Genomic DNA, 119324 nt, shown 5'->3' with positions numbered 1-119324 from the left:
AACTAGGGGCAGGCAGAAGAGGCAGCTGCTTAGGGCGCAATGATAGGGGGGCGCTGAGTAACTACCTCTGAAATTGTCTTCTGCCTACCCCAAGTCTGTGTTCGCACGCCTCAGTTTTACTCCGATTCCCCGTCACCCACCTCTCTCAATTTCCCCTCCGTCATTCTCCCCTCTCTCCTGTCGCCCTTCCCTCCATTGATCTCCCCTCCCCAGGGTCAGACTGGGCTGGCGGGAAACCGGGAAAAAACCCGGTGGGCCCCTGCCCTCATGGGCCCCCGCCAGCCCAGACCCGCTCCTCAATGGGCCCGAACTGAAAGAGAAATGTGTGCGGCACGGTGCGCCTGTCGTTCGCACATGATCACAGCATGCCGGCTTTTGCACAGGTGCCCCCAAGGATCAGGACATGGTGGGCACCAACTGCCCAGTCCGACCCTGCCCCTCCATCCTCTCCCCTCTGTTGCTCACCCTTCGCGGCCCTCTCCTCTCTGTCCCTCCCTTTCATCGCTCTCCCCTTTTCCTAGGGTGCCTGGCCCTGCCCAACATGGCCACTTGTACCTAGAGCTCCCTCCAGGTGTAGGTGGTAGTGATGTGCGGGTTGGATAAAACCCAGCCTGGCCTCCCTCCACCCGAGCCCGACTTCCGGGTTCCTTTTATAGACGCGCCCCATTTATGACATCACAAAAGGGGTGGGGCTAGAATTCACGCAGCTATAAAACTGGAACTCGGAAACCACCCGCAAATTGGGGCGGGAGGTCGGCCTGCGGGTATCGGGCCAGCCCACACATCACTAGTGGTGGGGGTGCAATTTTTTTAAAAAAATAACTACTTTTACCCCAACCGGAGTGTGGGCTCTATTAGCCCACACCAAGGGGCGAAACTACTGGGGGTGCCAACCTGCACCTCCTTGGAGCCCTCCAGCCACTCGTGCTGATGTTACTGGCCCACCCCACTGTGTCCCGAGGCCACTTACTGGCCCAAATAAGACAAGGTTTCTTTTTATTCTAACAAAAGAATAAATATCTGGAAAAACCAAAGAAAAACAGATTTGACCTAAAAAAAAAGGAAAGAATTTCTAAATTGAGACTGAACTTGTCCTTTAGTTTCTCCTACAGAAGTAAATTTCATTCCAGTCTCTGGGTCCCACACACACTCATTTAGGGCCCTGCTAAACTAAAGGGGGGTGGGCGGCCAAAATTAAAGGGGAAGTTAGGTCTCTTTATTTGTTGTTAATAGGTGTGATACCCAAAATTGCAGCCATAAGCTTCCCTTTCATTTCCTCACAGAAGAACAACAAGGTTCCACCAGACACTTCGTAGAAATGTCAATATAATTTTATAGAAAGCTCATTTTCCATTTCCATACTGGGCTGAGTGCACTTTAGCAAAAACTTTTTGATTTTTAAATAAAAGATGGCTTCTCATAGTTTAACTTTTATTCCCACAATTCCCGCCTCAGAATCTTCCCATCCATCCCGCCCTTTTGCCTTTGCGATCAGCCCTCCCCTGAACTTGTTACAGTGTTTTCCTCCCGCTCCTCTCCGATTGGTCAGACCGCTCAGCGTTCTTTCGGCGGCGATTGGCTGCCCGAGTTCATAGCGTGTTCTGATTGGTCTCTATCTCCTGCCCCGCGGATGGAAATAGGCAGATTTGGCAAGTGGAGCGGCAGGAGGTTGCGGTGACGTTGTGTGTGTGGGTCCCAGTGTCCCGGGGCGATTGGTAAAGGCAGAAAAAAACCAGTATTCTTGTTTATTATATAAATATTCCTTATTAAATGGACTTTTATTCCTTTTTCAGTTCTATTCCGTGTCCATCGGTGTCTGTGTCTCCTTAGGCACATTATTCAGTGCTGGAAAGGGTTAAACAACAATAAGTTTCTATTTATTCCCTAAACTGGATATTTACCTGTTACATTCCGCTTGTGTGGAACTATTTTACCTTTAGCCTTGACTCTCAGGGGTTCAACCTGGGCCCCAACACAGGGACCCCCCAAATCTGCCTCTCAATCCACTGCCCCAATGTTTCTATATATCTGTAACTTTATTTGTACCCTGGGTACCCCTGGAACTATAGCAGGGTGACACCCCAATGTTTCTATATATCTGTAACCTTGTTATGAGCTAAGGGGGCCCAGTCTGAAGGTCAGTTAGGGGGAGATTTGGGGGGAGTGCTTATTTGTACCCTGGGTACCCCTGGAACTATAGCAGGGTGACACCCCAAAGTTTCTATATATCTGTAACCTTGTTATGAGCTAAGGGGACCCAGTCTGAAGGTCAGTTAGGGGTAGATTTGGGGTGAGTGCTTATTTGTACCCTGGGTACCCCTGGAACTATAGCAGGGTGACACCCCAATGTTTCTATATATCTGTAACCTTGTTATGAGCTAAGGGGGCCCAGTCTGAAGGTCATTTAGGGGGAGATTTGGGGTGAGTGTTTATTTGTACCCTGGGTACCCCTGGAACTATAGCAGGGTGACTGTTACCCCAATGTTTCTATATATCTGTAATCTTGTTATGAGCTAAGGGGGCCCAGTCTGAAGGTCAGTTAGGGGGAGATTTGGGGTGAGTGCTTATTTGTACCCTGGGTACCCCTGGAACTATAGCAGGGTGACACCCCAATGTTTCTATATATCTGTAACCTTGTTATGAGCTAAGGGGGCCCAGTCTGAAGGTCAGTTAGGGGGAGATTTGGGGTGAGTGCTTATTTGTACCCTGGGTACCCCTGGAACTATAGCAGGGTGACACCCCAATGTTTCTATATATCTGTAACCTTGTTATGAGCTAAGGGGGCCCAGCCTGAAGGTCAGTTAGGGGGAGATTTGGGGTGAGTGCTTATTTGTACCCTGGGTACCCCTGGAACTATAGCAGGGTGACACCCCAATGTTTCTATATATCTGTAACCTTGTTATGAGCTAAGGGGGCCCAGTCTGAAGGTCAGTTAGGGGGAGATTTGGGGTGAGTGCTTATTTGTACCCTGGGTACCCCTGGAACTATAGCAGGGTGACACCCCAATGTTTCTATATATCTGTAACCTTGTTATGAGCTAAGGGGGCCCAGTCTGAAGGCCAGTTAGGGGGAGATTTGGGGTGAGTGTTTATTTGTACCCTGGGTACCCCTGGAACTATAGCAGGGTGACTGTTACCCCAGTGACTCCATATTTCTGTTATACACTAAGGAGGGGCAGTCTGAAGCCAAAGAAACACTTCACAAATACAGTTATGAAATAAAATTAGAAAATGTGTTTAAATGTAAGAGTATCAGATCCCTATAACAAAGAGCAGGGAGCTGGATATACTATACACAGAGCAGGCAGAATTCTAAATGGAGGAGCTTCTTGCTTTAAAGGAACAGTTCAGTGTAAAAATAAAAACTGGGTAAATAGATAGGCTGTGCAAAATAAAAAATGTATCTAATATAGTTAGTTAGGCAAAAATGTAATGTATAAAGGCTGGAGTGACTGGATGTGTAACATAATAGCCAGAACACTACTTCCTGCTTTTCAGCTCTCTAACTCTGTAAGGGGGGCCACATGGGACATAACTGTTCAGTGAGTTTGTAATTGATCCTCAGCATTCAGCTCAGATTCAAAAGCAACAGATATGACCCATGTGGCCCCCCCTCAAGACACTGATTGGTTACTGCCTGATAACCAGGGTAACCAATCAGTGGAAAGCAAGAGAGCTGAAAAGCAGGAAGTAGTGTTCTGGCTATTATGTTACACATCCACTCACTCCAGCCTTTATACATTACATTTTTGCCTAACTAACTATATTAGATACATTTTTTATTTTGCACAGCCTATTTATTTACCCACTTTTTATTTTTATACTGAACAATCCCTTTAAGGGGGCCCTGTAGAACTGAGGAACAGATTAATTGTTCAGGGTTGCTTATAATGTTTCTAGGATACAGCTGGATGTAGAATCATAGCCCTTAGAGCTTCTTGCACAAATAAAATATCCAGTGCCTAGAGCAGCAGTGTCCAGGGCAAGGGAATCTTATACTTACAGGGATTCCCCGCACATAGAGTCCCCCTGTAGATGTGAATGATGCACAATTCTCCCCAATTCTGAATGCGGTATTGCTAAATGTGTGCAGGGTTGCATACAGAGCCGGGAATATTTTTTTTATTCCATTTTAGCAGCACAAACAGCCTTGGATGGGGGTGAAGTGCAAAAAAAAAAAAAAAAAAAAACACAGCACTTTTTTTTGGCACTTTACTGCCCCATTGTAACTGCTTGTGCATCTTTTTCAGTTTTTGATGGATGCATCAGCCGAAGGAGAAAGCAGTAAAACTGTGAGGCGGAGAGAAGACAGAGGAAAGAGACCCGCGAGGAGGCGCCCGCAGAAGGCTGCGTCAGTCTCGCAACTCATTAGACAGCTGCAAAAGATAGTGTTCCTTGACTCGGAACTAAAAGTGACCAGGGTAGGAGACATTAAATTGCAATTATTATTCATGTTGTCATTATATTGTGTTTGCTTTGATGCAGTTAGTTTGCCTACTGTACTCCTAATATAGCCATACTACTTGACTACTACCTACGGAGTGTGGTTTAGTTAAAAGCAGTGAGGGTCTCTAGGACGACCTTATTACCTGATAGGAAGAGACATGGATAGTATAAAGGGGAGTGTTGAAAGGGAAGGGAGGGATGAGAAGCAATGGACCTTTCAGTAGTGATGTGAATCAAAACTTGACTCGGCCAACTTTTCAACTTATAGATCTGCACCCAACCTGTCCCATCTCTGACATCACGAGGGTAGCGTGGAGCAGACGCTCACCTGGCTGAAGTGGGGCATAGTAAAGTCATGGGAGGGGAGAGCAGATGCAACAGTTTGGGTTGAACCCTCCTGAACTGTGGGTTTGGGCCGGACCAATACTTCACTGCTTCCTACCATAATGCTGTGAACTGTGGGTTGAGTAGAATAAATGGTACATGTTGATGGTCAGCCCTGAGGAATATGGGTTTGGGGGGAGAGGACAGTGAACCAAAGATGTTAGTTTCCCCCTCAATTATGTGTTGCAGGTTGCCTTTTTAAAATGGGAAACGACTGGCCTTTGACTCTTGAGCTTTAACCCATTTTTTTTATTTTTTTTAGCGTCAGGTTCTTCATCAAACCAAAACCTATATTAAGGAACTTGAAACCACTTTGGATAACCTTCTTAAGATGAGAGGTAGGAGCTTCCGTTTCCCATTCCTCATACTGTACTCAACAGACTACGTTTAACCAGATTATAAACCTCATTATTGGTGGGGATGCAGCCAGTTATTTACATTTTTGGGAAAGGTCCTACATATTGCTGGGGGGGGTGTTGGAATTGTAGTTGTAATTTTCACTGTCCTGATATCAGACTTTTTTAAACTAGATGACAAAATGCCGTGCACCCTGGAGCAGGTCAAAGAAGAATACCTGCAGCTTAATTGCATTGACACCAGGTATGATTTTATTACATTTCCTTTATTACTAATAACCACACTACTTTTTGAGGAATAATGCATCCAGCCACAGGAGGTGGGATAACAATTAATATATTCGGGAACTATGCTGCAACGTTATTTATTTCATTATTTATGGGATAGCACAAAACGATGGGCTTGTCTTGCTCATGTGAAACAAAAAAATCGGCTGGATAAAAATTTATTGTAGCAGGCTGTGGATATATATCCGCCTAACGTATTTCGGGAATCACTCCCTTAGTCATAGGCTTCTTGCCTTGCTCACGTGCCATGAACTTCCAGGCAGGATTACCTGGTATATGAAGGCACACATTTGCCACCTTGTTGCTACAGTCAACCAATTGGAAAAAAAAATGATTGAATTCTGCTGAGATAAAGCTTCACACACAGATGATTAGACCCTTGGATTTCTCTGAAGAATAATAATAAAAAAAAAGAACAATAGTCAACCCACAGTTGGATTTCAGACTTGACATCTACCTATTGTTTCAAGGGAAATGTCATTAAACCCAGGGGTAATCAGTGAATTCCTGGTGGCAATAGAAACAGAGAATGCTTCACCACAGCAGCCTTTCCGCTAAGAAGAAATGCTTCGGAATTGCGGGATATAAAACAACACTTTTAATAAAATAAAAACATCCTTCTTTGTTGATTGTGTGTGTTTATTGTTCATGAATGTGACTCTTTAAGGGGGGCATTTGCTAAGACCCAGGACAGAAGTGCAAGAGTCGGTGGGCCCAGCCAGCCCTGTCCATACCACCTGCCATGGGAGAAGTTGTAAGTCCAGCTCTCTGTTGCAATCTATCACCGTTCCCTGACTTGCACCTCTGAATGATGTGCAAGTTTGGTTTCAGGCAGTGCTGTACTCTGTGCTCCATTTTTACAGCACTTCATTTGTCCTGGAAGATGGTGCAAAGTACAAATCAGTGGTGGATTGTGCCTGTTTTTTGGAAGTGATGCAGGCCAATGGCTAATGTTATTCATCCAACAAATGGGTGAAAATTGCACCTTGATAAGTGGCAGTGTGCTATAGCGTTCAGACTATATCAGCTGTATTGTGTTTGAGGCTCAGCCACCATCATGACCCTTCCTGCCCCATGTTTTTGAATGCTGACGATACGAGAAAGAGCAATGCTGAGCTGTCGTAAGTCACCTTCTTGGCCCTGGCCCAAAAGTCTGAAGAGACTAATTTCAAAGTAAATGAACGTGAGAGGAGGGATGCATCTTCTGACAGAATAGGAAGAGCCACTTGCCCACTGCTCCAGTTAGGGATGGAGAATGAGACAAGAGCAGGCGCCACTACGTAGAAGACCACCAAAATATGTATAGATCACCTCTTGGATCATGACAAAGAACTTAAAAAACCCAACAGAATCAAAGTTGGAGGAAAGATATACCCTCAGGAGAATGGGAAATCATCTTACCTACAGTAAGTAAAAATCTTTTCATATGAAGTATTTGGTCTATTGTTTGCATTTATACCACTATAGAATGGAACAGTCTTATGATTATTAATTAGAACTTTATAGAGTTGTTGACTTTTTTTTGAAGGTCCCAAAAGGTGACATACATATTCAGACAGGCAGTCAAACGTGGCTAAATCTGGGTATGTATGGAAAGCATTAGGCAATTATGGGAGGAATGAAATTAAAAATAATTCTTTGTTGGGAAACCCTGATGTTAAGGCAGATAAAAAAAAGCTCCCTTTCCATACAGTAAAGGGAAAATAGTGCAATCCAAATAACAGACCCCCCAAACAACTGAATCAAATTTGCTGCATGGTGTGTAGCCCATTAAAGGGAATATCCTACAGTTCCTTGTTAATTGATCATTTCTTCTACAGACCTTCAAAATGAAGTACTGGCATCATACTTGTTATCCCCCTCTCCTCTATGCCAGCTGAGTGAATATAACTTTGGTGTCTCCTCTGAGAAGCCATAAGGTACTAGTGGAGTCAAAAAGGGGCAATACACTGCTTGGTCAAGAGGAAGGACACCGTCTTTTTTTTGTTCCGTTCTTTCAGCCTGCCAGCCCAAATGCTTCTTCATCTGCCAATGTACCATGCACTGGCCAACATGGTTTTTCAACAGAAATCTGTTCCATCAAAAACCAAGATATTTGTCAGAACAATCTGGCCTACATACATAGGCAAAAAGTTTTGTATGATTTTATGTGTATGGGCAACTTAACCCTAAAGCTGAGAATCCTAAACTCTAAACCCATTTAGGAGAAACCCTTTCCCTTGTTTGATTTGTCCTTGTCTCTCTCCACCTTTGGGAAGTTGCACCCCAGTCACAGGAATAAACCCAGATAATGACCTGGGAGTGTGGTACCTCAGCCAGGAGTGTGAGACGGACATCGCCATGAACCAAGTCGTAGAAAATACAGAGGAGGCTCATATCCCATCAACCCTGTCTTCTGATATTATGGAGTTTGAAAGGTATATGTGCTTGGCGTGAGGTGTTAAGTGTGTCAGACGTTAGAAAGATATAAACACATACGACTGCTTATGTGCTTGCTTGAGTACAAAAGCCATGGGGGTGAATTGAACCAATGAGGTCAAGTGGTAGAAACTAGGGGAACATAGATTCCAATGAACAATGAGGACAAGTGGTAGAACCTAGTGGAACCTATGTTCCAATGAACAATGAGAACAAGTGGTAGAACCTATGGGAACCAAGGTTCCAATAAACAATGAGAACAAGTGGTAGAAGCTAGGGGAACCTAGGTTCCAATGAACAATGAGAACAATTGGAAGGACCTAGGGGAACCTAGGTTCTAATGAACAATGAGAACAAGTGGTAGAACCTAGGGGAACCTAGGTTCCAATGAACAATGAGAACAATTGGAAGGACCTAGGGGAACCTAGGTTCTAATGAACAATGAGAACAAGTGGTAGAACCTAGGTTCCAATGAACAATGAGGACAATTGGAAGGACCTAGGGGAACCTAGGTTCTAATGAACAATGAGAACAAGTGGTAGAACCTAGGTTCCAATGAACAATGAGGACAAGTGGTAGAACCTAGTGGAACTGGTTCCTCTAGAAACCACAGCACAAAATGTTGACTGTGTAGATGTCCTTGGGGTTTGACACATGAGGTTTTCCAAAACTGTTAGGATTACAATGGGTCTTATTTCCATGAACCTCTTCATGAGTAACCCAAGATCGTATTGACAATTTTGACTTACAATAATTCATATTACAGGAGTCTTGGTGTATTCATCTTAAAGGGATACTGTCATGGGAAAACGTTTTTTTTCCAAAACACATCAGTTAATAGTGCTGCTTCAGCAAATTTCTGCACTGAAATCCGTTTTTCAAAAGAGAAAACAGATTTTGTTATATTCAATTTTGAAATCTGGCATGGGGCTAGACATATTGTCAGTTTCCCAGCTGCCCCAGTCATGTGACTTGTGCTCTGATGAACTTCAGTCACTCTTTACTGCTGTACTGCAAGTTGGAGTGATGTCACCCCCCACCCCCCTAGCATCTTAACACAGAACAATGGGAAGGCAATGAGATAGCAGCTCCCTAACACAAGATAAAAGCTCCCTGGAAGATCTAAGAACAGCACTCAAGTAGTAGTAAAAGCCAAGTCCCACTGAGACACATTCAGTTACATTAAGTAGGAGAAATCACAGCCTGCCAGAAAGTAGTTCCATCCTAAAGTGCATATATATACATTATAATATACAAACATGATCTCCTTGCCCTGTGGTACTTGTGCATGATGATTCCTTGAACAAGTTTCTGTGGATACCTTGTGGAATAATTCTACTTCTGTGTAGGTATCTGCAGTTCTACCAGCAGACTATGGACACCCTGGTGGAGAATGCGGTTATATCCCAAGAGGAGATCTCCCACCCTGTTGTCTCCAAAGCCATTTCTGACCTTTGGCAAGAGCTTTTGCAAGAGGGCACTGTAGAACTGTACCTGCAGGGTTGCCAGCAGGCTCGGATGGCTGCCCACGCTCTGCCTTGTTCTGAGATTGGTGGTTATGCCGCGACTTCCATTAGAGACAGCAGTGCTGAGAGCCAAGAAGCCACTAGCTCATTTTTGTCTTCTACCCCTGAAGAGGTAACTTTATGGAGATCACCAGAACCTTAATGTTTTTAAATTGGCGCCACTGATTTTTGTGGCCCCAAATATGTGTCCCTCAGTGACGGGCACTTGCTTTGAAGGCTTCACAGTGGTCAGGAAGTTTGAGATTATATCTATATTCTCTTCCTCGCAGATAACTTTTGAAGATGCTCTGGATATAGCCGCTGGGTTTCTAGACCAAAGCAAAGCTCAGGACTTAGCCACCCCCAGGTAATAAGCTCTCAGGTTCATGTATTTAGAAAGCTGTGACGTTGGCTAAAGGTTTAACCCTTAAAGGAGAAGGAAAGGCTCTATTTACTTGGGTGTGCCAAAAGTGGCACCCCAACTGATTGTATCTACTTAACGGACACCTCGGGCCAGTGCTCCATCAGCAGAAAACTTCACCGGCAGTAAATACAGTATATAGAATCACTTGGAGATGCACTGAATTTGGGATTCGGCCTCTTTCAGCAGGATTCGGTGAATCCTTCTGCCCTGCCGAACCGAATCCTAATTTGCATATGCAAATTAGGGGCGGGAAGGGAAAGTGCGTGAATTTCTGTCACAAAATAAGGAAGTAAAAAATGTTTCCCCTTGCCATCTGATTTGGTATTCGGCCAAATCTTTCGTGAAGGATGCGGTGGTTCGGCCGAATCCAAAATAGTGGATTCGGTGCATCCCTACAAAAAAATGGCAACCTATTTTGCATGTAAATTGAATGTACCTCCCTTGATATGTTTCATATATCCACAGGACCGCCATCAGAAATCGCAGGGCCCCATACGACAAAATTTCATGGGCCCCCTGGGCTGCGCCCACCGCAAGCCCCACCTACAGGTCGGCCCCCCACCACACAGTAAAAGAACAGAAAAATATTGGTGGCTAGGGTTCCCACATGTTAATAAAAAATAAAAAGATATTGGTGGTCAGGGCCTCCCATAAAAAAACATTTGTGGCCAGTTCCCCCCATTAAAAAATATTGGTGGCTAGGACCCCACAGGAGAAAAAAAATTGGTGGCCAGGCCCCCCCCCCCACATTATAAGAAAATTGGTGGCCAGGGCCCCTTAAAAGTCCATGCCTTCCCGAAGTCAGCAGCTCTTAGAAAGATGGGGGGGGACAGTTAATCAAGTAAGTGTAGAGTGGTTGGGACCCCCTTACCCTCGGGGCCCCCTACAACTCTCCCCCCAGTCCCCCCCTGATGGCTGCCCTGTATATCCACACTAGGAGGGTTGACGCGAAACCTCGGGCAGTTTTGGGTTGAAATTTGGTTTACCAGTGCCGGTTTGGGTCAGACGGGGGGTCGAACATTCCTCCTCTGCTCCCAAAGATTCCCCTCTATTGGAACCAGACGTGCAGGCAGAAGTAGTGGAGCGGGACGACACTCCATGGTAACGTTCTGCGGTTTAGGGTTCGGATTGAGGCCTCTAGTTTAGTTCATTCACTATTACCCTGTGCACATGGGGATACGGACCCCTATTAAACATCAACTCAGTATAAAGGGGGATCCTGAACTTCCAGAGATGACTCTGTTACCCTCATTGCAAGTCTACTTTCTCCTTCCATTGGCCCATCAGTGATTCGACTCAAGCAAGTTTGGGTGACTCTACTGCATGAAGTAAAAGTCAGTGCCAGGGAACATGGGCGTGATCTCTATCCCTGTTATATTAGTGTTTGACATCTCTCCTAAATTCACCGTATAACATTCATCTTTTTCAGCTCTGAAAGTTCTCCCTGGGAGGGACAGATTGCAGATTGTCTTCTTTACAGCCGCGTCTCTGATTATCTAAAGGCCTGCCTTTGTTCTTACACTCAGGTAACCCTACATAGAACATTAGATATATTATTCTTGCATCTCTTAAGCCTTAAAATATATTCCACCCGGTGATTTTTTTTACTCACAGGAGGCAATGCTGCCGTGCACCTACCTGCCGACCCCTGTGATCTTCTACTCCCAGAATGGAGAGCAGCAGTACGACAACATGGCGACCACCACCTTCCCCCAAAATGCAGCGCCGCAGTACGACAGCATGGCCGCCCCTGTGATGCCTTCCCCTCAGGACGCCCCCTTGCCATGTGACGGCACAGACCCCCCTGACCAAATCTGGCTGCAAGAAGGGGTGCTGCTCTGCGACGATGAGGCGGTGCTGCTCACGTGCACAGAAACCTTCGATGATGATGTGTAACGGTTTTGCATTTGTTTGTTCTCTTGCTGCGCCTTAAGTTCGTACAATTCCCCTGTTAATCTGTGGGTCGGAAAATATTCAATAATTGTATTTAAAAATGTAATATATATCTTTTATTCTATTGATTAATATGGCCTTAATGGGGTGGTTCACCTTCCGGCCAACTTTTAGTATGGTGTAGATTGGCGACTTCGAAGCAGCTTTTCAATTGGTCTTCATTATTTATTTATAGTTTCTGAATTATTTGCCTTTTACTTCTGATTCTTTCTAGCTTTCAGATGGGGGTCACAGACCCCATCTAAAAACAAATGCTCTGTAACGCCTCCCCATACACGGGCCGATAAATGCTGCCGACAGACCGCGTGTATGCGGTCCCGTGATCCAACAGCCCGTATCGGATACACAGTTTGGCGAAACGAGCGGATCTCTATGGCCATCTTTAGGGCAGGGGCCCACAGGCAGATTCAGGGAGATCTAATCGCCTCTTCTTTGGGGCGACAATCTCCCCCAACCGCCTTCCGCCTGCTATAATGAGAAAACGCCAGCGCAATGGCTCTCGCGGCGCTTCGATTTTCCAAGTTGCCTCACGAGGAAACTTCGGTGACTTCGGAATTCGCAGCGCCGCGAGTGCATTGCCGCAGGCGATTTTTCATTTCAACAGGGGGAAGGCAGTTCAGGGGGATTGTCACCCCAAGAAGAGACGATTAGTCCCCGACTAAATCTCCCCGAATCTGCCCGTGTGCCCCTGCCTTTATGCCACAATTTTATTGTTATTGCTACTTTTTTATTACTTATCTTTCTATTCCGGCCTCTCCTATTCATATTCCAGTCTCTTAATCAAATCAGTGCATGGTTGCTAGGGGAATTTGGACCCTAGCAACCAGATTATTTGTTGTTTTTGAGTTATTTCGCTTTTTATTCAACAGTTATTATCTGGTTGCTAGGGGAATTTGGACCCTAGCAACCAGATAATAACTGTTGAATAAAAAGCGAAATAACTCAAAAACAACAATTAATTAAAAAGGAAAACCAATTGGAAAATGTCTCACCTCGCTATATTGTACTTAACGTTCATTTAAAGGGGAACGACCGCTTTAAAGCGACAGTGCAGCTGTTTTGGGAGCTGTGCCTGTTTGTGGCCACCGGGGGGCGCCGTTTCATTGCTGTCTATGGCGAATGCAAATTCATGGAGGTTTAAAGGGAGTATTTGGGTGGAATTGTAGTGTAAGCGAATGAGTTAATTGACCCCAATCTTCTGTGACCCCTGTGGGTATGGCCCAGATAGATAAGAACGGGGTCAGGACATTTGTGTGATGGTGATGACGGCTACAAAAAATGGCACCAGCTTCAAATGCCCGTCTGCAAGAACCTTATTCATTTGTTCTGTTCCAAATTAAATCCTGCCTCCCTGGTACATCCATGAGTTACTATAGAGAGTTACTATAGAGATACATCAGATTTACACATTTACCATTAAACTGAAGTTTTTTAACATGTTGCCGCCTGGAGGCAGTTCTTTGTTTTTTATTTTCCGACTATTGTGGCAAAGTGACGTTTTTACAGTGAAAATAATTGTTCACCAGTAAATGGTTATAACTGGTACAGATTAAAGAGTTTTATGGTTCCTAAACTTGGCTTTGTTTTTTTGTAAGAGTGTATTTGGAATATAATTAAAGTGTGGGGGGACTGTTCCTGCTGAATTGTGCTTAGTACAGGGAATACCTATGCTGCCATAGTTTTATGGGATCTCTCTGTACAGACTATGAGCAAACTTAGGGGACTGTTCCTGCTGAATTGTGCTTAGTACAGGGAATACCTATGCTGCCATAGTTTTATGGGATCTCTCTGTACAGACTATGAGCAAACTTAGGGGACTGTTCCTGCTGAATTGTGCTTAGTACAGGGAATACCTATGCTGCCATAGTTTTATGGGATCTCTCTGTACAGATTATGAGCAAACTTAGGGACTGTTCCTGCTGAATTGTGCTAAGTACAGGGGAATAACAATGCTGCCATAGTTTTATGGGATCTCTCTGGTCCAGAGAGTAGGGAGAGAGAGTAATGTGATACAGAGAGTAGGGGGAGTGAGTAAGAGAGAGTAATGTGATACAGAGAGTAGGGGGAGTGAGTAAGAGAGAGAAATGTGATACAGAGAGTAGGGGGAGTGAGTAAGAGAGAGTAATGTGATACAGAGAGTAGGGGGAGTGATTAAGAGAGAGTAATGTGATACAGAGAATAGGGGGAGTGAGTAAGAGAGAGTAATGTGATACAGTGAGTAGGAGGAGTGAGTAAGAGAGGTGAATGTGATACAGTGAGTAGGGGGAGTGAGTAAGAGAGGTGAATGTGATACAGTGAGTAGGGAGGGTAATTAGTAAAGTAGTAGGTTAGAAGGGATCGGTGCTGTTGGTAAATGAGAGAATTAGGAATTAGTGGTTGGAGGGGGCAGTGCCCAGAAGCCTCAGTGAGATCTGGTTGTAGTTGGTTTAGGAGGGTGAGGAGGGGTCACTGGTCGTGTAGATGTTCCTCCTCCCTGGAGTAAGACACAACTGGCCTCTAACATTTGGGACTGGGTGTTGCTGCACTTAGTGGCCCTTGTTCCTGTGTTTCTGGGGCCCCCACTGACTCTGCATCCCCCATATCACCTGCCTGTACTCTGAATGGGACCCTGGATAAAGAGCCCCCAAGATCCAGTGGGGAACCAATCAGGTAAGAGACATGTGCCGTGAGTGTGTGTGGCGCATGTATTGCTGAACTACAACTCCCAGTATTCTCAGTATATCATCAAGGGTTAAAAAGCTTAATGGGAAGTGACTAATACTAATTCCCAGACACTTCATTAAATTGTTCACTGTCTGCCCCCCCCCCCGTCCCTATGTCCTATAATAATGTGTAATCAAGTTATTCAGTAATTGTGCACTTCATTTGTACTTTAGATTCCAGTGCTCTGCAGAGAGACTGAATATATTTATATCTAATATATATCTGTATATACAGTGTGACCTTATTGTCTGCACAGTTTATATAGTGAATAAAGTATCACCTATTGTAAAATATAGGGATATTATAAGTTACCGAGGAGTTTCATGACCATATAAAAGTACGAGGCCGAAGGCCGAGTGTTTTTATACAGGTCATGGAACTCCGAGGTAACTTCTAATATCCTCATATTTTACAACTGGGGGTACTTTATTTATTATAATACACAAGTTTCAGTGAGTCATGTGACAGAAATGACATCACTACTCACCGTTTATAACTGATGACATCACTACTCACCGTTTATAAGGATATAATTTACAGGATATTCATGGCTTTTGTGTATTATATAATGTTATAGTCAGGTCTTCTGGGTGTGTATTGTCACTAATAATAATAATACTAATAATAATGTCATAACATCTGACACGTCCTACTGTCCCCCCCACCATGCTCAGCCTGCAGCCTTGTGCCTTTATATGGTCACAGAACAACCCCTCAGTGACTTCTAATATCCTTATCATTTACAGTAGGGGGTACATTATCCCTTATAATACATGAGTGATACTCAGAGTTCCCTGTATAACTCAGCCTGCAGCCTTGTGCCTTTATATGGTCTCAAAACAACCCCTCAGTGACTTCTAATATCCTTATCATTTACAGTAGGGGGTACATTATCCCTTATAATACATGAGTGATACTCAGAGTTCCCTGTATAACTCAGCCTGCAGCCTTGTGCCTTTATATGGTCACAGAACAACCCCTCAGTGACTTCTAATATCCTTATCATTTACAGTAGGGGGTACATTATCCCTTATAATACATGAGTGATACTCAGAGTTCCCTGTATAACTCAGTCTGCAGCCTTGTGCCTTTATATGGTCACAGAACAACCCCTCAGTGACTTCTAATATCCTTATCATTTACAGTAGGGGGTACATTATCCCTTATAATACATGAGTGATACTCAGAGTTCCCTGTATAACTCAGCCTGCAGCCTTGTGCCTTTATATGGTCACAGAACAACCCCTCAGTGACTTCTAATATCCTTATCATTTACAGTAGGGGGTACATTATTCTGATTAGAGAGGAGAATTCCCTGGTATAAGACACTCACACTGCTCTCCCTGTGCAGCACATTGGCTCATGTTTCTGGATACAAGCAGTGCATTGATTGGTGGGTGGGCGTGACATATGCAAATGAGCAGCTGAGAGAAACCAAACACTACAATTCTGCACTAATAACCCTAGTTTTGTCCCTTTAAATATCCTCCTAAAACAGAAGTCTTGTTACAGAGCAATAATGTGGGGGTGCAGCCTCACTTGGGGGGTACTTGTCAATTCAGATTTGTGTCGCCCTATGGGGAAAGAGGGTGTGTGAGTGGGTGGTGGCTGCTTGTTCCAGTGTATCAGTAAGACTATACTTTCAGGGATCATTTCTATAGGTTGTACCTGGTGAAATGTGCTCGAAAGTGTCTGAACTCACAAACCACGAGGAAGAGCGTCAGTGTTCTCTCCTGAGCGTGAAGTGAGCTCACAGTGCTGCTTCATTGTGGCTGCTGTTTGCTATTGATGAACGTTCTGCTCCCCTTTATTATTGGGGAGATGGAGGGAGAGAACACAAGCTGAGTGGTTTTGATTCACTGATAAATAGAAGAATAATGGGAATTAAAGTCACATGTTGTAAACTGCCCACACCCTGCTAAATCTGAGCAAAATTGTAACATTCCTTCTCTGTATATTTGTATTTATACATATGGGAGGAGGTGCCATATTGATTCCCTTAGACAGTACAGTATGAGGGTATAGCTTATTGTGTGCCCAGAACATTCCTTCTCTGTATATTTGTATTTATACATATGGGAGGAGGAGGTGCCATATTGATTCCCTTAGACAGTACAGTATGAGGGTATAGCTTATTGTGTGCCCAGAACATTCCTTCTCTGTATATTTGTATTTATACATATGGGAGGTGCCATATTGATTCCCTTAGACAGTACAGTATGAGGGTATAGCTTATTGTGTGCCCAGAACATTCCTTCTCTGTATATTTGTATTTATACATATGGGAGGAGGTGCCATATTGATTCCTTTAGACAGTACAGTATGAGGGTATAGCTTATTGTGTGCCCAGAACATTCCTTCTCTGTATATTTGTATTTATACATATGGGAGGAGGAGGTGCCATATTGATTCCCTTAGACAGTACAGTATAAGGGTATAGCTTATTGTGTGCCCAGAACATTCCTTCTCTGTATATTTGTATTTATACATATGGGAGGAGGAGGTGCCATATTGATTCCCTTAGACAGTACAGTATGAGGGTATAGCTTATTGTGTGCCCAGAACATTCCTTCTCTGTATAATTGTATTTATACATATGGGAGGAGGAGGTGCCATATTGATTCCCTTAGACAGTACAGTATGAGGGTATAGCTTATTGTGTGCCCAGAACATTCCTTCTCTGTATATTTGTATTTATACATATGGGAGGAGGAGGTGCCATATTGATTCCCTTAGACAGTACAGTATGAGGGTATAGCTTATTGTGTGCCCAGAACATTCCTTCTCTGTATATTTGTATTTATGGGACCCCTCAGAGCATTTTGCCCCTTTCTCCCCTAGTGATGCCCCAGTTTTATCACAGAAGTTTCTGCCTGGTGGTGATTGTGTCCCTGGTCAGATGCCTCCTCATCCTCACTACGTTGCTCTTCATGATGTGTTGTATAAAAGAGACGCAACTCCGGCTTCAGAAGAAGGAGGAGGAGGAAGAGGAGACTGTGTCCAGGTGGGGGAGCTGCAGTTGCACTTTTCTCCCTATAAGGAGACAGACTCCCACTGTTCTACATTTCAGTGCAACACTTTCAATTCTGTTGGTTTAGTGGCAGTGCCCTCTGCTGGACACTGTATGACACTACATATTGTGCTCTGATGTAATAAACGCATCATGCTATTTAGTTTAATCAGTTTAATCAGTTTAAATTCAACGTTTAATCTAACTCTGTTTCTAGGCTTGAAGGAAATCCTTTTTTTTTTTCCCCATATTTAATTTCATAGCAGAGATCTGAAAAAAAAATTCTAGCCCCAAAAACACAAGAAATAAACCAGGGGGTGGGATTCAGCCCACAAGCAGTGAACAAATCAGCTTTTGCAAACACAATTAAAGGCAACTGCTAAAATTACCTTTAGAGGGTTGCTGGGCAGACATAAAACCTATAAAAACAAAAGGTAAAGTGCCTAGAAAGCTTTCGTTGCCCTGTGATGTCATAGTTCCTTGTATGTGACATCAGTGAGAACAAATGACATCACACTGCCAGGTAGCGGGAAGATGCAGCAGGACAGTCATCATTAGACCTCCCATGTCGCTGTGGTCTGTGTCCCCCACTTTCTCCTCCAGACAGGATTATGGGGTGGTGGGACCCTTGCCCCTCCCCCCACAATGAATTTAATTTCCAGGAATAATTTGGATTAAATGACATTTTTGCTTTCTGTTGATGCTTCAGGGGTCGTTGGGGCAGAAACGAGGCAACAGATTTCACCAGAGTGGACGGAGAAGCAACAGGAACATGTCTAGCCCTGAGAGGCCATTTACTCTTCCTATGGCTTCTCTTCTAGTTAAAATAAACTTGGCCTGGTAGTTCCAGTTTGCATGTCTGTTGATTGTAAGTTCTTGTGATCAGGTCTTGGGTAGGTCAAGCCTCGGTGGTAGCTAGACTCCAAATTTAGACTATTTCCATGTTTTTAAAAACATTTATTTATATAAATTTTATATAATTTTTTTTTTTTGGCATGGGGATCTTAAAATATCCATTGATGTGTCTCAATGAGTCCTAAGTTCCACCCCATAAGTGATCATACGTGATGGACTCACCTTGTAGCTACCAGCTCATTCCTTATCTTGGCACTTGCAGAATAACAAATGTTCTCAAGGCTGGAGGGGCTTAGGGCCCAGTGTATTGGTTGGTAGATGATGGATGAGGAGGTAGAGGGGACTGGTATAATCCTAAAAAAGAGGATCCAGGCAAAGCTAAGAGTAGGCCTCTACGAATGGAGGATCTTGACACCTCTTAATATGAAGGACCTGTGAAGGCAAGTGCTTTTTTTTTTTTTTTTTTTTTTTTTTGGGATGAAGGTCTGGGGAAGCAGAGTATTTAAACAAGGCTTCAGAGGCACAAAACAATTGAGTAGAGCTGGAGCCGAGGGCTTAAAGGATAAGTCAACCTTTAAAATAAGAGAATGTAAAATTGATGAGAGTGCTTTTCTAAGCACTTTTGTCATTAACATTCATTATTTATTTTCTTTTTATTCCAAGATATTAAGGGATACATGTGCTGTTAATATGAATGAATTTTGTTCCAACAGCGCCACCTGCTGGTCAGTTTCTGACCTGTCTGACCACCAAGTAGTCAAGGAAGTTGTCAGGAGAAAGAAAGAGGCTGATGTTCTTCTGCTTAGGAAAACAATTAGAAACCTTTCTCAAATCTTTCCTAAGCAGAAGAACATCAGAGCAGCCTCTTTCTTTCTCCTGACAACTTCCTTGACTACTTGGTGGTCAGACTGGTCAAAGAAACTGACCAGCAGGTGGCGCTGTTGGAACAAAATTCATTCATATTAACAGCACATGTATCCCTTAATATCTTGGAATAAAAAGAAAATAAATAATGAATGTAAATGACAAAAGTGCTAAGAATAACACTCTCATCAATTTTACATTCACTTATTTTAAAGGTTTACTTATCTTTTAAGGCAAAGAGATGATTTAGGCCTGGACTGTAAGGGAAGAAGGAGCCTCTAATCCTGGAGGTCCTGGTCAGTAAGAAAAGAAGCAGGTGCTCACGTTTCCATGAAACAGCTGGAACTCCATATGACATGGACAGATTCCAAGTCACCCCAACAGTATACAGGGTATCTTTACCAGCCCCCCCCCCCAAGATAATCTGATTAACATCCGTTAAGGGGTAAAAACAAAAAGTGCATTATTTCATTCTATGGACTTGGGACCTGGCCGCCCATAACAATGAAGTCAGGGTCCAGTCACGGCTACAGTACAGGAAGCCGCCATATTTCCCTGCCTTCCCACACTATTAGAAATTGCTGAGGATCTAGTTACCTATGGTAACCAATCAGCAGTCAACATTTACCTGTATATAAGCAAATGTCTTCTTGATTGAGGTGTTGCACCCATACAAGCTCTGTAGCCTTTATTACATACACAATCACTCACTTGCTTATTCAAGAAAGGACCTTCATCCAGTAAGTGGTGAACAGAATATACGGAGAAAGGGGAAGTTCACCCATTAATTTGGTGCTGGCATAGACAGGGACGACAAATAGGAGAATGGGTTTGGGAAGGGGGGGGGAGAAGAAAGGAGGATAAATGAGACCACCAAGAAAAAAAGATTTGGGTGGGTTTTAACTCTTCACATTTGGGCAACCAATATCCATAATTCTTGGATCTGGTCGAGTTCCGTATCCTCCACCAAATCAGAATCAATATTTCCATAATCAAACTTTAAGAGAAATAAACAAAATTATGCAATTGTGGTCACAAAAACGGTCAGGTTCCAAGGAGAACAAATAACTACTGACATCCCCAGGTCTTCACTAAAGGCCAACCTCGCTCTTGGCATCACTCTACCCATCTCTGTCAGTTTAACTGTGGAACACATGGACGACCTTAAAGATGAGGGACTTCCCTTCACCCCAAGTGAAGGTCTCTGCACTAGAAGAGCAAAATATCTACTTTTGGCCTTTGGTTGGCCTGGAGATGTCAGTAGACTTTCCTTCTCATTTTTAGGGGTTCGGATTCCCTCCATGCTCTTGATTCGGCAAGAAACAAGCGGCGGCCATGCTTGAGCGCTAACACACACACACACAAAACCTAAGCGCTTTATCATCAAGTTTTCTGTTTTATTTAAGATTTTAGTTTTAATTCTGAAGACGGAGGTACAATTTCCGGCTTTGGGGTATTTTCATTTTTTTAGCATCGGGTTATAACCATGTTTATTCGTTTGATCTCCCCCCTCCCATTTTGTTATAACTTCTCCTCCTCCCGTTCTTGAGATTACTCCAATACTGTGCAACACTTCCGGAAACGGTGATGGTTTGGGCTGTGGATCCAGGCAAAGGGTCTGAGGGCTTTTGAAGAACACAGGCCGCTAATGCTGTCCGTACACATCCAGGCTATCCTGGGGACCTTTGTAAACTTCCAAAAACACCAAAAACAAAAATTTGAGTGGGACGTGAGTTTACAAACAGAGCAAACCCATTAGTACTAGAGGTACCGACCCAACATTCAGGGTACTTTTGAAGTAATCAGAGACCAGGTAATCATACTCAAGAAACAAAAAAAGCGCCCCAACTCTGGATGGCGTTAGGATCAATATGGCAGCTCTTCAGTAGTATCTAAAAGAAATGGTTGGCCTGCTGCTCAACGTGTGCAAAACATTCAACAAAAAAATAAAGGAAAATCCAACAAGGAAACAACCGCCGAATTAGCATATCTTTTCCACCCCCATTGGTTGAAGGTTTAACTGATATGTGCGTGAAATTCAAGCCCTACTGGTCCTGAAGAAAAAGATATAACAACGCGTCAGCCTCATTGAACGAGTGGGAAAATCAAAAATATTTCAAATCAGTTACCGTAGAGAATTGCGTTGCTTGCGGATCACATTCGATCTCGATTTCCTTGTCCCTAAGGTTTATATCATTGGCTATTTCGCTAGCTAGTTCTCCGAGCGCCGTCCAATCGCATAGACGTGAAGCTTAATTCCGGCTTTTAAGAAACACAAACATATCATGCAGCAGACCGAAATGATTCCCGACGGCAGTCGCCCTTCAAGACGGAATTTGGTTTCGCCCGTCTTTTTTTATTTGCCTGTTAGAATTTGATTCGCTTCTTGATTCAAGGGGAGAAGGTAAGAAGATCAGTTGCAGTTGTCGTGGCTACAGCTGACCGTCAGTTTGTAAAAATCAGGTCATCGCCGCGGCGATTGTGGGATATAGGCTTGGTGGGCGGAGCTTCGAGTGAGTGCGTTGGCTCAGAACCCAAGATTCCTGAAATACAATGGAAAGAGATCGGAGGAGAAGGGAGGTATGAGAAGGGGAAAACACGGAGGACTGAATTTTTTTTGGACTGAAGGGAGAATTCCCAAAGATCTAACTGTTCCTTAGATTTAATGACGGTCCAGGGCGGAGCTCTGTAGTAGATCTGTAGGTGTTTTGGTTGGGGGTCTGAAAGCTGTCTGGAAGCCGGGTGGTGGGGAGTGGAAACTGGCTGGATTTGATGGGGGAGGGTAGGGGCTCCAGTTGCCTCTGTGTAGGGGTATCTGTGCGCTGAAGAGGTTATTGTGTGGGTGGTGGGGGAGTAAGGAACTGCTGGGGCCGTCCATCTCTGTGAGGGCTTGCAGTGATTTCAACCAATGGGGAGGATTGTCATCCTGTAGAGACTCTAAACCATTCCCTGTGGATGATGGGATGCCTGCGGGAGGGACACAGAAGAGAAAATAATTACAAATTAACATTCTCCAGGGGCCATTTTTATTACAATCTACTGAACCAATGAAAAAGCCCTATAACCATTCATGGAAAGCATATTTCTAAAACTAAAGCTTGTACTTATAAAGATTCCCACAGTCGCCCCCATCTTTCTTTTCCCTACTGATTCCAAACACATGAGATTAAACATCCCAAATATGGAATTTTCATGGTGCCAAGCGTTTTTGCACAAGAGACGGCTGGGCTAGGAACCAAATCTTACAGAAGCCCGTGCAGACCACCATGGATGACCAATATTTAAACAGGTTTGGGGGAAGGGCGATGGTCTGCCAATTCCAGGTCTGACATGGACATCTGCTCTTACAAACTGGAGAAAGGTTGGTTGCAAAAAGTCTATAGAGATGCCACAAGATTACCCGGAAGCTAAACCACAATGGTAGCACTAAGGGTAGATAACCCTGCCAATAATCCAATTTAATTTCCAACCCTCGATGGTCCTTTGTGCACAAATTATTAGAGAGAAACCTTGGCACCTGTGCCTTGAAACCATTCATTAGCTCATTGTACAACCCATTCAACCATTGATGAGGGTTTGGGGGAATGGTGATGGTCTTCCAATTCCAGGTCTGACATGGACATCTGCTCTTACTAAATTAAGAAAGGTTGGCTGCAAGAAGTCTATAAAGATGCCACAAGATCAGCTGGAAGCTAAACCACCATCATAGCACTAAGGGTAGATAACCCTGCCAATAGTCTAATGACGGAACCTCAAAGGTCCTTTATGCACATATTATTAGACAAAAACCTTGGCACCTGTGCCTTTAAACCATTCATTAGCTTATTGTGCAACCCATTCAACCATTAATGAGGCTTTGGGGGAAGGGCGATGGTCTGCCAACCCAATTCTAGGTCTGACATGGACATCTGCTCTTACAAACTGGAGAAAGGTTGGTTGCAAGAAGTCTACAGAGATTCCACAAGATGAGCTGGAAGCGAAGGAAGCACTAAGGGTAGATAACCCTGCCAATGATCTAATGTCCGACCCTGGATGGTCCTTTGTGCACAAATTATTACATATAAACCTTGGCACCTGTGCCTTGAAACCATTAATTCGATCCCATTCAATATATGAGGCTTTGGTGCTTCAAATCCAATGGGAAAACCATTCATGGGGACAAAGTTCCAAACTCAAAAACTCCAAAAGGTTCTTACTGGGCAACAACCACCTAAAAACCTGCTTAAGGGTAAGGTCACACTGGGCGATTCGGGGAGATTTAGTCGCCTGCCGACTAATCGTCTCGTCTTTGCGGCGACCAATCTCCCCAAACGCCCAGTGTGACCTTACCCTAAAAGGCAACTCTTGAAAGAGATGATAGGCTTGGCCTTAAAGGCACAGCTAAAACAAAAGATAGAACTAGACAGGAGAACAAATGTGGAGTATGTCCTGGAAAGCCACAAGGTAACGTGTTCCCCCGTGTAGCAGATACCAGATTGTCTACTGATCGTCGTGCATTAGAGACTGGAGAGTCGGGAGATTTATATCGGGTAATGTGTGGGTGTCGCTGCAGATGCTGATTAAAAGGACAGATTCTTATTTAATATTCCATAAATGGTTCTCCAGTGGAAACAACTCATGGGATCCCCCAAGATGCCCACACGCAGGCAAATTTGGCTAATTATTCAGCATGAAGAGATGCCAATGTGCAGATCTTTCCAAGCGGGGTCAGCTTTAGGCTGTAATGCAGTTTAGGTGAAGATTCCCAGAGAACAGAGTTGCTTGCTTGGGTGTTTGTGTATTGGATGCCATGAATGAGGATCCAGGGAAGGCAAAAGGAGTGAGAAATGATTACCTGAGATAATGGCGGGATCCATCCAGCTGCCAGAGCTGTCCCAGTTCAAGCTGTTGGTGGTGGCAGTGTTGGACGTTGGCGCACTGTGGGTGGCGTTGGAGGGGGTAGAAGCATTGGAAAGCCCACCAAAGTTGATGTTAATGTTGGGTAGAAGTGCCTTTAGCCCGTCCTGCCATTCCTTCATATTTAAACCCTCTATTGAATTGCTGTGGTCTGGGAAATTTGCCAAAATAAAAAAAATTTGAAAAAAGAAAAAATATTAAAAATTAATCTTCTCTTTAGGGTCAATTTATTCTTTGAAATAGTCATGCTTTTGGCCTAGAAGTTTCTTATTGAACGAGCCAACACTTCGGCTGCTACTGTATATTGAATGGACGGGACGGCCGAACCTCAGAAATGGGCAACCCCTTGGCTTATATGGGGGCCACGCGTTGGCTTGTTGGAAATTAAACATTAAAAAAGATTTTAAAAAATCAAAAGAAAACCCATAAATTATCATGTAAACCTTGGATATAGGTGATGTTCTGAGCCTTAATCCCCATAAGCAACTCTTTCTCATGATGGCCAAGTGTTGTGTCCAACCCCTTTGTATTTTAGTGCTCTTAATGCAATAGAGAGATGGGCTTAAGAGCTTGTACATCATAGCAGGTATTGGCCGTCAATTCAAACTGTCAACCAAAAGGGCCTACGGACTCATGTGCAATAGGAATGTTCCAAAAAAAGTACATGGTCACCTGAAGACCACAATGGACCATATACATGGTCTGTGGTCAACTGAGAAACAAAGGTCCCTGCATGACCCAATCATGACCTATGGGCTGTATTGTGTTTGGTGAGCAATCTTTAAATATATGTGGAAGCCCCACAAATAGAAGCCCCAAAACATGGGCAAATTCAGACCTTGAAAGGCAGGGTCAGTGTAGTGGGAACATTATTTGATAAGCTCTGTAGAGTAAACCGGGAACCCTCTGCTGGGAGCGAAGACCCTAATAGAGATCAAATTAAAAAAATATGGGCAAGAAGTGATTTCATGTCGAAAAAACAAAATAAATAGTTTAGGGGTTATCTGTCTTTGAAGGTCCTAAGTCTGGTCAAAAAGGACCTTTTCCTTGGTCTGATTGAGCGTAAGGGTCATTGAGGGTTGTAGATCGTTTTTGGAGCTACAAGTGACAGATACATGGTCCTTCATCCATGAAAATTCAGTCACGGTGTCGCCTCCATCTCTGACGGGAGCAAAGCAATTTGATATACATTAGGGAGAACATGGCAGAGCTGGAGAAGACACTATTTATTAGGTTGTCTTGTTGGTAAGACTTGGTTGGACTGAGGGTTGTCACAATGGGGCTGCCCTAAACCCTTCCCTACATAGAAGGGTAACTCAAGTTGGCCATAGAAGTAGCAAACGTGTATCTTGGGTGGATAAACCGAACTGGCATCTTTTTAACACTGAAAGTCGATGGTCTGAAAGTGTCATCTGCTAAGAGAAGGCGTGAGGAGGAGGAGCCACAACTCCCCATCACTTCCTGCTGTTCTGATCGTTTCCTGCCGACAGCGAATGGCTATTTATTTGGGGTTTCCGACGTGGAGGGGAACAATACATTTTAGACGCGTGTTTATCTGTAAAGGCACATTTTTGGCAATTTTTGTTTTAATCAGCACCTGCTTTTAAATTGTGCCCCACCCAGGGGATAAAAGTGTTATTTTTATATGTTGATATTTGGGTAAGGGATCCATACTCCACATTTATTCTGAACACAAAGCTGCAGATCTGGAACAACTGTTCCGGGGTGGAGGTGGGAGATTAAAACACACAAGCACAATTAGGGGAAGGTAACAGCAGGTTGGAAGCCTTCAGGACCATAAATACAGGATGGGAGCAAATATCTGATTGGCCGCCATAAAGGAAAAGTCGACATTAACGCAGTTGATCGCAAGACAATAGAAAATTACCCAAGAAACCAGGCAGAAGGGAAGATGAACGGTAGAGGCCTTGAGTAGAAGTGGACCTGCTGTGGACAACTTTGAAGATCTGCTATAGGGCTACTGACCATCTGGGCCAATACAGTTCCACAGTATAAAAAAAAGCTCTTTTTTTTGGCTTTAACTCCCACTAAAATGGCCATAATCAACCATTCTATTTTGCACATATGGTTGGCCAGAACACCAAAAAAAAGAGTGACAAACATTTTCAATTTAGCCACTGACTCCCAAAAGGCAACCATGTCGTTGGTTAGTCTTTCCCTTTAACCTTGTTCAGCCAAGAACAGCCCCATCAGCAGGGAAAACCATATTGCTTGACTGTCGCTATACAGGTATGGGACCTGTTAACCAGAATGCTCGGGACCTGGGGTTTTTCTGGATAACGGATGTTTCCATAATTTGGATCTTCACATCTTAAGTCTACAAGAAAATCATATAAACATTAAATAAAGCCAATAGGCTGGTTTTGCCTCCAATAAGGATTAATTATATCTTAGTTGGGATCAAGTACAAGTTACTGTTTTATTACTACACAGAAAAATTAAATCGTTTTTTAAAATTTGGAATATTTGGATAAAATGGAATTTATGGGAGACGGCCTTTCCGTTATTCTGAGTTTTCTGGATAACGGGTTTCTGGATAATGGAATCCCATACCTGTATATGGCCTCCTTGGAAGGGCAGTTTTAACGAGCTGAGAGAACAGTGCTTAAAGGAGAACTAAACCCTAAAAATGAATGTGGCTAAAAATGTCCTATTTTATATAGTGAACTTATTGCACGAGGCTAAAGTTTGAGCTTGTCAATAGCAGCAATGATCCAGGACTTCAAACTTGTCACAGGGGGTCACCATCTTGGAAAGTGTCTGTGACACTCACATGCTCAGTGGGCTCTGATTGGCTGTTGAGAAACTTAGGGCTCGTCACTAATTATCCAGCAGAAAATGAGCTTCCCTGGCTGTAAGCTGATGCTACAGGTTTGCTGATTACCGTATATACTTGAGTATAAGCCGTCCCGAGTATAAGCCGAGCTACCTAATTTTACCTCCAAAAACTGGGAAAATGACTCGAGTATAAGCCTAGGGTGAGAAATGCAGCAGCTTCTGGTAAGTTTCAATCAAAAAATTGAGGGTTTCTGCTCCCATTGGAGGTGCCGGCGTCTCGTTTTTGGATGCCGGCGACCATTCTTGGATGCCGGAGAATATTCTTGGAGACTATTCTAGGACCCCAGCGACTATTCTTAGACCGTTTTTGCGCTTGACCCGAGTATAAGGCGAGGTAGAGTTTTTCAGCATATTTTGGGAGCTGAAAAAAATCGGCTTATACTCGAGTATATACGGTATTAAATTCTGATGCTAATTGCACTGGTTTCTGTGCTGCCATGTAGTAATTATGTGTATTAATTACTAATCAGCCTTATATTGTGACATTTCTATTCTATGTGTACTGTATATTGTGAGTGGGTCCCTAAGCTCAGTAAGTGACAGCAGCACAGAGCATGTGAATCAGTGAATCAGCAGAAAAGAAGATGGGGAGCTACTGGGGCATCTTTGGAGACACAGATCTTTACTGCTAAAGGGCTGTGGTTGCCTTGGGCTGGTACAGAAGCACAAAACATCATGTACAACATTTCTACCTACTTCTTTAGTTAGGCTTTAGTTCTCCTTTAATCCCTAGCAGTGCCAAATAGTGCTCTTACCTGAATTCAACGGGTTCTGGTTCTGGTTAGATCACAAAAACTTTGGCATACAAGTTACTTGCGCAATAGCGTAACCATATTCCTTGGCAAATAGCTCAAGAGGCAAAGTGGGTGCTTGATCCAACCTACCTGCTACAGTGATACCTCCTAGGCCTGTGTTGTGTTGAGGAGGATGTGACAAGTCCAAGAAATTACTGTTTGAGGTTGGGTTTGCCGTGTGATTCAAGTGCATGATGTTATTGCGAGGAAAGGCCACCCAGGGATACCGTGCCGCCTGCCCGGGAAAACTGAATGAATTGTAAACCGCTCTGTGATGAAACGGTGGGAACCTCTGAGGCAAAACTGAGAAGGTGCTGGCGATGGAGTTGGCGTTGGAGGCCGGGGTGGGATGGAGGAAGCCGGAGCTCGGACCTTTGGGGGCCAGGTGAGGATTCGGGTTCTGAACAGACGTGGGTGAAAGGGAGGGCTGATCTTGGACAGACAGTTCTTTCTCAATCAAGTCTGCTAAGGCTTTGCGGGTGATATCGAAGGGGTCGAAACCCAGGTCGTCCTCTTGTTGTTTAGACGAGCCAAAGCCGAACGCCGCTTGCCAGTCTGTAGAAGACGACACGGGAATCGTTTCTGAGGAAAGACGAGAAAACGTAAGTGGCAGTTGCACATGCAAAGAATCAACATGAGAGACTTCTAGAGGTTTCATTCTGTATTTGTGTCTGTGGGAAGCCAATGTAGCAGCACACACAGGCCAATGATTCACAGTCCAATAACAATACTGACAGTTGTCTGATCCCCATCGTAATGTTTTAAATAGTCAACCCCATAAAATAACTATTGTAGTGTGGGCCAAACAGAACCTGCCCACTCCTTTGTGGGTCGCCGGCGGGTGTGGGTTGAGCTCTTCTTACTGCGACCTTCCAAATGCTGGCTTCCGGGTTGAGTTTTTATAGACGTGCGACTCTCGTCCCGCCCCTTTTGTGATGTCATCGGTGGGGCGGGTCTATAAAAGAGACCGGGAAGTCTGGCTCAGAGGGAGCGGGTGGTGGGAGGTCGGGTTGCACGGGGGGGTCGGGAAAAGCCCAACCAACCCATCACTATTTTGTAGTTGTTTTCATTATCCATTTACTAAAATTCACATTTTTAAATCAAAAATTAGTGTCACACTTCCCGGTAGCAAATAGTCAAGCCAGAAAACCGACTCTCGAAACGCTTACGAGACATTTCTCAGCAGTTTTCGGCTTCTACGGAGCAGGATTCCAGGAGCGGAGCTCAGATGGCAACCCAAGTACCGAATTGTAACAGCGATGCACAAAATTGTATTGTGTAATACAATGTTTCTTTTCTGCATGTCGAGTATTTTATAAATATATATTTATATTTTATTACAGGTATTGGACCTGTTATCCAGAATGCCCAGGACCTGGGAGTTTACTGATAACAGATCTTTCCAAAAGTCTACTAGAAAATCATATAAACATGAAATAAACCCAATAGTCTGGTTTTGCTTCCAATAAGGATTAATTATATCTTAGTTGGGATCAAGTACAAGCGACTGTTTTATTATTACACAGAAAAAGGAAATCATTTTTAAAAATTTGAATTATTTTGGATAAAATGGAGTCTGTGGGAGAGGGCCTTTCTGTAATTTGGAGCTTTCTGGATAACAGGTTTCTGGATAATGGACTGCAGTTGATTTTGGGGCAAATTTCCCCTTTAAAGCACTGCCTGTACAAGACACTATCACTTACCTGATGTGAAGAGGCTCTGTGGTTCAGGAGCTGTTGGCCACTCGCTGGACGTCTGTGGGGAACTGGGAAAGGGAGGGAGGCCGCTGGGGATGGGGTTTGGGTGCCGGAAATTGTCGGAGAACAAAGACTGTGATTCCGTCATGGCGTCTTCAAACGGGGACCGTGCGCTGTGATTGGCAGAGCTGATGGGGGCGGAGGGATTAGGTTTTGATAACCCTGGCGGCGGTGACGGCGTGTCGCTTGTTAATATCTAAAAAAATTTAAAAGAAGGGAGGAAAGAGCGATATTATAGACGTGGGTTAAAAAAGGGAATTTTTTATTTTCTATTGTAATACTTCACATTAAAAGGGGTTGTTCACCTTTGAGTTAACTGTTAGTATGATGTAGAGAGGGATATTCTGAGACAATTTATTGGTTTTTATTTTTTATGTTTTTTTACTCATTTCGCAGCTCTCTAGTTTGTAATTTCAAGGTTGTTGCTAGGACCCAAATTCCCCTAGCAACCATGCATTGATTTGAATAAGAGAGACTGGAATATGAATAGGAGAGTATGTTTTTTTATGTGGGATCAGTGACGCCCCCCCCCCATTTGAAAGCTGGAAAAAGGGGGCCCAGTCTGAAGGTCAGTTAGGGGGAGATTTGGGGTGAGTTCCTTTTTGTACCCTGGGTACCCCTGTAACTATAGCAGGGTGACCCCCAATGTTTCTATATATCTGTAACCTTGTTATGAGCTAAGGGGGCCCAGTCTGAAGGCCAGTTAGGGGGAGATTTGGGGTGAGTGTTTATTTGTGCCCTGGGTACCCCTGGAACTATAGCAGGGTGACACCCCAATGTTTCTATATATCTGTAACCTTGTTATGAGCTAAGGGGGCCCAGTCTGAAGGTCAGTTAGGGGGAGATTTGGGGTGAGTGTTTATTTGTACCCTGGGTACCCCTGGAACTATAGCAGGGTGACACCCCAATGTTTCTATATATCTGTAACCTTGTTATGAGCTAAGGGGGCCCAGTCTGAAGGTCAGTTAGGGGGAGATTTGGGGTGAGTGCTTATTTGTACCCTGGGTACCCCTGGAACTATAGCAGGGTGACACCCCAATGTTTCTATATATCTGTAACCTTGTTATGAGCTAAGGGGGCCCAGTCTGAAGGCCAGTTAGGGGGAGATTTGGGGTGAGTGTTTATTTGTGCCCTGGGTACCCCTGGAACTATAGCAGGGTGACACCCCAATGTTTCTATATATCTGTAACCTTGTTATGAGCTAAGGGGGCCCAGTCTGAAGGTCAGTTAGGGGGAGATTTGGGGTGAGTGTTTATTTGTACCCTGGGTACCCCTGGAACTATAGCAGGGTGACACCCCAATGTTTCTATATATCTGTAACCTTGTTATGAGCTAAGGGGGCCCAGTCTGAAGGTCAGTTAGGGGGAGATTTGGGGTGAGTGTTTATTTGTACCCTGGGTACCCCTGGAACTATAGAAGGGTGACACCCCAATGTTTCTATATATCTGTAACCTTGTTATGAGCTAAGGGGGCCCAGTCTGAAGGTCAGTTAGGGGGAGATTTGGGGTGAGTGTTTATTTGTACCCTGGGTACCCCTGGAACTATAGCAGGGTGACACCCCAATGTTTCTATATATCTGTAACCTTGTTATGAGCTAAGGGGGCCCAGTCTGAAGGTCAGTTAGGAGGAGATCTTAGGGGGTGCATAATGCTTCCCATTTCACAAATAAATAGGAGTGATAGGAGTTGACTATAAACTCTACCAACAATCTGACCCATTTTGCAGAGAACACACCAATAATTTCCGTACCTGTTGCAGGTTATCTCCGTTGCCTATACTTAACGACTCTGAAGATTTGTCGATGGAACTAAAAAGGAAAGATACAGCAATGAAGCAATATATATCATTATGCCTTGTTTGTTACATTTGAATCTGAATTTAAAGGTTTAGTAAAAAAATAAATAAAGGCACTTTTCAGACTTGCTCTGCTATTAAAGGCATTAGTCAGCAGCAATTTCATATAAGGTAGGAGAAAACACAGCAATTGGGAAACAATAAACACATTCAGACGAATAAAACTCAAAACTGTCCATTTGACATCAATGTGTAACGCAGGATGAACGACATCTCTATATACAAACGAACGGAATGAGACAGGAGACATGGGATATTAATAACAAAGGATCTACATCTGGGGCTGCCATGATCAACAATGAAGGGGAAAAAGGGCTTTGCTTGTGCGACTGGCGCTGAAAGATCAGTTGGAAGAATTTGACAATGTTTAACCAGATTGTACCAATTCCCCAGTTGGTAGATTCCTTCCACGTTCAGTTTGAACCTTTTCGGTGATCGAAGGGCTTTAACGTGGTCATGGAGAGCTGGTGACCGTCTCAAGTTGTACTTTGATGAGGCCCAATGGGTTTACTCTATGGGGTCACACAGTGGAGACTGGATATTGGCGCATTTCATTAAGGGACTTGTGCCCAAACAGGCTCCTGCGCCTCAACACAGTTGCCATTTTTTGACTTTTGAGGAATGGCACCCAACTGTGCATACTCACACCAGGAAAACTGTCCTTGGCACCCAACTGAGGGCATTTGGAGAAGGTCCTGCTTATTTTGACAAATACAGGAAAAAACCCGCCCCCCACTTAGCACCGTCCTGGATACATCTGTGTTGGGGTTTACCATATAGGAACTTAATGCAAGCCACCCAAAAGCAGACACTCTAGGCATGGGCCTTCAGGTGCCTTTATAGTTAATAAAGCCCTACCTGGGGTACCAGCACCCACACCGGATTTTGATAAATATCTAGCCTTTCTCCAACGATATGGGAACCAAACTGAACCACCCAATCCTCATTTTCATAATGTTTGTATAATAAAGGGAGGGGAGGTTTGAATCCACGTGAAAAGCATGCCTAAAAGATCCGCCAAGTCACATGCCTGAAGGCCCCCACACAGAGACCGGGTCGGCAGCTTATTGGCCCATGTGTGGGGTCATCTGAAGGGTGTCCCCGATCAATATCTGCCGGAAAGTCGGCCAGATGCCGATGGACAGGGTAAAAAAATCCCGTCTGTTAGTCGATGTGATCCCGCAATCCGACTGCCCGTATGGCCTCCATTCTGACCTGATGATATGCCCACCTCAATATGGGTATATCAGAGAGAGATCGCCAAACGAGTGGATCTCCCGGTGTATGGCCACCTTTAAGGTCAGATTAAGTCGGCAGCTTATTAGACAGTGTATGGGGCCCTCCAACGGGCTTCCCCAATCGATATCTGTCCAAAAGTTGGCCAGATGTCTATCAGCCATTGTATCGAGGATCACATTGATTCGTTGATGCGGTCCTCAATACTTCTCCTTGTTGTGATCCAATCGTGGCCAGATATCGGCCACCTCAAGGTGATCTCTGTACGTATGACCACCTTTAAAGCCACATGATGTGAAGGGTTTGGATTCAGCCAAATCCTGTTGGAAAAGGCTTGGATTTAGCCGAATCTCAAGCTGAATCTGGCATTCACTGGGATAGACTAGAGTGAATCAATGCACGCCAGACTTGTGCCTAGTGAATCTGATACAAACGCCATTTGATTGGGCCCTCCGCTGCAAACACAAACAAAACAGAAGAAAAAGAAAACTAGTAGAAGGAAGTTGAACGCTTTGGTAAACTGGCTGAATTTTCCCATAATCCATAAAAAAGGGAAATTGGTAACATCACAGTATCAAGCATGATGATGAAAATCACTTGTTCAACGAGAAAATCCCAAGGGATCATGGTTACTTGGAGGATGATCATCTACTTGCAAGTTGTTAAAAAATAAAAGGGGTGGGGGTTAGTATCGATTGCACTAAACAGGGAACGGTCCAATCAAAGCTGTCTGGACAACTAGGTCATCGAAAGGAAAGGAGACCAGGCCTTGATGAAGAGGAGAAGAGATCATTCTCAACGAGCAAGCAATGAGTGATTGGGTGGAGAAGAGTAGGGATGAAACATTACAGTCACAGGGTGAGGTTTGAAATAATAAAGGAATTATTTCCAATTAACTAATACACGTGAACCTTATTGGCATTGATTCTATCCCAATAGCTGGGGAGACATAAGCTCTACTTTAAACAAAAAATAAACCCTACTCTTGGACACGGACTCCTTCAATTGGGTTATGTAGAAAAAGGTGCATCATCTATCTATAGCTGAGCTTCTAGAAACACCTATAAATCACATACCCAATTGTACAGATTCAAAGGAAGACGTGTCACTCATAAATTTCTAAAGAATTGATGGATTCTGGGACTTGAAGCCCTTCTGCTTTCCATAGTGGGTGATGTACAGATTCTTTCAATAGAGAGACTTCAAGTCCCAGAATTCATGACTTTACAATGAAACAATGGTTTGTAAAACACTGTGAGCCTAAGGGGGAGTTGGAATATGACTACAAGTTCCTGAAATTAGGAAATATGAATTGAATCAACATCCATGGCCTCCTCCAAGACTAGAGTTAAATGTATTACAAGGTACAAGACCTGGAATTTACACATCCACGTACCTTGTATCGTCCTCTATCCCCCTGCCAAATTTGGCAACATTGTGTTCAGCGGATTCCCAAAACAGCCTAAAATTTGTAAAAAAAACACAATGTTTTCAGAACCACAAAAGAAAGAGGTATGTGTGTGTGGGGGGGGGGCCTACATTTTGAGTTCAAGCTAATTGAAAGGAAGAAGATCTCTAGGGGGGAAATGACAAGTCCCAGTAGGAAGGGTTGTCCATGAATTAAGAACTTAAAGAGTGGAGAGTTAACTAGGGATTTGCTAAATACTCTCCAGCATGGACCTTCAACATGAGACCCTGACCTCCCACTTTCCTATTGGCAGTGATTGGGTGCTGGTAGTTATAGTTCACGTATGCCTAATGGAGTTATAAGGGACTAAGAGGAGAAGCAAAAAGCAGTATTAGATGTAAGAGGGAGAGGTCAACACACGTCGTAGGGGTGGGAATCAATGGAACAAGGAGAGGGTTGAGAGTGAACCACCTAAATGCAGGGAGGTAGTTCAATTACCCAAAGTCTGAGTCGGGACCGTCCGGAGTCATGTGGTCAGGATCTAGGCCATTGTCTAAAATAGGAGGCGACTTCCTGTGTTCGAGTCCATTGGCTGATCTGTTTGAATTCTGTAAGGACGGCCAGGCGTCTTTGTTATTACTGTTGGGTCTAAAAGAAGGACACGACAGACGGACAAAATATAAAAACAAAAGAGAAAAATAAAAACCATGAAGGAATAAACAAATCCGTAGTCAAGGCCTAAATAAACGGATTAGAAAAAAAAGAAAGAGAAAAGAACAGTGGAACGGAGGTACACGGATTGATAAAGATGATACACGGGATGTACTCAGAATGTAAGTGAATCTTTCAGCAAATTTTCGAATTTTAGATCATCTAAAGCCATTTATGGTCATACTGGACCTAAGCAATGTTCAACTTCCTCCTAAGAGAAAAACATCAATACAAAGCTGATATCCCATTGGAAAACACGTAAAGAGCAACAGCCATTCAGTCCTTGTTGAGAAAAGTTTACCACTGCAACAGGCTCAAAGTTCAGGGAATCCGATTACTATTGTACTACAGGTACTGCCCAAATACTGGCACGGTTTCATTCTACAAGTGGCAATAATGCATTACCAATGCAAGAAAAAGTAAATCTTCGAGCTCATTTTCTTCTCTGCAACCTGAAAGCCTCTTAATTGTGTGTATTCCTTTAAATTCCTCTTATTTTTGAGAATTCCAATCAGCTTCTCATTCTTCCTACACATAGCTATAACAACTCAGTATGATGTTATGCTGACATACATAGAAACCGCTGTCTTGTTCTTATAACTTCATGTGTTCTCGTGGGACCTTTGTTAGAAGGACTCCCCAGGAACTCAACAGCCTTCATTTCAAGGACTTCCCAGGAACCTTCATTAGAAAGACATACCAGGAACTTTCTTTAGAAGGACTTCCCAGCAACTCAACAGCCCTCATTAGAAAGACTTCTCAGGAATCTTCATTGGAAGGATTTCCCCAGGAACCGAACAGACTTCATTACAAGGACTTCCCAAGAAAACAACATCCGTCATTACAAGGACTTCCCAGGAAGCCTAACAGCCTTCACTACAAGGACTCCCCAGGAAACATCATTAGAGAAGAACTTCCCAGGAACCTTCATTAGAGAAGGACTTCTCCAGGTACCCAACAGCCTTCATTAGAAACACTTTGCAGGAAATCACCAGCCCTCATAAGAAGGATTTCCCAGGAACATTCATTAGAAGCATTTCCCCAGGAACACAACAGCCTTCATTAGAAGGACTTCCCAGGAACCTTCATTAGAAGGACTTCCTCAGGAATCTTCATTAGAAGGACTTCCTCAGGAACCTTCATTAGAAGGACTTCCTCAGGAACCTTCATTAGAAGGACTTCCTCAGGAACCTTCATTAGAAGGAATTCCCAGGAACCTTCATTTGAAGGACTTCCCAGGAACCCAAAAGTCCTCATTACAAGGACTTCCCATGAACACAAAAGCCCTCATTACAAGGACTTCCCAGGAACCTTAATTAGAGAAGGACTTCACAGGAACCTTCATTAGAAGGGCTTCCCCAGGAACCCAACAGCCTTCATTAGAAGGACTTCCCAGGAACCTTCATTAGAAGGACTTCCTCAGGAACCTTCATTAGAAGGACTTCCTCAGGAACCTTCATTAGAAGGAATTCCCAGGAACCTTCATTTGAAGGACTTCCCAGGAACCCAAAAGTCCTCATTACAAGGACTTCCCATGAACACAAAAGCCCTCATTACAAGGACTTCCCAGGAACCTTAATTAGAGAAGGACTTCACAGGAACCTTCATTAGAAGGGCTTCCCCAGGAACCCAACAGCCTTCATTAGAAGGACTTCCCAGGAACCTTCATTAGAAGGACTTCCTCAGGAACCTTCATTAGAAGGACTTCCTCAGGAACCTTCATTAGAAGGACTTCCTCAGGAACCTTCATTAGAAGGACTTCCTCAGGAACCTTCATTAGAAGGACTTCCTCAGGAACCTTCATTAGAAGGAATTCCCAGGAACCTTCATTTGAAGGACTTCCCAGGAACCCAAAAGTCCTCATTACAAGGACTTCCCATGAACACAAAAGCCCTCATTACAAGGACTTCCCAGGAACCTTAATTAGAGAAGGACTTCACAGGAACCTTCATTAGAAGGGCTTCCCCAGGAACCCAACAGCCCTCATTAGAAGGACTTCACAGGGACCTTCATTAGAGAAGGACTTCCCAGGAACCTTAGAGAAGGACTTCCCCAGGAACCCGACAGCCTTCATTAGAAAGACTTCCCAAGAACCCAAAAGCCCTCATTAGAAGGACTTCACAGGAACCTTCATTAGAAGGGCTTCCCCAGGAACCCAACAGCCCACATTAGAAGGACTTCAGAGGAACCTTCATTAGAAGGGCTTCCCCAGGAACCCAACAGCCCTCATTATAAGGACTTCATAGGGACCTTCATTAGAAGGGCTTCCCCAGGAACCCAACAGCCCTCATTAGAAAGATTTCACAGAACCCTTCATTAGAAGGGCTTCCACAGGAACCCAACAGCCCTCATTAGAAGGACTTCCCCAGGACAACCCTACTGCTTTGTGTTCTCCTACTCCTAAGTAGATCTGGTCTGGCAAACTCTGTGAGAGGCATGTCCTTATCCCTGGTGTCTCTCACTATGTGGTTCTACATGGAGCAAACACAGGGAAAGTAAATATTCCACTTGGATAAAATTTGTATGAAATATTTTTTAAAACCCCTCTGAGCTGAAGGCAGGTAAAATCTTTGAAAATGGTCGTTTGGCATATCACACAGACTCAGGCGGGGAAATCACGAAACACAATAAAAGACAAGACAAGACACTACGTTAGCCAGGGTGCAGTTACCAATAGCAACCAACCAGCAGCTAGCATTTATTGGGCAAAGATTTAAAAGGAAATAGCTTATTGGTTGCTATGGGTTACGACTCTGGGACAAACATGTTTGTATGTTTTTTTTAACATATAAGGGGGTGAGCACCATAATGAATATATTGCTAGAAATAATAACACAGAGGATTTTACCAGAACCTTATTTTTATTCCCTCTTTCTCTACCGGGTTTCGAACCCCGAAAGCTATAGAAGGGGACGGGAGGGCTGCTGCTGCCTGTACTTACACATCATACCTCTGTAGCGCTGTCACTTTGTTCTTGTTCTTGTCCACTGTACCCGTAGATAGTTGCAAGAAGTTTGGATTTAATTTGTAGAGTTCTTGTAGCAGCTTCTGTTCATATTCCTGATGTTTCCCTGCCTGGAAAGGCACAAAGAAATTACTGTGACAAAGCGGAGACCAACATCTTGGGTCAAATGCAGAAAAAATGAGATGTTTTCCCAAAAATGGTTTCTGACTCATGAAATAATGTAGCAACAGTACGGTAACAGCAGTGCAGAGTGCTTGCTTCAAGCTGGCTATTCGTCCGTGTACAAATTATATTTAAATCCCATGTGTATTACGCAGGCACAGGGTAAATGACGTTATAAACAGTATAACTGATCAAACAACCCCTCTACTGCAAACTATAACTCACTGAGGGGTTGTTCTGTGACCATATAAAGGCACAAGGCTGCAGGCTGAGTTATACAGGGAACTCTGAGTATCACTCATGTATTATAAGGGATAATGTACCCCCTACTGTAAATGATAAGGATATTAGAAGTCACTGAGGGGTTGTTCTGTGACCATATAAAGGCACAAGGCTGCAGGCTGAGTTATACAGGGAACTCTGAGTATCACTCATGTATTATAAGGGATAATGTACCCCCTACTGTAAATGATAAGGATATTAGAAGTCACTGAGGGGTTGTTCTGTGACCATATAAAGGCACAAGGCTGCAGGCTGAGTTATACAGGGAACTCTGAGTATCACTCATGTATTATAAGGGATAATGTACCCCCTACTGTAAATGATAAGGATATTAGAAGTCACTGAGGGGTTGTTCTGTGACCATATAAAGGCACAAGGCTGCAGGCTGAGTTATACAGGGAACTCTGAGTATCACTCATGTATTATAAGGGATAATGTACCCCTACTGTAAATGATAAGGATATTAGAAGTCACTGAGGGGTTGTTCTGTGACCATATAAAGGCACAAGGCTGCAGGCTGAGTTATACAGGGAACTCTGAGTATCACTCATGTATTATAAGGGATAATGTACCCCCTACTGTAAACGATAAGGATATTAGAAGTCACTGAGGGGTTGTTCTGTGACCATATAAAGGCACAAGGCTGCAGGCTGAGGATTCCGTTAAACAAAGAGGTTGATAAAATGTTAATCTAAGTAAGGCTGGCTATTATTTTGCAGTTGAGAATGAGACAATACAGAGAGACATGAGGAGTGTTAGCTGCAGGTGTGAGTATCTTACTATACATAGATCCCTAAACAAAAACATTGCTTAATTCCTTTGGCCTCCACCAAGCGCTAGAACATTTGGTCCTCCGTCCCAGTTCCTAAATACTTGTGCTCCCAAGGTGACCCCGTGCAGCTGCACTGCCTGTGCCTGAGGATTGAGAGCCGGTGCAGAAAGAGCCGGGGCTGTTATTGTGAGGCCGCCACTCGCTGGGTATACACAGCTGACATTAAGGACTATTAGCCAAGTCAATAGCAGCAGCAGTGCACAGATCAGCGAGTGCTGGACATACAATCACCGTGCAGCCCCTTTCACTTAAAGAGCAACTTCACCCAAAAACTGGATTGGCCCAATGAGAAAAAAATGTCCACACCCCAAGCTATGTGTATATGTAATGCAGTATATGTCTGCTCTCAGATTCTGACTCGAGAAGTCTGTCCTCTGCTACATTGTATCAGGAGTCAGAACCAGCGGTGCAGAAAATGTGAACAGCCAAACAGATGCTGCTTTCAATCACAGCAGCTATTTATACGTAAAGGAAACACTGAATCACTTTTATTTTTTCTTGGTGCTCCTTTTTATAAAAAAAAGTTGCAACGACCGAGGACAAAAAGTAGCTTTTTTTTCTCACCTGCATCTCCTCTTTTGTGAAACTCGCCGCCTCGTCCCCCAATTCATGCAAATACATACAGTCTGGCTTTGGACACTGCATATTCTTTAAGAAGTAGCTGCAGTATTTTGTAGTTCCTAACGATGCCTTTAAAATAAAGAGAGAGAACGAGTTAAGAGATCGTAGTGCGAAGTTTGATGGATTGCACCAGACATATGATCGGTAATACTTTGAGCATCTAAACTGGGTTAATCAAAGAATTGTTCAAGTAGCGTTCCCGGGAAGGAAACATTTCATGTCTGGTGGTTTTGCTGCAAATAGAACGATTAAAGAGAGTGTATTATCTGAGCACATGTAGAATTCAGAGATATTAGCAGTTTTAGACTGATAATACAACAGCCTTTCTTCTCAAAAACTCTTTCATAGAAGCAGCCAGATTCAGGGAGAAGCAAAGTGCAACAAAATATTAGGGCAGAGACACGCGCTCAGATTCGGGGAGATTAGTCGCCCATCGACAAATCTCTTCTTCTTCGGGCAACTAATTGCCCCTGGTATCCCGCTGGTTAGAGTGTAAATCGCCAGCGGGATGGAAATCAGGCGACTGGAAGTCCTTGGACCCCCCTTGTTGCAATATTGGCAAAAGCTGGTAAATGACTTCCAAGTCAGAAATTGACAGTTAGCCAGAGGGTGCCCAGAGAAATTTGATGCCATATGGGGCACCTAGTTAGATACAGGGGCTCTCCACCAATGAGGCGAGTTGCTCCACTCGCCTCAGGCGGCCGAGCCCCCCTGGTTACCAGGGGCGGCAAAAATGCCGCCCCTGGTAACTGAGAGCCGAATTTCCGGTTTTCAACCCGGAAATTCGGCTCTTCTAGTGCAGAGAGCACAACTAGCGTTGTGCAGCGCCCCGACCCCCTCCTGCACAGAAAATTTGAGCGCCGTGAGGAGGGTCGGCAACGGAAGGTCGCCTCAGGCGGCATAAAGGCGCTGGTTAGATATACAGTAGTATGGAAAATGGTTGTAATCCTGTATAGTTGTAATTGATACCCCTGCCTCACCCCTCTTCTTTTCTCCTCTATTTCTTTTTCTCATTTTATTGTTAAAAATTGCAAAATTAAAAAATAAAAATAAAAGATGCCTAACAAGAGCTGCTGGGGGCAACTACTGTTCTAGGGCTGCTGCCCCTCTGGGCTGGTACAGTAAGTACAGTATATAAAATACACCATTTCTAGACATTTATGTTTATATTTATTTTCTATTTGGGTTTTGATCCCATTTAAATAAAAGAAATGTTTCCCGTACCTTTAGCGTTCTCCCATCTACTACCACATTGTTGACACACTGTATGGCTCGAAGGGCATCTTCTGACCGGATGTATGTGACGTAAGCACTGGCACTTGGACCCTACAGGGAAAATAAATGCAGAGCATTAAATAAACATCTGATATATCTCACCGAAGACTGACTGTATCGGACGCTCACCATCCAGCTGGTAGACTCGTGGTGCATTCTGGGTACAATTAAGCAGCCGAGTGGTGAGTACAGGGGGTATACGCAACATTACAGTACAGGTATGGGATCCGTTTTCCAGAAACCTGTAATCCAGAATGCTCCGAATTACAGAAACACTGTCTCCCATAGGGGCAAATTCACTTCGCCAGGCGTAGTTTCGCCAGCGCTCCGCAAATTCACTAAAATCCGAAGTTGCGCACAGGGGTACCGTAAGTTTGCGAAGTTGCGCTAGCGTTGATTCGCCAAGCGAAGCGAAGTTTCGCTAGCGATGGTTCATTTGCATACGGCGCCAAATTCAAATTTCAATGGAGGAATACGTATCAGCACTACAAATGCCTAGAAAAATTTCAAAACATCAAATAAAAATTTTTTATTTTGCCCTACACATGTGCCCACTGTATAGTTAAGTTGCCATGAGTCAGGAAATGTAGGGGGGAAGGAGGGGAGCCCCAAAAAATTTTTTTCAGCCTATCACCCATAATATAGAAAAAACGCCGTTTTTTGGGACTTAGAAAAAATTTTGACTTTTTTTTTAAGCAATCCCTATCTACTCTATTGCGCTTCGCCTGGTCTGAGGTGGCGAAGGAAATCTAGCGTAAAAGGTAGCGTTCAGTAAACTGCGTGCGTTAGTGAATTTGCGTAGTTACGTCCGTAGCGAAAATTCGCCAGGCGTAAGGGTGCGAAGTAACACTAGCGAATCTACGCCAGCGTTCGTTAGTGAATTTGCGAAGTAAGAAAATGCCCAACGCTAGCGAATTGACGCTAGCGTTCGGCGCTTAGTGAATTTGCCCCATAGACTCCATTTTATCCAAATAATCCACATTTTTAAAAATGATTTCCTTTTTCTGTGTAATAATAAAACAGTCGCTTGTACTTGATCCCAACTAAGATATAATTAATCCTAATTGGAAGCAAAACCAGCCTATTGGGTTTATTTAATGTTTATATGATTTTCTAGTAGACTTAAGGTATGAAGATCCAAATTATGGAAAGATCCGTTATCCAGAAAACCCCAGGTCCCGAGCATTCTGGATAACAGGTCCCATACATTTATGTTATAGGGGTTGTTCATCTTTGTGTTAATGTTTAGTACGATGTAGAGAGGGATACTCTATTGTTTTTCATTTTTTATTTGTGGTTTTTGACTTATTTAGCTTTTTATTCAGCAGCTCTCCAGTTTGTTATTTCAGCCATCTGGTTGCTGGGGTCCAAATTCCCCTAGCAACCATGCATTGATTTGAATAAGAGACTGGAATATGAATAGGAGAGGCCTGAATAGAAAGAGGAGTAATAAAAAGTAGAAATAGCAATAAATGTGTAGCCTTACACAGCATTTGTTTTCAGATGGGGTCAGTGACCCTGCAAAAAGAAGCAAATAATTCAAAAACTATTTTAGAACATACTACAGGTATGTGACCTGTTATCCAGAATGCTCGGGAACTGAGGATCTTTCCCTAATTTGGATCTTCATACCTTAAGTCTACTAGAAAATCATATAAACATTAAATAAACCCAATAGGCTGGTTTTGCTTCCAATAAGGATTAATTATATCTTAGTTGGGATCAAGTACAAGCGACTGTTTTATTATTACACAGAAAAGGGAAATCATTTTTAAAAATTTGTATTATTTGATTATAATGGAATCTACGGGAGATGACCTTTCCGTAATTCTGAGTTTTCTGGATTTCCAGATAAGGATCCTATGCCTGTAAAAGTTAGCTTAACGGTGAACCACCTCGTTGATGTATAAACGGACCAATCAGCAGTAACGACTTACCTGTGAGCCTGCATAGGACGTGCTGTTGTTGATAACAACTTTGTGTATTTTCCCAAATTTCCCAAAATATTCTGGCCGTTTTAAAACCTGAACAAAGAAGACAAATTGGGGAAAAATGTTAATAATGTCCTTGTTTTTCAATAGGAGAGTCACAGACATACTTAGCAGAGTAGAGAGTAAGCCATATAAGTGGATATGGATAGGTGGTTCTACTAACAGGGTCTCTGCAACCCCCTCCCATCTTTCTAAGCAAATAAGGCCACACAATTCAGGTTATCAGCCCTATTTAGTTGTCCATAGCATCCATGTGCTTGAACAGAGACGGCCTGAATGAACAGATCTCAGCAAAAGGCACAGACTGCGGTTCCTGCTGCTCTGCCGCTCCTGCGGTTCCTGCGGCTCTGCCGATACTGCGGTTCTGCCGATACTGCGGTTCCTGCGGCTCTGTCGAAACTGCGGTTCCTGCGGCTCTGCCGCTACTGCGGTTCCTGCTGCTCTGCCGCTACTGCGGTTCCTGCTGCTCTGCCGCTCCTGCGGTTCCTGCTGCTCTGCCGCTCCTGCGGTTCCTGCTGCTCTGCCGCTCCTGCGGTTCCTGCTGCTCTGCCGCTCCTGCGGTTCCTGCTGCTCTGCCGCTCCTGCGGTTCCTGCTGCTCTGCCGCTCCTGCGGTTCCTGCTGCTCTGCCGCTCCTGCGGTTCCTGCTGCTCTGCCGCTCCTGCGGTTCCTGCTGCTCTGCCGCTCCTGCGGTTCCTGCTGCTCTGCCGCTCCTGCGGTTCCTGCTGCTCTGCCGCTCCTGCGGTTCTGCTGCTACTGCGGTTCCTGCGGCTCTGCTGCTACTGCGGTTCCTGCGGCTCTGCCGATACTGCGGTTCCTGCGGCTCTGCCGATACTGCGGTTCCTGCGGCTCTGCTGATGCTGCACGTGTGCTTAGGGGAGGCAGTGGCAAATCAGATTTTTTTTATCTGTGTATAGAGGCTTAAACCCAGCGGGACTGTATAAATCTGCTTACTGAGGGCCTTACACTTTCAGCAAGGTAATCATTATTACAAGTCAACACGAGCCAAAATTATGCCATAATAAGCAAAAAAAAAAAATCAGCATTTGTACACATATTTCTTCAAGATAACCTTACATGTAGAACATTTAAAGGGAAAACTTGCCTCTTACTATTCAATTAAGATTAATTTTGAACATTGCCCCGTACAATACAGATTTAAATGCTTCCTGGTGGCCAAGATGACTCACAGACACCAGAGACCCAGCAATCAAACTAGAAAGTCAGTATTGGGTTTGGGTCCCGGGGGTCACCAACGTGGAGTTCATGTCATGGGTAAGCAACATAAGCCGTACAAGGGGATTTTGTGAAACTCACCGTTAAATCCTTTTCTCTTCAGGTGTCTGTGGGACTATGGGGTATAGCATCTATAATGGAGTCTACGGGAGATGACCTTTCCATAATTGAGTTTTCTGGATAACGGGTTTCCAGATACTGGTCTGGCAAGTCTAGGTGTTCATTTTCATGCTTTGGCTGATATGGGAACACACTTCCCTGCCAGGAGGATTACTTTGTGTCTGATGAAGTGAATCCGTGCTCACCAACACAAGGCAAGTTCCTGGAGCAATGTCAGCTACGAATGTCTTGGAAGGAGACGAGCTTGAAACAAGATGGATGGTGCCGATACCTGGGATTTGAGAGAACCTGGGGAGAGCCCCTTGTCCAGGCCTTCTTGATGGAATTCCAAAAGGCAAGGAACGGAGAGGGAGTTAAATGGAAACTCGTGTTGAGAGCACAATCACTGAACCAACGATAGATATGATGGTAGGTCTTCGATTAGACTGGTTTCCTTGCAGCAATCATTGTATGAATGAACATTTGAGGACTAGGGTCTCAAGAGCCATCAAATTGAGCAACCTCGGATTGGGATGGATTATTGGACCCTGAGTGAGGATGTCTGGACAAGGAGAGGCAACAGATTGTCCCAGTTTAGGTTGTTCATCTGTGAAAACCACACTCTCTGCGGCCAGTGAGGGTCTGAGAATTATGGTGCACTGTTCCCTAATAATCTTTTGGATTATCTTGTGAATCAGGGGTAGAGAGGGCAAGGCATACCCGAGATGGAAAGTCCATGGCATGGTCTCCTGCCGCAAAGGCTAGAGGGTCTCGGTAACAAGTCATGAACGGAGGTTTAATCTTGACACCATCAAGTTGCCGTCTGGTATGCCTTACTTTTTTGTGATGGCAAGAAAAACATTTTCCCCCCAAGTCTAGGGTCGGACAATTGAGATAGTCTGCAGAAGCGCTGTCTGGGAATCAGGTTGGACTTGGCCTTGTTGATGATCCAGCTGAGGTTGGACAATGTGTGCAGTGTTTGGGCCACTGTTTTCTCTGCTACCTGTAGGGATGGAGCCTTGAGAAGAATATCGTCCAGGTAGCTGACACTGCCATCACTTTTGTAAACACTCAAGGCATTCAGGTAAGACGAATGGAAGAGCCACAAATTGGAAGTGTTGGCTGTGGTTCACAAATATCAAGAATTTCTGATGGGCACTCTGCCTCTGAATCTGCACAGTGAGACTCCAACGGGAAGTGACATCACTAGAAGAGGCGCCAAGTGAAGGAGAGACCAAGCGTGCCAGGAAGTAATTGGTTGCTTCGCTGGATGTGTTCCACAGTGGAACACAAGGACGTTTTTAGCGGGAAAGACTTGAATAGAGAATTTTAGGAGCAGCACAAGGGTTCTGGAGCGGAAGGGGGACCCATTCAGAAGCCGGCTGAGGCAGGGAAGGCTCTAATGGCTTGAAGAAAAGGGGAAGTTTTGTTGGCAGGCTACTGGCTGCAAATAGGTGGCACCTGAGTAAAACAGCAGGTAGGGAGCCCTGGTGATACCCACAGTCCTGGGAATCCCTGGATGGAAGTCTGGAATGTAGCATGCTCTGGACAGCCACGGCTCAATGTGAGAAGAAGACCAAAATGCTGTGTGGCTTGCTACTAGGGAGACTTACTAGCCCCAGTGTAGCAGTTCCTCGAAGGCGGAAGCCTAATAAGGAATCTCGATGCAAAATGTCCATGTGGAATTTCGATGTTGATGTCCTGTCTCCTTGAAGACACTAGAAAAAACGGAGCTCCTCTAGCTGTACTAGGGGGTTCAGCAGGATAGGGAGGAATCTGTTTCTTACTTCTAGTGTCCTGCCTTTCGGTGCTAAATGCTATACCCCATGGTCAGAGTGTCCCACAGACACCTTTTCCCCAAGTTTCTCTAAAACTGGCGCAGGTACTACGTTCAGCTGTGACATACAGATAAATTAAATGATTAAAAAGCGTGTGCTTACCTCTGGGTCTGCTAGTCGCTGTGAAAGCCCCACTACAAAGACTAGGTTTTTCTGAACGACGCGCACACTTGCTAGATGTTTGCGGTTTTCTGAGATTTTCTGTTTCCGCTCGTTCTGTTTTTGCTTTTTTTCATTTTTTATCCTCTGCAGTTCTTCTTGTGAAAGTGGTTTGTACACTGCTGGGTCTTCTGGATATGGCTGCATTGTGGGGAGACAAGAGAGTTAGTGGTCTGGCAAGTCTAGGTGTTCATTGTCATGTTTTGGCTGATATTGTAACACACTTACAATATCAGCAATATTACTATGAGTCAATAAGTGCTCACCAACACAAGGAAAGATCTGGAGTAAGATGCATGTTACAGATATATAGAAACAATGGTTTTAGTCACACTGCTATAGTTCCAGGGGTACCCAGGGTACAAATAAAAACTCACCCCAAATCTCCCCCTAACTGGCCTTCAGACTGGGCCCCCTTAGCTCATAACAAGGTTACAGATATATAGAAACAATGGTGTTAGTCACCCTGCTATAGTTCCAGGGGTACCCAGGGTACAAATAATCACTCACCCCAAATCTCCCCCTAACTGGCCTTCAGACTGGGCCCCTTAGCTCATAACAAGGTTACAGATATATAGAAACATTGGGGTGTCACCCTGCTATAGTTCCAGGGGTACCCAGGGTACAACTAAGCACTCACCCCAAATCTCCCACTAACTGACCTTCAGACTGGGCCCCTTAGCTCATAACAAGGTTACAGATATATAGAAACATTGGGGTGTCACCCTGCTATAGTTCCAGGGGTACCCAGGGTACAAATAAAAACTCACCCCAAATCTCCCCCTAACTGGCCTTCAGACTGGGCCCCCTTAGCTCATAACAAGGTTACAGATAGAGAAACATTGGGGTGTCACCCTGCTATAGTTCCAGGGGTACCCAGGGTACAAATAAAAACTCACCCCAAATCTCCCCCTAACTGGCCTTCAGGCTGGGCCCCCTTAACTCATAACTAGGTTAGACACCATTATTATATAGTGCAGTAAATGAGTATACCAGTTAAACTAACACTAACTGGTCTTATGGATGTTGCCACTGTTTTGTGCTGCCCTAGAGGCGGTGTCCAAATTGCCCAAAGTGTGTAAAGTGAGCCCCTGGCCTGGTGCCACAGCTATGCTCATAGTGCTTAATTAAAGCTTACAATCGAGGTGCAGATCACTAGTTATATATAGTCCGGCAAACTTTGAGATACAGCCTATGGCCATCAAAGCAAAGTGTGAGCTCAGCATTTTGTTAGCAAATTGCCCACCGGTAACATCCACAGGAATTGTCTCAGCTGATGGTCCATTGCCTCCCTGTAGCCGGATTGTAGACTGGTGCAGCCATGCAGAACTCATTTGAAAAAAAAAGTCTTGTCCTTAAATGACACAGTGGCCTAAGTATTTCTTATTTAACTTTAGACAGTCTGTCTTTCAAAAGCCTGGACAACACTTTTTCTATATGTCTGCCAGTATGATGTTGTCTTCTACATAATCAATACCGGAATATGATAAAGCCAAGTCTAGGGAAACCATAAAAATCCCTTGAGGGACCACTTCTGTTGTGCCTCTAGTTGGACAACTCTATATAAAAGTGCAGGAACATCCAAGGAACATTCATCAGTCTAGTAGGAAAGAGGACCAAGTGCCACCATAGTGGTGTTTGGTTCTTTTATATAAGTACAGGAACTTCCAAGAACATTAATCAGTTCACCATTTTTGTCAAGTAGGATAGAGGACCAAGTGCCAAGGGAGTTCTTCAAAATAATTCGCTTATTAGAGAAGATGTAAGCAGGAGACATCTGGAACATAGACTGTAATCCTTTAAACCTTCAACAGTTCCAATCAGATCTCTTAAATACGACTCCAAGGTCAGAATTCTGGTTTTTAGTTCTTTTATATAGAAATACAGGAACTTGCAAGGAACATTTATCAGGTCACCATTTTAGTCAAGTAGGAATGACGGCCAAGTGCCATGGTTCAACATAATCCATTTATTAGATTAGATGTAAGTACAGAGCACAGACCGTAATTCTTTACACCTTCGAGAGTCTCCAACCACATCTCATAAATAAAGGTGGCCATACACTATAAGATCTGCTTGTTTGGCGAGATCGCTCGATTTGGCCAGATATCAGCTGGGAAGGTCCGTCGGAAAGCCCAATACACAGATAAGATGCTGAATCAGTTAAAATAACCTGAATTGGCATCTTAAATCTGTCTGTGTATGGCCACCTTAAGACTCCAAGACCCGCATTCTGATGTTTGGTTATTTTATAAAAAAGTACAGGTACTTCCAGGAACATGTATCAAGTCAGCATAGGAAAGAGGACCAAGGGAGTTCTTCAACATAATCCACTTATTAGATAAGATGCAAGCGGGATACATCCGGAACACAGTCCTTAAAATCTTTACACCTTCAAGAGTCTCCAACCAGAGCTCACAAGTAAGACTCAAATGCCAGCATACTGGTGTTTGGTTCTTTTATATAAGATTACAGGAACTTCCAAGGAACATTTATCAGGTCACCATTTTTGTCAAGTAGGAAAGAGGACCAAGTGCCATCAGCATAATCCACTTATTAGAAAAGATACACATCATTGAAGTTGAAGGCTATAGCTACTATGGCTTTGTGTCACAAGGGGGTGCCTTTTCATGCCATAATTGTCAAGAGAAGGAGGTAATAGAATATATCCACCATTATGCAAGTAGACAATCAGGAACTGCTCAAAAGTTGACCAATGGATGGTAGTGGCATGAATCCAAGGAGTTGCAATGAAGAAGAATATATTATAGGCCTTATACCGATCGACCAACATTGGCAGAAGGAGACACAGGACAAGGTCTTGAGATTAGCAGCTTTCTTGGCATTCCCTCTGGCACAGATTTGGTAACATGTACACTGAAAAGTATTATACCCATTATAAAGTTGGCAAATTTTTTGAGTTGCCAAAGCCAAGGCTGAAACATTAATCCATATCAATGGTTTTCAGGCCTGAATGTCTTTTCCTTTGTGCCAGGATCCCAGAATGAAAATAATTCACCGTGGATCAGAAGAAACCGTTAAAAAAGTGCAAAAAAATGTTGTTCTTGGAAGGTCATCGCAATCTCCATCGCAATCTTGGCTGAACAGAAATATTCCAAAGTGCATTTTCTTGGTGCGATCAGAGCACATTTTGGGACAGACGCAGAACAGATTCCAGAGCGGTGAATAACTAAAGTGCCGGTTCTGAGGAAAACAAGTGATGTGAATAATATGACAGTTATGAGGATATGGATGCCAGTGCGTATCCAATGAGATTGCCAGCCAGGCACCCAGTTGGCAGGGACAGGTGAAACACCTTTTAATGGGACATGGTTCTTAAACCCAACAGGTGGACTTGATGGGGTCCGGCCTTATCGTATTTCCTTACCTTTCTGCAAGCTGGACACAGCCCGTTTTCATCGGTGCGTATACGATGCCAACAAAATCGGCAGATCTGGTATCCGCACGTGCAAGGGAAAAAGTTAATGTCGTCGATCTCTAGGGGCTCCATGCAAAGGGGGCATTCCACGGGGTCTTCCTTTAAGACGGGGCTGCGGGACATCTTTACAGGTTCCCCCAAAACAACGCAGAAAAAAAAAAAAGAAAGAAAAAAATTTCCAGGTTTATAATAACTTAATGTGAAATTAAAATCTTTGGGATGCCAAAATCTGTGTATCTGTAAAAGAAAGAAAAAACAGTGATAAATATATATTCTAACACATGGCAAGGAGTCTTTATCTAGCATTTCCCTGTTAAATTGCACCACCATTAACCAAAACCTGCAAAAACAGACTAAAAAATAAATGCAAGGAACTCTAGTCAGCCTAGATAGTGGAGCTAAAATGCACCGGCACAGTTAACCCGAGCAACCTATCAGAGCTTTCCTCTCATTTCGTAACTAGTAGTGGGCAGAAAAAAGCAAAATGCTGATTGGTTGCTGTATTAACCAAGCAAAGGAACAGAAACTCTCCCCATTATCCATACAAAATGGCAATTAACAAGGCAAAATGCAGTGGTTTTCTGTTCAAAGATGGCCCCTGGGGCATTTGACGCACACATTTGCGTGGCTTTCGCTTTGCCCTAGTAACTTTATGAGCTCTCAGGGCATTGCCACCCCGGGGGCATCAAGCGCAGAGAATTGCTCTGCAGATCAGGACATTAAAGTGTAAATCTAAACACTAAAAGCAAGACGGGAAGTTGGAATCCGACAAACAGGCTCCGATTGTGTCCACCGACCCCCTGCTCTACTCCGTTTTGGAAGTGCAGGTGGGCGAAGCAAGTGGGAACACCAGTTGGAGTGTGTCTCACCGATTTAAGACATTCATGTGAGCCGCTTTATACTCCCACCCACCACGTCACCTTTATTGCCCCTTTAAAACTATATTCGACTAAAGCAAACAGTGCCCGCAGCCCTGGTTCCATCTGTAAGATCATATGTATCTGCGTCTACCTTTACATTTCGGGTTCTACCAACTTGGGTCCATCTCATTAATTTGCAAAATGGCCATGAATGTTTAATCACCCCCGCACCCACCAGTCGCCCCAAACCTCGGGATTAAACACATCGCCCACGTTGGAGATAACTCCTCATGGTTCTTCCTGGGCCCACTCGCAGGTGCTTATTTTTAGCCTGGTGCTGGAGAGCCGTTCCCTCACTTCTCCTATGTAAGCATCTTCTCTTACACGCCTCACTGACTCAGCACACACACAAATCCCACTCGTTCACACTCACCAGCAAGTGGCCCCCAGAAGCGCGCACACACATATGTGGGGGCAGCTGAGAAGTGACGTTCCATCTGGATAGATTTATTTCCTAACCCTGTGATGCGACTCTGTGATATGAATGTCTAACAAGGGTATGGAGCTGATACTTTGCTACTGGGCGAAAACGAAACCATATTTAAAGGAGAACTAAAGCCTAACTAAAAAAGTAGCTAGAAATGTTGTACATGAGGTTTTGTGCTTCTGTACCAGCCCAAGGCAACCACAGCCCTTTAGCAGTAAAGATCTGTGTCTCCAAAGATGCCCCAGTAGCTCCCCATCTTCTTTTCTGCTGATTCACTGATTCACATGCTCTGTGCTGCTGTCACTTACTGAGCTTAGGGAGCCACTCACAATATACAGTACACATAGAATAGAAATGTCACAATATAAGGCTGATTAGTAATTAATACACATAATTACTACATGGCAGCACAGAAACCAGTGCAATTAGCATCAGAATTGAATAATCAGCAAACCTGTAGCATCAGCTTATATTACAGCCAGGGAAGCTCATTTTCTGCTGCTGGATAATTAGTGACGAGCCCTAAGCTTAGCTTCTCAACAGCCAATCAGAGCCCACTGAGCATGTGAGTGTCACAGACACTTTCCAAGATGGTGACCCCCTGTGACAAGTTTGAAGTCCTGGATCATTGCTGCTATTGACAAGCTCAAACTTTAGCCTCCTGCAATAAATTCATAATATAAAATATGACGTTTTAGCCACATTCATTTTAGGATTTAGTTCTCCTTTAAAACAAGCTAAATGCCACAAACCCACGTGCACAAATAGATCAGTATTTTACGTCTGTGTTTCATTAATGAGGATGCAGATTAGAACTGGGAAGCCAAGGAAACAGCAAGGGGCCCAAACTTCAAAATGATTTACTCTCATTCCACTTCATATTTTCCATCTCCTGTTCTGTCGGCCCAAGTCTTTTCTTCACCCATTGTTCTGCCTCTTGTTTTCTCCACTTATCCACCTTCCCTCACTCTCTTCTTTATCCCTCTATTTCTTACTCTCTATCTTAGGGGGTCCCCAACCTTTTTCACCCATGAGCCACAAGGGGATGGGGAGCAACACAAGCATGAAAAATTATTTCTGGGAGAACCAATAGGGCTGTGGTTGAACTGGTAGCCCCTTTATGAACTGGTAGCCTACAGGAGGTCTGTTTGGTAGTGCATTTGGTTTTATGCAACCAATACTTGCCTCCAAGCCTGGAATTCAAAAATAAGCACCTTTGAGGCCACTGGGAGCAACATCCGAGGGGTTGGGGATCACTGCTCTATCTTGTTCAGTTAGGTCAGTGATGGGCAAAGTGCGGCTCTCCAGCTGTTGCAGAACTACAAGTCCCAGCATGCAAAGACTGCCTACAGCTATCAGCCTACAGCAAGGCATGGTGGGAGTTGTAGTCTTGCAACAGCTGGAGAGCCACACTTTGCCCATCACTGAGTTAGGTTGATGGACATAGTACAACCACAGAAAAACAAATGAACAGATGGGCCCACTGGGAGTTTTCAAGGTGGACCAGTCCAACACTTGAGTAGATAGAAAGAATTTCCATTCGAACATAAACTGATGTGCCCATTGGTTGAAAACGATCACACCAGCCTTGGGAGTTGAGAAGACGAATAAAAAAAATTGAGAGATAACTAAAAATTAGAATCTCCAGGAGAAACCCAGTTTGTTTGTTGTGATTTAACCAATATATGGGGATGTGTGAGCCAACAAATTGTCAACCCACCCCAGACCAGGCCCATTGTCTGCTGCTTCCATTTATATCTCAACGTCCAACATGCCCCCATCTCTGACATCATGGACAGGGCATGTTGGAAGCAGCCCACACTTAGGTCGCGGGTATGTGTCAGACTAAGCTCGACTCCCCCCACGTCCCGCGAGAATTGACCCTCCTGCACATCGCTAGAATACACCCAATCTTGGGGTTTTTTTGGATTCGCCCCTAAATACAGAATGCTCTTCAAAAGATTCTACCAAATCCTAATTTGCATACGAAAATTGGCAAAAAAAAAAAAATATTCAAAAACATTTCTGATGTCCAGCAGTCACTCAAATCCGATTTTACTGAATCGTGAACCAAATCTGGAACCTGATACACCCCTCATATACCCAGCCCTTTAGAATAAACACTTTAGACCAGGGGTCCCCAACCCTTTTTTTTTTCCATGAGCCACATACAAATGTAAAAAGAGTTGAGGAGTTGCCAATTATGGCCAGTGGTTGGCTATTGGTAGCCCCTATATGGACTGGTAGCATATAGGAGGTTCTGTTTGGCAGTACACCTGCCTTCCTTTGCCTTCTTCTGGATCAACTGGCAGTTAGGCAGGTTAAAAAAAAAAAGTCAAAAAGTTGAACTTGATGGATGGGTGTCTTTTTTCAACCTAACTTACTATTTTTCACCTGGTTTTTATGCAACAAAAACTGCCTCCAAGCCAGGAATTAAAAAATAAAAGCACCTGCTTTGAGGCCACCGAGAGCAACATCCAAGGGTTGGTGAGCAACTGGTTGGGAATCACTGATCTAGACTTTTGCCAACCGTGCGCGCCACTCCTGGAGACCCCAAAACTGGAAAATCAAATTGCATTGGCAAAAATGGTAACCACAAACGATCTTTCCAGTGAACCAATGAGTCAGGCAGTTGTCACTTCCACATTGGGAAATTTGTACGAATCTTGAGAGGAAGTTGGTTCAATCATCTCACAATGAACTACACACAGCTGTTGGTGGCCACATCTTGACACCATAAATATTATAGGAAACGTTTCTTTCCCAGTGGTGCATCCTCTCCCTTTAAGAGCAGAAACCACAAGAAGAAGGGCTTTGTTCTACCAGCTAACTGGCACAGAGAGACCAACATTACTGCCGAGCCAAAGGTTGTGCAACAAGAGCCTCTCCTTTGCTCTCCTACATCACGGCTTGATATGTACGAGGAAAAAGCAAGTCATAGATTTCATCAGTTCCAAAGCTGGAGGAATTCCCAGAATCTGAAGGAAGATAAACCAGGAAGAAAATGTTCTGGTGTTTACTCACCCACAGCTCAAGGAGGAGGATGTAGAGGTTTCGGAAACTGTACTGGGTGGAAAAGAAACACCCAGACCCCTCTCACTGTCAATGTCATGCGAGTTTGTAAAATTCAATACTGATAAATCCTTGAAAATCTGATATTTTAGTCAACGAAAAATCAAGATTCTCAGAGAAGCAAACTTTCTCTCTTTCCAGGAACATAAAGCTGTTAATGGTTAACTGTTGAAAGGCTGCAGAATGCAAGTAATTTGCTAGTGACACTGACAAACATTATCCAGTTGGAAGCCCACTTAACGCCCCAGCCAAAGAAGAAACCATGCCAGAATACAGCAGCTCAGGGTACAAATGGATTATTCCATATGACAATATGTTCCATTGTTTTCTATGGAGCATGTCACACACAATGTGGAGTGTGTTATTAGTTTAATACAGGTACCAAACAGTTGGGTCCTTAAAAAAAGTCATAGCTAGATTGGGGGCTCCGCTATTCTATTGCCTCTCTTATCTAGACATCTTTTCTATACATGGGATCTAATTTTTGACTCTAAAAGATTGCATTAGCTCAGTCTGTTTCTTCCCATTTTGCAATGATAAATAAAGCAGACGTTCTCTGGGCATACATGGGCTGATACTGGTGGCCATTCAGTAGCTTGGCAGATGTCAATAAAGATGTGATCCGTGGCCAATGAATCTTGCATGCCAAAGACAACATCAGTGAGATTCAGTTCTTTATTTGGGTGGACAAGACCTTCTCTGGAGTTGGCCATAAACCCCACTGTCCTTTGGCATGTTCAGTATCGATGAAGGATCACTGGCCAAGGATTAGATCTTCATTTGGATGGACAAGACCTTCTCTGGAATTGGCCATATATTCCACTCTCCTTTGGCATGTTCAATATTGATGTAGGATCACTGGCCAAGGATCAGATCTTCATTTCGGTGGACGAGACCTTCTCTGGAGCTGGCCATATATCCCATTCTTGTTTGGCAAGTTCAGTATCAATAGAGGATCGCATTCGCTGGCCAAGGATCAGATCTTCATTTGGATGGAAAAGACTTCTCTGGAGTTGCCCATGAATGCCACTCTCCTTTGGCTTGTTTGGGATCAATGGTGGATCACTGGCTAAGGATTATATAACATGGGTGGTAAGAATTCTCTGGAGGTGGCCATAAATCACACTCTACTTTGGCATGTTCAGTATCGATGGAGGAACGTAGGCCAAGGATCAGATCTTCATTTGGGTGGAAAAGACCTTCTCTGGAGTTGCCCATGAATGCCACTCTCCTTTGGCTTGTTTGGGATCAATGGTGGATCACTGGCTAAGGATTATATAACATGGGCGGTAAGACCTTCTCTGGAGGTGGCCATAAATCACACTCTACTTTGGCATGTTCAGTATCGATGGAGGATTGCTGGCCAAGGAACAGATCTTCATTTGGGTGGACAACACCTTCTCTGGAGTTGCCCATAAATGCACTCTATTTTGGCATGTTCGGTATCAATGGTGGATCATTGGTGATGGATCATATCATTTGGGTGGCAAACTTCTCTGGAGTTGGCCAAATATCCCACTGTCCTTTGGCATGTTCATTATTGATTGAGGATTACTGGCCAAGGATCAGTTCATCATTTCTGTGGACAAAACCTTGTGTGGAGTTGGCCATAAATCCTTCTCTCATTTGGTACCTTTAGTGATCCAGTGAGGTTCACCGGATCAGGACCTTCATTTGGGTGGACAAATGAAGTGGAGATCTGCTCACATGTAGACCTCAGTAAATGACTGGATCTTCCTATGTGCCCTTTTATTAATAAATATTAACCAAATAGTCTACTTTTCCCACAAAGGATTTGTGAAAACGTTCCTTTCGTCTACAACGCGACTTTATAAAGCACTGGGAAGCCTGGACTTCTCTGCAGCAGTCTCACAAAGGCAAATCAATGGGCTCACTTTTTGGCACTCAAAGGCGATTCAACGAAAGCCATGGCAACGGCTTTTTTTTTTTTGCTTTAGAGGACACTTGTTAGAAACAGAAAGGGTCTTTCAGGGAAAGAGAATGGCTTGAAAGGATTCGGAGATGCCCCTTGGGTTTTTAATAGAGATTCGCTATTTGCTAAATCCTTGAATGAAGAAGAGAAACACGGACATTTGGTCTGGAAAGGACACGTGGAATTTGCACCAAAACACTTTCTAACGTCCCGATATCCATTTATTCCACTTACTCAATCCCCTATTCCACAGTGATGTGTAAATGTCATTGCGTCCGTCTGCCCCTTTCTGTTCTCAGATTCCGACTCTTGAAACAATGTTCTTCAAATCGATATTGCTTATAGGCTGCTACTTTGTTTCAAGAGTCGGAACCCGAGAAGTCAGTTCTTCAAATCGATATTGCTTATAGGCTGCTACATTGTTTCAAGAGTCGGAACCCGAGAAGTCAGTTCTTAAAAATCGATATTGCTTATAGGCTGCTACTTTGTTTCAAGAGTCGGAACCCGAGAAGTCAGTTCTTCAAATCGATATTGCTTATAGGCTGCTACATTGTTTCAAGAGTCGGAACCCAAGAATTCAGTTCTTCAAATCGATATTGCTTATAGGCTGCTACATTGTTTCAAGAGTCGGAACCCATGAAGTCAGTTCTTCAAATCGATATTGCTTATAGGCTGTTACATTGTTTCAAGAGTCCGAACCCGAGAAGTCAGTTCTTCAAATCGATATTGCTTATAGGTTGCTACATTGTTTCAAGAGTCTGAACCCAAGAAGTCAGTTCTTCAAATCGATATTGCTTATAGGCTGCTACATTGTTTCAAGAGTCTGAACCCAAGAAGTCAGTTCTTCAAATCGATATTGCTTATAGGCTGTTACGTTGTTTCAAGAGTCGGAACCCAAGAATTCAGTTCTTCAAATCGATATTGCTTATAGGCTGCTACATTGTTTCAAGAGTCAGAACCCATGAAGTCAGTTCTTCAAATCGATATTGCTTATAGGCTGCTACATTGTTTCAAGAGTCGGAACCCGAGAAGTCAGTTCTTCAAATCGATATTGCTTATAGGCTGCTACATTGTTTCAAGAGTCGGAAACCATGAAGTCAGTTCTTCAAATCGATATTGCTTATAGGCTGCTACATTGTTTCAAGAGTCGGAACCCGAGAAGTCAGTTCTTCAAATCGATATTGCTTATAGGCCGCTACATTGTTTCAAGAGTCGGAACCCGAGAAGTCAGTTCTTCAAATCAATATTGCTTATAGGCTGCTACATTGTTTCAAGAGTCGGAACCCAAGAAGTCAGTTCTTCAAATCGATATTGCTTATAGGCTGTTACATTGTTTCAAGACTCGGAACCCGAGAAGTCAGTTCTTCAAATCGATATTGCTTATAGGCTGCTACATTGTTTCAAGAGTCAGAACCCAAGAAGTCAGTTCTTCAAATCGATATTGCTTATTGGCTGTTACATTGTTTCAGAGTCGGAACCCGAGAAGTCAGTTCTTCAAATCGATATTGCTTATAGGTTGCTACATTGTTTCAAGAGTCGGAACCCGAGAAGTCAGTTCTTCAAATCGATATTGCTTATAGGCTGCTACGTTGTTTCAAGTGTCGGAACCCATGAAGTCAGTTCTTCAAATCGATATTGCTTATTGGCTGCTACATTGTTTCAAGAGTCGGAAACCATGAAGTCAGTTCTTCAAATCGATATTGCTTATAGGCTGCTACATTGTTTCAAGAGTCAGAACCCAAGAAGTCAGTTCTTCAAATCGATATTGCTTATAGGCTGCTACATTGTTTCAAGAGTCGGAACCCGAGAAGTCAGTTCTTCAAATCGATATTGCTTATTGGCTGTTACATTGTTTCAGAGTCGGAACCCGAGAAGTCAGTTCTTCAAATCGATATTTCTTATAGGTTGCTACATTGTTTCAAGAGTCGGAACCCGAGAAGTCAGTTCTTCAAATCGATATTGCTTATAGGCTGCTACGTTGTTTCAAGTGTCGGAACCCATGAAGTCAGTTCTTCAAATCGATATTGCTTATTGGCTGTTACTTTGTTTCAGAGTCGGAACCCGAGAAGTCAGTTCTTCAAATCGATATTGCTTATAGGCTGCAACATTGTTTCAAGAGTTGGAACCCATGAAGTCAGTTCTTCAAATCGATATTGCTTATAGGCTGCTACATTGTTTCAAGAGTCGGAACCCGAGAAGTCAGTTCTTCAAATCGATATTGCTTATAGGCTGTTACATTGTTTCAGGAGTCGGAACCCGAGAAGTCAGTTCTTCAAATCGATATTGCTTTTAGGCTGCTACATTGTTTCAAGAGTCGGAACCCGAGAAGTCAGTTCTGCAAATCGATATTGCTTTTAGGCTGCTACATTGTTTCAAGAGTCGGAACCCGAGAAGTCAGTTCTTCAAATCGATATTGCTTATAGGCTGCTACGTTGTTTCAAGAGTCGGAACCCATGAAGTCAGTTCTTCAAATCGATATTGCTTATAGGCTGCTACATTGTTTCAAGAGTCAGAACCCGAGAAGTCAGTTCTTCAAATCGATATTGCTTATAGGCTGCTACATTGTTTCAAGAGTCGGAACCCGAGACGTCAGTTCTTTAAATTGATATTGCTTATAGGCTGCTACATTGTTTCAAGAGTCGGAACCCGAGAAGTCAGTTCTTCAAATCGATATTGCTTATAGGCTGCTACATTGTTTCAAGAGTCGGAACCCGAGAAGTCAGTTCTTCAAATCGATATTGCTTATAGGCTGCAACATTGTTTCAAGAGTCGGAACCCGAGACGTCAGTTCTTTAAATCGAAATAGTTTACAAGCTGCCTTCTGCTACATTGTTTCAGGAGTTGGAACCAGGAGCTCAGAGAATATAAACAGCCAGATAGATTATGATTTCAATTGCAATAACATTTAAAACTAGCCATTCACACTTCATGCATTGCCTTCATTTAATGGGGAGCTAAACCTAAAAGAGTGACTTATTGAGTCAGGGTGAGCCTCTGAGCACGTTTGCAATTAAAAATTTTTTTTTGCTAATTTTGGTTAATAGTTGCTAAAATACAGGTATGGGACCAGTTATCCAGAATTTTAAGCATCTCACCAAGTCTACTAAAAAAAAAATCACTTAAACGTGAAATAAAAACAATAGGCTGAATTTGCTTCCAATAAGGATTAATTATGTCTTAGTTGGAATCAAGTACAAGTTACTGTTTTATTATAACACAGAAAAAGGGAAATCATTATTAAAAATTAGAATTATTTTACGAAAATGGAGTTTACTGGAGATGGACATCCCGTAATTCAGATATTTTTGGATAACAGGATTTTAGATAACGGATCACATACCTGTATTAGTAGTTCTAGACTGCTCATACCAGGCTTATGGCATTCTTAGGGTTAACAATTGACTAATCTGCTCAGACAAGAGCAAGACAAATAGGGTCGCCGACACTGTGAGCAGTTTTGGCAATCGTCTAATATCAGCCGTCTAAAACTGCGTAAATCTCAGAAACCAATTCAATTCTCAATATCAATATATCGATTCATTTTCGTTTTATATCCTCTGATTGTTCTACAATGGAAAAGACGCAAAGCAAACGCGGTGCGATTATTCAGGCTGCCGTGTGCTTTCCGCTATACAATATCTGATAATGGAATTGATGGAGGAAGAAAAATCACCTATTTTTATTCAAACGAGGTGGGTGGGAAGGTAATGACTCGGCTTAGGCACTTGACTGTGAATGTAAAGTCGGAGCAGCACAGAGGCTGGAGTTGGAACCAAGGCATTTGCTTTCAGGCACGCTGTGAATGCTGCAACGGGGGTGGAAAGCCGGCACAATACTGACTGAACAAATACTCCAAAGGGAGCGTGTGTAGGCTGGAAAAATACATTTCAAAAATTATTGTGAGCAGTTGGGAAATGGAAGTCACCCAGTACCTTGGCTTCCACATAGAGAAGAGATTCTGGGCTAAAACCTTAATCTCAGCCTCCTGTCATTTCAGCTGTGCAAAATAAATCTGTTTATAGTATGATTAGTAGCTAGAATCTCAGCTGCCATAAAGCAATGCAGGACTGCTGCTTACAATGGGGATCAGATAGGATCTGTGCAGCCACTGGGACAGAATGTTCTGTTATACAGATAGCTAGAATCTCAGCTGCCATAAAGCAGGGCAGGACTGCTGCTTACAATGGGGATCAGATAGGATCTGTGCAGCCACTGGGACAGAATGTTCTGTTATACAGATAGCTAGAATCACAGCTGCCATAAAGCAGGACAGGACTGCTGCTTACAATGGGAATCAGATAGGATCTGTGCAGCCACTGGGACAGAATGTTCTGTTATACAGATAGCTAGAATCTCAGCTGCCATAAAGCAGGACAGGACTGCTGCTTACAATGGGGATCAGATAGGATCTGTGCAGTCACTGGGACAGAATGCTCTATTATACAGATAGCTAGAATCTCAGCTGCCATAAAGCAGGACAGGACTGCTGCTTACAATGGGGATCAGATAGGATCTGTGCAGCCACTGGGACAGAATGTTCTGTTATACAGATAGCTAGAATCTCAGCTGCCATAAAGCAGGACAGGACTGCTGCTTACAATGGGGATCAGATAGGATCTGTGCAGCCACTGGGACAGAATGTTCTGTTATACAGATAGCTAGAATCTCAGCTGCCATAAAGCAGGACAGGACTGCTGCTTACAATGGGGATCAGATAGGATCTGTGCAGCCACTGGGACAGAATGTTCTGTTATACAGATAGCTAGAATCTCAGCTGCCATAAAGCAGGACAGGACTGCTGCTTACAATGGGGATCAGATAGGATCTGTGCAGCCACTGGGACAGAATGTTCTGTTATACAGATAGCTAGAATCTCAGCTGCCATAAAGCAGGACAGGACTGCTGCTTACAATGGGGATCAGATAGGATCTGTGCAGTCACTGGGACAGAATGTTCTGTTATACAGATAGCTAGAATCTCAGCTGCCATAAAGCAGGGCAGGACTGCTGCTTACAATGGGGATCAGATAGGATCTGTGCAGCCACTGGGACAGAATGTTCTGTTATACAGATAGCTAGAATCTCAGCTGCCATAAAGCAGGACAGGACTGCTGCTTACAATGGGGATCAGATAGGATCTGTGCAGCCACTGGGACAGAATGTTCTGTTATACAGATAGCTAGAATCACAGCTGCCATAAAGCAGGACAGGACTGCTGCTTACAATGGGAATCAGATAGGATCTGTGCAGCCACTGGGACAGAATGTTCTGTTATACAGATAGCTAGAATCTCAGCTGCCATAAAGCAGGACAGGACTGCTGCTTACAATGGGGATCAGATAGGATCTGTGCAGTCACTGGGACAGAATGCTCTATTATACAGATAGCTAGAATCTCAGCTGCCATAAAGCAGGACAGGACTGCTGCTTACAATGGGGATCAGATAGGATCTGTGCAGCCACTGGGACAGAATGTTCTGTTATACAGATAGCTAGAATCTCAGCTGCCATAAAGCAGGACAGGACTGCTGCTTACAATGGGGATCAGATAGGATCTGTGCAGCCACTGGGACAGAATGTTCTGTTATACAGATAGCTAGAATCTCAGCTGCCATAAAGCAGGACAGGACTGCTGCTTACAATGGGGATCAGATAGGATCTGTGCAGCCACTGGGACAGAATGTTCTGTTATACAGATAGCTAGAATCTCAGCTGCCATAAAGCAGGACAGGACTGCTGCTTACAATGGGGATCAGATAGGATCTGTGCAGCCACTGGGACAGAATGTTCTGTTATACAGATAGAATCTCAGCTGCCATAAAGCATGGATTAAAATCTTACGTCTAAATCCCCATGTTCTGCCGACGGCTGGAAGAAGAGAAGGGGTCAGTGTGGGTCTATAAAGCAGTCTATACTGTGTAATACACAGGGCTGGATATATCCGGGCAACCAGGCCCATAAACGGCCATTCCTGGAATACTTGATATATTTACATGTAAGCAGCTATTTTCTGGTTTTGGAATGTTTTCATTGACCACAGAAACTGCTGACTTTACAGGGGGTGGGATAGGAAGTATAATAGGCGACTCATGAATCCTCTCCCCAAAGGAGCAAAACAAGAACATACTTAGAAAAACAAACAGGCAAAAGCAACCTCTTTAAATCTGACCCTGTCTCCGTGATCTGAAAAGGGGTTTTACTTACCCTTTACTAACGGCAGAACCATAATTTTTGGGATGAGAAAGGATTGTTAATATACAGATTCCATATCCTCCTGAGAGAGCAGTTCACCTTTCATTAACGATTGGTATGATGGAAACATATTCAGACAATTTGCAATTTGTAATTTTTTTTATTTGTTTGCTTTATGTTCAGCAGCTCTCCAGTCTTGAAATTCAGCAGCTATCGGGTTGCTAGGGAGCAATCTGACTTAGCAACCAGGCAGTGGTATGAATGAGTGATTGGAAGATGAATAGGAGAGAGCACTCATTTAGTTTAAGAGATACTGTACCCCCTACTGTAAATGATAAGGATATAAGAAGTCACTGAGGGGTTGTTCTGTGACCATATAAAGGCACAAGGCTGCAGGCTGAGTTATACAGGGAACTCTTGAGTATCACTCATGTATTATAAGGGATAATGTACCCCCTACTGTAAATGATAAGGATATTAGAAGTCACTGAGGGGTTGTTCTGTGACCATATAAAGACACAAGGCTGCAGGCTGAGTTATACAGGGAACTCTGAGTATCACTCATGTATTATAAGGGATAATGTACCCCCTACTGTAAATGATAAGGATATTAGAAGTCACTGAGGGGTTGTTCTGTGACCATATAAAGGCACAAGGCTGCAGGCTGAGTTATACAGGGAACTCTGAGTATCACTCATGTATTATAAGGGATAATGTACCCCCTACTGTAAATGATAAGGATATTAGAAGTCACTGAGGGGTTGTTCTGTGACCATATAAAGGCACAAGGCTGCAGGCTGAGTTATACAGGGAACTCTGAGCATCACTCATGTATTATAAGGGATAATGTACCCCCTACTGTAAATGATAAGGATATTAGAAGTCACTGAGGGGTTGTTCTGTGACCATATAAAGACACAAGGCTGCAGGCTGAGTTATACAGGGAACTGTGAGTATCACTCATGTATTATAAGGGATAATGTATCCCCTACTGTAAATGATAAGGATATTAGAAGACACTGAGGGGTTATAGTGTGACCATATAAAGGCACATGGAAAAAGAATTGCCTTACATGAGCTTTTAGTATGACGTAGAGAGGGATATTTATAGACAATTTGCAATTGTTTTTCATTCTGTATTATTTGTGGTTTTTGACTAATTTAGCTTTTTATTCAGCAGCTCTCCAGTATGTAATTTCAGCCATGTTGTTGTTAGGCTCTAAATTCCCCTAGCAACCATGCACTGATTTGAATAAGAGACTGGAATATGAATAGGAGAGGGACGGAATATTGTTGTTACAATACAACCTGTAGCCCTGCATCTGATTTTTAGAGGGGGTCAGTGACCCCCGCCCCCATTTGAAAACTAGAAAGTGTTGGAAGATGATAAAAAAAGTTGTCCATTCTATAACATACAAAAAGTTAACTTAAAGGTGAAGCAAGCTCAGAGAAAGGAAGGCATGGGTAATGTATATAAAAGCAGACCTCTAGTTGCTATGGGTTACTAGACCTTTGCGGCTTTTATTGCATTGCCTCAATAACCCTCCCCTTGTGTTGGAAAGCCAATCACAACCTGCTATGAAGAAGAAAAGCTAGAGGAACCGTGAGAGGGGCTGGAATGTGACAGTTGAACAATACGGATGAAAAGCCGACACCTAAACCAAACTGAAGAGGGATGTGAATTCAGAATTGTCGCACGCAGGCAGAGACCGTGTATTCTGAGCTGTAAAGTGGAAAAATAACAGTGAGGCAATATGTGACCTTTATCTGCAGTCACGTGCGGCACAACACAAGCCGAGAGCTAGCCACGTCATGAAGTATGCTCCTTGCAGGGCTCCCGGCGGCATTTTACTAACTGCCAGCAACCTGACCAGCTGCCAGCCAAAAACCAGGAAGTGAGATCATCAAGGAAGCGGAGGAAGGGAGCTTACAATCTAAAAAAAAAAAAAAAAAAAAAAAAAAAAAAAAGGAGCAGGAGGGGCATGAGACAATTTAGACTGATTTCTGGTTGCTGGGGGCCGACTATCCTTGGCAACAAAGTCTTGGTTGAAAAGTCACATCTCAACAGAAAAGTAATTTCATTATTTATTTTTTTTTTTTTTTTTATAGTTTTTGAATTATTTGCTTTCTTCTTCTGACTCTTTCCAGCTTTCAAATGGGGGTCACTGACCCCATCTAAAAACAAATGCTCTGTAAGGCTACAAATGTATTGTTATTGTTACTTTTTAATCCTCATCTTTCTATTCAGGCCTCTCCTATTCATATTCCAGTCTCTCATTTAAATCAGTTCATAGTTGCTGGGGTAATTTGGACCCTAGCAACCAGATGGCTGAAATTGCAAACTGGAGAGCTGCAGAATAAAAAAACTAAAGTCAAAAACCACAAATAATAAAAAATGAAAACCAATTGTCTCAGAATATCTACTCTTCATTCAAAGGTGAACCGCCCCTTCACCAAATCATTTAAAAAAAAAAATGAAAACCAACTGCAAAGTTGCTAAGAAAGCATCAATTTCAAAAAGTGAACTTCCCCTTTAAAAATAATCAAAGCGTCTTGCCCGAAATATAACCAGCCCCTTAACTGGTCAGGCTGTGCCTTCCTTTGGAATCACGAGGGATCTCTTCTTAAAGGGGATGTGCACCTTTAAATTAACTCTTAGTATGCTGTAGAGAGGGATATTCTGAGGAAATTTGCAATCGGTTTTCATTTTTTATTATTTGTGTTTTTTTAGTTATTTAGCTTTTTATTCAGCAGCTCTCCAATTTGTAATTTCAGCCATCTGGTTGCTGGGGTCTAAATTCCCCTAGCAACCATGCACCGATATGTATAAGAGACTGGAATATGAATAGGAGAGGCCTGAATAGAAAGATGAGGAATAAAAGTAGCAATAACAATACATTTGTAGCCTTACAGAGCATTTGTTTTTTAGATGGGGTCAGTGACCCCCTATTTGAAAACCGGAGAGAGTCAGAAGAATAAAGCAAAGAATACAAAAACTATAAAAAACAGGAAAATGAAGGCCAACTGGAAAGTTCCTTAGAAATAGGCATTCATTATCATACTAAAAGTTAACTTAAAGGTAAACCAACCCTTTTAAAGAGACGGTACAAAGCAAAGACGGATATCCCCGTGCACTCGGCCGAGTGTTCCAAAACAAGCACAAAGTGAAACCATAATAAAGCAAAGTGCTGCCAAATATCCCTACACTGGTCCCTAGCAACCAGACAGCTTCTGGAATTCCACAATACCAAAGTGTCACTTATGAAAGTGAATTTAAAGGCAAACTAGCCCTTCAAATGTGTAAAATGTTTTAGGGTCTCTTTCCAGCACTCGCCCATTATTATATAGAAACCATGTTGCCTTACAATGAGTTGTAAATAAACAACCAGGTTGTGCTGTAAATAAACAGTCATTTAAATAAGAAACGTTCTTGGGTCACAGAGCCCCAACATTATTTGGGTCCTCTGAGCAAAAGGATAAGAAACCCTGCTATAGAGGTGGTTCACCTTTAAGTAAACTTTTAGTATGTTCTAAAACAGCCAACTCTTCCATTGGTCTTCATAATTTTTTTTTTTTTATAGTTTTCTAATTTGCCTCGTTCTTCCGACTCTTTCCAGCTTTCAAACGGGGGGTCATTGACCCCATATAGAAAGGCTACACGTTTAGGGGCAAATTTATCAAAGGTGGAATTTCTTTTCTTTAACTTTAATAAATTCGAATGTTCTCGCAACTTGAACGGGAGGTTATTTATGAAAAAACTTCGGATTACGAAAGACCCGAAAGTCGAATCGAGCTGTGACAAATCTGACATTCAAATTAAAAATTCGAATTTTTTACCAAAATAAAGTTTGAAAATTCGAATTAATAAATCTGCCCCTTAATTGTTATTGCTATTTTTTTTTTTAATTACCCATCTTTCCAACCCGGCCCCTGTTATGCATATTCCAGTTTCCTATTCAAAACAATGCATGGTTGCTAGGGGAATTCTGAGCCTAGCAACAGGATGCCAGAAACTGATAATGCATCAGGGAAACAAGAGCAACTCAGATTAGAACAAATACTGTAAAAAGATCAATCAAAAAGAAACAATACCTTTCGTTAAGGTGAACTGCCCCTTTAAACCATTATCAGATAGTCGGGGTCCCTTATAACCCTAAGCAAACAATTGATTTGGAGATGCAAAACTTTGGTCCCGCCCATCAACATTCCATTGGACCAATCAGATTTCAAGATTTTTCAAATTCAACCAATGGGTTTTAAAAGGTGCTGAGCTTCAAGAAGTCATGCTTTTATCCCAAAATCATACACCGGATCAGTACAGCAGAACTCTAAAGTACAGCAATGGGATCCATTATCTGGAATCCTTTTATCCAGAAAGCTCTGAATTACAGAAAGGCTGTCTCCCATTTAATCCAAATTTGTAAAAATATTTTCCTTTTTCTGTGTAATAATAAAACAGTCGCTTGTACTTGATCCCAACTAAGATATAATTAATCCTTATTGGAAGTAAAACCAGCCTATTGGCTTTATTTAATGTTTATATGATTTTCTAGTAGACTTAAGGTATAAAGATCCAGATTACACAAGTATCCATTATCCGGAAAACCTCTCAAGCATTCTGGATAACAGGTCCGATACCTGTACTTTTCTTGGTCAGCTATAATGGAAGTTAATCGGGCGTCCATGCAATTCTATCCATTCTGCCATTGCTACAATCACTGCAGCCGCCAAATACAATTACTAACACACATTTCATTCATAGAACGGACACTATCCAATCTGACTCATGCACAAGGTTTGACCCACACATAGGAAAAAGTAGAAATGTAGCTCAGGGATATGTTTGGGAAGGAACCTTCCACCTATCAAAAGTGTCATCCTCCACAGACACAATGACAGTTACACAGAACTATAAACCCAGTGAGAATGAGGAATGAATGGATATTGGGAAGTTGTATCAGGAGTCAGAAGCAGCAGTGCAGAGAAAGGGACAGACACAATGACAGTTACCCATAACTATAAACCCAGTGAGATTGAGGAATGAATGGATATTGGGAAGTTGTATCAGGAGTCAGAGGCAGCAGTGCAGAGAAGAGAAAGGGACAGACACAATGACAGTTACACAGAACTATAAACCCAGTGAGAATGAGGAATGAATGGATATTGGGAAGTTGTATCAGGAGTCAGAAGCAGCAATGCAGAGAAATGGACAGACACAATGACAGTTACACAGAACTATAAACCCAGTGAGAATGAGGAATGAATGGATATTGGGGAGTTGTATCAGGAGTCAGAAGCAGCAGTGCAGAGAAGAGAAAGGGACAGACACAATGACAGTTACACAGAACTATAAACCCAGTGAGAATGAGGAATGAATGGATATTGGGAAGTTGTATCAGGAGTCAGAAGCAGCAGTGCAGAGAAAGGGACAGACACAATGACAGTTACACAGAACTATAAACCCAGTGAGAATGAGGAATGAATGGATATTGGGAAGTTGTATCAGGAGTCAGAGGCAGCAGTGCAGAGAAAGGGACAGACACAATGACAGTTACACAGAACTATAAACCCAGTGAGAATGAGGAATGAATGGATATTGGGAAGTTGTATCAGGAGTCAGAAGCAGCAGTGCAGAGAAGAGAAAGGGACAGACACAATGACAGTTACACAGAACTATAAACCCAGTGAGAATGAGGAATGAATGGATATTGGGAAGTTGTATCAGAGTCAGAAGCAGCAGTGCAGAGAAGAGAAAGGGACAGACACAATGACAGTTACACAGAACTATAAACCCAGTGAGAATGAGGAATGAATGGATATTGGGAAGTTGTATCAGGAGTCAGAAGCAGCAGTGCAGAGAAAGGGACAGACACAATGACAGTTACACAGAACTATAAACCCAGTGAGAATGAGGAATGAATGGATATTGGGAAGTTGTATCAGGAGTCAGAGGCAGCAGTGCAGAGAAAGGGACAGACACAATGACAGTTACACAGAACTATAAACCCAGTGAGAATGAGGAATGAATGGATATTGGGAAATTGCTCAGAGTGACACTTTCTTCCAATAGGCACAATTTCATGTTTGGGTTTATTTCCCCTTTAATGGAGGGTTCTTATATATAAGCAGTGCAAGTCATTGCCTTGTGAGTCAGGAGATAAGTTCTATTTCTTTATCTGCAGAGAATACACAGTTGTGACTCACCCGTGCCAATAACATCTCAGTCTGAGCCAGTGAAATGATTTGTATACAAGGTGCTGCTACTGCCGACTCCATCTTCCCTTTAGTCAGTGCAAATGGGAGGCAATGGGTTAACGCTCTGCCTTCCTATTTTTGGGGAGACCAGTGTCACCCACCTCCTCTTGATCATGAATGACAAGGCCTGTCCCTCTGCCCTACTTGGTGATCACTACGGTCATCAAAGGACGTTCTAATCCTGTCAAGTTGTGAGTTTCTGCACTGCGGGTTCTCTCTCTTGAAACAATGTAGCAATGGTCAGCTTTTAATGCTTCCTCACAGCTACATTGTTTCAAAAGTCAGAACCACCACAGCACTTATGTTCACAAATATCCGGTGAAAGTGTGACATTTACATATGCTGGAATATGTTGCGTATTTACAACTCCCAGAACCCCTCCAGAAACATGGAGGACACAAGCTGGGAAAAAAAACAAAGGAGATAGTGACCGGCATCATACGCTCACAAATAGAAGGCCGAGTATAGGACAATCACAATAAACAATCCTTATTACGTGTGTTTAGAAGCCGCTGCTAAATTAGAGCAAACCCTGGAGGATGTTGGGAGTTGTAGTTCCCCAACTGCTGGAAAACAGTCTCTGTAGAAGCTAAAAAGAGTGGTTGACCTTTAAATTAACTTTTAGCGTGTTATAGAATTGTAAGCCACTTTTAAATTGAACTTCATTAGTTAGTTTTTATAGTTTTTTTAATTATTTCCCTTCTTCTTTTGACTCTTTCCAGCTTTCAAATGGGGGTCACCGACCCCACCTAAAAACAAATGCTCTGAAAGGCTACAAATGTATTGTTATTGCTATTTTGTATTACTCATCTTTCTATTCAGGCCTCTCCTATTCATATTCCAGTCTCTTATTCAATCAATGCATGGTTGCTAGGGGAATCTGGAACCTAGCAACCAGACAGCTGAAATGACAAACTAGAGAGCTGCTGAATAAAAAGCTAAATAACTCAAAAAACACTAATAATAAAAAATGAAAACCAATTGCAAATTGTCTCCGAAAATCCCTCTCTGCATCATACTAACAGTTTCTTTAAAGGTGAACAACCCCTTTAAGAGTAATGGTCCAAGGAAGGAATGGGACAATAGCTGCAGCTCTGGAGAAGTCATTTAATAGCAACACGATCAGATTGCAAGCTTTGTGGTGATGTAGAGAAGGATATTCTGATTTTTCATTATTTGTGTTTTTTTTTTAGTTATTTAGCTTTTTATTCTGCAGCTCTGCAGGTTGCTATTTCAGCAGTCTGGTTGCTAGGGTCCAAATTCCCCTAGCAACCCTGCACTGATTTGCACACGAGACTGGAATATGAATAGGAGAGACCTGAATAGAAAGATGAGGAATAAAAGTAGCAGTAACAATACATTTGTAGCCTTACAGAGCATTTGTTTTTAGATGGGGTCAGTGACCCCCATTTGAAAGCAGGAAAGATAGGCAGATTATTGAAAAACTTGAAAAAAATAAAGGTCAACTTAGCCATTTTACAACATCCTAAAAGTTAACTTACAGACTGAAATGGCTGGTTCAAATTAAACGCACCTGCAGTAGGTAAACTGCAACTACCAGCATGCTTTGAAAGCCTGCCAACAATCCCTGCCGATCTCCTTGGCTGAGCATGCTGGGACTTGCAGTTTGCCAACATCAGGAGGGTGACAGGTTGGACATGGGTCATGTATTTCAGTCCTGTAGTGGAAGATTTACGTTTAGGGGGCAATGCTGTTGTGTTTGCTGTAGAGCCAGCCCTATTCCAACAGACAGCTCAACACTCTAACTCTCTGCAGGTCATGGGCTACACATTGGCACTCATTATTATACACACATACTGCTTTCGCTGAACTACAAGTCCCAGCAGCCCCAGAGAGAGAGAGAGAGACTCACCCAACAGATAATACTACAGGTTTCTCAATAAATCCCCAGGACAAGGCCTGCCCTGAACTCTATTACCTCTGAACTCTATAGATCTAGAACATCTGTGAGCCTCTGACTACGGCTAAACTACAACTCCCAGCAGCCAGAGAGAGGCTCATCCAACAGATACAACTGCAGAATTCTCAATAAATCCCCAGGACAAGGCTTGAACTCTATTGCCTCTGCACTCTATAGATCAGGGACCCCCAACCTTTTTTACCCGTGAGCCACATTCAAATGTAAAAAGAGTTGGGGAGCAACACAAGCATGAAAATGTCCCTTGGGTGCCAAATAAGGGCTGTGATTGGCTATTTGGTAGCCCCTATGTGGACTGGCAGCTACAGGAGACTCTACTTGGCACTATACTTCGTTTTTATGCAATTTAAACTTCCCTCCAAGCCTGGAATTCAAAAATAATCACCTGCTTTGAGGCCACTAAGAGCAACACCCAAGGGGTTGGAGAGCAACATGTTACTCACGAGCTACTGGTTGGGGATCACTGCTATTGATCAACAACATCTGCGAGCCTCTGGCTAAACTACAACTCCCAGCAGCCTCAGAGAGAGAGAGAGAGAGAGAGAGAGAGAGAGAGAGAGAGAGAGAGGCTCATCCAACAGATAAAACTGCAAGATTCTCAATAAATCCCCAGGACAAGGCCTGAACTCTATTGCCTCTGCACTCTATAGATCTACAACATCTGTGAGCCTCTGGCTATGGCTAAACTACAACTCCCAGCAGCCTCAGCGAGAAAGAGAGGCTCATCCAACAGATAAAACTGCAGAATTCTCAATAAATCCCAGGACAAGGCCTGAACTCTATTGCCTCTGCACTCTATAGATCTACAACATCTGTGAGCCTCTGGCTATGGCTTAACTACAAGTCCCAGCAGCCTCAGCGCTGATCAACCATGTAACACTTGCACAGCCGTTGCTGTCAGACAGGTATGGCCCAGGACAGTGTTCTCTGGATACTTCCAACCAGTCCCTGAACTACAAGTCCCAGAAGCCCCTGCTCAGAGGAGGCCATGATTATTAGAGCAGCAGAATACAGACAAGGCCCAGTCCCACACACACAACAGGCCTGAGCCTCACACAGCGCTGTGTCCCGGGCCTGGAAGAGCAGGGAAAGGGGGCAGGACCGGCAAACGCTACGAGTTCCCTCTCCCCGGGCCGCATTAAGGCCCAGCCGCTGTACTTACCCGGCTCTGCAGCTCCGTGTGGGTTTGGGAGAGTAATGGCGGCCGGGGAACTCCTCCTCCTCCGGCTCTGACTGAGGGTGTGACTGCTCGGCCTTCGCTAGCTTCTTACAGCCAGACGGCCACCATCTTACACTGGGGCGGGGGAGACAGTACTCGGACGTAGGGGCGCATGCGCGGACTGAGGGACCTCGGGAGAAAGACAGAAAGCGAAGCGCATGGGGAAGGCGCAGGGTACGCCGGGAATTGTAGTTTCCGCCTACAAAACGGAAGTTTTAATTCCAACCTTAAAAACCCCACCTCATAACAGTAGCGGTACCTAGTACGCCAGGGACGCAACTAAGACTAATAAAATTGATAGCGTTTTTTTTTTAAATACACTGTGAAGAAAATGTGAAACACGCAAACCATGCTGGGAGTTGTAGTTTCTAGCCGCATTCACTGAGGGGATTTCTGCCATGACCAACACTACATGTCCCGGCATGCAACGCGCAGCTGTCAAAGTTCTGCCCGCGCTAGTAGCGGAATGAGGACAGAACGAAGGAAGAAAATACTAATCAATGAACCGGACTCATTTTTAGAAAGTGATAGCGAAATAGTCTGGCATACACGTGGGGTCTCTTAGCTGATTTGACAGGTTTACATATTTTTTTTTTATTGTTCAGGCGGTGTTTTCAGGCTTCATAGCGGACACCTAAGTAAGGACGGAGGGCTACTTCCGGAAAACCTTGTTCCCCACCAAGATGGCGGCTCAGTTGGCGCTAAATTCAGGTAAATGGGCATGGGAATACATGTGCAGGCTGGGATTGATTAATGCGGCAATGTGACTGAATGTTCGGGGCATTGTAAGAGTACGCCTCGGCTGTTCCTCTAGTTCGGTGTAACTGGGCACTTTGAGGGATGTTTTTTTCATTACTGGTGTGGGATCTGCTCTCAAGTTACCTCACACTTCCCCTCACACCGGGACCGGCGACCCCATGAATGGCCTTGTACCGCTAAACTCCAAATACACGCTCTCTTCTGACTCGCTCTCTCTCTTCTGACTCTCTTCTTCTGACTCTCTCTCTTCTTCTGACTCTCTCTCTTCTTCTGACTCTCTCTCTTCTTCTGACTCTCTCTCTTCTTCTGACTCTCTCTCTTCTTCTGACTCTCTCTCTTCTTCTTCTGACTCTCTCTCTTCTGACTCTCTCTCTCTCTTCTGACTCGCTCTCTCTCTTCTGACTCTCTCTCTCTTCTGACTCTCTCTCTTCTTCTTCTGACTCTCTCTCTTCTGACTCTCTCTCTTCTTCTGACTCTCTCTCTCTCTTCTGACTCGCTCTCTTCTGACTCGCTCTCTTCTGACTCGCTCTCTTCTGACTCGCTCTCTCTCTTCTGACTCGCTCTCTCTCTCTTCTTCTGACTCTCTCTCTTCTGACTCTCTCTCTCTCCTCCTGACTCTCTCTCTCTCTTCTTCTGACTCGCTCTCTTCTGACTCGCTCTCTCTCTTCTGACTCGCTCTCTCTCTTCTGACTCGCTCTCTCTCTTCTGACTCGCTCTCTCTCTCTTCTGACTCGCTCTCTCTCTCTTCTTCTGACTCGCTCTCTCTCTCTCTTCTTCTGACTCGCTCTCTCTCTCTTCTTCTGACTCGCTCTCTCTCTCTTCTTCTGACTCGCTCTCTCTCTCTTCTTCTGACTCGCTCTCTCTCTCTTCTTCTGACTCGCTCTCTCTCTCTTCTTCTGACTCGCTCTCTCTCTCTTCTTCTGACTCGCTCTCTCTCTCTTCTTCTGACTCGCTCTCTCTCTCTTCTTCTGACTCGCTCTCTCTCTTCTTCTGACTCGCTCTCGCTCTCTTCTTCTGACTCGCTCTCTTCTTCTGACTCGCTCTCTCTCTCTCTCTCTCTCTTCTGACTCGCTCTCTCTCTCTCCTTCTGACTCGCTCTCTCTTCTTCTGACTCGCTCTCTTCTTCTGACTCGCTCTCTTCTTCTGACTCTCTCTCTTCTGACTCGCTCTCTCTCTTCTGACTCGCTCTCTCTCTCTCTTCTGACTCGCTCTCTTCTGACTCTCTCTCTCTTCTGACTCTCTCTCTCTCTTCTGACTCTCTCTCTCTCTTCTGACTCTCTCTCTCTCTCTCTTCGGACCCTTCTTCTGACTCTCTCTCTCTTCGGACCCTTCTTCTGACTCTCTTCTTCTGACTCTCTCTCTCTCTTCTTCTGACTCTCTCTCTCCTTCTGACTCTCTCTCTCTCTCCTTCTGACTCTCTCTCTCTCTCCTTCTGACTCTCTCTCTCTCCTTCTGACTCTCTCTCTCTCTCTCCTTCTGACACTCTCTCTCTCTCTCTCCTTCTGACACTCTCTCTCTCTCTCTCCTTCTGACACTCTCTCTCTCTCTCTCTCCTTCTGACTCTCTCTCTCTCTCTCTCTCTCTCTCTCCTTCTGACTCTCTCTCTCCTTCTGACTCTCTCTCTCTCTCTCTCTCTCTCCTTCTGACTCTCTCTCTCTCTCTCTCTCTCCTTCTGACTCTCTCTCTCTCTCCTTCTGACTCTCTCTCTCTCCTTCTGACTCTCTCTCTCTCCTTCTGACTCTCTCCTTCTGACTCTCTCCTTCTGACTCTCTCCTTCTGACTCTCTCTCTTCTTCTGACTCGCTCTCTCTCTCTCTTTCTTCTTCTGACTCGCTCTCTCTCTTTCTTCTTCTGACTCGCTCTCTCTCTCTCTTCTTCTGACTCGCTCTCTCTCTCTTTCTTCTTCTGACTCGCTCTCTCTTTCTTCTTCTGACTCGCTCTCTCTCTCTTCTTCTGACTCGCTCTCTATTCTGACTCGCTCTCTCTCTCCTTCTGACTCTCTCTCTCTCCTCCTGACTCTCTCTCTCTCTTCTCCTGACTCTCTCTCTCTCTCTTCTCCTGACTCTCTCTCTCTCTCTTCTCCTGACTCTCTCTCTTCTCCTGACTTCTCCTGACTCTCTCTCTCTCGTCTCCTGACTCTCTCTCTCTCGTCTCCTGACTCTCTCTCTCTCGTCTCCTGACTCTTCCTTCTAACTCTCTCACTCCTTCTGACGCTCTCTCTCTCTTCTGACTTTTTTTCATATAGTTTTTTTTAATGATTTACCTTCTGACTCTTCCCATCTTTCAAATAGGGATCATTGACCCCATCTAAAATGAAATGCTCTGTAAGGCTACACATTTATTATTGCTACTTTTTATTACTCCTCTTTCTATTCAGCCTCTCCTATTCATATTCCAGTCTCTTATTCAAATCATTGCAGGGTTGCTAAGGTAATCTTGACCCTAGCGACCAGATGGCTGAAATTACAAACTGGAGAGCTGCTAAATAACTCAAAAACAACAAATAAAAAATAAAAACCAATTGCAAATAGTCTCTGAATATTTCTCTGCATCATACTAACCGTTAATTTGAAGGTGATCATCCCCTTTTGAACCTATTATTCTTCCAGTAATGGCCAATAAACATTGTATATATATAGTAGTTGTACTTCATGCAGCTTTTAATTGAAGTTCTTTCCTGGACAGTGTGGGCACCACTTGCTCATTACTCACCTACTTGTAGTTGTACTCACAGCATCCCAGAGGGCTCCAGTTAGGGGGAGGGGTTCAGTTGCACCCCAAGTCCCTTTTTCTTTGTCACTGGTTGCTATCCTGCTAATACTATCATTCCAGGAACACTGAGCTACTGTGCCGGCTGTGTAGCAAAGAGTTAATACGTGGCATCTCCAAAAAATGCTCTGCAAAAATAACACCCAGAGATTCCTCCTGCATTAGTGACTGAAGGTGAACCGCCCCCTTAAAACACTTTTTTCAGTTCAGTTGATGTCAGACAGATCACCAGAGATAAAGACTTTTCCCAATTACTTTCTATTTTCTATGTGTGACTGTTTTTCTAATATTGAAGTGTGAAGTTTCATTTTTCACTTTCTAAAGCAGCTCTGCGAGGGGGGTCGCCGACTCTTTAACTGTTCTAAATTGATACATTTATTTTTGTCCCTGCTGAGCAGAATCTCTGGGTTTCATTAAAGGCAGCTGTTAGCCTTGATACAATAGTTGCTGATATACCACAGATGCTGCTGAGAAATGTAACAACTAATTGTAACAACTAAATGTATCAAATTGTAACAGTCCAGAAGCCTCGAGATTACTGAGCTGTCAGACTGAAACATTCAACTTTAAACATAAATTTTAGGATAATGGTAAAAACATAAATAAAAGATGGAAAGCGATTGAAAAATGATTTTGTTTATAGTGAATAACCTGAAACCAACTGAACTGAAAAAAAGTGTTTGGAAGATGACCAACCCCTTTAACTATCTGGTTGCTCAGAGAAATCATGATATTAGCAGTATAAAACTGCTAATATGAAAAGAGAAAATTGCAAATATGGTCAACTCTAAAGCTCTTTACTCCAGGGGTCCTAAACATTCTACTTTCTGATCTATATAGAATCTGATAAAGATTCGCTCAATTGGTTTGTCAATCTCTTTAAAGGATAAGTAAACCTTTAAAATAAAGTGAATGTAAAATTGAAGAGAGTGATATTCATAGCTCTTTTGTCATTTACATTCATTATTTATTTTCTTTTTATCCCAAGATATTAAGGGATACATGTGCTGTTAATATGAATGAATTTTGTTCCAACAGCGCCACCTGCTGGTCAGTTTCTGACCAGTCTGACCACCAAGTAGTCAAGGAAGTTGTCAGGAGAAAGAAAGAGGCTGCTCTGATGTTCTTCTGCTTAGGAAAACAATTAGAAACCTTTCTCACATCTTTCCTAAGCAGAAGAACATCAGAGCAGCCTCTTTCTTTCTCTTTTTTACATTCACTTATTGTATATGTTTACTTATCCTTTAAATAACTAGACCCTTGCTTTGTTTGTTTGACCAATTGTTCGGCCAGATCTGATCAGAATGTTTGTTCCACGGGGACAGGTCTGAACTTGGATTCAAAATAGGTGCTGCCATTTGAAGTTACACCTTAAAGCAACCCCTGTGGCATTAGCCAGAATCCACAGATTGCCAGTCCAGGCCTGGGCCAACGATTGAATTACCCGGAGAAGACTTTCCAGGAAGGGGTTTGGATAGATGTTTTCCCAATCCAAAGATATTGATTGCAGGACATCACTTTGTCCCCATACACTGACCATAGGCTTTGTATTTATCCCCTGGTTATACATGTTGTAAACAAGTGATAAACATCTGTTTTTTTGTTTACAATTCATGGTCAGAGGAAAGCAGATCTGGGCTTTCCAATAAGAGACCTTTGGGTCAAATATTACCCTCCAAGGGAAGGTATTCCAAAGTGCCACATTTTAGGAGTCAGCCAGGTGTATGGCAGTTAGGGAAGTTCAATTGTGTGATCTTATGTAGCAACAGGAGCAAAAATCCAGATTTGGTTTCATTGTTCGTATGTTATTTTTGTGTGTAATGTCCCTTTATCCTTTTACAAGCTGTTCCTGGCCGTTTACTAGTGTCGCCGTTATGTCAGCGAATGTCATCCAAACTTAAGTTGCCACATTGTCATTACAGAAGCCAGCCTGTGGGGTCCTTACAGAGAAATATGGCAGACGGTGCTGAGCGCGCTCATCAAGAGGCAGCCGGAAGCCGTTCATTCGCTTGACATTGTCTTGAAGAAATATAAACCGGACTTCATCTCTCTCTTCAAAAACCCGGTATGATTTTATTTCCCCTTTTTCACACAATCGGTAAACATGTTTTTTTCAAAATGCACCAGTTAATAGCGCTACTCCAGCAGAATTCTGCACTGGAATCCATTTCTCAAAAGAGCAAACAGATTTTTTTATATTCAACTTTGAAATCTGACATGGGGCTAGACATTTTGTCAATTTCCCAGCTGCCCCCAGTCATGTGACTTGTGCCTGCACTTTAGGAGAGAAATGCTTTCTGGCAGGCTGCTGTTTTTCCTTCTCAATGTAACTGAATGTGTCTCAGTGGGACCTGGTTTTTACTATTGAGTGTTGTTGTTAGATCTACCAGGCAGCTGTTATCTTGTGTTAGGGAGCTGTTATCTGTTTACCTTCCCATTGTTCTTTTGTTTGGCTGCTGGGGGGGGGGAGGGGGTGATATCACTCCAACTTGCAGTACAGCAGTAAAGAGTGATTGAAGTTTATCAGAGCACAAGTCACATGACTTTGGGCAGCTGGGAAATTGACAATATGTCTAGCCCCATGTCAGATTTCAAAATTGAATATAAAAAACAGTTTGCTCTTTTGAGAAATGGATTTCAGTGCAGAATTCTGCTGGAGCAGCACTATTAACTGATTCATTTTGAAATTTTTTTTTTCCCCATGACAGTATCCCTTTAAAGGGGTGGTTCGCCTTTAATTTAACTTTTAGTGCGTTTTAGCATGGCCAATTCTAAAACACTTTTCAGTTGGTCTTCATTATTTATTTTTTATAGATTTTATTTATTATTTGCCCTTTTCTTCTGACTTTCAAATGGGTTGGGGGTCATTGACCCCATCTTGAAAACACATTCTCTGTAAAGCTACACTTTGTATTACTAATCTTTGTATTCAGGCCTCTCCTGTTCATAATCAAGTCCCTTATACCGATCATGGAATTAATCATTATGGAATTCTACTCTATCATCCTAAATATTGAAAGTGGGTCTACTCTTTCATCCTAAATATTGAAAGCAGGGGTGGTTCACCTTTACGGTAAACTTTTGGTATGTTATAGAATGTCTAAGTCTAAGCATCCTTTCAATTGGTCTTTATTATTTATTTTTTATAGTTTTTGAATTATTTGCCTTCTTCTTCTGACTCTTTCCAGTTTTCAAATGGGGGTCACTGACCCCATCTAAAAACAAATGGTCTGTAAGGCTACACATGCATTGTTTAGGGATGCACCGAATCCAGGTTTTGGTTCGGGATTTGGCCAGGATTCGGCGTTTTTGTCCGAATCCTTCTGCCCGGCGAACCGAATACAAATCCTAATTTGCATATGCAAATTGGTGGTGGGGATGGAAATCACGTGACATTTTGTCAAAAAAACAAGGAAGTAAAAAATGTTTTCCCACTCCTAATTTGCATATGCAAATTAGGATTCCGTTTGTTATTCTGGCCGAATCTTTCACGAAGAATTTGTGGGTTCGGCCAAATCCAAAATAGTGGATTCGGTGCATCCCTAGTATTATTATTGCTACTTTTTAGTCCTTGTCTTCCTCTCCTATTCATTTTACACTCTCTTATTCAAATCAGTGCATCGTTGCTAGGGTAATTATGACCCTAGCAACTAGATTGCTGAAAATGCCAACTAGAGAGCTGCTGAATAAAAAAGCTAAATAATTTGAAAACCACGAATAATAAAAAATGAAAACCCATTGCAAATTATCTCAGAATATCCCTCTCTACATCCTACTAACAGTTAACTCAAAGACGAACAACCCATTTAAAGGGCAAGGGCAGCTTGCAGGACATTCTCAGTGTGCCAAATTGCAGAAACATTAGATTAGAAATCAGCTGACCTCTAGGCAGGACTCCTGTTCCCACAATGCCTTGTAATCGTCTGTTATGCTCCTTCTCAGGTCATGAACATGTCGCCGGGCGACTAAATCTCCCGAATCTTCCCGCGTGTGTCTGCCCTTAGGGTGAAGATACACGGAGCTACTAGTAGCAGCTACAAAATGCCAAAAAAAATTCCCTGCCATAGACAATACTAAGAATTGCCTCTGCTTAAACAAACGTAGGGGCAGATTTATTAAGGGTCGAATTGAAAATTAGAATTTTCAAAAAATAAATTTTATTATCAAAACGTTGATTATCCTGATGATCGAGATTTATCACATCTTTGAGATTTATCATACTCTGGCCCTTTGAATTCAACTATTCGTCTCCTAAAACCTGCCCGGTTACTGTTTTAAGTCAATGGGAGAGGTCCAGGGATGAATTTGGAGATGTTTGCAGCCTTCCTGACATTTTGAATTTATAGGAGTTTAAAAAAACTCGAATGAATTCGAAATTCGACCCTTGATAAAGGTGCCTTCCAGTGCCTTGGCAAAGCCAATTATCACTATTGTCTATTTTGTAGCTGTGACAAGTAGCTGCTACTAGTATTCTGTGTGTCTTCACCCTAAAGAGTAATCAGAAGCAGTATTCCCTGCTAATGCTGTGATCTTCTACCTACTGTGTGTGTTCTTTTTATAGTAATCAGCAGCCTTTTTATTTCTTTGTAGCCAAAGAGCGCTCAGCAACATGAGAGAGTCCAGAAAGCCAGCACGGAGGGGATCCCTATTAAAGGGACGCAGCGCACCCGGATCCTGGAAGAACAGCTTATTAAGGAAGCCTTTATCCTTAGTGACTTGTATAATATTGGAGAGATAGCAGCTGTGGAACTTCTGCTTATAGGTAAAGTTTTTGCAGATTTTATGTTTTGTTTTGTGTTCTCTGTATTTTGAGGATATAGGAAGATCTGGTACAATCAGGGCGCCATCAGGGGGGACAGGGGGTACAAGTGTCCCAGGCCTGAAGGGGGGCCCGGCAGTACTGCACCTTGACAGCGCCAAAGCCGTGCGACCATTCCCGAAGTCCCGAACAGCCAAAGTCCTCCAAAACAGCCGAAATTGAAGTCCTAAAGCACCGAAAAGACCCAAAGCCACGAAAACAGCCGAAATTGAAGTCCTAAAGCACCGGAAAGACCCAAAGTCACGAAAACAGACAAAATTGAAGTCCTGAAGCCTCAAAAAGATCCGAAGTTACGGAAACAGCCGAAATTGAAGTCCTGAAGCGCTGAAAGACCCAAAATCACGGAAAGAGCCGAAATTGAATTCCTGCTGCGCCAAAAAGACCCAAAGTCACGTAAACAGCCGAAATTGAAGTCCTGAAGCGCAGAAAAGACCCGAAGTCACGGAAACTGCCGAAATTGATGTCCTGAAGCTCCGAAAAGACCCAAAGTCACGGAAACAGACGAAATTGTAGTCCTGAAGCACCAAAAAGGCTCAAAGTCACGGAAACAGCCGAAATTGAAGTCCTGAAGCACCAAAAAGGCTCAAAGTCACGGAAACAGACAAAATTGAAGTCCTGAAGCGGCGAAAAGACCCAATGTCACGAAAGGAGGTGAAGTTGAAGTCTTGAAGCCGCAAGTTCAATTCCTCTGAACACCAATTTGTGTTTTTTGGTTTTTTTTATTCAATCCCCTAGCCACCAATGTATTATTTTAAAACTCTATTGGCCCCTGCCACCAAAACATGTTGGTGTACGGGGCCCCTGTGATTTCTAATGGCGGCCCTGGGTAAAATGTTGCAGCTGGATTAACTGCAGTGGGTAAACCCATATAGTCCCTTCGTCCTACATGACCGGTACCTTCCTAGCTAGAGATGCGTCTACATAGATCTCTCTGGATGCAGCTGAGCATCACTTGAATCTCTATATTTGAGAGTCACCAGTTTCCTCTCAACAGTCTGAGAAAAAATATCATTGGTATAACAAATCTCCCTCCCTTTTTTCTTAAAATCTCATGCCTGAGTTTAAAGGAGAAGTAAACCCTAAAAATTAATGTGGCTAAAAAATGCCATATTTAATATAGTGAACTTATTGCACGAGGCTAAAGTTTGAGCTTGTCAATAGCAGCAATGATCCAGGACTTCAAACTTGTCACAGGGGGTCACCATCTTGGAAAGTGTCTGTGACACTCGCATGCTCAGTGGGCTCTGATTGGCTGTTGAGAAGCTAAGCTTAGGGCTCGTCACTAATTATCCAGCAGAAAATGAGCTTCCCTGGCTGTAATATAAGCTGATGCTACAGGTTTGCTGATTATTCAATTCTGATGCTAATTGCACTGGTTTCTGTGCTGCCATGTAGTAATTATGTGTATTAATTACTAATCAGCCTTATATTGTGACATTTCTATTCTATGTGTACTGTATATTGTGAGTGGCTCCCTAAGCTCAGTAAGTGACAGCAGCACAGAGCATGTGAATCAGTGAATCAGCAGAAAAGAAGATGGGTAACTACTGGGGCATCTTTGGAGACACAGATCTTTACTGCTAAAAGATTGTGGTTGCCTTGGGCTGGTACAGAAGCACAAAACATCATGTACAACATTTCTACCTACTTCACTGGTTACGCTTTAGTTCTCTTTTAAGATCCACTTTAGACAGATGTGATCCCATTAGAGAACAGTGCTTTTTAGTCCCCAGGAACATATGGGTCTTTCATTTTAGTCTCTGAACATGGGGTCTACTTTCCACAATGTCACCTGGTAGGGTAACTGGAGACTGTACAGTTGTTGTTAAAGGATAAGTAAACCTTTTAAATAAGTGAATGTAGAATTGATGAGAGGGCTATTTTAAGCACTTTTGTCCTTTACATTCATTATTTATTTTCTTTTTATTCCAAGATATTAAGGGATACATGTGCTGTTAATATGAATGAATTTTGTTCCAACAGCGCCACCTGCTGGTCAGTTTCTGACCAGTCTGACCAGCAAGTAGTCAAGGAAGTTGTCAGGAGAAAGAAAGAGGCAGATGTTCTTCTGCTTAGGAAAACAATTAGAAACCTTTCTCACATCTTTCCTAAGCAGAAGAACATCAGAGCAGCCTCTTTCTTTCTTATTTTATTCACTTATTTTAAAGGTTTACTTATCCTTTAAACTATTACTGCTGGCATACCCCAGACAGCTGAAGACTACACTTCTTCTAAAAGCAGCATGTAGGTCTGTGTAGTAGCTGCCATGGTGTATTGTCTGCTGTAGTACATGATGGTCACCAATGAAACAGCATCTCTAGTGTCTTGAATATCATAAAATATTGTGATCATTTTTAATTTCTGAATCTTCAGGATGCTCCAGTAAGTATAGGATATGTGAGCAGCTTATGAAGCCTTGTTTGTTTATCATAGTGTTTTTTCTGTTACAGGTGAGCAACAGCAGCCTACTTTCCATGGCCTGACCAGAGGCTTGGTAGCGATACTCTTATACTGGGACGGCAAGAGCTGCATGGCTGAATCCTTATTACATCTCATCCAGGCCAGAAAAGGCAAGACCTTCACCTTGGACCACAGGTACTGCCGCTAGGACAAATGTTGAGAGATTTGAGGGTTTATTGTTTATTTGAAATAGTATCTACTCGCATACAGTAGATTTAATCTCAATTTAGTCTCCTAAATGAATTAAACAAAAATTCCGTCAAAAGTACGCAAATTATTTCATGTTTGCAGATAATTATTCCTCCAATTCTTTTGTATGTCACTGGGCTGGTTAATATTGGCACTACGAACGTGTTTTTAACAGATTGAAATAATAACGATGAACTTAAGAAATTTAAAAGGAGGGTGATTTGCTTGTTCTAAGATCTATATCAACTGCTATTTCGCCAGTCCATGAAATTAATTCATTTAAAGGGGAAGGAAACCTAGTCGGCGCAAACCCCCCACCCCCCCTCCCGTTTGTTGCCCACCCTCCCTCCTCCCCCCTGGCCTACCCGTCCCGCTGGGCAAATGCCCCTAACTTGTTACTTACCCTTCTGCGCAGGTCCAGTCCAGGGAGTTCACAGACGACATCTTCTTCCACGCGATCTTCTTCAGGCTGTGAACGGCGTTTTGGCGCATGCGCAGTAGGAGCATTTCACCGGTACGGATCTACTGCGCATGCGGCAAAAGTCACGAAGCATGCGCAGTAGATTGTACCGGCGAAATGCTCCTACTGCGCATGCGCCAGTCAAAGCAGGAAGAAGATCGCGTGGAAGAAGATGTCGTCTGTGAACTCCCTGGACTGGACCTGCACAGAAGGGAAAGTAACAAGTAGGGGCATTTGCCCAGCGGGACGGGTAGGCCAGGGGGGGGGGGGTTTGCGCCGACTAGGTTTCTTTCCCCTTTAAAGGAGATGGAAAGCTACCAAAGCAGTTTATTGCCAATAGAGCAACCACAATTGTACAAGCTATTACACTATATTTATTCTGCAATATGCTTTGCCTTTACCGTACCTGAGTAAACAGCTCTAGAAGCTCTCTGTTTAGGATAGCAGCTGCCATATTAGCTTGATGTGACATCACTTCCTGCCTAAGTCACTCCCTGCTCACTCATAGCACTCTGATTACAGCAGGGAGGGGAGGAGGAGGGGGAAAGAGAAGCAAACTGAGCATGCTCAAGCCCTAGCCCTGGAAACAGGAAGTCTGATACAGAAGCCCATGAGTACACAATAGAAGGAAGGAAATGTGCTGTTTTTTTTTGACAGAGGACTCGCAACATTACTTTGAGGGTTTACTGGTGTATTTATATAGACCTTTCTGATAAACCTTACTTACTTTGAGCCTTTCCTTCTCCTTTAATCATATTGATTCATTACAGAATAACATGAAATGTAGAATTGTATGTAAATAATTAATGCATTTTGTGTACTTTTGATGGAATTTTTGTTTAATTTAGGAGACTTTATCTTATAAAATTGAATGAAATTAAGATTAAATCGACTGTGTGCGAGTTTGAGATACTTTTTTAAATCTCACGCACAAAGTAGACTCTTCCTGAAGCAGTAGAGTGCTCACCCATTTATAACTAAATTATCAAGATTTCAGCTTATTTGCCGTTACAGCAAAATAAATTCCCTTTTCTGTAAATGTAGTTACTGGAATACCAATGACTTAGCAGGTCTCTGTTTTTAAGGCAATTAGCTCTGATTCATACAAACTGATGAATCAGCCAGTGAAGTAATTCGCTGATACCGACATCATGTCAAGACATTAACCCATTCAATGAAAATATGTTTTATGTTCCAGTGAATGTAAGACTGGAAATTTGGTTGGCAATGTTATTAGTCCTTTAAAAGCTGTAACGTATCCTTGCTGCTTTTCTACGGATAACATGCATCTGACCCATTTAACTTTTTATGTCTGTTTTTGCTTCCCGCAGCCCCGAGGTTGTGTCCATGGTAACTCGTTTCACCGATGATCTGATGGAACAAGGCTTGACTAATAAAATCCTTACTTTGATCTCTCAAATTGACGTGAACAATGAGTTTGACAAGTTGAAAAAGGAACGAGGTCTGGGCAATAAGAAGCATCGCAAAGAGGCAAGTGGTTGGGGAGTGGGAGATCGTAACTATGTACTCTGAAAAAAAAGACATTTATTTTTGGCTATATTTGGGTGTAAGCACTGAGTTTAATATTCTGTAATATATTTGCTATTTCAGGTTTCTGATCTGATAAAAGAATGCCAGCAATCCCTAGCACACAGCCTGTATTCATGGAGCTGCCAGACTCCATTAAACAGAGAGGATACACTACTTTTGATTGGATACTTGGAAAAAGTAACCGTAGAAGGAGATGGCTCATTGGACAAAGTGAACTTGACACTACTGATGTCACTTCTCTATTGCCTGGATGTTGGCTTTTTGGAGCAAGGGACAGATGATCGAGAAGGTATAATTTCTTATTCCCAGTAAAAAAAAAAAAAAAATGTTAATTACAGAGATTACATTCCCATCAGTCCCTGCCCCAGTGGAATACAGACTAAGGGCAGGGGCACACGGGCAGATTCAGGGAAGGTTTAGTCGACTAATCGTCTCTTCTCAGGGTCTACAATCTCCCCGAACTGCCTTCCACCTGCTAAAATGAGAAAACGCCAGCGCAATGGCACTCGTGGTGCTTCGATTTCCGAAGTTGCCTCATGAGGAAACTTCGGGCAACTTCGGAAATTGAAGTGCAGAGAGTGCATTGCCGCAGGCGATTTTTCATCTTAGCAGGGGGAAGGCAGTTTCGGGGAGATTGTCACCCTGAAGAAGAGGCGATTAGTCGCCAGGCGACTAAATCTCCCCGAATCTGCACGTGTGCCCCTGCCCTAAGATCCCTATCACATTCACACACTCTAGGATCGGTCTTATCAGGAGCTAATTGATCTGTGTGAAAGGAAACCAGAGTATTTTGAGGAAGCCCATACCGACAAGGAGTTAGGACAGACTTTAACACTGTCAAGGCTGGGAGCAGTCACTCGTGTAAATAACAGCAGAGGTATGAGCATAACTGATTTGTATTTATCTCTGTAGAACTGATGAAGCAAGCAAGCATGTTCATGGACAGACAGTACATTGCTGCTATCCATAATCGTCTGCAGAACACTCAGCCATGGAAGTCACCCGGCATGCAGGCGACAGTCAGACTGGCTTGGGCCCTGGCTCTCCGAGGAATCTCTCAGTTTTCAGAAGTCTTAGGTAAGTGTGATTGAATTAGCACCTGGCCTATAAACCAACGCAACCAATCAGTAATTCACTATTTTTCTTTTGGCATTTGCCATGCCACGTTATAACTAGTGTAAAGGATTCACTGTGGTTTGTTACACCTAATGCATGCCATGTTTTTATATGACGTCGCAATTTATCTTGTCTCCATTACCCTTGTTGCATAGTTTGTGCTTGCTGCTTTTTTTTTTTTTTTTGATTTATTTTTTTCCCCCTTTTTTTCCTGGCAGAGTTTTCAGAAGCAGATGAGCCAATGGCAGAGATAGCTATTGGTGGCAATGTCTTTCTCTTCCTCACGGAGGCAGTGGTGGGATCTGAAAGCTTCTGCACAGACGAATTCTTTATTCGCCGGATTCACAAACTCGTCACTGATTTCCTGACTCTCATGCCCATGAAAGTAAGTCATGTTTGTGACTATATGTTGAGATCCGCTTTTCCCAACAAACCCTTTTGTCTCGCTCTTTTTTTATATGATCTTTCATGATTAAAGAGAAATGACAATTGTGTTAATAGATAAGGTCAGACTGGTAGAAGCAGACATAAAGCAAAGTAACCAAGAAGTAATGTTCTGACTGCTGTAGCATAGAAATAGAAAAACATTCAGGCAGTTGACTCTGAAGGCACACAGATGTATTCCCTGGCACTAAATAAATGCCCCATAATTACTCCTGCTACCAGTACTGGCAGTTCTTGGCCTAAAAATATGCAGAAGTTAGGTGGTAGGGGTGATTTAGGTACAACAGCATTGCCACCCACTGGAAGGGAGAAAAAGGAAAGACTGCTTACAAGTCGTCACTGTCGTGGACAATTAGGACCCAGGTAAAGAGGCAGCAAAGACACCAAAATGGCTAGATTCAGGTATGAACATTGGGAACACTGCAGTTCAAAGTAGGGGATCTAAAACAACTGGTGGGGTAAAATCATATGAGGAGTAGTAGGTTGTTTTTATTTGCATGTTGCATTTTATCATGTGAGGGGAACCTTTACTCTACCCTGTGTCTGGTATGGGCACAAGAGGAAAGAATTAAAGGACCAGGAAAGGCAAAAAAAAATAAAATCCCATTTTTACTTTCTTTAATGAAAAGAAACCTTTCTCCAATATACTTTAATTAAAAAAATGTGTACCGTTTTTATAAGAAACCTGACTGTATGCAGTGAAATTCTCCCTTCATTTACTGCTGTGGCTAGGAGTTTTCAGCAGGGAAACAATCATACATATGAACAGCAGGGGGAGCTCCCGCCTTATTTCCGAGCCATGCAGAATTCAAACAGCTTTGTTTATGACGATCCCTAAGCAGCCCAGACCACACTGAGCATGTGCAGAGTCTTAGTCTTGCAAAGATGTATAACAAAGTTACAAGATGAAAGCCCCCTGTGGCCAACTTTAAAAGCATAAATCATTTGTTTGATTAGTCTTTGTGGTGCAGTAAGTTCATGCTTATGTTTAGTATACAAAATACAGCATTTCTAGCCTTATTCTATTTTAGACTTTCCTTGTCCTTTAAACAACAAAGTGCCTCAATATATCTGTCCTGCCAGGTAAAGCAACTGAGAAATCGTGCAGAAGAGGATGCCCGACTGATCCAAATGAGCATGCAGATGGGGAATGAGCCTCCTGCTTCTCTACGTAGAGATCTGGAACATCTTCTGTTACTGGTAGGGTTTTGATTTGTTAACTGTTGTAAAGGGGGGCAATTGTGAGCACCAGTCACACCTGTTTCCCCAGTGGAACCAGCCTTGGTGGTCCAAAACCAATCCCAGAGAATCGTATATGGTTAATGTAGTATGCTCAGAATGGAAGGTAATGGAAAGTATTAGCCAGAGGGAAGAAGTATTTCATGTTGTCATGGCATGCCATGCCATGGTAAATCCCCTCTCTTTGCACCATGGCCTTATCAAATTTCTCTGTTGTATAAAGGGGGACATCGGTAACGTATGGGTGAATTAAGAGTCCCCTGTTCGACCCATAAGTTCCCTGTGTCCCCCTTTCGAAATGGATTTAAGAGTAACAAAAATCATATGATCCTGGCAGATTGGCGAGCTGTACCGCAAAGACCCATTCCACCTGGAACTGGCATTGGAATACTGGTGTCCCACAGAACCTCTCCAATCAACCTCTTTGATGGGATCCTTTCTTGGTGTGGCCCACCAAAGGCCACCTCAACGCCAGGTATGAACTTCATAACGGCAGGATATCTTTTTGGTCTATATTTATTTAAAGGGGTTGTTCACCTTCAAACACTTTTTTTTTTTTTAGTACAGTTGGTTTCAGATTTTTCACCAGAAATAGACTTTTTCCAATTACTTTTCTATTTGTGACCATTTTTTTCTAATATTGAAGTGTAAATTTTCATTTTTCACCTTCTAAAGCGGCTCTGGGGGGGTCGGCGACTCTTTAACAGTTTTAAATGTAGTTTACACATTTATTATTATTAAAGGCAGCTGTTATAATTGATACAATAGTTGCTAATATTCCACAGATACTGCTGAGAAATGTATCAATCGATTGTATCAACTAAATGTAGCAAATTGTAACAGTTCAGATGTCTCTAATTACAGAGCTGCCAGACTGAAACACTAGAGACAGGCACTTTAAACTTAAATATTGGGTAAACGGTAAAAAATAAAAGATGGAAAACAATTAAAAAAAGGCTGAACAACTGAAAAAGTGTTTGGAAGGTGAACAACTCCTTTAACGCTTCAAAATGATACATACAGGTTAACTGGCTCTTGATAAAACTGACCCTAGTTTGTGAATATGATATGGAAGTTAGATTGTAAGCTCCACTGGGGCAGGGACTGATGTGAATGCTTTCTAATTTGTCATATTAGGGTAGAATGCATGTTTAGCTTCAATGGCAGAGCTATACAACTCTCAGAAATAAAGCTAGCCTTGCTTTAGTCAGTGGTCATTAAAATGAACCTGTAATAGTGTTTATTGTGGAGTACATGCCAACAAACCTATTTGCGCTGTTGCAGGTTTTATTGTCCAAGTTCGTGAGACAGATGAGTGACCTATTGCCGGCCACGCTCTACTTACCTTACCTGAAGATGCTCAGGGGCCTTGCAAGTGGCCCTCAGTGTGCCCATTACTGTTTCAGTCTACTAAAAGCCAATGGGGGCAGCAGCGGTAAGTAAATCTTAAAGCAGCGTTGATTTTTGTGACTTGACTACAGTAGGTCTATATTCTTTATGTTATGGGGTTAAACAACCTCTTCAAGGAGCAAGGGCTTTTACTGATAAGGAACTTCCTCATGTTGGGGCAGCACCTTATCTAGCCTTGAACTTTGTTATCCCATTATGTTATCTTCAGTTTCCCTTTTATAAGTGAGGTAAAGGAAAAGTAATGTCAGAAGTGTTTTAAAGTAATAAGACTATAATGCAGTGTTGCCCTGCACTGGTAAAACTGCTGTGTTTGCTTCAGAGACACTACTATAGTTTATAGAAAGAAGCTGCTGTGTAGCCATGGGGGCAGCCATTCAAGCACAGGATACACAGTAGATAACAGATAAGTACTACTATAGTTTATATAAACAAGCTGCTGTGTAGCCATGGGGGCAGCCATTCAGGCACAGGATACACAATAGATAACAGATAAGTACTACTATAGTTTATATAAACAAGCTGCTGTGTAGTCATGGGGGCAGCCATTCAAGCACAGGATACACAGTAGATAACAGATAAGTACTACTATAGTTTATATAAACAAGCTGCTGTGTAGCCATGGGGGCAGCCATTCAAGCACAGGATACACAGTAGATAACAGATAAGTACTACTATAGTTTATATAAACAAGCTGTTGTGTAGCCATGGGGGCAGCCATTCAAGCACAGGATACACAGTAGATAACAGATAAGTACTACTATAGTTTATATAAACAAGCTGCTGTTTAGCCATGGGGGCAGCCATTCAAGCACAGGATACACAGTAGATAACAGATAAGTACTACTATAGTTTATATAAACAAGCTGCTGTATAGCCATGGGGGCAGCCATTCAAGCACAGGATACACAGTAGATAACAGATAAGTACTACTATAGTTTATATAAACAAGCTGCTGTGTAGCCATGGGGGCAGCCATTCAAGCACAGGATACACAGTAGATAACAGATAAGTACTACTAAAGTTTATATAAACAAGCTGCTGTGTAGCCATGGGGGCAGCCATTCAAGCACAGGATACACAGTAGATAACAGATAAGTACTACTATAGTTTATATAATCAAGCTGCTGTGTAGCCATGGGGGCAGCCATTTTTTTATTAATCTGTGTTCTCTGTTCTTGCATGGTAGACTGATGTCACATGGCCCTCTCTGGCAGCACATTATTGTGTTTTGTGGCTGAGAGACTGCTCGTGTTAACAGTGTTGGAGTTTTGGAAAGCGGTAGAAAACACATCCAGCGTGCTATAGGGCTAAGTGTTTACATCCTGGAGCTGGCATTTCACTACAGTTCCACTCTTAAACGAGAAATAAACCCTAAAAATGAACGTGGCTAAAAATGCCATATTTTATATAGTGAACTTATTGCACTGGTTTCTAAAGTTTGAGCTTGTCAATAGCAGCAATGATCCAGGACTTCAAACTTGTCACAGGGGGTCACCATCTTGGAAAGTGTCTGTGACACTCACATGCTCAGTGGGCTCTGATTGGCTGTTGAGAAGCTAAGCTTAGGGCTCGTCACTAATTATCCAGCAGAAAATGAGCTTCCCTGGCTGTAATATAAGCTGATGCTACAGGTTTGCTGATTATTCAATTCTGATGCTAATTGCACTGGTTTCTGTGCTGCCATGTAGTAATTGTGTATTAATTACTAATCAGCCTTATATTGTGACATTTCTATTCTATGTGTACTGTATATTGTGAGTGGCTCCCTAAGCTCAGTAAGTGACAGCAGCACAGAGCATGTGCAGTGAATCAGCAGAAAAGAAGAGGAGCTACTGGGGCATCTTTGGAGACACAGATCTTTACTGCTAAAGGGCTGTGGTTGCCTTGGGCTGGTAAAGAAGCACAAAACATCATGTACAATATTTCTACCTACTTCTATAGTTTAGGCTTTAGTTCTCCTTTAAGAGCTAATGCTGTACTGTTCTTTGGCCTGCCTTGTTCAGTCCCAGCCTACCAGCCCTTCTTCCCTTTCTGTGATTCTCAGGGTCCACCTCAGTGAAACAGTCGAAAGGGGGACATATAGTCTATTACCAGTATTTGCCTATATGACCAATTGGCCATTACTTTGCCTCAGAGGGGAAATATCCTTCTTGACTCCAAAATGGCAATGGGACCGGTCCCTGGATCAACTTGTACTATGAGCTCTCTCCCATATCCCTGTATTCCCTCACTTGCTAAACACCATCCAACCCCTTCTTATACCTATCTAATGTATCAGCCTGTGCCCCTGATTCACTTCCCAGCTCTCCCTGTAACACCCCTTTCCCTCCTCTAATCTCATTGGCTCCCTCCTGTCTGCTGGGAGGAGCTACTGTGAATAAAGCACCCGACCCTTCCTTGTACCTATCTAATGTATCAGCCTGTACCCCTGATTCACTTCCCAGCTCTCCCTGTAACACCCCTTTCCCTCCTCTAATCTCATTGGCTCCCTCCTATCTGCTGGGAGGAGCTACTGGTGAATAAAGCATCCGACCCTTCCTTATACCTATCTAATGTATCAGCCTGTACCACTGATTCAGGGAGACAATTCCACATCTTCACAGCTCTCACTGTAACAAACCCCTTCCCAATATTTAGCCGGAACCTCTTTTCTTCTAATCGGAATGGGTGACCTCGCGTGAGTTGGAAAGACCTACTGGTAAATAAAGCATTAGAGAGATTATTATATGGATTGCATTAGTACCTGTAGGTGACAAGGGCTGCTGAACACACACTGATTCATACAGCAACTCTCTTTGCTGAGCTTGCATACATAAAATTGTGTTTAGATTTTGTTGCCTTTGTAATTATAATTTGCATATTCGCCAAGTTAAGCAGTCTGCAATCTATTATTTTGTGGGAAATGTAAAGATCCTGTTTCCATGATTTCAGCAGAGAACTTGCAAGCTGCAGGGGGCAGCCCAGTGTCCTGGGACCACTTCTTCCACTCTCTGATGCTCTACCACGAGCACTTGCGGAGGGATCTACCTAACACTGACAATATCCACCAGCGTCACCCTCCTCTCCGTGGTATCACCCAGCGAGAGCTTGATGGCCTCATTGCCTGCTTGCAGCTCACCTGCACCATCATCGATTGGGTAAATAACCCTTTGCTGCAAATATTGCTCAGTTCCAAGCACTGACTGCAACTTGTCTGTAATATGCATCTAGCAGTGATGCTCTGCTGATTGGTGGTGCCCTTTGTGCTTTAAAGGAGAAGGAAAGCTACCGAAGCTATTGCCAATAGATTAGCCACAATAGTGCAAGCTATAACACTATATTAATTCTGCAGAATGCTTTACCATACCCGAGTAACCAGCTCTAGAAATTCTCTCTGTTTATTTAGGATAATAGCTGCCATATTAGCTTGGTGTGACATCACTTCCTGCTCACTTATAGCTCTGGGCTCAGATTACAGCAGGGAGAGAGGAGCAAACTGAGCATGCCCAAGCCTTGGAGATTTAAGATGAAAACATATAGCTCTGGGCTCAGATTACAGCAGGGAGAGAGGAGCAAACTGACCATGCTCAAGCCCAAACCTTGGAGATTTAAGATGAAAACATATAGCTCTGAGCTCAGATTACAGCAGGGAGAGAGGAGCAAACTGAGCATGCTCAAGCCCAAACCTTGGAGATTTAAGATGAAAACATATAGCTCTGGGCTCAGATTACAACAGTGAGAGAGGAGCAAACTGAGCATGCCCAAGCCTTGGAGATTTAAGATGAAAACATATAGCTCTGGGCTCAGATTACAGCAGTGAGAGAGGAGCAAACTGAGCATGCTCAAGCCCAAACATTGGAGATTTAAAATGAAAACATATAGCTCTGGGCTCAGATTACAGCAGGGAGAGAGGAGCAAACTGAGCATGCTCAAACCCAAGCCTTGGAGATTTAAGATGAAAACATATAGCTCTGGGCTCAGATTACAGCAGGGAGAGAGGAGCAAACTGAGCATGCTCAAGCCCAAGCCTTGGAGATTTAAGATGAAAACATATAGCTCTGGGCTCAGATTACAGCAGGGAGAGAGGAGCAAACTGAGCATGCTCAAGCCCAAGCCTTGGAGATTTAAGTGAAAACAGGAAGTCTGATACAGAAACGTGTACACAATAGAAGGAAAGAAATGTGTTTCTTTTGACAGAGGACTCTACTGGTATATTTTTATAGACCTTTCTGATAAAGCTTCCTTAATTTTAACCTTTCCTTCTCCTTTAAAGGGTCTGAGTTTGCCCTGGCAACTCTAGTCATAAAGTTCAGTTTGAGTTGCTATTCATTTCGTATGCTGTGGGCTTTCATAGTGACTTCTTGTTTGCCGGCAGAGTGAAAGTGCCCGTCTGGCTCTGTGTGAGCATGCCCAGTGGATGCCGGTGGTCGTTATTCTTGGCCTCTTGCAGTGCAGCATCCCACCTCTCCTTAAGGCTGAGCTCCTGAAGACACTGGCTGCCTTTGGCAAATCCCCAGAGATTGCAGCATCCCTATGGCAATCCCTTGAATATACACAGGTATGTATGCAACAGCTCATCGCACTCTGTTATACTCAGCGCCGGATTTCAATGAGGGGCGCCCCTAGGCCGCGCGGTCCTAGCGCCCACCTCACCTCCCCTTCCCAGCGCGCCGGTGAAAAAACGCCGGCGCAGCTGCTGTAATTGAAAAATGCGGCTGGGCGGCATGCCGCCCTAGGCCCAGGCCTATGCGGCCTTGCCGCAAATCCGGGCCTGGTTATACTCTAACCAAGGCAAGTGTTGTATTGCACACCCTTAGTAAATCTGGTTCTATTTCTTCTGTCTGTGAAACTATCAAGACTTTGTCCGAATATATTACAAAGCCCTAAAATGTACTGATTTTGTGTTTCTTCTTACTTTAACAGATTCTGCAGACAGTAAGAGCCCCAGGTCTACGGCAAGGAGTAGGAATCGAGGTAATTTTTGTGTGATTTTTGTGCATTACTGCACTGTTCTGCACACACAGTTATATTTGTTACAGATACATTTGTGCACATTTGTGATCATTCAAAATTGCCTTTGGCTTCAACCAGGTGGAGCTGAATGAGATTGAGTCTCGTTGTGAAGAGTACCCCCTGACTAGAGCTTTCTGCCAGCTCATTAGTACTTTAGTTGAAAGCTCCTTCCCCACCAATCTGGGAGCAGGTCTGAGAGCACCAGGCTTTGAGCCGTACCTCCAGTTTCTTCGAGACACCGTGTTCCTTAGGTACCGCACTAGAGCCTACAGGAGAGCAGCAGAAAAGGTAATGATTTTTATGTTTACTGGCATTCTGGGTTGTGGGCAAACTTTTCCTCTGCTGTGTCTGTATATGTCTGCAGCTATGTAGGGCTCTGGACACCTCCTCCTGATGGCAGGAATAGGAAAGGATCCAGCCCCCCATAATTCTGCTGTAAATTCAAATTGTGAATCTAGGAAAGCGCTGACCTTTAAATAAGACTTTAAACAACCGTGCACGTGTTGTATTATTGAAAACTTGTCTATTAATACTTCCCTTGCAGTGGGAGGTAGCAGAGGCTGTGTTGGATGTCTTTTATAAGCTTTTGAAGGACTATGAACCTCAGCCTGAAGACTTTGTGGACCAGTATGTAGAGCTGCAAGGTATATTTTACCTTTTTTTGTCAGAATTTACAATAAAAAGTCAGTTCATGACTATGAGATATGACCATGATTTTTACCATTCGGGTTATGTTTTAGGAGAAGAAAGGGTTGCTTTCAAACCCCCGGGGTTCAGCCTCATGCATCATCTGCTCAATGAGTCTCCTATGTTGGAGCTTTGCCTCAGCCTCATGGAAGAAGGGGTCACCCAGCTGGACACATATGCCCCTTTTCCAGGTAATTGTCCAAATTTTACATTGAATGGAAATTAAAAGACAGAACATTGAATTTGTCTTTAGACAAAACATAAAGACACAGCCTAGTGTGGGATTGGTTACACTCTCTCTTCATTTACGTGTGTTTATATTCTCTCTTTCCCAGGCAAGAAACACCTAGAGAAGGCAGTGGCTTATTGTTTCATGCTTCTGAATCTGACTCTACAGAAGGAGAATCGCTTCATGGATTTGTTAAGGGAAAGTCACCTGTCGATGATCGTGACCCCTCTGGAGCAGCTCTTGCAGGGAATTAACCCACGATCCAAGAAAGCTGATAATGTAGTGAATATTGCTCGGTGAGTGGGGCTGAATTCCAGTACTGTGGAAGATCAGATGTTTTATCATTAAAGCTTTCTTTATCTTCTCCTACAGTCTACTGACTTTTCCATCCTGTTTCCATTTCCAAAATTTTTCAGCTACCATTTACATGTACACATAAGGCTTTACAGTGTTGTTCTCTGTATCCTTCAGATATCTCTGCCATGGAAACAGCAATGCTGAGCTTGCCTTTGAAAGTGCAAAGATCTTGTGCAGCATCTCCTGTAACTCTAAGATCCAAGAAAAGATTGTTGGAGACTTTACCCAAGATCAGGTAGATAAACTATGGGGCATATTTCTTAATCTCAGAGACAAACATCACCAGTGAAGTTGTCCAAAGCAACCAATCCACAATTAGATTTGACTAGTTACCTACAAGTTAAGGTGGCCATACATGGGAAGATATAAGCTGCCAATTTAGGTCCTTTACACCAATTCACTAGCTTATCTGCCCATGTATGGAGACCTCCAATAGGCCTCCTCGAATGATATCTGGCCAAAGATCGGTCGGGCAGCTTGTTTGGCTACCCTCGGGAGCTTAGGGAGTGGAGGAGGTCTAATGGGAGAGGAATGTTAGTTGGGGGATAGAAGGAGCATGACAAGTCTGATGGGTTGGAGAGGAGTGTGGTATCTGAACTGGGGCTTGAGGGAGTGCGACAAGTTTTCTGGGGAAGGTGATGAGAAATTGTGTTAGTGAAGAGGAGATGTGGGAGATTGGGCTGGGCTAGAGATGGTGAGAGAATGGGCTGCCAAACATATTTTGTACCTAAAACACTGTGTCTCCTTTGTCACTGCAGAATGTGAGCCAGAAGCTGATGGTTGGTTTTGTTTCGTGCTTGGACAGTGAGGAAGCAGAAGAGTTACTGGATTCAGAGAAAGGTTAATATTTCCCCCAGTACATAACATGAATATAATATATATTAGCCAATGCACACCATCTGAAAGTGGAAACGTAAAAGAGGAACATTATAACAACAAATTCATGTTCCAATTAGAAACTTTGCTCAAATCTTTCCTAAGCAGAAGAACATCAGAGCAGCCTCTTTCTTTCTACTGACAACTTCCTTGACTACTTGGTGGTCAGACTGGTCAGAAACTGACCAGCAGGTGGCGCTGTTGGAACAAAATTCATTCATATTAACAGCACATGTATCCCATAATATCTTGGAATAAAAAGAAAATAAATAATGAATGTAAATGACAAAAGTACTTAGAATAACACCCTCATCAATTCTACGTTCACTTATATTAATGGTCTACTTATTATTTAAGACGTGATGTTTGGAATTTAATTAGCCGTTTCCTTTGAACTACAGAGGCGGAGGATCAAGTGAAGCAGACCAACATTAGGTACATGACAAAAATTCACATCCTCAATCTTCTAATCACCTCCCTGGAAATGAAAGCTCCCAATCTTGCGATGTTCCTTCTTGGCTATGAACTGAAGAAGCCAGTCAGTACAACCAACCTGCAGGACTCAGGTATTCACTTACTGTACACGTGTATCTATTTGGCGATTGCTTTTATTGACTTTGTTCCAGGGACGAATAACAAAGCAATACTTGTTTAGATGCTTTAGTTGTAAAGTATTAAACATGATGCTTTTTCCTGAAATTGATTCCAGTGTGGTTACTATTGAGCAATGGTATTTCGAAAAGAGAACACTTTTTAAACAAGAACTTTTTTTTGTTCAGGTGTCCTGGGCTGCCCGCGCACCTGCCTGCACTCTATTCTAGATATCTTGCGAAAGGGGACTGATGTGCGGGCTGGACCTGTAGCGGTGTGGGACACTCCTCATCTTGCTGAACTGTGTTACCAGGTATGGGGCCAGGTGCTGCAGGGATTTCTCATTTATGAAAAAGTTTGATATCATTCATTAGTCTGAAGCAAGCAGGAAAAATAGCTGAATTAATAACCGATTCACGTAAAAGGAATATAGAGTACACTGACATCTAGTCTGATTTCTCTTACTGTTCATATTCATGTTCATATTTCCATAACTCATAGGAAGGCGTTTTCTTTAAGGCTGCCTATTGCCTGAGCAGTGAACTACTACAGCATAGGCATTCCCCTGTGCTAAGCACAATTCAGCAGGAACAGTCCCTAAGTTTGCTCATAGTCTGTACAGAGAAATATTATAAAACTATTGCAGCATAGGTATTCCCTGTACTAAGCACAATTCAGCAGGAACAGCCTCCTAAACTTGCTCATAGTCTGTTCAGAGAAATACCATAAAACTATTGCAGCATAGGTATTCCCCTGTACTAAGCACAATTCAGCAGGAACAGTCCCTAAGTTTGCTCATAGTCTGTACAGAGAGAGCCCATAAAACTATGGCAGCATAGGTATTCCCTGTACTAAGCACAATTCAGCAGGAACAGCCCCTAAGTTTGCTCATAGTCTGTACAGAGATATCCCATAAAACTATGGCAGCATAGGTATTCCCTGTACTAAGCACAATTCAGCAGGAACAGCCCCTAAGTTTGCTCATAGTCTGTACAGAGAAATCCCATAACATTTTGGCTGTATAGGTATTCCCCTGTACTAAGCACAATTCAGCAGGAACAGTCCATTAAGTTTGCTCATAGCCTGAACAGAGAGATCCCATAAAGAATTATGTTCTTGTTTATGCCGTACAAATCTTTTATCTGGATTGTCAGGTGATCTACCAGCTGTGTGCTTGTGCCGATACCTCCGGCCCTACAATGAGGTACCTACGAACCAGCCAGGATTTCCTCTTCAGCCAGCTTCAGCACCTGCCCTTCTCTGTGGAAGGTAAATATACATATGCAAAGTGTTTATATCCTTCCTCCACAACTCACATTCCCAACAAACAACCCGCTAAAGATTTCTAACGGCAAGCTGTTTCTGTTTATATTTATAATAATAGAATATCTGTGTTAATATATCAATGTCCTTGTGCCCACAGAGTCCGAAATCTCTGCCATGAATCAGATGTCATGGCTGATGAAGACGGCCACCATAGAACTGCGCATCACATCACTAAACCGTCAGCGTTCCCACACACAGAGGCTTCTTCACCTGCTTCTGGATGACATGCCGACCAGACCGTATTCAGGTGCATTTTCCACTTGGATCAAGTTTGTTAGTGAGACCTGGGGCTTGTGACGGTGGGGCAGGGAAAGCTTAATATATTTATTTTCTCTGTTCCTGCAGCTGATGGTGAAGGAGGAATGGAGGACGAAAGCCGCAGCCTCAGTGGGTTTCTGCACTTTGACACAACCTCTAAAGGTAACATACAAAAATGCATCTTTGTTGTTATGAATATGTTGGAATTATCCCGGAAATTTAAATTCTGTATAAACTTCAGCACACTGAAATAAGAAACGTTCTAAGTACAATCAATTAAATAATCAAGTTTATGTTCACTACTCTCTCAGCTTTTATTAGAAGAAAAGTTAACTCTTACAATAATAAATGAATGTATAGAGGATAAAAGGTCAGCACTCACCCTTCATAAACGGTCTTTTTGGTGCACGTCCCAGGCTGCCACCTACAGCCGAATTTACAGGAACAATTTGCATAAATAGACAGCACCCAGCAGGAATTTCTTAAAAAGCCTTTATTGTAAGGGCTTTATTCAGACAAAGTACAGCTTGTGACCTGTGCAATTAATTCAAAGTTGATTAATTTAATTTGATTAATCAACTTTGAATTAATTGCACAGGTCACTTTATATTAATGAATTATAATAGTAAACCTTTTATTGGTTAAATTGGTTATAAATATTGAGAGTGAATCTAATGAATTTCTTTGAATGAACTTGAATCCTCATAAGATAAACGGCACCTCCAATCACAAGTGATTGAATAGGGAGTAACGAACTCCTAATCTATTGGTTATCGACCGTGTGGGTTAAACTGGAATTAAATAACAAATGATACCAATTGTAAAGGTTTTTCTTTATTAGAATTACTGGTTAAAGGTGTTTGAAGGTGAATACTGCATATATGACTTGTCATAATTTGCAGAACAGAGTCAGATTCACTAGATTTTAACAACAAGCAACTTTGTAACATTCTTATCTGGTGTTATCAGTTCATTTTTAAGATTACCAACATAGTTTCGGTTTGGATTATTGTAACAATTAAGGATTCCCTTGTTAAATTATACAACAAACCGAAACTATATGTGGAGAGAAGTGGGTGAACTACAGAGGTGTAGTGTTTGACACTACTCTCTCAGCATCGGTTTCTCTTCATTCTGTCTTCATTCAGGAGTTGGGTGTCAAATGGATTATCCAATATATCTTATAGGGGGGCTCCTTTTGCCTAGAAGATGAATTAGAGCTCACTCTATTAAACTCACCAGACATCATGTCTCTCTACATGCAGAATTTGTGCAAAAGGCAGTTATTTTTTTAGTACTGGAATCAGTTACTTGAGTGAGCTCTCATTAATCTGCTAGGAAAGGAAGCCCCCTATAAGATATATTGGATCTAACTGTCAGTGAATATCTGACACCCAACTGCTGCATGAAGAGAGAATGAAGAGAAACAGATTCTGAGAGAGGAATAGTGAAGATAAACATGACTATTTCAGAAACAATGCAGAATTTTTAATCGATTGTATTTCGAAAGTTTCTTATTTCAGTGTGATAAAGCTTATATAAAATTTTCATTTACGTGATAGTTCCCCTTTAACCCTTGAGCAGCTTCACATTCAGTTGTCAGGACCATGTGCATATTGAAGGTTATACAGTAAAGTTGCTCTTATTGAAATCCATTGCATAAGGTTTTCTTCTATCCATGTCACCCAACAGTTCGCAGAAAAATCCTCCGCATCCTGGACTCTATACAGTTCAGCAATGAGATCCCGGAGCCCCTGCAGCTGGATTTTTTCGATCGCAGTCAGATAGAGCAAGTTATTGCTAACTGTGAGCACAAGAATCGCAGAGGGCAGACCGTCTGCAACGTCAAGGTGAGGCTCTAATCGCTTCCTACCGGTGAGGCATAAACCTTCCTATCTGTCATCAAACCTGTAACCTTAATGTGATTTGTGTTTGCAGCTACTCCATCGGGTTCTGGTTGCAGAAGTGAACGCCCTTCAGGGAATGGCTGCTATTGGTCAGAGGCCTTTGCTCATGGAGGTATGTTTTTTTTTTTTTTTAACCTCCATAGATTTATGTTCATGTCTGGTTTTAAGATCTCCTCCCACAAATATATATATATATACATACAGAAATTAATGGGGCTTCATGCTCCCCAACAGACAAATCATTGGCAGCTTGCTGTGATTGTATTAAAGCAGGATGTACCTGGCATTAAAGAGATGGTTCACCTTTAAGTTAGGATGTTATAGGCCAAATCTAAGCAACTTTTCAATTGATCATCATTTTTTATTTTGTGTAGTTTTTAAATGATTTGCCTTCTGCTTCTTCTTCGGACTCTTTCCAGCTTTCAAATGGGGATCACAGACACTGATCCCATCTATAAAAAAAACAAAGGCTTCATAAGGCTGCTTGTTTATTATTACTACTTTTTATTACTCATCTTTCTATTCAGGCCTCTCCTGTTCACATTCCAGTCTTATTCCAATCAATGCATGGTTGCTAGGGGAATTTGGACCCTAGCAACCGGACGGCTGAAATTGCAGAGCTGCTGAATAAAAAGAAATAAGTTAAAAACCACAAATAATAAAAAATGAAAACCAACTGCAAATTGTCTCATAATATCATTCTCTACATCATACCAACCGTTAACTCAAAGGTGAACAACCCCTATAGTGCAGAACAAAGGGGTAAACAAACAGCCAAATCCCCAAATGGAGATCACTGACCCCATCTAATAACAAATGCACTGTAAGGCTACACTTTTATAGTTATTGCTACTTTTTAAAACGTGTCTTTCTATTCAGGCCCTCTGCTATTCATATTCCAGTCTCTTTTTCCAATCTGTGCATGGTTGCTAGGGGAATTTGAACCATAGCAATATCACTCTACATCATTCTAAAAGTTAACTCATGGTGAACAACCAAGTACTTGGGTGCAATTCTGATTTGTAAGCAATGAGGACACTTAATCTGAACTAGTGATGCCTCTTAAAGCTACTTGATGTACATATTTTGTGGGAGGAGATCTTAATCTGTTGGGAAACTTCATATATATATATATATATATATATATATATATATACAAACACACACAACCCTCTGACGTAGCTATTGCATCTTACTACAAACGTTCATCTTTTAGTAAAAGTGTATCTCGTATCTCCTGTTTGTGCAGGAAATAAACACAATCCTTCAGTACGTGGTGGAAAGGAACAAGTTATTGCAGTGTCTCCATGCTAAACGTCATGCTCTGGAATCTTGGCGGCAGCTTGTTGAGATCATACTGACTGCCTGTCCCCAGGATCTTATCCCAACGGAACACAGACAGCTCATCATACGGGACCTGCTGCAAGATCTCCATGTTAAGGTAATTCAATCAGTTCAGTCATCTTACATTGAGCCTTTTAAAGGAAGTTCTGCCTGTCCTAAGCCTAGGATCTATCCTTGCTTTACAGATCCTTGATGATGATGCTGCCCAAGAACTAATGCCCATCGTCGCTGGGGCAGTCTTTACACTAACGGCTCATCTCAGCCAATCCGTTCGCACCGAGCTAAAACAGCCAATGACTGCTTCAGGGCTGGGCCAATCACAATATGTCCAAATGTTGGACGGTTCTTTTGCTGCTCCTCCTGGTACAGAAAATATCTCTGCTGGTTTCGCCTCCATTGGAGACTCTTCCCTTCACATGATCCTCAGGAATCTGCTTGAGTTCATTCTAAAAACAGGTCTGTATCTCTCTAGTCTTACTCCTATAATATTGTTTTAATGCTCTTTACATGAAAAACAGAAAAAGAAACATTAAAACATAAAAAATAAAATACAATCGGTGGGTATCAAATTACAAATACGTTTTTTTTTTGTACATGTGCAGTCCAGAACAGAGTTCAGAAGTGCAGAATTGAGATAGACGTAGTACAGTGGTGATATTATTTCAGGGTAGTGACCTGTAAAGTAGTAATTCGAGTAAGTACTTCACTCACCATTGTCCAAAATACAGTTAACTGTCCACATTATACAATATAAAATACTTACACATTAAGTAGAAGAAATCCACACCTGCCATTTGACATTTAGGGCAGCAATTATTGGCCAGTATTTTGGCCTAATACATACAAGTAGGAGTAATGTATGCTTGGTGCAAAGTAAGTATTTTAGAGAATCGAATCCCAAAATTAAAGGAACAGTAATGTAAAAAAATAAGTGTTTTAAAGTAATGAAAATATAATGCAGTGTTGCTCTGCACTGGTAAAACTGCTGTGTTTGCTTACGAAACACTACTATTGTTTATATAAATAAGCTGCTGTGTAGCCATGGGGGCAGCCATTCAAGCACAGGATACACAGTAGATAACAGATAAGTACTACTATTGTTTATATAAATAAGCTGCTGTGTAGCCATGGGGGCAGCCATTCAAGCACAGGATACACAGTAGATAACAGATAAGTACTACTATAGTTTATATAGAACAAAGCTGCTGTGTAGCCATGGGGGCAGCCATTCAAGCACAGGATACACAGTAGATAACAGATAAGTACTACTATAGTTTATATAAACAAGCTGCTGTGTAGCCATGGGGGCAGCCATTCAAGCACAGGATACACAGTAGATAACAGATAAGTACTACTATAGTTTATATAAACAAGCTGCTGTGTAGCCATGGGGGCAGCCATTCAAGCACAGGATACACAGTAGATAACAGATAAGTACTACTATTGTTTATATAAATAAGCTGCTGTGTAGCCATGGGGGCAGCCATTCAAGCACAGGATACACAGTAGATAACAGATAAGTACTACTATAGTTTATATAGAACAAAGCTGCTGTGTAGCCATGGGGGCAGCCATTCAAGCACAGGATATACAGTAGATAACAGATAAGTACTACTATAGTTTATATAAACAAGCTGCTGTGTAGCCATGGGGGCAGCCATTCAAGCACAGGATACACAGTAGATAACAGATAAGTACTACTATAGTTTATATAAACAAGTTGCTGTGTAGCCATGGGGGCAGCCATTCAAGCACAGGATACACAGTAGATAACAGATAAGTACTACTATAGTTTATATAAACAAGCTGCTGTGTAGCCATGGGGGCAGCCATTCAAGCACAGGATACACAGTAGATAACAGATAAGTACTACTATAGTTTATATAAACAAGCTGCTGTGTAGCCATGGGGGCAGCCATTCAAGCACAGGATACACAGTAGATAACAGATAAGTACTACTATAGTTTATATAAACAAGCTGCTGTGTAGCCATGGGGGCAGCCATTCAAGCACAGGATACACAGTAGATAACAGATAAGTACTACTATAGTTTATATAAACAAGCTGCTGTGTAGCCATGGGGGCAGCCATTCAAGCACAGGATACACAGTAGATAACAGATAAGTACTACTATAGTTTATATAAACAAGCTGCTGTGTAGCCATGGGGGCAGCCATTCAAGCACAGGATACACAGTAGATAACAGATAAGTAGTACTATAGTTTATATAAACAAGCTGCTGTGTAGCAATGGGGGCAGCCATTCAAAGGAGAAAAGGCTCAGGTTACACAGCAGATAGCAAAAAAGCTCTGTCTGTCTAATGATATCTGTTATCCATTAGATATCCTGTGCCATACTGCCGTTTTTAAATTTCCACTATTGCTCCACAGCAGCTTGTTTATATAAACTATAGTAGTGTTTCTGAAGCAAACAGATCAGTTTTACCAGTGCAGGGCAACACTACATGATATTTTCATTTCTTTAAAACACTTAGATTTTTTTGGTGTTACTGTTCCTTTAAGACACTAGACTTCTAGGGCATCTTCCCACTCCTCATCCTCCAAATTTGGGAGGCAGAGGTCCTATTTATTTTTAAAGTACAGCTTTTAATCAAGAAAGAGTAAATCCATAAGTGCATACTCCTGTTTATATAAAATGTAGACCTCAGGCGCTGAAGGACCTTTGAATAAGAAAAGCCAGGGGCAAAGTCCTAATTACTGTAAAACAAGCGGACAGAGAAAGCTGGTGCATTCAAATAGCAGTGCTCCATTATTATGATTCCCAACCGGATGCGGTTTATTTGCTGGGATGTCACTCTTCAAAAGGGATGCACCGAATTTAAGATTCAGCAAAATACCTGGCCAAATCAAAGACAAAAGTTTATTTTGCATTTGCAAATTCCGGTTCAGTATTGCGCCGAATCTTTCATGAAGGATTTGGGATGCGGTCGAATGCCAATATAGTGAATTCGGTGCATCCCTACTTTTCAAAGGAATAAGCTTTTGTGAATCCGTGAATTGGATTTATTGTATTATCCTGTGTATTGACTCTGTGTGGTCTTCCTCCAACTGCAAACAGGAGGTGGGTTCCAACGGGTCAGGGCCCACCTGTATGGATCACTGCTGTATTACCTGCAAATCGCTCAGAGACCGGATGAACCAGATACTCTCGAATCAGGTAAGCACTTACAGATAGGAATAGGTTTGAACACTTCGTGGTTATTTGGAACACTCTATTTAAACTTTTGGCCGTCCGCTGTCCTTCATCACCTTCCTCTAATTGTTTGGGTACATAATACAATTTATTAAGTGTTTAATCATCAACAAGATGGAATCTGTCCAGTAACTGCCTTCAGTTCAACACAATCACCTGTTTTGTCCCTGTAGCCCACAAGTCTATGTGGGAGCGACTGACTGCCCCGGAGGATGTGTTCAGTAAACTTCAGCGAGACAACCTGTCCATATTTGAGAGCTACGGCACGGCCCTGATGGAAGTGGTTTGCCGGGACGCATGCGACGGACATGATATTGGGAGGGTAACTGCCTTGTAACTAGAGTTCAGAATGAAGTTTGTGGGATCACCGCTCTTTGCTAACAACATGTCTTGTCTTTAGATGCTGGCTCTGGCACTGCTTGACCGGATTGTGTCTGTGGACAGGCAACAACAATGGCTGCTGTATCTCTCAAACAGTGGCTACCTGAAGGTTCTTGTGGATAGCCTGGCAGAGGATGACGTGGTTCTAAGGAACCTGCTAACTCCTCAGCCTCCGCTCCTGAAGGCCCTCTATATCTATGAGTCGAAAATGGTAAGTGTAGAGAGGAGGGAAAGTGTAGGGAAGTAGGAAAGTGTAGGCAGGATGTGAAGGGAGGTAGGTAGGAAAGTGTAGGGAGGTAGGATAATCTAGGCAGGAAGTGTAGGGAGGGAGGTAGGAAAGTGTAGGGAGGTATGGAAGTGTAAGCAGGTAGGAAAGTGTATGCAAGAAGTGTTGGAAGGTAGGTAGGGTGTAGGGAGGTAGGAAAGTGTAGGGAGGTAGGTAGGAGGTAGGAAAGTGTAGGGATGTAGGAAACTGTAGGCAGGAAGTGTAGGGAGATAGGTAGGAAAGTGTAGGGAGGTAGGAAAGTGTAGGGAGTGAGGTAGGTAGGACGTAGGAAAGTGTGGGGAGATGGGTAGGGAGCTAGGTAGGAAAGTGTAGGGAGGGAGGGAGGTAGGACGTAGGAAAGTGTAGGGAGGTAGGAAAGTGTAGGCAGGAAGTGTAGGGAGCTAGGTAGGAAAGTGTAGGGAGGTAGGAAAGTTTGAGGAAGTGTAGGGATGTAGGTAGGAAAGTTTAGGCAGGAAGTGTGGGGAGGTAGGAAGTTTAGGGAGGAAGTGTGGGGAGTTAGGAAAGTACTCATATGAACTGAATATGACTTGACAGGTCTGAATCTATGATAGAACAGTCTCCCCCAACTGTTATTTGCAGTGGTCGTAAAGCATCTTCCTTCGCTTTTCTCAAGATTAATGCTAGTCTTGTAAAGACTCAATAGCTTTGGGCCTGCCAAGGCTTTTGCTGTGACTCCCAAGTCCAAAGTTGTTCCTAAATCCTGATGCATCACATACAAGCTGTATTCACATCACTCCCACTACTTCCACCCCCTTATAGAAGCATTGTTGGGGGAGCCTATCAAAGGGGTATAATTAGTCAGCTAAATTAAAGACCACTGGACAAATGCTCGTTGGTAGGAGGGGATTGGAGAATTTAGGATGTGTTGCCTGTCTGAACCTGGACCTGTTGTCTGGATGGTGGAACAGACACAATTATATTCTCCATTCATGAAAATATCAGTTTACCTTTATCTCTTGTATTTTTTTCCCCCAGGCATTTCTAACTCGAGTGGCTAAAAGCTCACAGGGAGCCATTGAGCTGCTGAGGAGTGGGGTTATAGTCAGACTCGCTCAGTGCCAAGTATATGACATGCGTCCAGAGACTGACCCCCATGGGTAAGTGTTTTGTCACCCCAGTGGTAGATACTCCCATTTGATTATAATCTGAAGAGGGGTTGTCACCTTAAAGCATAAATTAACCTATAAAATAAGTGAGTGTAAAATTGATGAGAGTGTTATTCTAAGCACTTTTGTCATTTACATTCATTGTTTATTTTCTTTTTATTCCAAGATATTAAGGGATACATGTGCTGTTAATATGAATGAATTTTGTTCCAACAGCGCCACCTGCTGGTCAGTTTCCCACCAGTCTGACCACCAAGTAGTCAAGGAAGTTGTCAGGAGAAAGAAAGAGGCTGCTCTGATGTTCTTCTGCTTAGGAAAACAATTAGAAACCTTTCTCAAATCTTTCCTAAGCAGAAGAACATCAGAGCAGCCTCTTTCTTTCTCCTGACAACTTCCTTGACTACTTGGTGGTCAGACTGGTCAGAAACTGACCAGCAGGAGGCGCTGTTGGAACAAAATTCATTCATATTAAAGGGATACTGTCATGGGAAAACTTTTTTTTTTCGAAATGAATCGGTTAATAGTGCTGCTCCAGCAGAATTCTGCACTGAAATCCATTTCTCAAAAGAGCAAACAGATTTTTTTATATTCAATTTTGAAATCTGACATGGGGCTAGACATATTGTCAATTTCCCAGCTGCCCCAAGTCATGTGACTTGTGCTCTGATAAACTTCAATCACTCTTTACTGCTGTACTGCAAGTTGGAGTGATATCACCCCCCTCCCTTTCCCCTCCCCTCCAGCAGCCAAACAACAGAACAATGGGAAGGTAACCAGATAGCAGCTCCCTAACACAAGATAACAGCTGCCTGGTAGATCTAAGAACAACACTCAATAGTAAAAACCCATGTCCCACTGAGACACATTCAGTTACATTGAGAAGGAAAAACAGCAGCCTGCCAGAAAGCATTTCTCTCCTAAAGTGCAGGCACAAGTCACATGACCAGGGGCAACTGGGAAATTGACAAAATGTCTAGCCCGATGTCAAATTTCAAAATTGAATATAAAAAAATCTGTTTGCTCTTTTGAGAAATGGATTTCAGTGCAGAATTCTGCTGGAGTAGCACTATTAACTGATGCGTTTTGAAAAAAACATGTTTTCCGATGACAGGATCCCTTTAACAGCACATTTTACATTCACTTATTTTTATAGGTTTACTTATCCTTTAAGCACAAACACTTACCCTCAAAGCTAACGTTCTGATTTACATTTCATAAAACCAGAGTGTTTGGCATGAGGGAGACTCCTGTGTTTATCCCGGCCCCGGTGGAAAGATACAGGCAAATCCTGCTCCCCGCACTCCAGATCTGTCAGCTCATCCTGACCTCCAGCACCGCACAACACTTACAGGCCGCGGGACAGGTAATCGCTAATTCTCATCATTTGCAGGTGGCAAAGAATAAAGCAATAACTATACAGTATATAAAAATAATACTATATGCTCTTTCTCAGGTGTTGCAGTTCCTGGTCGCTCATTCGGACACCATTCAAGCAATTCTCAGGAGCCAGGAGGGAAGTCTTGGTTCCTTGCAGGAGCTGGCTTTGCTTACAGGTATCATCAGCAAGGCTGCACTTCCAGGTAAGGCTGAAGATCCGCACAGTTCAATATTCATCTACTTCTAGTACTAGAGGAGATGCATTTTATTGAAAGGATTTGCATAGGGGAGGGATGAAGATACTGGTTCCTTAAAAGTTTTTTCTTTTAATAGAGCAGAATTCTGCACTGAAATCCATTTCTCAAAAAAGCAAACAAATTTTTTTTTTTATATTTAATTTTGAAATCTGACATTGGGCTAGACATATTGTCAGTTTCCCAGCTGCCCCCAGTCATGTGACTTGTGTCTGATAACCTTCAGTCACTCTACTGCTGTACTGCAAGTTGGAGTGATGTCAAACCTTCCATTCCCCCCCCCCCAGCATAATGCAAATAAGGGATGGGGAGGGAAATTGCATGACTTTTTGTCACAAAACAAGGAAGTAAAACATGTTTTCCCCTTCCTACCCCTACTTTGCATATGCAAATTCGGGTTCGGTATTCGGCCAAATCCAAAATAGTGGATTCAGTGCATTCCTAGATACTGTAATGGGGAAAAAAAATTTTTTCAAAACACATCAGTTTATAGTACTGCTCCAGCAGAATTCTGCACTGTAATCCATTTCTCAAAAGAGCAAACAGATTTTTTTTATATTTAATTTTATAAGTTGACATAGTGCTAGATATATTGTCAGTTTCTCAGCTGCCCCCAGTCATGTGACTTATGTCTGATAACCTTCAGTCACTCTTTACTGCTGTACTGCAAGTTGGAGTGATGTCAAACCTTCCATTCCCCCCCCCCCCCCAGCAGCCTAACAACAGAACAATGGGAAGGTAACCAGATAACAGCTCCCTAACACAAGATAACAGCTGCCTGGTAGATCTAAGAACAGCACTCAATAGTAAAATCCAGGTCCCACTGAGACACATTCAGTTACATTGAGTAGGAGAAGCAACAGCCTGCCAGAAAGCATTTCCATCCTAAAGTGCTGGCTCTTTCTGAAAGCACATGACCAGGCAAGATGGCTGCCTACAGACCAATATTATAAATTAAAAAAATACACTTGCTGGTTCAGGAATGAAATTTTAAATTGTACATTATCTGCAGTGTAAACAGTGTAATTTAGAAATAAAAATCATGACAGAATCCCTTTAACCTCAATGGTGCTCTCTGTATTGAAGGTGTTCTCAACGAGCTGGATATCGGTTTAAACGATGGGTCAATGATGGAGTTACAAGGACATATTGGACGCTTCCAGGTAACATTCAACCCACGATAAGGCTCCATGTTATGTGATCATGTGATGCTGAATTTACCCTCAGCAATTCTGCTTGTATGTGTTTCCCATACACAGCCCAATTGATCTTTCATTTAACCCCCACAGCGCCAGTGTCTTGCATTATTAAACCGCTTCGGGGGGTCCGATAGACTTCGGCAGCTCAGTCTGCAAGATGATTCCTCCCGGCTGGACGGAGTAAGCAAGAAGGACGACATGGAATTAGCCATGCAACAGGTAATGCGGAAATACATTCCTAAATTTATATTTGCCATAGTACTTTCGGTTGGGTTTTTGCCTACACTCTCATCACTCGAGGGGAGACCGCGCCATCTATGTGCCGTATACCTTATACTTGCTCAGCTGGAAGTACATAGCCTGAGTCTTTCATTGCATTCCGGGATCTCCTTTTACAGATCTGCTCCAACGTGATGGAGTACTGCCAGGCCCTCATGATCCAGAACTCTCCGAGCTTCCAGCAAACTGTGTGTCTCTTCACCCCCAGCCTCAAGGAGAGCGCCAGCCGAGATGGGACACGGCAAGGTAATACCAAATTTGTCCCCAAATACGAAAACAAAAAAGCCCAGCACTCGTGGCAACACAATTTAGAAACTATTATAGTTTAATACATTCAATCATTTAGAGCGCCACCCAGTGCTCAGAAAGGTTTTTACAAAAGTGTTTCCCCTTTTGATTTTCTCCTTTAAAGGATAAATAAACCTTTAAAATAAGTGAATGTAAAATTGATGAGAGTACTATTCTAAGCACTTTTGTCATTTACATTCATTTTTTATTTTCTTTTTATTCCAAGATATTAAGGGATACATGTGCTGTTAATATGAATGAATTTTGTTCCAACAGCGCCACCTGCTGGTCAGTTTCTGACCAGTCTGACCACCAAGTAGTCAAGGAAGTTGTCAGGAGAAAGAAAGAGGCTGCTCTGATGTTCTTCTGCTTAGGAAAGATTTGAGAAAGGTTTCTAATTGTTTTCCTAAGCAGAAGAACATCAGAGCAGCCTCTTTCTTTCTCCTGACAACTTCCTTGACTACTTGGTGGTCAGACTGGTCAGAAACTGACCAGCAGGTGGCGCTGTTGGAACAAAATTCATTCATATTAACAGCACATGTATCCCTTAATATCTTGGAATAAAAAGAAAATAAATAATGAATGTAAATGACAAAAGGGCTTAGAATAGCTCCCGCCTCAATTTTGCATTCACTTATTTTAAAGGTTTACTTATCCTTTAAAGGTCGTACTTAAAGTAAAAAATCCTTGGTGAGTGCTATAGGTTTTTCTGCGTCTGATCCAAAAGCCTCCACCGATGGTTTGGTATAACTCATTTAGTAATTTCTTGCAGATCTCCCTCCAGCCGCATAATGTCCTCCGACTCCAAAATAGAAGGATATAAAATCCAAAATAGGGCAATTGAGCAGGCACTACCAAGGACCAATCTTCCAGGCAGACTTTTCAAATTAAAAAGTATTTTATTTATTCAAGTTCATTAGGACACAACCTAACGCGTTTCATATCGATAGGATACTTAATCATAGGCCTAAATAAAATCCAAAATAGTATAATACTTTTTCATTTATAACAGTTGCACTCACATTCAGTTCTTTTGGGTCAGTCACATATAATTCAACCGGGTCGCTGTTAGATTCCAGAGGATGATCCTGCCGGCATATAGGTTCTCCTTGTGGTATTTCCTGAAACTCTAGGTGACGTCCCTTCCGCCTGCCGCGTTTCGCTGATCCGATCAGCTTTCTCAGAGATATTTTTTTAGTACCGTATATACTCGAGTATAAGCCGTCCCGAGTATAAGCCGAGGTACCTAATTTTACCTCCAAAAACTGAGAAAGCTTATTGACTTGAGTATAAGCCTAGGGTGAGAAATGCTGCAGCTTCTGGTAAGTTTCAATCAAAAAATTGAGGGTTTCTGCTCCCATTGAAGGTGCTGGCGTCTCGTTTTTGGATGCCGGCGACCATTCTTGGATGCCACGAATATTCTTGGATGCCGGTGACTATTCTTGGACGCCTGCGACTATTCTTAGATGCCGGCGACCGTTTTTGCGCTTGACCCGAGTATAAGCCGAGGTAGAGTTTTTCAGCATATTTTGGAGGCTGAAAAACTCGGCTTATACTCGAGTATATACGGTATTTGGGGATTTTGCTTACAGCTGTGGGACTGTAAGAAGATCGGCAAGAAAAAAATAAGCTTGAAGAACTAACTTTACTAAATATTTGTGGTTTTTAAATTGACGTGTAACCCATAGCAACCAGTTAACAGGCAGCATTAAATGCTTTGAAACTGTTTACTAATTGGTTGCTATGGTCTGCTAGAGAAATAGTTTTTGTGCCTAATCAAATTCATTCCGATTGTAGATTCCCAAGTGTCCATTCTCCCCTCGTGGCGTTTGCCAAGCCTGGGTGTAGTGATCCACCTTCTGAAGCAAAGCGCCAACAACTTCTTCACTTACTACGATATTCACCGGCAGAGCGTCGGCAAACTGCAGAACGTGGAGCAGCTGCCACCAGATGAAATTAAAGAGGTACCCCGCCATGCAAATATTGGGAGGGTGCATTGACTGATTCCTAATTCTGCACGGTTGCACTGTTTTTCATCCGCTTCATGTTTTCTCTTCTTGCCCCCGTAGCTTTGCCAGTCAGAGATGCCGGTCGGTGCAGATAAAATCTCAACCACCCAGAAGTACGGCCTGGCACGGCGGCGACTTGTCAAGCTCATTAACAGCAGAGCCAAACTGCTTTCCCTCTGTAGCTGTATCCTTTTAGTTACTGGTCCTTACCTTGTCGCCTATTGGCTGCTCATCTCTTATACCTGGAAACTGCCATTCCTTAAAGAGATACTGCTAGGTATGCTCTGAATCCAGGATTCGGTTCTGGATTCGGCAAGGATTCAGCCTTTTTCAGCAGGAATCAGATCCGGCTGAATCACTTATTTTAAAGGTTTACTTAATCTTTAAGAACAGCACTCAATAGTAAAATCCAGGTCCCACTGAGACACATTCAGTTACATTGAGTAGGAGAAACAACAGGCTGCCAGAAAGCAGTTCCATCCTAAAGTGCTGGCTCTTTCTGAAATCACATGACCAGGCAAAATGACCTGAGATGCACCTACACACCAATATTACAACTAAATACACTTGTTGGTTCAGGAATGACATTTTATATTGTACAGTGAATTATTTGCAGTGTAAACAGTGTCATTTAGGAATAAAAATCATGACAGAATCCCTTAAACCTCTCTATAGTTTCCAGGCCTCCTACAGCAGGTTATTGTAGTATCAGTAGTGACATCATAGTTGGTAGATACATCACTGACGTCCTTTCTCATCCAGGCATATCCAACAATTTAGTCTTTGGCGTCCAATCAGCACGTGTGTGGGAAAAATGTTCATATTTAAAGTGCATCTCCTTAACCAGCTTTACACAGATATCATAGAAACGTGTCTATACATTCTGTGGCGCCACTTGGAATATTACCTTCTACACTGCACCACCAGCGATTCCCAGGACCCCGTCTTCTCAAATATGACCTTCGGCAACAGAAGATTTCAAGGTGAGACCCACCAAAGGAGACCCATTGTTTTGCCTTCATCCTTAAAGCCTTTGTTTGCATGCGATTATATCCCCAATCAAGTGTTTCCTTTTTGCTGATGTCTGGACTTTTTTCTTTGTCTCTTTTCTCAGATACATTTAACACTGATCCCAACATGGACCCGAGGAACCTTAGACAGAATAAAGTCAGCCAACAGGACGTTGATACGGTAAGAACAAGACAAGTTCGGTGACCTGTTTTACAGCAATGTGCAGGAGAACCAAGGAGATAGGGGGCAGCCATTCCCCACACAGGGCCACTGTTAAAGGATAAGCAGACCTTTAAAATAAGTGAACGCACTGGTAATACTGCTGTGTTTGCTTCAGAAACACTACTATAGTTTATATAAACAAGCTGCTGTGTAGCCATGGGGGCAGCCATTCAAACACAGGATGCACAGTAGATAACGGATAAGTACTACTATAGTTTATATAAACAAGCTGCTGTGTAGCCATGGGGAAAGCCATTCAAGCACAGGATACACAGTAGATAACATATAAGTACTACTATAGTTTATATAAACAAGCTGCTTTGTAGCCATGGGGAAAGCCATTCAAGCACAGGATACACAGTAGATAACAGATAAGTACTACTATAGTTTATATAAACAAGTTGCTGTGTAGCCATGGGGGCAGCCATTCAAGCAAAGGATGCACAGTAGATAACAGATAAATACTACTATAGTTTATATAAACAAGCTGCTGTGTAGCCATGGGGGCAGCCATTCAAGCACAGGATACACAGTAGATAACAGATAAATACTACTATAGTTTATATAAACAAGCTGCTGTGTAGCCATGGGGGCAGCCATTCAAGCACAGGATACACAGTAGATAACAGATAAATACTACTATAGTTTATATAAACAAGCTGCTGTGTAGCCATGGGGGCAGCCATTCAAGCACAGGATACACAGTAGATAACAGATAAGTACTACTATAGTTTATATAACAAGCTGCTGTGTAGCCATGGGGGCAACCATTCAAGCACAGGAAACAGTAGATAACAGATAAATACTACTATAGTTTATATAAACAAGCTGCTGTGTAGCCATGGGGGCAGCCATTCAAGCACAGGATACACAGTAGATAACAGATAAGTACTACTATAGTTTATATAAACAAGCTGCTGTGTACTTTGTATTCCCAGCTGCTGAGAGAAGGTGCCAATAGTTTTGGGGAGTCCCTGCAGAAGCGACTGTTAGACATCGAATCGTTGTATTGCAAGGTGCGATCCCGTCACAGCTTCATTCAGGCGCTGGTCCGGCGAATCAGAGGCCTCCTGCGGGTGTCAAGAGTTTGATGATCGGCCCCTGTACAAATCACACACAAACACACAACTGTTCTGCGCATTTCTAAGTTATACCCTACAAAAAAAAACCTTTTTCACTTTTTTCAGATATAACAAGTCGGTCTTGTACGGAACTTTTTTTACTGCCACTTGCAAATCTATTAAAATAAATATTCCCTTATTTTTGTCTCCACTTTTTGTCTCTTCTGGACCCTTTTATGGTGGGTCCTGTACAAAAATGGTTGCCTGTCTGATGGGTAGGGCCAGGTAAATACCCTCGCCTATCATCCAATCATATTGCGTTCTTGGGCCACCGAGGTGGGACCATGAATGAAGGTACATTTCCATGGCGATAAGGTGCGTCAGAAGGTTGTTAGCATTGTGAAAATGAAAATTGTACGGCTACAGGTTGTGCTTAAATTGAATTGACCCAGAAAGTAGTGGGAGTCTGTGCCCGACCCTAAACTGCTCTCTCTCTCAACCCGATGCAGTGGGCCTCCATTATTTACCTTATTAAAGGGGTGGTTCATTTTATTCTAACGTTTTCCAGCTTTCAAATGGAGGTCACTGACCCCATCTAAAAAGCAAATGCTCTGTAAGGCTACAAATGTATCATTGTTGCTAATTTTTATTTTTCATCTTTCTAGTAAGGTCCTCTCCTATTTATATTCCAGTCTCTTATTCAAATCAATGTATGGTTACTTGGGAATTGCGGACCCTAGCAACCAGATTTATAATGGAAACTGAAGAGCTGCGGGAGGAGGGGGCAGGGAAGTCCCTATACCTGGTGCAGAGTTGTGAGTCGTAATGGGAAAGGGGCCGTGAGAAGCTGCTGGGATTGGGCAGTGGGTAAGGGGAATAGGTGGGGTTTGGAATAGCTATAGATGCAGAATAGTGGGAATAGGATCTGAAAAAAGGGGATTAGACAAAGGTCTGATGTCGCTACAGAAACGTGTCTCCCCCATGAGAACACAGCTATGTGATTGGAGGGCAGGATGGTACATGTACTGCTTTCAGAAAGAAGCCCCTCCCAATGACACACCCACCTACACACCTGTGTGGCCCCAAAGTATTTCATGACTGACACTGTGGCCCCCAAAGCTTCTCATGGCTGACACTGTGGCCCCAAAGTATTTCATGACTGACACTGTGGCCCCAAAATATTTCATGACTGACACTGTGGCCCCAAAGTATTTCATGACTGACACTGTGGCCCCAAATCATTTCATGACTGACACTGTGGCCCCAAAGTATTTCATGACTGACACTGTGGCCCCAAAGTATTTCATGACTGACACTGTGGCCCCAAAGTATTTCATGACTGACACTGTGGCCCCAAAGTAATTTCATGACTGACACTGGTGGCCCCCAAAGTATTCATGACTGACACTGTGGCCCCAAAGTATTTCATGACTGACACTGTGGCCCCAGATCATGACTGACACTTTGGCCCAGTATTTCATGACTGACACTGTGGCCCCAAAGTATTTTCATGACTGACACTGTGGCCCCAAAGTAATTTCATGACTGACACTGTGGCCCCAAAGTTTTTCATGACTGACACTGTGGCCCCAAAGTATTTCATGACTGACACTGTGGCCCCAAAGTAATTTCATGACTGACACTGTGGCCCCCAAAGCTTTTCATGACTGACACTGTGGCCCCACAGTATTTCATGACTGACACTGTGGCCCCAAGTATTCATGACTGACACTGTGGCCCCCCAAAAGGTAGTTTCATGACTGACACTGCGGCCCCAAAGTATTTCATGACTGACACTGTGGCCCCAAAGTATTTCATGACTGACACTGTGGCCCCCAAAGCATTTCATGACTGACACTGTGGCCCCCAAAGCTTTTCATGACTGACACTGTGGCCCCAAAGTATTTCATGACTGACAGCTGTGGGCCCCAAAGTATTCATGACTGACACTGTGGCCCCCCAAAGTATTTCATGACTGACACTGTGGCCCCAAAGTATTTCATGACTGACACTGTGGCCCCAAAGTATTTCATGACTGACACTGTGGCCCCAAAGTATTTCATGACTGACACTGTGGCCCCAAAGTATTTCATGACTGACACTGTGGCCCAAAGTATTTCATGACTGACACTGTGGCCCCAAAGTATTTCATGACTGACACTGTGGCCCCCAAAGTATTTCATGACTGACACTGTGGCCCCAGAGTATTTCATGACTGACACTGTGGCCCCAAAGTATTTCATGACTGACACTGTGGCCCCCAAAGTATTTCATGACTGACACTGTGGCCCCAAAGCATTTCATGACTGACACACAATCCCGGAAGAACTGAGTCTGCCCAGGAAGGACTTACTACGGAAAGCATTTTAGGACATAATTGGTTACAGTCAGTTCTTGGGGTCCCTTCCCTAAACTCGCTGCAGTGTCTTTGGTGTGACTTTCGATTTGGGTGTCGAAGTGTTAAAGTAGCACCCGACTGAAGTCTGCACACACATTCCTCACTTTGTACAAAGATTTACATTTCTGTGCTTCAAGTCTTATAAAAACCAGAATCAAAGATGGCTGCCGCTGGACTTCCGGCGGGCGGAGAAATCTATAGGGTAAGGTACGCAAGGTTGCGCACGAAAAGGAAGTTGCCATTATGTTGCAGTTTTTGGTAAGTTCCAATGAAAGTTTGGGAGTTTTGTCCTGCGGGATGGGACTGGGGAGCCTGGAGTAGAGATCGGTGGTTGGTCACCCCCTGTGTGTTGAGATAGAAGCGACCTTATCTGCGAGTCAGGAACGGGCGAGACCACTGAGAGCGATGGATTCAGGGGGGTCACTTTACCCATTGGGACGTGACTAATCCCTGTGAGGTTGCTCTGAATTCCAGTCAAAATATCGTCAGTGTGTGGCCTCTCTTTCCATTTATAATTCCTGATCTCTCTTCTTCTTCCAGCTGGGATTTACCTTGGGGAATGTGGTGGGGATGTACCTCGCCCAGAATTACCAGGTCAGTTCTCTCTCTCTCTTGTCTGTCCCCTAATTATTTGCTTTTATTGTCTGTGACTCCTGGGACATGAGTAACTGCTCTGTCTGGCCCTTTACTCATTCTATTAATATCCCAATAGTCCTGTATTAATATCCCAATAGTCCTGTATTAATATCCCAATAGTCCTGTATTAATATCCCAATAGTCCTGTATTAATATCCCAATAGTCCTGTATTAATGTCCCAATAGTCCTGTATTAATATCCCAATAGTCCTGTATTAATATCCCAATAGTCCTGTATTAATATCCCAATAGTCCTGTATTAATATCCCAATAGTCCTGTATTAATGTCCCAATAGTCCTGTATTAATGTCCCAATAAATAGTCCTGTATTAATGTCCCAATAGTCCTGTATTAATATCCCAATAGTCCTGTATTAATATCCCAATAGTCCTGTATTAATGTCCCAATAGTCCTGTATTAATATCCCAATAGTCCTGTATTAATATCCCAATAGTCCTGTATTAATATCCCAATAGTCCTGTATTAATATCCCAATAGTCCTGTATTAATGTCCCAATAGTCCTGTATTAATGTCCCAATAAATAGTCCTGTATTAATGTCCCAATAGTCCTGTATTAATATCCCAATAGTCCTGTATTAATATCCCAATAGTCCTGTATTAATGTCCCAATAGTCCTGTATTAATATCCCAATAGTCCTGTATTAATATCCCAATAGTCCTGTATTAATATCCCAATAGTCCTGTATTAATATCCCAATAGTCCTGTATTAATGTCCCAATAGTCCTGTATTAATGTCCCAATAAATAGTCCTGTATTAATGTCCCAATAGTCCTGTATTAATATCCCAATAGTCCTGTATTAATGTCCCAATAGTCCTGTATTAATGTCCCAATAAATAGTCCTGTATTAATATCCCAATAGTCCTGTATTAATATCCCAATAGTCCTGTATTAATGTCCCAATAGTCCTGTATTAATATCCCAATAGTCCTGTATTAATGTCCCAATAAATAGTCCTGCCCAGAGCATGGCACATCCCTTTGGCAAAGCCTGTGTCTATAGTCTGGGTTGGACTGGGCTAGTGTCTAAAACCTGGTGGGCCTCCCGTTTAGGGATGTCATAGCCCCGCCCCTTCCTGGATCAAGGGTCATGGAGAGGTGCCAACTAGTGATGTGCGGGCCTTCCCAATAGCCACGGGTTGGCAAATAATGCAAAAACTATAAAAAATGAAATAATGAAGACAAATTAGAAAGTTGCTTAGAATTAGCCATTAAACACTAAAAGGTAAATTAAAGATGAACCCCCCTATTAATGGTGGGAAGTAGAGATGAGCCTCAGAGCTTTTCATCCTTTTACAGATGATTCTTATTCTTCATTCGTTCAGTCCGGCCACACGTTGGTAGGGATAAATGAGCGGTTATTTCAGCGTAACGTTACATTCTTGTGCATGATTGTTGCTAATACAATGTCACGTCTCCTTTTGGCCACGGAAGGTACCGGATATAGCCAAGAAGGTGGAGGATTTTAAGAAGGACCTGGAAGCCAAAAAGAAGCCGCCAAGTGACTGATCCCCAATGGATATTTCGGAAAGGCCTTATGTTTATTATTATTATATCTTTTGTGTATTTGTCGGGGTGTCATGGGCGCCGCCAGGAATGACGACTGGACTGAAACCCCTGGACTGAGGCTTCTTTGGGGGTCACTTACAGGGATCTTTCTGTGGCTTCCACTGAGGCCAACGATTCTTTTCTCTCCGGGTGCAGCCAGACCTTTATAGAGATTTTATTCTGCTCTAGAGGTGCTCACTCCATGGTTATTCCCAGTGTACTGGAAGCAATGGCTCGTAGTCGTCTATAGGCAGCTTTTAGCTTTTGGGTATTCATAATAAAGTTATATTATTGCTGTAAGGGGTTGTGTGTGTGTGTGTTCTGGGCTGCCCTAAATAGTCAAAAAGAAGTACCAAAAACAACAGATGTGTAGGCCTACAGAGCATTTGGTTTTTAAATGGGGTCAGTGACCCCTTTGGGAAAGTTGGAAAGAGTCAAAAGAAGAAACATAACTCAAAAACTATAAAAAGAAAAAATGAAGGCCAATCGAAAAGTTGCTTAGAATTAGCCATTCTATAACATACTAAAATTTAACTTAAAGGTGATCTACCCCTTTAAAGAAGTTTAACTGTTAGTATGATGTAGAGATGGATATTCAGAGACAATGTGCAGTTGTTTTTTTTATTATTATTTGTGATTTTTAAGTTATTTAGCTTTTTATTCAGCGGCTCTCCAGTTTGC

General features: G+C 42.9%; 4 protein-coding genes and 1 non-coding gene across 12 annotated transcripts; 4 read left to right on the top strand and 1 right to left on the bottom strand.

Moving 5' to 3' along the window:
- The first annotated feature begins 1607 nt into the window (after positions 1 to 1607).
- On the top strand, positions 1608 to 11928 carry LOC108712550 (stimulated by retinoic acid gene 8 protein). Its single transcript, XM_018254787.2, has 9 exons — positions 1608 to 1715; positions 4250 to 4420; positions 5092 to 5167; positions 5360 to 5429; positions 7732 to 7890; positions 9241 to 9529; positions 9687 to 9763; positions 11250 to 11346; positions 11435 to 11928. Exons 2-9 carry the CDS (start codon positions 4256 to 4258, stop codon positions 11714 to 11716), a joined length of 1215 nt encoding a protein of 404 aa, XP_018110276.1. The 5' UTR covers positions 1608 to 1715; positions 4250 to 4255; the 3' UTR covers positions 11717 to 11928.
- Positions 11929 to 16106: 4178 nt separating this feature from the next.
- LOC121402303 lies at positions 16107 to 16326 on the top strand. The gene has a single exon (XR_005966729.1). It is a non-coding gene; the product is annotated as a small nucleolar RNA U3 (small nucleolar RNA).
- A 4255-nt stretch (positions 16327 to 20581) lies between these two features.
- On the bottom strand, positions 20582 to 71660 carry cnot4.S (CCR4-NOT transcription complex subunit 4 S homeolog). Of its 7 annotated transcripts, none has more exons than XM_018254078.2 (14): positions 71516 to 71660; positions 49567 to 49854; positions 46122 to 46319; positions 42795 to 42881; positions 40807 to 40908; positions 39526 to 39651; positions 37662 to 37795; positions 34508 to 34657; positions 33998 to 34063; positions 31261 to 31318; positions 29458 to 29707; positions 27845 to 28336; positions 24040 to 24252; positions 20582 to 22172 (listed from the first exon to the last, which is right to left on the bottom strand). In XM_018254078.2, the coding sequence occupies exons 2-14, from the start codon at positions 49738 to 49740 to the stop codon at positions 21868 to 21870; spliced, it is 2355 nt and encodes a 784-aa protein (XP_018109567.1). In that variant the 5' UTR covers positions 49741 to 49854; positions 71516 to 71660; the 3' UTR covers positions 20582 to 21867.
- Positions 71661 to 71961: 301 nt separating this feature from the next.
- On the top strand, positions 71962 to 114239 carry nup205.S (nucleoporin 205kDa S homeolog). Of its 2 annotated transcripts, none has more exons than XM_041587666.1 (43): positions 71962 to 72283; positions 77022 to 77164; positions 79690 to 79861; positions 82369 to 82513; positions 84359 to 84518; positions 84639 to 84867; positions 85491 to 85655; positions 85913 to 86079; positions 87222 to 87338; positions 87715 to 87852; positions 88662 to 88812; positions 91722 to 91924; positions 93142 to 93324; positions 93690 to 93740; positions 93858 to 94067; positions 94324 to 94423; positions 94520 to 94657; positions 94802 to 94991; positions 95167 to 95287; positions 95811 to 95892; positions 96330 to 96494; positions 96708 to 96832; positions 97674 to 97788; positions 97943 to 98092; positions 98191 to 98265; positions 99796 to 99953; positions 100042 to 100122; positions 101260 to 101451; positions 101540 to 101810; positions 104433 to 104531; positions 104741 to 104889; positions 104968 to 105159; positions 106210 to 106331; positions 107565 to 107703; positions 107794 to 107920; positions 109058 to 109134; positions 109261 to 109389; positions 109569 to 109695; positions 111535 to 111701; positions 111807 to 111930; positions 112604 to 112729; positions 112861 to 112937; positions 113918 to 114239. In XM_041587666.1, exons 1-43 carry the CDS (start codon positions 72256 to 72258, stop codon positions 114068 to 114070), a joined length of 6033 nt encoding a protein of 2010 aa, XP_041443600.1. In that variant the 5' UTR covers positions 71962 to 72255; the 3' UTR covers positions 114071 to 114239.
- Positions 114240 to 116554: 2315 nt separating this feature from the next.
- LOC108706056 (short transmembrane mitochondrial protein 1) lies at positions 116555 to 118943 on the top strand. The gene is made up of 3 exons (XM_041587891.1): positions 116555 to 116696; positions 116979 to 117032; positions 118530 to 118943. Exons 1-3 carry the CDS (start codon positions 116682 to 116684, stop codon positions 118602 to 118604), a joined length of 144 nt encoding a protein of 47 aa, XP_041443825.1. The 5' UTR covers positions 116555 to 116681; the 3' UTR covers positions 118605 to 118943.
- The last annotated feature ends 381 nt before the right edge of the window (positions 118944 to 119324 follow it).

The sequence above is a fragment of the Xenopus laevis genome, chromosome 3S, assembly GCF_017654675.1.
Source record: "Xenopus laevis strain J_2021 chromosome 3S, Xenopus_laevis_v10.1, whole genome shotgun sequence".
NCBI lineage: Eukaryota > Metazoa > Chordata > Amphibia > Anura > Pipidae > Xenopus > Xenopus laevis.
This window is presented reverse-complemented; position numbering and strand designations above follow the sequence as displayed.

What these genes read in the sequence shown, in the direction of transcription:
- LOC108706056 (XM_041587891.1), top strand. An exon ending in ACCTCGCCCAGAATTACCAG is followed by an intron (nt 117,033 to 118,529) that starts GTCAGTTCTCTC and finishes TGGCCACGGAAG; the next exon opens with GTACCGGATATAGCCAAGAA.
- LOC108712550 (XM_018254787.2), top strand. Translation starts at nt 4,256, where the DNA reads ATGGATGCATCAGCCGAAGGAGAAAGCAGTAAAACTGTGAGGCGGAGA. An exon ending in GATATTATGGAGTTTGAAAG is followed by an intron (nt 7,891 to 9,240) that starts GTATATGTGCTT and finishes ACTTCTGTGTAG; the next exon opens with GTATCTGCAGTTCTACCAGC. An exon ending in TGTCTTCTACCCCTGAAGAG is followed by an intron (nt 9,530 to 9,686) that starts GTAACTTTATGG and finishes TCTTCCTCGCAG; the next exon opens with ATAACTTTTGAAGATGCTCT.
- cnot4.S (XM_018254078.2), bottom strand. Translation starts at nt 49,740, where the DNA reads ATGTCCCGCAGCCCCGTCTTAAAGGAAGACCCCGTGGAATGCCCCCTT. An exon ending in AGCGACTAGCAGACCCAGAG is followed by an intron (nt 42,882 to 46,121) that starts GTAAGCACACGC and finishes TTCTTTGTTCAG; the next exon opens with GTTTTAAAACGGCCAGAATA. An exon ending in ACGGAGATAACCTGCAACAG is followed by an intron (nt 29,708 to 31,260) that starts GTACGGAAATTA and finishes AAATTTTTTTAG; the next exon opens with ATATTAACAAGCGACACGCC.
- nup205.S (XM_041587666.1), top strand. Translation starts at nt 72,256, where the DNA reads ATGGCGGCTCAGTTGGCGCTAAATTCAG. An exon ending in CCTGCACCATCATCGATTGG is followed by an intron (nt 91,925 to 93,141) that starts GTAAATAACCCT and finishes GTTTGCCGGCAG; the next exon opens with AGTGAAAGTGCCCGTCTGGC. An exon ending in TGCAAGATCTCCATGTTAAG is followed by an intron (nt 101,452 to 101,539) that starts GTAATTCAATCA and finishes CTTGCTTTACAG; the next exon opens with ATCCTTGATGATGATGCTGC.